The sequence below is a fragment of the Acipenser ruthenus genome, chromosome 30 (assembly GCF_902713425.1).
Source record: "Acipenser ruthenus chromosome 30, fAciRut3.2 maternal haplotype, whole genome shotgun sequence".
Taxonomy (NCBI): Eukaryota; Metazoa; Chordata; class Actinopteri; order Acipenseriformes; family Acipenseridae; genus Acipenser; species Acipenser ruthenus.
Genome location: NC_081218.1, coordinates 12,318,696 through 12,461,046, shown reverse-complemented (window position 1 = coordinate 12,461,046; position 142,351 = coordinate 12,318,696). Strand labels below are relative to the sequence as shown.

At 42.1% G+C, this 142,351-nt stretch overlaps 8 protein-coding genes across 15 annotated transcripts in view; 5 read left to right on the top strand and 3 right to left on the bottom strand.

Moving 5' to 3' along the window:
* Window positions 1–7,253, top strand: part of LOC117434093 (ETS domain-containing protein Elk-4-like) — a 10,564-nt gene extending 3,311 nt beyond the window's left edge. For both annotated transcript variants that reach the window (XM_034056664.3, XM_059004810.1), the window contains exons 3-6: window positions 1–318; window positions 428–622; window positions 3,228–3,347; window positions 3,859–7,253. The exon at window positions 1–318 is cut by the window's left edge and continues 384 nt beyond it. In XM_034056664.3, the coding sequence (XP_033912555.3) occupies window positions 1–318; window positions 428–622; window positions 3,228–3,347; window positions 3,859–3,957 (732 nt within the window). In that variant the 3' untranslated portion in view covers window positions 3,958–7,253. The remainder of the gene's footprint in view (window positions 319–427; window positions 623–3,227; window positions 3,348–3,858) is intronic.
* Window positions 7,254–11,271: 4,018 nt separating this feature from the next.
* Window positions 11,272–20,231, bottom strand: LOC131702757 (major facilitator superfamily domain-containing protein 4B-like). Its single transcript, XM_059004831.1, has 10 exons — window positions 19,497–20,231; window positions 17,234–17,432; window positions 15,911–16,150; window positions 14,740–14,899; window positions 14,274–14,389; window positions 13,537–13,710; window positions 12,996–13,143; window positions 12,394–12,464; window positions 11,891–12,011; window positions 11,272–11,574 (listed from the first exon to the last, which is right to left on the bottom strand). The coding sequence occupies exons 1-10, from the start codon at window positions 19,721–19,723 to the stop codon at window positions 11,543–11,545; spliced, it is 1,488 nt and encodes a 495-aa protein (XP_058860814.1). The 5' UTR covers window positions 19,724–20,231; the 3' UTR covers window positions 11,272–11,542.
* Window positions 20,232–21,746: 1,515 nt separating this feature from the next.
* On the bottom strand, window positions 21,747–49,619 carry LOC117397334 (cyclin-dependent kinase 18). Of its 2 annotated transcripts, none has more exons than XM_059004832.1 (16): window positions 49,443–49,619; window positions 36,379–36,522; window positions 31,398–31,543; window positions 30,972–31,097; window positions 30,528–30,584; window positions 29,607–29,721; window positions 29,025–29,119; window positions 28,743–28,805; window positions 28,348–28,471; window positions 27,838–27,958; window positions 27,244–27,341; window positions 25,396–25,501; window positions 25,013–25,055; window positions 24,457–24,547; window positions 23,821–23,898; window positions 21,747–23,222 (listed from the first exon to the last, which is right to left on the bottom strand). In XM_059004832.1, the coding sequence occupies exons 2-16, from the start codon at window positions 36,500–36,502 to the stop codon at window positions 23,188–23,190; spliced, it is 1,422 nt and encodes a 473-aa protein (XP_058860815.1). In that variant the 5' UTR covers window positions 36,503–36,522; window positions 49,443–49,619; the 3' UTR covers window positions 21,747–23,187. The 2 variants fall into 2 exon arrangements, with proteins under 2 accessions (XP_058860815.1, XP_058860816.1); XM_059004833.1 differs by lacking the exon at window positions 49,443–49,619 and adding an exon at window positions 35,222–35,359 and having other exon boundaries at window positions 36,379–36,496.
* A 25,644-nt stretch (window positions 49,620–75,263) lies between these two features.
* LOC117966050 (lamina-associated polypeptide 2, isoforms beta/delta/epsilon/gamma-like) lies at window positions 75,264–85,071 on the top strand. The gene is made up of 11 exons (XM_059004899.1): window positions 75,264–75,915; window positions 78,804–78,936; window positions 79,331–79,459; window positions 79,572–79,648; window positions 80,161–80,220; window positions 80,331–80,489; window positions 81,620–81,715; window positions 81,876–82,079; window positions 82,527–82,586; window positions 82,992–83,077; window positions 84,048–85,071. Exons 1-11 carry the CDS (start codon window positions 75,712–75,714, stop codon window positions 84,382–84,384), a joined length of 1,545 nt encoding a protein of 514 aa, XP_058860882.1. The 5' UTR covers window positions 75,264–75,711; the 3' UTR covers window positions 84,385–85,071.
* A 1,719-nt stretch (window positions 85,072–86,790) lies between these two features.
* Window positions 86,791–92,994, top strand: LOC117433699 (kelch domain-containing protein 8A-like). Of its 4 annotated transcripts, none has more exons than XM_034056146.3 (7): window positions 86,791–87,100; window positions 88,617–88,759; window positions 90,710–91,235; window positions 91,461–91,625; window positions 91,802–92,020; window positions 92,315–92,416; window positions 92,540–92,994. In XM_034056146.3, the coding sequence occupies exons 3-7, from the start codon at window positions 90,860–90,862 to the stop codon at window positions 92,740–92,742; spliced, it is 1,065 nt and encodes a 354-aa protein (XP_033912037.2). In that variant the 5' UTR covers window positions 86,791–87,100; window positions 88,617–88,759; window positions 90,710–90,859; the 3' UTR covers window positions 92,743–92,994. The 4 variants fall into 4 exon arrangements, with proteins under 4 accessions (XP_033912037.2, XP_033912035.2, XP_033912039.2 ...); XM_034056144.3 differs by having other exon boundaries at window positions 86,791–87,265; XM_034056148.3 differs by lacking the exon at window positions 88,617–88,759.
* Window positions 92,995–93,324: 330 nt separating this feature from the next.
* LOC117433497 (N-fatty-acyl-amino acid synthase/hydrolase PM20D1.2-like) lies at window positions 93,325–102,034 on the top strand. Of its 2 annotated transcripts, XM_034055807.3 has the most exons (13): window positions 93,326–93,744; window positions 94,359–94,445; window positions 95,015–95,247; window positions 95,386–95,472; window positions 95,592–95,725; window positions 96,411–96,530; window positions 96,869–96,944; window positions 97,322–97,383; window positions 98,303–98,381; window positions 99,199–99,270; window positions 99,532–99,697; window positions 100,620–100,719; window positions 100,802–102,034. In XM_034055807.3, the coding sequence occupies exons 1-13, from the start codon at window positions 93,501–93,503 to the stop codon at window positions 100,929–100,931; spliced, it is 1,590 nt and encodes a 529-aa protein (XP_033911698.3). In that variant the 5' UTR covers window positions 93,326–93,500; the 3' UTR covers window positions 100,932–102,034. The 2 variants fall into 2 exon arrangements, 1 of the variants encoding a protein (XP_033911698.3); XR_009309523.1 differs by lacking the exon at window positions 100,802–102,034 and having other exon boundaries at window positions 93,325–93,744; window positions 99,532–100,058.
* A 4,154-nt stretch (window positions 102,035–106,188) lies between these two features.
* On the top strand, window positions 106,189–123,901 carry LOC117966026 (solute carrier family 41 member 1-like). 2 transcript variants are annotated; one of them, XM_059004767.1, is made up of 11 exons: window positions 106,189–106,430; window positions 107,406–108,805; window positions 114,830–114,937; window positions 116,143–116,214; window positions 117,094–117,238; window positions 118,183–118,329; window positions 118,571–118,718; window positions 118,926–119,005; window positions 119,836–119,970; window positions 120,195–120,343; window positions 121,198–123,901. In XM_059004767.1, the coding sequence occupies exons 2-11, from the start codon at window positions 108,392–108,394 to the stop codon at window positions 121,381–121,383; spliced, it is 1,584 nt and encodes a 527-aa protein (XP_058860750.1). In that variant the 5' UTR covers window positions 106,189–106,430; window positions 107,406–108,391; the 3' UTR covers window positions 121,384–123,901. The 2 variants fall into 2 exon arrangements, with proteins under 2 accessions (XP_058860750.1, XP_058860749.1); XM_059004766.1 differs by having other exon boundaries at window positions 106,189–106,585.
* Window positions 123,902–125,037: 1,136 nt separating this feature from the next.
* On the bottom strand, window positions 125,038–133,749 carry LOC131702775 (EF-hand and coiled-coil domain-containing protein 1-like). The gene is made up of 8 exons (XM_059004959.1): window positions 132,600–133,749; window positions 131,422–131,965; window positions 129,111–129,229; window positions 128,781–128,919; window positions 127,521–127,683; window positions 127,246–127,404; window positions 126,052–126,121; window positions 125,038–125,731 (listed from the first exon to the last, which is right to left on the bottom strand). Exons 1-8 carry the CDS (start codon window positions 133,159–133,161, stop codon window positions 125,592–125,594), a joined length of 1,896 nt encoding a protein of 631 aa, XP_058860942.1. The 5' UTR covers window positions 133,162–133,749; the 3' UTR covers window positions 125,038–125,591.
* Between the last annotated feature and the right edge of the window lie 8,602 nt (window positions 133,750–142,351).

The window sequence follows — 142,351 nt, the reverse complement described above, 5'->3', positions numbered from 1 at the left end:
CCTTCCTGGAATATTCCCGTAGTTACCTTGGAGATGATTCCAAAAGCCCTGCCCCCTGTTCCGCAGGCTCCTCCCCCTGCAGTTAGGACAGAAGCACAAGAGCCTCATGTTAAACGCCGGACAGACAATAAATGTGTGAAAGAGGCACCTCCTTCTTCTCCTCCTCCCACTGTGCCAAGCGTATCCTCCCCCTTCCCCAGCCCCACCCCTGGCTCCTCAAGCTCTCCCTCCCCCAGTCCGGTTCCAGACTCCTCCCAGGAGCTGGTGATTGACGACACTGATGTCAAGTCCGTATCCTCCCAGCCTCCAGAGCTGCAGGTACTGTACAAACACTGAAACAGCAAGAGAAATATGAACAGGCAATTTCAATGAAAATGTATAAATGGAACCTCATTCTAACGTGCCCCTCCCCACCTCCCTTCTCCAGGTGCAGCCATCCCAGGACACCCAGGCATCCCCCTCGGGGAGCAGCAGCAGTGGCAGCAACCACAGCGGCAAAGCCAAGAAGCCCAAGGGTCTGGAGCTGACCCCCACCCTAGTGGTGACCAGCAGTGAACCCAGCCCGCTGAGCCTGGCCAGCCCCTCGCTCCCCACCGCCTCTCTCACCCCTGCCTTCCTGCAGGTCAGTGTCAGCCTAAACGGGTTCTCCATAATGAAATGGATCCACAAATCTGTCCGCCTGTCCTGCACCGTGCTATGTACGTCTCACATGGGTGGTTTTGCAGGAAACGCTTCTCATAGCAAAAAAAAGCGATACCTGGTGTGCAATCTATACAAGATTAAGTTGTGAGTTTGGTCGACTTACCTTTTGGTAGGCTTCAGTCAGTCAGTAAGGGAAGCAGCTGATTGGTTAACAACGTGAAAGAGGGCGGGGAAATAACTTCAGGTGGAAAAAAACCAGCCAGACTACCTGAAAGTAGTGCTTGCAAACAGAGGTTTATTTAATCTGGTACAGAACCAGAGTTAAACGGAAACTGCACATGGCATAGCGACAGGCAGGAATGGGAAACGATTTCAGGACTGGGGTCTATTAACACAGGAAGTGGACTTCAGGAAGGCAACAGGAAAAGATTGCTTCCCTGGAGTCAAAGAAGGTTTTGGGAAACAAAAAAGGTCAGAAGTAAAACGAGGGCCTTTTACGGATATATATTTTTTTATAAGCATAAATTACGGTATTAATATTTTTGTTAATATAACATTTTTTAAATAGTTTTGAGAATGAATTCTTAATCACATGTCAATTTAATGTCCGTGTTTGAGAGTGAATATTCAGACAGTTACAAGTGTATAATATGTTTGACTTTTAAAATAATCCAGCATTTATTAAATGCATTTTAATGTTGAATTAGGTGACCACTGAGATGTGTATTTATGGCTTGCTGCGTTATCTTAAAAAAAAAAAAAAAAATCTTCAAACTGCATGAGCAAATAAACTGGAAAGATGTCATTTTCCTGCATGTACATAAAACATGAAATCCCCTAAAACTAAAAACAGAACATTATTAAGAAAGCGAATGCTGGAGAAAACCGCAGACGGGTGTTACTGCTGAAGCATATACCTCTTTTGTCCAGCAGGAGGTGCTGGTGTGCAGTAGATCACATAGACACACACATTGTCTTAGGCGTCTGAATTTTGGGTGAATTTTTTTAAAGAATAAATATTTGGGTAGAAATAAGGTTTTATTTAGAAAGACATAAACAAATGCTTAAGCACAAAGTGTTGACAACAAAGTCGTCGTCAATCTCTCTCTCTCTCTCTCTCTGACACACACACACACACACACACACACACACACACACACACACACACACACACTGTATATGGAGGCATTTCTCCGTTCCAGTCTAAGTTTTATTTTGTAGTGGAGTTGCAGGTATAATTGCACACAGAACATACGGGAACACTAAACAACTTTACTCCGTGTTGTTTCACAAAGAGAAACGATCGACTGTTACATCTAAATGCTCTTGGATTAAACACACACTCATAAAACAAATAGGAAGAAAAGTATTGAAAAATAAAGCAGTCTATTAAGAGACAGAGCCTAAACCACATAGCCTGTAGTATGTGTCAGGGTCTGGCTTTGTTTTGTGACTCTCACAAAGGAGAACACCCAAGAGCCAGGGTCACTGAATTATGAGTACAATTAGGAGCCCTGGATTGTCACACAGCGAGTTCAGGATTAACAGAGGAAGAAAGGCATTGTTGGCAACGCTGGAGCACTGTCTGAACTTGTGGTTTCTCCCCTGCAAGAATCGCATGACGCTTTTTGGCTTGATGTCAAGTTATTTATGCAGCAAACTTCTATTTGCAGACGGAGCTTGATGAAGGCCGTATGGCTGAAATGTTGCTGTGTTGTTAACTTTGTTCTATTAAGTAATAAAGAATGAAGAATGGAAATTTGATCTATGATCTGTTTTTATGGCGTTGCATCAATCAGGAGAAGCAGATACACAAATGTCTCCCGGCTGTTTATGCCAAGACTGAGGATTTTGATTCATTATGAAGTGTTTTGCCGGTATTCTGTTTTTTCAATGCAAATGGACAGTGTGTTGGAATGAAAGTAATGCTATTAAAGGATGCCGTTGTGTTCATTTCTGTAATAATAATGTGCAAGTCAGAGAGGGAACACTGTACTGTATAGCGTGTGCCACAAGTGAAGCTGACAGGTCTGTGTCCAGTTCATCTCTCTCTCTCTCTCTCTCTCTCTCTCTCTCTGTGTAAGGAAACTAATTTGATGCCTGCAAATGAGCTCGCATAATATCATTTGCTATGTTAGTAAGTGTCCATTTATTGATTCCAATATTTAAAAGTTACACACGCATAGCTCAAACATCATCATTAGACACAGCAATGTAGCACCTAGCAACTGAAATCAGATAGTGATCAGTTTCCTAATGTTCTGAGAGAACTCAGGTACAGCGACGGTCTGTCATCAGGAGAAGATTCAGGTAGCTTTTCTCACTAGCACTAACGAGTGCCTGTCTTAAATATCTTGCCTATGCCCCTTGTAACCACCCACATAACAATGTTCTTCCAGACACAGAACACACATTTCTTCTGCACAAGATCAAATGCACCCCACTTTATCAATTCCTTGTCTCTCTGTATCCTGGATCGAAAACATCCTCCCACAATGCCTGCTTTACAGCTGAGCACGGTGTTCTCCAGTGTGCTCACAATATTTGTTAAACTTTATTGACTCCTACGTTTCTCTCTCTTACAGACCCCCACGTTGCTGTTGACTCCAAGCCCTTTGCTCTCCAATATCCACTTCTGGAGCACGCTCAGTCCAGTGGCGCCCCTCAGTCCTGCCAGAAGGCAAGGAGCACACACCTTATTTCAGGTAACAGTGCAAAGTGTATTTGACATGTAACCACAGTTTTAAAATCCACTGTCATGTTTCTTTTCATCGCTCTACTGTTCTCAGCCAGTGTCAATGATTAACTAGTCTGACTTTGAGGGTCATATCATAACAGAAATGCTTACACTGCACAATCAGCATGTAAGATATGTACGTCCTGTTTTTATGGTCTGTTGACATTGAAGGATTTTAACATTTTCTGCTTGTTTAAATAAGTGAAGTTAGAAGTCAGGTTTGCAGAAGGCATGAAAGTGTTGCTGTGCAGCATCGGAGAAAATTGTTTCCTTGGACTTCTCTCTAACCGGACAGAAATTGTACCTTAATTTGAGAGTTTTTTTTCTTGCATGTAATATAGTTTAAATTATACTTGTACTTGTTTTGCAGCTTGTTCTAATATTTGTTTTACATTTTTAAAGAATATTCCAACATGAAAAGCCCACGTTCCTCCCAGCACTACCTTACTCGTCCTCCTCTTCTGTTTTCTCTGTTTCAGTTCCCCAGTGTTTTCAACAGCCACCTGCCGTTACCTATCCCCAATATGGATGGCTCCAACACCCCTGGCCCCCTGTCCCCAGACCCCCAGAGGACATAGTGGACAAGCCCACGAATCAAGTCCGCACTCTGTCCCGCCCACAGCTCTATCCACGGCTGGTCCAGATTTTAAACAGAAAAAGCCAACTGCGGATTCACCAAAGGGGTATGGCCACCAAACAAGGTGACCAAAAAAAATCCTGCCAAACAAACACTCTTGGTTATCAGCATGTCTTACAGAAAGGGTCAAGTCTGTGGAGATCTTTGAACTAAGCGCTGTTCTGTTTTTAAACATGTTGACTTGCTTGACCATCATTCTGTTATGCATGATCTCCTAACCGCATCTTAAAAGAGACCTTCAACACATCATGAACATTGCAGTTTGAGTAAGTTCTGTGTAGTTATACACTAACATGTATGTACACTTGTCCAAGACTGTAGGCATTATCCAAAGAACCCAGCTTCCAAGGATGCCATGCTTTCAGAACCTCTCAGCTCACAAACCTACAAGTGATCTTTTGTAACTGACAAATAGGAGACAACTATTATGAACTGACTTAAACCCATACAAGACTTGTACAGTACCAGGAGAAGCTCTGATCCTTCCAGTCTCTCAGGCCGTTCGTATAGCTGAGTTCAGCTTGCCCCCCATCCCCTCCAGGGCTCCAACCAAAGAACCTTGGAGACGCCGCAATTGGATCGAGCACAGGGGAGTCTCTGCCCCCTGCAGGAGTAGTTCCTAAGGTTTTTAAATGAATCAAAATCAATTTTCCTACCCTCAATGAGCTGCGGCACATGGAGAAGCATAGTCTATGTGGTGTATCTGGAGTGGCTTTTCAAAGTGAGGAAGCAATAAGATGCACAGAGGACAGTGAAACCGGTGCAGACGCTCGTGAAAGTTGGGGAATTGCGGCTGGTTTCACAAAGCCATTGTAGGTAGCAGCCTACTAAATCCACTTAGCTTGCGAACTAGCAGCTTGCTAAGTACTAGCAGTGGCCCTCTGCATTTTAAAACCTTAGATTCACCTTTCAGTCCAGAAGGACATAAGAGATGGTGATCCTGCAGAAACTGGTGGGTCTTGAGTTTTGGTCTCCTAGTCCTGGGGTAGGGATGGAGACGATAGGATATTTGATTCTCTATGAACTACTCACGTCAAGTGTGAAGATCCCAGTTGTTTGCCCAGTGGAGCATGCTTTTGGTCTTGGGCTGCTGTCTTAAGCACCAGTAGGACAGTCAATATATAGATTTGATTGTTGACTTCCCAGTTATGAATCTCAAGGAACAACAAATGCTCTGCAGATTGTCCATGGGTTCTGGTGGAGCCAAGCTTAACTTCATGTCTTATGTTTTATATTTTATAGGAAATCCGATCATCATCTGTCTTCATGAATACATTCTTCTTTTTTATTATATATATTTTTTTTTTCTAGGCTTTTAGTCAATTCACATTGGTGTAGGCAATGTCATTTTAAGTAGCACAGACTGCTGATTTTTTTTTTTGATTTTTGTTTTTCCTAGTTAACTGGTTTTCCTTTGTGGTAAGATGTGGTTACAGTGACCACGCTGCATTTTTTATTTTCTTGTTTTGTCATTCCATTCCTTGCTGCCTCATTTACATGTCTTTGGGGCAAAAATCTGGTTGCTTCACAAAGCCCAAAACTGGAATCCCTTGTTGCACATTTGCACTCTCCTGTGCTGCGCTGTGTCATGTAACACGCATGAGCAGCAGTTCTGCTCAGGTTGTAAAACCTTCTTTTGACAGGAGTGGGACAGTTAACAGTCCGACTACGCCACCCTTGTTAAAGAGGGTGAAAAAATGTGTAATATTGTACATTAAAAATATATATTTTTAGGATACTTTCATAAGTTTCAGCTCTGCAGTGCTCATGGAAACCGGTTCAAGGAATTTAAATTTTAACTGCGTCGTTTATTAATGTTGCTGTCTTTTTTTACACCTGCATTTGATTTGGTTTAACCAGGGCTGGGGTCGATTCCTGTTTTTCAGTTCCAATTCTATTTCATTATTCCTTTGTAAAATCAGTTCCCTTTTAATCAATTCCAACACGTTATTGATCAAAATTGCAATTAGCAGCATTCTGTTAAAATGAGCTTCTCACAGTGGCAACGAATGACTTCAGTCAAAGTCACTGTTGGCCAATTAAATTAGCTTCAAATGCAGGCATTTGAACAATCACATCTCTAAAATATCAATTCCAATTCCTTCGATGGAATTGGAACTGGAACTGGAACTGGAATTGATTTTAAAAAGGAATTGGAATTGAATAAGCAAGTATTGAGCCCAACCCTGGCTGCAGCTTGTTGGCACTTACATGATCCCTAAAAACATACTGCAGGCATTGCAGTACAGTTTCCTAAATGTAATTGCATTGCTGTTTTCTAATATGTGAGTTTTGTTTTGGCTTATCTGTTTTTGTTCTTCTCTCTGTTTAAATGGCAATTTGTATCTCTTTTTAGACGTGTGTGTGCGTTCTCAAACATGCAGTGTTGAGTAAATCTGCACAAGATTGTGTTGATAACATTACTGCAGTAGCATGACCCTGTCAGGTCTGTACACTGTACTCTAGTGTTTGCATGGCTACGTTTGTTTTTGAATGAATTCCAGTTAACCTTGTTACCCAGCTGACAGTGCAACCCTTTGGAAACTACACTTCCCATATTACCTTGCAGCCTTTTAGGAAGTGACACCTGCTAGCCTTTTACTATTTCTGTACCGTTTTTAGCATCATTTTCACTTCTTTTTACAATCCTTGTGCAGTAGAGGTTTTCATTTCTAATGCACGTTACAGAACGGTCAGAGAGTGAGTCACAGCCAATCAAACATTTCTAGAAGCTATGTTATTTATTCCACCCTGCTAGGGATGCAAATCCCAGGCAAATAACGAAGGCATCGGCATGATTGCAAACACTTTTTAGAGTTTTATATGTACATCTATCTGTAGAACCTTGGGTATGTTGGAACTTGGGTAGGATGTTGTTTAGCTCAGTGTTATTGCGAGGATGAGCATCAGTATGTATGTACTTGGACATACTCTTGAGTACTGTATTTGTATCAGGGTTTCCATTTAAAATGCACGCCAATGCAGTATCTGCTTGTGCTCTACAATGATTGGGAGAGAAGTGAAAATGGTGTTGGAGCTAACGAAGGGTGGGGAGTTTTTAAATGTTAAAGGCTGTACTGCAGCGGAACCGTGCTGCAAATTCTCCTACATAACAAGATTTGTATTATTGTTATTATTATTCAGCATATATTGGGCTGTCTGAACTCTTTAGTTTGTACTTCGTGGTTAAAAAATAAAGAATATATTTTGCATATAAAACTGACAAAAATAACTAAATGCTTGTATACATTATTCTTCTGCAATGATCCATATTGTTTTATTTGTTTTATGCTTTTGAAATGTTTACACAAATGTATTTGGGCTGTGTTCAGTACATGGTTTATGGGGACATGTTTAATTTTAACAAGGGTAAACAGGAATTAAAATTCTATTCTTGCAACAACCAGAATTTGTTCTGTTTGTTTCTTTTAATAAGTTAACTAGTAAAGAAAAAAAATTGAAATTTAAATATTATTATGGCTATAGCTGAAATAACTTCCCCTTTTAAAATGGTATACGTTTCCCATAGCCCACAGTGCCACCCGGTGGACAAATCAATATCTCTGAATACTGTAATTTAACTGGATTATCTTCTAGGTGAATGAGTTTGTTGGGGGTCTAAACCCAGTCACTATTGGATCTCTGGTACGTCTGTAGAAAAAAGAAAGGACATGAGCGGATGGGAATTTTGCCTAAAAGTGACGGCCAAAAATGAAATATATCTGTGTGTGTGTGTGTGTGTTTCTGTCCTTCAGAGGCTACATTTGAAAAATAGATTTTGTTCTCCCTTTACTTTAAACTGGTAGAAGTGAGTATGGCTTATTCATAATAATGCGTTTTACTAAAATAGCTGTTAAGACCCCAGGAAATGGAGTGTGTGTGAGCCGAGTACAGGACAGCTACCCATGCAACCAAACACAATACTGTCATCTCCCATGCTGCCAAAGCCAGCCAGTCAAACAAATATACAAGAAAGAAATGATGCTTCCAGAGGCTGCCAAACTCCTCAAGCCCTTATTTTTGTCAACACTTGCCCTTTGTGTGGAATAAACAGCTGAGAAGTTCTGTACACCAGGGTATATTGTGCTAAGTGACAACATGTATGGGAAAGCCTCGCAGTGCTGAATGAACGAGCCGTGGCAGACGCAAGGTCATGCACTTGAGCTGGAAGAAGCTATAAATACTGATGTGGAAGAACAATGGCTCCCGGTGTGGATCTGGGAACCTTTGAACTACGGGCATTGTTGTGGCACGATTACTGCACACCATGGGAACGGAGACTGTGTTTGCGTATGCAGGTGACAGAAGTGGACGTGGAGTTTTGTAAGATTTAGATATCCTGACATGCTGAGTTATTGAAAGCTACATGGTGCTCCTTGGTGTCTTGGGCATGCATTGGTTAGGAGAATATGGAATATGTGCCACAGGAAAAACTAATAAGAAACTTTAGGGCTGGACTTGGCACAATATTGCCAGAAAGGAAACAAAAGCACCCAATAAACAAAAAGAGAAATTTAAAATAAAATAAGTTTAGAAAAAGGAGTAAACAAATGTTTCACCTGATGACACAATGACAAAGACAGCTTGAATTTGCTGCTTTTTTTTTTACACTTGAATTCATGATTCAGTGTGTGGAGTTATCTGTTTTGTGTGCTGCTTTCCTCTCATTCATGTGTGAATTTGAAGCTGGTGTCCTGATCAAGAGAGTGAAGCAGAGGGAGGCTGTTAAGAGCCTTCCTCTGTTCCGCCAACACCCAGCCGAGGGAGGGTGTTTAGCTCTTGGATTTACACGTCGCAGCTCCTGAGCCAGGGGGAAAGTGGATGTTACCTACACTTCAGCAACACAGAGATCAGGTATGCCTTTGTTTTTAATTCCAAGTACATCGACCCTGAAAAGCACTAATCTTGGACTGCCTTATCTAAGATAAGATAAGGTAATTAAGAGCTAAACATAGAATGCAGAACCAGTCATATGTTTTGAATGTTATGCAGTATTTCAAATAAAAAAAGGTCATTTGAGCCATACAGCAGCTGAGCAATAACACACTATTCATCATTGTATTTATTAATACATCTTGCCATATAACGTTATAATTCAATTGTGCTACAGTATTTACAATCAAAACACCAGCGTTTTTTCCCCCAAATATACAATACATATATATAAAAATGTATGAATTCATGGTATCTTCATGCATCAGAATTCTAACACACATTAGGTATACTTAGTGTTTTCTACAATACATAACTGTTTCTAATTGACATTCACATTCAATGATATTGCACTTGCATTATTTACTAAACAGACATTGGTGAAAGAGATCTCTCTAGCTGGAAATGCTCTAAAGCTGGACCGATAAGATGATCTCGGAGGGGTACAATCTGTGCGCCGATGGGATTCAGAGAAACCCAAAAAAGGGTTTATTGTGCGGGAACCCCTGGGGTATTGGCTATAGACTCTAAAGAGGCACTGTACAAATCAAGCATTTCACAATCACATTCTGCTATAGATCCCTTAGCTTCCCAGAGAGTGTCACATTTTTAGCGACGTATTTCAAAACCTCTTCAACTAGTAGAATTTTTTTTTGATCAACTTGAAATCGGTTATGATATCATAACAATAATGATCCTGTTAATAATTTTATTTCTAGACACATTCATCGATTGCCACTGCTTTGTTAAAGCTTCAATGCTTTTATTTTTTTTTCAACTGACCCTGCCGCCCCACAATAATCTTAACACTTACTTTCAGTAAATACTATACTTCAAAAGCACATACCCTGCAGCACTTATTGTACAAACATTTTCATGTGTACTTCTCTTTTGGATAAGGGAACATACGTCCTGGAGACACCACAGCCACCAGTAAAAGTTATATTTCTGGAACTGCAAACATCTAAACTAATACAGGCTTATGTGTCCCCCTTTCCTTGCACCGTACTATCCCATTTTACCTTTCTGCTTCCAGCTCTGCGACCGTATTATAAAACACTTGAAGAGAGGAGGGTTCAAAATGACCCGCGAAACCCCTGAAAGGGAGGCGCTTCATTCGAAGAATCAATTACTAGCAGTGCTTGCTTATTAATTATTTTACATCGGACAGGGAATTAAAAAAAGGTAAGCATATTGCTGTTATGGTTGTTTGGAAAGGTACTGTTAAATACATTGCATGTTTATTTAGCATACATATTAATGTTACAATATTATATATATATTTTTTTTTTGGCCGTGACTATTCCATGTAATTGTCTATTTACAAAATCGTGCCCTTAATCACTGTCACTGCACCGATTATTAGCCTGTATAAACATGTTATTGAAGATGCTTGAGATTTAGTAACAAGTGATATTAAATATTAGTTTTATTCCCGAGGTCTGTTAAATACATTTTTATTTTTCAATAGGTTTGCAGGTGTGTTTTTTTCTCGCATTCAGCTCTAACCCTCCAGACATGTCTAGCTGCCAAGCTGCTCAAGTAAATATATAATTTTTTTTCGTACATTTTTTTGGCGCTTTCCACAAAGGGTTGAGAAACAAGACTGGTTAGGACCTGCATTATAAAAGGAACATATTTGTTTTTTGTTCCTCAGGGCAAGAAATGAAATAACTGAAGCTACCAAAGAACAGATCAAAACAACACTACATCATGTGTACAACTATCTACAGGGGAGGGGGGGGAACTGTTCACAATTCACCCTCAAACCTATACGTAAACAAGTAAGGTGGTTACTTACTGTATGAAGCTACAGTATTTACATATATAACCTGCACTGAAAGTTAATATTGTTGCCTCTAGATTATGCTGGCATTCAATGGGTTGAAGATTACTTCTGTTTCTTTAGAGGCTCCAGTACTGTTCTCCAAATAACTTCCTGGTTTGGACCACCGCTGCCAGCCTCCCCTAGCAGTGTCACCATCTGTCCGATTGGAGCAGACAGCTGCAGCAAGAGCTGGTGCTTCGTCTGTCATTGGCTAAGGCAGGCTCAGAACACCAAGATACTGAGTTAAAGGGAAAACAGAATCCCTGAAAACAACTGCAGGAAACCCTCAAAGGGATGTCAATCGCACAGCATTCCCATTATAACTAATACACAAGCTGGAGCACAGTGGAGGGGAGCCATGCCTTGGAATTCATACCCAAGAAATCAACCTGGCAAATGCCTTAAAAAAAAAAAAAAACTCAAAGCAGTGCGTTATCTATTAAGCAGCCTCTTTCAGAAACATATATGGATGAACACCTCAGCTTTGTCAAAAAGTGAATTGCATAACAATTTATTCAGGGTGAAACATTATTACTGTGAAAAGGATATAATAAATACTTCAATAAATTAGCCTAATATCTGATTGTCTCCATACTGTACATCACAGGAAAGCAGTGGTGGGGGTCCAGTAGAGAAAGCCGTGTGGCATTTAGAATTCAGCAGTTCTCTGATCCTCTGCCCTCGGGTGAAGTTTCCTGTATATATCGTGTCCAGTTTTGTGTCCTCTCTGTCTCTCCTTTCCTTTTGATCATGGTTACAATGCTGCCTATTCCGTGATGTGTGTTTTTCCAGGGCCCCCTACAAAACAAACTCCACTCAAAAGTGCACTCGAGCAGTCTAGGAAAGATAACTCAAAACAGCAGGGCTAATACCCATATGGAAGTCTATTTTTTCTATACAAGACACTGAAGCTATTTAGGTCTTCTTTCGGTAACAATACTGGCCCTAGGATAAACCGCTATCCTTCTACCAGCTTTTAAAAAGCACTAAACAACAAACTACGGTAACTGTATGCAATTATTTCATGCTAGCACTGCATACAAATAATAAAAAAAGCCATCAGGTTGTTCTGATGCCCATGGGTTAAGTTGGGTTGGGTTTGGTTGGGTTGTACCTGCGAGATGCTGCTTGTGCGTTCTGTGGAAGAAGAGCAGGATGAAGAAGAGGACGAAGCCCAGGCAGCCAATGATCATCCCGGACAACAGGAAGCTGTAGCTGCCCTTAATTTGAATGATCTAAAAGGGAGAGAGACGGAGAGAGATGTTTAATGTTATGCTAATGAATAGCAGATCTCACAATATCAATGGTGGTCGTATCAAGCAGTACATGTTATTGTAAAAACTTGCGTCAGAGACGCATTGCTGTCTGTTTTCTATTTATATTAGTTATAGCACAGATTGTTTTGCATTGCTTTTAACGGAATAATTAAAAAGAAAAACAGCAAAGACACTGGCAAACAACAACCACCAGATATACTGTGCAGGTAACTAGTTTAGGTAGTTATTTTTAATTAAACACTTGGCGGAGAACAGGTTTACACAGGAGTCACGTACAGTACCTCCGTCGCCTAGCTATCACTCTGGACATACAGGAGATGAAGGGCAGAGCGGTACCTACCGATCCAACCATTACTTGACAGACCATTTCACCCATTCCAGCACTGGTCACTAAAACAGTCGTAGCACAGCCTTTGAGAAACAAGAACACCACACGTTACCCACAGAACCATAAAGAAATTTCCACCTGACCAGCAATGGGTTAGAAAGCTAATCAAGGTGCTAAAAACCACCTGTCTCAAAAGACAGTAGCTTCCAGTCTGTAATACATAGGTCAGTTTCATGCAGAATCAAGGGTAAAAGCAAAGACTGCCAATGAATCATTAGGACGGCAAAGCAATTTTAGCAGAGTTCGTGTTAAACTTTGAATCTGGTTCTAAAGAAGACTTGATCTAGTACTTATAGTCATCTTTATATTTCATTTTTGTATTTAATACAAATGTTCCTTTGGTTTTCAACGGTGTGAAATGTATAAAGGCGCTATAAATGATTGCACATTCTGAAAAAATAAATAAATGAAAGACCTTCGTGAAATTGTTTGGTTACACATTTAGTAAAATACTACACCCTTTTGGATTTGTATTACCATTTAAATCTTGGATTAAAAATGTAACTGGGCAGAGGCTGGGCGTGAACCGGCGACCCTGTGCACCAGTACGCTACCTTGGTATTCCAGGATGTCCTCTGTGTAGGCCAGCATGCAGGGGAAGATGCTGCTGAGGAACATGCCCAGGAACCAGGTCCCCACGAAGAGGAACGCTGTGCTCTTATAGAAGATCAGAAGCAGCAAGACTGTGACAATCACTCCACTCTGGAGAGACGAGAGGGGGGGAGAGGGGATGTAAGCACACAACCCGGGACACCAGAGAGGATCACTATACAGGAGCAATAGTATCCTGACGATAGGAGCAGGTGGAGGCAACAGAATCGAACTTTCAAAAGTCACATTAATAGGCAGCTAGTTAGCATTCCAAATCAGCTTGGATCTGAAAGCCAGTTACAGGAAACCACATGGTTCCATATCCCAATGCATTTAGCTATCTTTACCTCCTTTTCAAAGGACACTACATATACCACAATACATTTCAAACCAATATGTTATTCAATATTTCATCAGAAGATCATTACAATTGGAATTACTCTGCAGTGAGAGCCTGAACGAACATCTTTGCCTTGCCTGGACGGAGCAGGCCTCTCTCCTTACCAGGTTCACAAGCAGCAAGCCAGCGGGTTTGAATCGATAGGAGAGCGGGATGGCCCCCAGCCTGCCCACGGTGATGGCCGCCCAGAACACACTGGCTAAATAGCCAGCCGTCTTGTGGGCCATTTTCATGGGGTCGGCTACCGCATAGCTGTACACAAAGCCAGAGTACTCCCCCTGGAGAAGAGACGAGAAACGTGCATTGAAGCGTGTTCTTAAGTAATCTGCTCCAATTTCTTGAAAGGAGAAAATGCCTTGTAATTGCAGGCATGGAACTACGACTCTCATTGCATAGTAGTTTGAACCATTCCTGGTTTTACTAGGAGTTTATTAAGACCCCTATACCTTGTTACCTATACACTGGCTAATCAAGCTTGTATTAAAACCTGGAATGGATGAAACTGCTATGCATTAGGAGTCTTATTTCCATCCCCGAAATATTATAAAAAGTGTTGTTTGTTCTCCTATGAAATTTGGAGTCACTGTATTTTATAGTGTAGTTTGTAAAGATGTAACAGACTGCATTATGTGGTATTCTGATCACTGCTATGTATGATGTACTGCATTTATTAAGCATCTGTGTACCAATAAGTAAGGCAGTAAATATGTTTAATAGTATAATAAACAGACTTTTTTGTGTAAACAGCAGGTTACTGTTTAAACTATCGTACACGTTGTCAATGAAAAAAGCGACTTCTGTTTTTATTTCAGGAGTGGTCCTGTTCCCATTGCCCACTCACCACGATGCCATCGGTCATGAACAGCACCAGCCCCCCCAAGATGTGGATTCCAAAGAAAGAGATGGGGACGCCCTGGAGGTGCTCCCCCCGACAGCAACTGAACAGACTGCCGTGACCTGCAGGGGAACACACAGCTCAGCGCCCAGCTTCTCAACCTCCACTTGTTTTTACTACTTCTACCAATCTAGGGTCCTTTCAGCAGAGCAACATATCATACGACTGAGGGATAAGGGAATAAGAAGAAGAAGGAGGAACGGAATGAACGAGACGAGGCCATTCGGACCAGCAGTGCTCGTCTGGTTCATCTCAAAAGCGTTGCTCTCAGTTATTGTAAGAAAATAAAAAAGTCAGAGGCGAAGATCCCACCAGGGCAGGGTTGTCTCGCACAAATGTTTTATATAATTCTGGATTAACATGCCGCATTCAGCTGGTGGTTGTTCGGTTCAGCTCTGGCTCTCTCCCCTACCTTCCATGTCAGAGTCCTTGCTGGATGGGTCCTGTGCGTCCGTGCTTTGTGTCTCCATGGCCATCTCATCCTGAGTGAGGAGAGGGGGGCTGGAGCTCCTGCAGCAAGGAACCATCCTCTCCCACTTCATCAGCAGGAACACAGCGATGGGCACAGGCAGCTGGCATGGAAGAGCCTTTCATAAGAACCCTCACCATCATTGTATTCCATTTACAGTATAAAAAGCTTTTCCCCTTCTGCACTAAAACTTCTCTGAACAACCAGCGTATTACCTGAAAAAACCTGAAACAGAACTGCAGGTTATACCAGCACTGGCAATGGAACAAATATCGTATACTGGCTCTAATACAGTAACTGGTACTGATATGGTGCCATGGGATTATTAGTGGGTATTGGTTCATAGTTATTGTGATACGATTGGTCACAGAAACAGTACTATTCTACCAATGGCAGTCTCATAGTAATACCGACCCACTGCATTGCCACTGAAGATCATTTGATTCGGGTTAACAGGTCAGGCCAACCTTTCCTTTCTAATACAACGCGGTCACACCTTGCTTGTGCAAACACGGTTCAGGATGAGAAATCACCCTGAACCATCCAGCTTTCCAGCTGCTGCTGAGGTGCTTGTGAACAGGAGCTGAGCAGTATCACACAGCATGAGTAAACACTGGGCCTCCCAGTTACAATGCACTGTGTCATACAGCATGATTTCATTTCTCTATTTTTTTTTTTAAATACTTGTTGAAGGGTGATTGCACAGCTCTTGTCCTTGCCCTGTTACATTGTCCCCTAGTTTAACCATCAGTACACTATCACATCATATCTACAGTACAGGTTTAAAAATTGCATTGCATTCTGAATTAATGTGAGCTGCAAAAGTAATGATCACGAAAACCATAATTCAGATAAACCAGGGATGGAAAGAAGGCTCCTATTGCATAGCAGTTTCAACCAGTCCAGTTTTTATTATGAGCTTGATTAGCCACAGTGTATATGTAACAAGCACTCGTAGCAAAACCAGGAATGGATCAGACTGTTAGCAATGGGAGTCTTATTTCCGTCCCTGAAATCACAAGCAAAAATGTATTTGAAATGACCTCACACTAGCCATGCCTCTATTTAGAACCCTGTGATATCCACAGTTGGAAAGCAGTAAAGATTGGCTCACGTTGATCAGAGCCATGATCCAGAATGCGTAGGAGACCTGGGTGACCACCTCTCCCTCCATGGGCAGCTTGTACTGGGACAGGTTACTGGCAGACGGGCCGACCAGCGTGTGCCGGATGTGGTGCATGATCTCGGTGGCGTTGCTGGTGTTATTGCCCTGCAAGCAGTTGGTCTCCGAGAGGAAAGGGTCCGCAATGAGGGGGCTCACCAGGGCACCCAAGCCAATGAAGAAATGCAGAGCCTGCAGGGAATCAGAAAGCAGAACAGCTGACACTACATCACAGACAGGTTTGCAGAGTTAGAGTTAGGTTTGTAGGGGTCCTGGTAAAGCAACTATCATGAAGTAGGCAGCCCCGCAATACCTGAACGAAAGAAAAGGAGACAGAGAGGACACAAAACTGGAAACGATATACAAGGAACTTCACATGGGAGCAAAGGATCACAGAACTGCCGCAGCCACAGATGAGCACTTTCTAAATGCCACAGAGCTTTTTCTATTGGACCCCACCACTGCTTTCCTGTAATGTACAGTATAGAGACAATCAGATATTAGGCATTATGATGTTTGCAATTGTTCAGAGTGCTTCTGGGTTTGGTGGCTCAATTACAGCGAGTCAACTGCGCTATAAAAAAGAAAAAATCTCCGGAACGATTCCAGACATCATAAAACAGGTAAAGGAAATGTCAAACACATCATTAAAAAGGTCATATAGAGCTACCCAGGAATGCACACAGGATATTGTTTTACCACAGAGAATATGTGTATTGCCTTTTATGTGCACTGCAAAGCAATGGCATTTTTCACGTTTGCTTTTTCCACCCCCAAGTATAAAACCAAAGAAGCAAAGCTAGTTGACGAGACATTGAAGATGACATCTGAGGTCAAAGAAGTCTAGTGCTGCTTTGGTACCGTTTTTATTTTAAAAGGGAACAATGATGTGCTGATGCTGCCAAACTTCATGCATCAGTGTGTTTAAGAGCCCTGTAGGAATGGCTTAGTCATGCCTCTCCTGCTGTGTTATAATTTGCTCAATGAATCTAGCCCTTTGTCAGAACAGGTTACTTACCCTAGTTCTGTTCAGATTTCATTTGCGTGCATCAGGAGTTAGGGATGATAGTTTTGTAAGTAAAGTAGATAAACATTTCAGCTAGTACACTGATGAAGGCACTAGCTAAAATGCCCATATACTTGACCAAGGGGATGATTTGATCAATCTGTACCCTGCTGGAGGTTGGATATTCTTAGAGCATCTAATCAACTCCCTGTTTTCTCAAGGTATTGAGTGTTTCTGAAGTCATGGAGGACAGATGAAGAGAAACAGACCTGCAGGAAGATGGCCGAGTCCTTCTGATAGAGCTTAACCAGCTGGATGTTGGCGATGGTGTCGATGACGCCCATGGCCAGCCCGGCCACTGCCATGACCACTGCCAGCAGCAGGACATTGTGGCACAGCGGGATGATGGCAAAGACTACCGAGATGAGCAGGGAGGAGACAAAGAGACCCGTCAAGGAGCAGAATAACCTGCGGGACAGGGGGAGGGAGAACCGAGATACACCTTACTACAAAACATCTAGAAATGGGACGTTTAAGGTCCTGGTGATCAGCAACTAATAACAGTGTAGTACAATAACATTTTAGTGACCCATTACTAGTATTTGTCATATAATTGAAGTTTACGGTTTCTAATCAATGTGTGTGTGTTAGTTACATGTTCTCATAATACTGCTATGGACTGCTACGGGTCACACAATCATGCGATTCCTCCCAGGAGCCCAGCATCCTAATTTTACTCAGGCAAAGCAAGGGATAGGCTGAAAACAGTTCCCCATATTAGTTGTTAATTTTTATGTATAATGCTGCTTTTAAACGGAGAGAGGCTGGGGGCGGGGCTGGGGGGGGGTGGGGGTGGGGGCACAATCGGGTGCCTCCCTCCCCCAAGTGAGATTAAAATCAAGATTACAATCCCTTTCCCAACACTGGTTACCAAACCTTGGGAAAATAGGTCGCAATGGAAACTCTCCAAGAAAGGTGAAAATTGCATGCCATGTAAAGCAATTCATCAAAAAAAACAAAAAAAACACTGAAAAGCGCCTCAAACAAAAGCCCCTTCTGTTTTATTTTTCTCATCAGCCAAGTAGTATCGCCAGCGGTACCCGATATCTTTGAAAAGCTGCTCTGTCAAACACACCATCCAGTTGCGACGTAGGAACATTCATTTCTCAAAGTTTCAATTTACCATCACCCTCCATGAGAGAGACATGGGACTAAAGCATTCGGAGGCACACTGGGATTGTTGAGAGAGCGATCAGTTACCACGAACACTGTATACTGAGATTGATAAAAACAGGGTTAGACATTAACAGGCCATTACTACCACATGGAGTTAGTTACCATATGTTGCATTTGCTAACTTTCATATAACAATTGGGGTTAATATATAATAGAACTAGAAGCCACTTTCAAAGCACCTGCTTGCATCTTATATTGCCATTTATAATTGTATAGACTTCAAAGGTAATCCTAACTGATAAACTAATGAAATGGTTTTATATGGAAATACCCAGACGGGGCCCGAGTTTCTCTGTAAGCTTCACTAAATTGTGTATTAGCTTTTGTGTCCGTTGAGAGTTATTAAATGTAGGATCCGAGTGTCATCGTGACAATATGACTGCTTAGCAAAAAATGAAATAGGAAACGTCTCAGTTAGCTCACACAATAAAACATCTCGATAGCTGTAACATACTTCTACCTCTCTGTTTATTATTACAACATATATTATTCCTGGACTGTTTTCTGAGTACATCATTACTGATGCGGGACATGAAAGTCATTATGAACTTGTGATGCCAATGACAAAACACAGGCTCTTTGTATTGGAGCGACTCCCCCAACCCGATGCTTAACTGTATGGACATCACAAAGTCCAGCCTGCATTAGGAGAATGAGTTCTAATAATTTAATGACATTAGTCCCTGGTGGAAATACATTTTTGTGTGGTGGCTAACTAATTGAGATCAGGCACTTTTCTGGGAAGGAAATAGCACCCAGTTATACATATAAAAGTTTATCCTGGTAATTCTGCACAGTAATTCCAGTTTATATACCCCCTCCCCTTTTCTTGAGATACATGACTCATGTTCAGTACTGTTCTTTAACACAATGCTTTATATCTATGCCTCACTATGCTGTATTGCGCTTGATGCTTTTAATGTGGTATATTTCATCCCCCCCCCCCCCTCCCCTCCCCTCCCCTCCCCTCCCCTCACCTCCCCCTCCCCCTCCCCCTCCCCCTCCCCCTTAGATTACAAGCAAGCAAAGCAGTATTTAATTTCATTATTTTAAACAATAACGGGGATACAATAATATGATGTATGACCCATGTCACCCTAGCCATACAGTACCCTTGTCGAAATATATTAAGGGGTATATAATTTGAATATGCGACATACTGCATTGAAATATGATGGGTACATTTCTGGAAGCTAATAACCCTTATTAAATAAATAAATAAATAAATAAACACATTGTAAATACAATACTAATAATAGGGATGGTGTGTCGTGATGCAGAACTAAGTACACTCACGTCTTGAATATTCCTCCGATGGAGCTGCCGATCAGCAGACAGAACTGCTGCGAGAAAAACACCCATGTGATCTCCTGCAAGGTGGACTGTGTCTGACAGCGGAGATCCAGGATCGTCGGACCAAGGAAAGCGATGCAGAGTCCGAAACTGAAGAACACGCTCCAGTAGGTGAGCGTGTGCTGCAGGTTCCGTTTGAAAAGGGTGATAATCCGCTCTTCCAGCAGCATTTTACAGGGAGTCAATAAAGCCGGCACAGCAACACCGGGAAGGTATAGTCGAAGATCAGGCTTTTTCTCTTTGAAGTGTACACCACCTTGTGTAGTTCGATTTGTTCACCCCCTGCTGCTAGTATTGTTATGGATTTCCAGATCAACCTTTTTTTTTTTAACCCAAGACAAACTTTCTGGCTTGGTTGCTGAAGCCACGCCCAGTTATAGACTGCACGGCGAGAGCTCTATTTGTTTCTAAGTAAACGGTAGGTTACTGTTTTGGACAATGTGTTTGTTTTGTACGATAGAGAAAAGTGGGTAAGCGGTCTTTTTATATTGCAAATACGCGTAACACCCTCCCTTTCGGCTTGTAAACATTATGAAAGTTTAGTTAATGCTTAAAACGGCGTCGCTTCATTTGTCAATCCGAGCTGCGGTTTTAATTTAATTGTGAACCATTGTCTATTTAAAATATGCATTCATTCAAATAGAGGCCATTCGCCAAAGACAGCACCTGTTTCCTCAGGTGTTAACGAGTTCACATTTAGCAAGGTGGGTGACTGATTAAGCGAGGACCGGATTTAAAAGTAGGGTTGGTTCCATTCCAAGTCTACACATTTGTATTCTTACAACCGGGCATTCAAGCTGTTAAAAACACTACAGTAAGAAACTTTTCCATTGCCGTGCTTGGGAAGCATCATTTGATATCATGGCATATATTTTCAAAACAGCAGTTCCTATTTACATGTGGGAATAGAAAATACAGGTCCAAAGAGCTTCCATCCGGATCGTAAGAGAAGCTCGCTGTTCTGCTTTCTTACAATACACGCTTAGAAAATAGGGTTTCTGAGGGTGTTATTTATAGAACCATATTTAGGGGGTTCATATTTGGAATCCAGCCAGAGGTTCCAAATATTATAACTGTGTGCTTGGAACCCAGTGTATACAACCCTCTGCAGTTCCCTGTATAGGAATGGTTCTTTATAGTTAGTCATAGATTCCTACACCACACATATTGGCCAATGCATTTGAAATCTCAGTCCAGGTCACAGGTTACATAACGTACCTGGCTGTGCTGAGTAGATTTGCACAATCCAGTGTCTGGAGCAGGAAACCAGGACTGGCAACGGGTCAATGATTGCAGGATGAAAGATGCACTTTTTTTTTAATAGAACACTCATGGATTCTTTAGGGAAAAGGAAAGATTCACAGGAGAAGTTCATCTTTGGGCAGACCATACACTGTGTTCTGTGGGGTACAGGTGAGGCAGCCAGCTTTAGCACAATATGGATTTCTATTCAGAAGAAGGAATTAGGTGCAAGCCCTCAATTCATCATCAGACGAAATCGGAAAGCAAAGATTTTCTGATCGAGATTTTCTCTGTTCTAATTTTGGGTGGAAATGTAGTCCCGTGGGCAAGACAGTCACACAGCGGAGCGTAATTCAGTTCACTAAAACTAAGTAGGTTACTGAATAGTAGCAAAGACATTGTGAAAAAGAGAGAGAGAGAGAGAGAGAGAGAGAGAGAGAGAGAGAACCTAAATGAGGTTTAACCAGAAGCTGCAGCATATTTGAGGTCATCAGACATGTGTCATGTTTAAACACACCATCTATTTTACATCTTGAGGTGGCTTCTTCCGAATACTAGAGGTTACCCTTGTAGTATTTTCAAACCCATTATGAGCCTTGAATGTCAAGGCATGGACATAAGACTCCCATTGCATAGCAGTTTGGTCCATTCCCGGTTTTACTAGGTTTAATAACACACCTGAGCTTGTTACCTATATACACTGTGGATAATCAAGTGCCTATTAAAACCTGGAATGGGTGAAACTGCTATGCAATAGGAGTCTTATTTCCATCCCTGATGTCTTAAGCAAAATAACCATATTGTGGAACTCAAGGGCCATGAGATGGACAGCCCAGAAAAAAGTTTAACCCAGAATATTACTGGCATCAGTTTTTAAACAAGGAGAGATGTGTATGTAATGGGAGCCAAACTGGTCCCCTATGTAATGATACAGAACTACAAACAAACCAATTATTTACTTAGGATTTATTCATCTTTTCTCATTGTCATTATGGCTTGGCAGCGTCCACAATACATTCAGTTTCATAATCTTCATAACAGAATAAAATAATCACACATAATATTTAATACCACATATTCCATACAAAAATCTAAACAGACCGCATTTATAAAACAATTAGACGTCATCTACAATAGTTTAACATACAATTCACTCTTTAACTCCTCTGTATGATCACATTCTCCAAAAATGAAAACATTTTAAGACATTATATTAATTCTTTAGTTATTACATGTGCTGTATTTAAAACAGCTTCCGAATACTTCGTCAGTTTATTCACAGACCACGTCAAAAACACTCCGGCAATTCCAGTGATGAGATCAGAAAATACAGTTTATTCAAAAGTATACATTTCATATTTCTTTTATTTAATTGTTTTTGTTATTACTGTTGTTTTTGTTGTATTTATATAGTATTTATTCATCAGTAAAGTTTAAGTCAAAGTAAACAGCCATAGAAACTGCAGATTATATATATATGCTATTGCACCATTTTAAAGACCAGCTGTATATGAGCATACAGTATATTAACTGACATGTATGGACAAAGATGTTGCTATAAAATGTCATTTAACTGTATGCTTCTGTATTTTTCCCCATGCGAGAGTATCACAAACAGGGGTGACAGGTAGAGCAAATACACATGGTGGAAAGGAAAGATCACAAACACGCCTGGGGTTAGTTTGGATCATCTTGAATGAGAGGTATACACTGAATCAGGAGCAGGCAGCGTATCAGGGCTGCACTGAATAGGTCTGTTTTCTTCAGTGTTAGAGAACAATGTGGGGTGCTTACTGTTGCTGGCTCCATGGTTCTGCATACTAGGCGGTGCAGCGAGTTTGTGGGCAATATCAAATATCCTGGCTACACCAGGAGGTTCCTACTTCTACCCTTATTATAAGTTAATAGGTTGTGTGTCTTCACGTTCAGTTTGGGACGAGAGGACCGTGAAGCAAGGCTGAACAGTGCTGGTTACTCAGACTCTTATAATGAGAGCCAGCCTCCACACAATGTCTTAACTTACTGTGGAATCACAATAAAGATTGCACTCAGGTACTAAACAGGAAGTCCACTTTGGGTAATCCCACTGCAATAAAAGCATTCAGAACTACCAATGGAGACTTATCCTGGTTTTATTACCCAGCAGGCTCTTGGATGGAAAAGGCTTGGGAATTGTAACTGGAGACAGCAGAAATGAATACTGAGAGAATGTTGCTAAACCAGACTAATGGTGGTCTGCTGTGGTGTAACTGGGAATTCAAGTTTTTCAATGTAAAGAGTTCAGCACAGGAGCCAGGCTTCCCCCAACGGGCAGCTCGTCCTCCTTGTTCTTCTGCAATGCAAACCCCACTCTCCCTCTCCCTTCCTTTACAGCTACTCCGCCTTCCTGAGCCTAAAAGATGCTCTGTCTTCTGTTCTTGCCACGGGCTGAAAAAGAAAACGAGAAGTCTCTTTTCATGACAGTACAATGTAACACTGGAGTCTGAAAGTCTCAGGTTCTGCTCACTATAGGTTGTCTACGCTTTCAGTGCGAGCCCTCCGCACAATAGGATCTGTTTAAATGATCTAAAACAGGGCTGGCCAAAGTTGGCTCTTCCACTCCTGGTCTTTGTTCCAACCCTGTTCTAAATTGTGTAACTGAACTAATTAAAACTCTATCCAGACCCTAAAGTAGTAAATGATCTCACTTTACCTGTTAAACCTGGAGTGGAATGTCCCTCCAGGACCGGGATTGGCCACCCCTGATCTAAACAGTGGTGGATCTAAATACCGCCAGCCCTTTGTGACAAACCTCATTTCACTTGCGCGGGTGTGACCTGAATTAGATATACCTGAAAGGAACGTTTCGCAATTTCACATGCACCAATATTTAAGAAAAAAAGACATTATATATATACAGTGCTCCCTCGCTATAACGCGGGTCTCGGGGGACACACAATATAACCGTTATACCGATATATATCTATATATATATATATATTTGAGTCAATGGTGTGCTTTGTATTTGAATGTGTGACGAGCCCACCTGCTTGTTGAAATACAGAGCCCCTGTATCCTGGATCATTCTGAAGCTGAATCTCTTTGAGGGAGAACACAGAACTGTCTGCAGAGGAAAAGAGCAGACCACACACTGGTTATTCTTACCAGATTACCTTGTTCAGGGTTGGGGTTGTGGGATTCAAAAACCCTGCAGGTAAATGCAAGTCTAATGTGACCCCACACAAAGCATGCCCATTACTTCTGAATACACAGGTGACCTAGTTGCACAATGTCCTGAGCAAAGCTTTGAGAAATGGACACTCTGCAGGTGTGATTATTGTACAATAGCAAGTCCAGGGCCAAAGTCTCTTACACTAAGAACGATTGCAGAATATGTTATGTTCAATAACTTAAACAGAATCGTGCACCTTTTTTTCAAGCGAGACCACACTTTTACACAGTTCCAGTGACATTCATACATAGACACTGTGTTAAATAAAACATGTAGCTCATTTTCACAGCTTTGAAAGGGATTGAGCGATGGTTCATGTAAGATTGCACAAACACAAACGTGGTTATAGGTTCTGTTCCTCTCGGAAAATGTGCCTTTGCTTTGCTTCAGAATAGGACCCTGGGTGTTATGGAGGAAATGTGTTAAACCCCACCCAAGCTGTGGTCTTACTATCAGGTAAAGAGTGGACCCGCTCCCCTAGACTCTTGAAGTATGGGTGCCTCAAAGCAGCTTCCGCAGATATCCGGCTTTTCGCCTCGTACTGGTTAGGATGAAGGAAAAAACAAAACATGAATGAGCAACGGCCCTGATGGGACAGAACTTTCTTGAGACTACATGGACGGCATTGGATAGAATTGTGTATAATCGAACCCTCAGGCCACTGTTAAGCAATTTCATTAATAGCTACAGCCGATAGTTTTCCACATGGATTAAGCCGACTGGCCCCAGGGTTGTAATCTAACCAAGCTTCTCTGGGTTTAGTTGAAAGTGTTGTTTCGTCTTATTCTGTCTTTAAAATAAAATAAAACGGGGGTCGTTTAAAATGTTAGGTTGAAACATTTAGAAATGGTCTGGGTTCATCTTATATTTAATAGGAATAATTTACTTATCAACAACCAGCGATACAGCTTTTAATCATAATATAACCAGGCCACCTGAAACAACATTATCACGGTCGGTAGTTTTTATGCAAACAGAAATACAAAAAACAAAAAATATATCTTACCAATAAGAGATTTGCAAGAAGGTCAATTCCCTCTGTGTCTAACCTAGAACAAAAATAAAGGGAAGGGCTGTTTAGCGTTGTTATTTTTTTTACAATATTTTAAGGACTTTTACAGTATTTCAAAGGCATTTATTAACATACTTGAAAGGGTGTAAACAGCGCTATGGAAAAGAAGGGTAAACTATCTAACCCTCTCTCACACAACCGAACAACGTTTTCATGGACTGCAAAGTGGATTTTATTATTCAAAACAAGAAGTTCTGTCAAAAGGATCCATACAGAAAAATAAATAAATAAAAAATCACTATGCCATTTGACCACCAGGTGTTCTATTAAAATGCCTTTCTAAAAATCTACAATTGTAATCTTAGACGGAATGCTACCTGGGCACGTGGTTTATGAGGGGCTGTTGTTTGTACTGAGGGAAACGGTAAGATTTAAACTCCTCGTTAGCTGTTATGCCAGACCAGGTCTCGTCTGTCGGCGTACCTGTAAAACAAGAAAGGTTTATTTAAACAGAACAAACAGGCAGCCTTAGGGAAGGAACCGTGGCCTCAGATACATTATTTGCCATGCATACTGACTGATCCAACAAAACAATTGATTCTGAAAAGACTCAACTCAGAAAGAGGTTGGGGGGTATATTAGTGTTGTACAGGTGTCAATGCTTCTCCAGTGGGCTTCAGTGCATGGCGAAACACTGATATGGCTCCCCACATTCTCATCGACCTCGAGGAGTCTTTTCAGAAGCTGGAAAAGTTACTAAGCATGGTAGATAAACTGGCAAAAAAAGGTAGTTTGCGTAAATCATTCCCATACAGCGTACAAATGCAAATAAGAGCAATTGGGATGTGCTGTCTGCTTGTACTGCCTGTGCAGTCAACTAGCCCTGGACGGTTCAGTGAGCTGTCTGTAACTCATTCTACAAGCTGGAAATTTACATGCCTGGAGCGGAAGCTATTAGAGGCAGAGGAATGATGAATGCAGGACAGCCTGCACTGAGACATCAGGCCTGGCAGCATGGCACAGTTAGCTTGCAAAGGGGATCATCCCAATGGATCCCAGTGTAGAGGACAGAATGCTTTCTCACTGTCTCCTGGGCTGTACCGATCCACGGGACATCTTTCTCAGCCTAATGCTGATTGCTTGGTATTTGTTACAGCCTCACTGTACCCAGGGTCATTAATCTGTGTGGTGTGAAACTGAACCCATGCATCCCTGGAGCTCCGAGTCAAAGACCCTGCCAGCACGCAGTGTTCGGTTGTCTGTGCTGCAAGTCTAAAAATACTGCAGTTAGTTTGGGTAGAAGCAGTCTGCCTTTACCCATGCTTGCACTGTGGAATACTTTTGAATTCCACAGGGGGGCACTGGTGCATTGTTGAAACCTCAGTAAGAGCATACTAAGAGCTGGCGACCAAGTCTGGAAAAGCTCACTATTTTGATAAAGGATATTGATTAACGCTGATAACCCACTCTCATTTCCTATTCGGAAGCGCAGTGGGATTCTGGTCACACAACAAGGTAACTTATTGATGATAATTGTCTACTACCTTTAGAAATCTGCAAACATATTCAGAAACCAGGAGCTTAAATTCAAACTCGGGGGTTTGATTTGTTTTCAACAGGGGCAGAAGTGTATTTTCCAAAGGAATTACAAACTTAAGGTAAAACCTTACATACCTGCCATATCCAATCTGCATCTATATGGTTTTTTTATGACCTTCTTAAGTGGGAACACTTAATTCCAAAGTTGCTATTATTATTATTATTATTATTATTATTATTATTATTATTATTATTATTATTATTATTATATTTACCGTGCAAGCTAGAGAATGTGTTCAGAATTCTCTTCAAGCAAGGGTTTTATTGCTGTTATGATTTTTCTCACAGATTGCATTAGGCTGCTTGAAATGAATGAAGATTCAAAAGCTCTTAAAGGGCATCACAGCATAACGTTTGCTATGGGCTGGTTTGCAATGAAGCAACGAGAATGGTTGCATTGTAGCTGTGCTGGTAGGCAAGCTGCGACAGTAGTAGCACACTTGCACAGTTCCTTTTTTCTCCTTATTCAAGTTTATTGCTGGTAAATGCATGGCTAGTGAACCAAAATTACTGCACAACTGGAATGGCACAGCTTGGGTTGCTCTGTTCGGGTTGGCTAGTGCGTACCTGCACTCACTTGCTCGCCATCTAGTGTTTAAAGTGGAGAGTGCAGTTGTAAACCTCACCTATGAGCCTGAAGATCAAGTGGAATTCTTCTTTTACCGTGGAGCCCGGAAACATGGGCCGTCCCGTCACCATCTCGTACTGAATGCAGCCCACACCCCTGCAGCGAGGAGAGAGCACACATCGTTTCAGTGCCCTGCTAATGCTAACTTCAATAACTTCCATAGTGTGGGCTGCAGAATAATGTCACATACAAACTTGCATTATATTTTGCCTTAATCTCATCCGAAAGGGGGCTGATTTAAATGAAACATATACAAATGTTAAATAAATTTGCAATTTCAATTGTGCTAGTCTCTGATCCTCTCTAAATGAAACACAGGTGGAACAGTTCAAGACCGCTTTAAATAAGTGATGTTAAAAATGAACTAGCTTCTTCAACAACCGTGTTAGATTCTTACTGACAGCTGATTTCACTACTGCCAGTAGCTACACAAAACAAAATCTTAATACCCATTCTCTTTCTTTAAACTAAAAGCCAATAAACTCTTTTCTCTTTGTCCAGCCCTGATAATGTTCGACTGGCAGGGGTCCTTGTGATAAGAAGCCCCGATCAGGCTGCAGTCAGTGGGAAGGAGCTGGAGCTGGAGACTCACCACATGTCGATCTGGGTTGAGTACTCTGTGGAGCCCAGCAGCACGTCGGGGGGCCGGTACCACAGCGTCACCACCTCGTTGGAGTACGTCTTGGTGGGGACTGACTGGGCTCGTGCCAGGCCTGAGGAATACAACACCAATGAAGCCCTGACCACACTGAAACACAAACCGTGCAATTAAAAGCGTGCACCTACAGCCTGAATTACAGGGTCGTAACTTTACAGTTCTTTCTGGACACGCTGAAACGAAATAATAAGTTGTTCTTTCTTAGCCACTAATAAGTCTGATGTTAAATATGAATTAAAGCTGATGTTCTTTAGCTTTCCCTAGAACTGGCTTCTTCAGCAACCGTGTTCGATTCTTACTGGCACTAAGACAGCTGATTTCACTGCTGCCAGTAGCTATACAAAACAAAATCTTAATAATCTGGTATGCCGTGTGTGCCAAGGTACGTGTGAAAGTAATTATCCAATAGCAACCTGAATGAAAACGCTGACGGATGCCCCTTACCGAAATCAGCCAGCTTGAGCTCGCCCTTCTCGTTGATGAGCAGGTTCTGGGGTTTGAGGTCCCTGTGCAGGATCTTCCTCTTGTGGCAGTATGAGAGACCACGCAGGAGCTGGAACATGAAGATCTGAGGAGAGGGAAGGGATACCAGTGAGAAATACAGTACAAGCCTATCCAATCCAATCCAGTGTTCTAAGTGGGTACAAATAATCAATGAATGAACAATGACATAACCACGAATCCATTAGTACCCACAAAGACCATTGTGCTTTCTGTCTGTACCACGCAGAATTAAGCATTTACTCCTGATGATGGATTTAATCAGGGTTTTGTTGTGACTACTGTTATACAATCCAGTACAGTACAATGCAAGACACTGTACAGTTCTGTCATCTCACCTTAACGTTATGCATGCTCATGATATTCCCACAGTTGTCCAGATACTGTTTCAGATCACTATCCTGCAACACAGATCAGAGAGAGAGAGTGGATGAGAATCGAGAATCGGAACACATTACAGAACACCATAGAGTGAAGTGATGCATTAGATAGCACTGCTGTCCCACACTGTGTATATTCAGGGCTGTCCAATGCAGTACATGACTCCACAACATAGCTCTCTTGATTTAGAAGTGAAGGCTGTATATGCACTCATGTCTGTTTCATCCCAGATGGCTTACCAGGTACTCGAAGACGAGTGTGAGGGAGCGGTCTGTGTGGATGATGTCATGCAGTGTCACGATGTTGGCGTGCTTCAGGTTCTTCAGCAGGGACACTGTGGGGCACAGGGAGGAGGGTTACACACACACACACCCCGCAGCCATGCAGTGCCATACCATCCCCTTCATTGGCCTGCCACGGTTATAACACTTGTTCTTGTATGGTAGTTTGTTTTTTTTAAAATATTTTCTAGTATAGTAAATTAGTAAATTCATAGGTTAACTGATTGATTGAGCAAACCTACCAGACCTATTTATAGCTGAATTATATCAGTTTGTTTGGCATGCAAGCTTTAAATTGCAATACACCTGTCTCATACCTGTCTTCATTAGATTCTCCACTAGGTGGCAGCCTTGTTTTAGTATTTTGATTGAGGGAGCTCACTGGTAAACATATCCTATTGGAATTTCTGTCGCTAATTTAAACAATCTGGTATTCAGTTAAGGCTTAACAACTATTAATTCAGGTTTAAAGGGAGGGAGAGAGATGTAGAATAAAAACAGAAAACTAGAGGCCCTGGCTATAGCACTGCTGGGGCACACCTTCCCGGATGGCAGTGCAGGGGGCTCCCTCCTCGTGCTCCAGTCGAATCTCTTTCAGAGCCACCAGGTTCTCTGTGAGCTTACTGCGTCCCTTAAACACCGTGGCATAGGTCCCCTGGGGCGGGAGAGAGAGAGGAGAGAGAGCGGAGAGAGAGAGATGAGGAGAGAGGGGAGAGGGCAGATGAGGAGAGAGGGGAGAGAGAGAGGGGAGAGGGCAGATGAGGAGAGAGGGGAGAGAGAGGGGAGAGAGAGGGGAGAGGGCAGATGAGGAGAGACGGGAGAGAGAGATGAGGAGAGAGGGAGGGAGAGAGAGGGGAGAGGGCAGATGAGGAGAGACGGGAGAGAGAGAGAGGGGAGAGGGCAGATGAGAGAGGGGGGAGAGAGAGGGGAGGGAAAGAGGAGAGAGAGGGGAGAGGGCAGATGAGGTGAGAGGGGAGAGAGAGATGAGGAGAGAGGGGAGAGAGAGAGGGGAGAGGGCAGATGAGGAGAGAGGGGAGAGAGAGGGGAGAGAGGGGAGAGGGCAGATGAGGAGAGACGGGAGAGAGAGAGAGGGGAGAGGGCAGATGAGAGAGGGGGGAGAGAGAGGGGAGGGAAAGAGGAGAGAGAGGGGAGAGGGCAGATGAGGTGAGAGGGGAGAGAGAGATGAGGAGAGAGGGGAGGGAGAGAGAGGGGAGAGGGCAGATGAGGTGAGAGGGGAGAGAGAGGGAGGGAGAGAGTGGAGAGAGAGGAGAGAGAGGGGAGGGAAAGATAGGTTAATCCACTTAGTCAGTCAGTCAGTGCTACAGGTCAGTGTTCTGAAGTCTAGGGGCTGTGGGCTCTAGTTTGTCAGTGGGCTCTACTGCTCTACATGTATCTGAACTGCCCTGTACGCCACAAAAGCCCTCCTGGGATTGTTTATTGAACAGTAGGGATTATTCTCACCTCTCCCAGCTTGTCCAGCTTGATGTAGGTCTCCAGCTTCCCAAAGCCAATGTCAGACTAAAGAGAATAAACGTGTCCAAGAAAGAGGCGTTAATACATGGAGCCATGTTTATACACTCACTGTATAAAAATCTAACAATAATGTATACGTTAATAAACCTTTACAAGTATCATACACGTCACATTCATGCAAAATAACTACTAGGGAAATAAATAATGACTTGTGATGTATCTGTGAAAGCGTTAATGCCGGTTGCCTTGTAACTAGTTTACATATATTTTACATTGCATTGTGCAGTTGTAATATGCTATTGCAAGTGCAGCTGTAAAGTGAGCTGGGGTGTTTCATTTTAATAGCGCAATCTGCTCCCAGTGTTGAATAGAAACGCTTTGTGATTGGCAGTGAAAGGAGGTCAGAGTTCAGAAGGGGAGGCGAGTGCTGACCAGCGATGCTCGTCTGGACGTCCTGCTGAGCGGTTTGGACACAGGCGGACTGTCCATGTGCAGTTTCTGCAGGAACTCCTCCGGGAGACGGGTGTCCACAGGTAGGGATATGCGCTTGGTGATGTCCTGGAGAGGGGGACACAAAGAGACAAACTTTACCAAAACCACAACAGGAACTCTGTGCCATAAACCTACCCCACCGTTTAATCACATGACATGAGAACAAAAGTTACAAACAAGAGGAGGCCCACATATTAACATTACTAAAATAATGAGGTCTGCAAAAGATCAGGTCTAACAATGTTAGGGTAAGTATTAAAACAGACCTCAACACCTGTCACAGCACCAGCATAGGCAGTCTCTACCGCTGCTCTCTGGCGCCCTCTGCCCCTGCGTAAGGAATAGCACCCAGGCAGCAGTACCCACCTCCATGGAGAATCGGCGGTGGCGGTTGTTCTTGCGGTAGCGGAGCTGCGTGGGGGACTGGGTGCCCTCATTACAGGGAGCAGGACTGCGGTGTGGCTGCAGGGCGGGGTGTAGGGCTGTCAGCTGCAGATCACTGGGGACCAGGTCTGTGGGAGGACAGAATAGGAATGCCTGTGTGTTATAGACCAGGCTGCCACCTTTAAACGTGTAAATGCCTCTGCTGAGTTTACGTTTGGAAAATCCAGAAAATATATATTTTTTTAATACTTACGTGCCAGGATCAGTATGCACGCTCCTGTTATGAAACTACAGAGTCCACAATGCACCTGACCGAACTTCCTGCCAAATTACTACTGACACGCGGAGAAGTGTTAATCGCCTTGCTTTATGAGGCAGCCTAAATAATTATTTTCTCATAAGGAGACCGTATAGCAAAAAGGCAAGCACAGTTTCAATTGAGAGTTGTTGTTTCAAACTATGAAATATAACCAACCTACTAGTAATACAATTTAAACTAGGTCACTACTAGTTATCATCATTAGACTAGTTTGTATTGTATAGTATTGTATACTTATATAACAATCCCAATTAAACCAACCGCTGTGGTAAGGCACCAGGATGGGCTATGCAGAATGTACTGTAGTACATTATATAACAGCATTAAATAAGAACTAACGGTAACATCCATTCTAACAATGCAGTCTGATGTAACCAGCGGAGTTTGTTTTACATTTCTAACAGACCTTCTGGAGAGACAGTAGATAAATCAGAACCTGACGTCTTATCTGTCACTATTAGATTGTCGAGCGCAACAGAGAACACTTGTTTCAAAAATAAATATCAAACGCGAACTCCGCTATGTAAGGACATTGACAGTTTGTCCCTTTTTTGTGTGGACAGTGCTTATGGGTTTGAAATGTTGTTTTTATGATCATGATGATAGCTTTCATAAGTGCCACGTAATCAACCTTTTAATGGATCAAAGGCTTTTCTTGTCTACATTAAAGCTTTGTATGTCTTTTAATAGCTTGCATTTACATCACAGTAAAATCAAGCAGCTTGATCGTCCCATCTGTTCCCCGAAAGTGCGTGTGTATCTTGGTCATGATGATGTTTTGTAAAGACAGCAGTCGTTATTACTGAAATGACAGTAGTCATGTCCGTCCATAGCTGCCTAATCCTCCTTAAAAACCATTCACGTTTCCTTGATACAAAACCATCCTTTAAATAAACCGTGTAAGGCAGGGGTGATGCATCGATCCATCGTATGGTATCATCTGATCACCCATGTCCATCATTTTTATTGATTTCGACACTTCTGCCTGCTTGAGTTTTGACTGTGGGCATTCGCCCTGCTTGTTCAAAAACCGTAATTGTATTTGTGTTTATTTTTCAAATGAAATCTTTTATGAGGGGCAACAGGAAGGCGCATCTTACATAGAGGCCTCCTAAAGAATACATTAGCATTACAAATTAATCAAATGAGGGACAGCTCATTTACACAAGAACGATACCACAGAGTACTCACAGAGATATCAGCACCCATATATAATGGTTATATACAATCCTCAGTTATCCATGTGACTCCAGTAGGTGAAAGCCCAGGCAACACATCACCTCAGCCTCTTATTAATTCACTCTTATCTATTGTCGCTTAATTAGCTTGTTTCTGTCCGAGCGCACAAGAGCCAACATGAAAAAAAAACATGAGGTCCTTTTGAAATCCCCTCTGTATGTGTTATTGACAATTTGAGGTTTACACAGACAAAACAGATAAGAACACACTATTCATTTCCTCTCTGGGGATCGTTATGAAAATAAACCTGTGATGAATGACCAGCTGTCTGCTCTGAACTCTTCCCTAATCAACTTTTGACAGATCAGGCCTCACCCGTAACTTTAAAACACCCAACAGAGATTAAAATACTAGGAGAAACTAAATTAGTTGAATGACAAGCATAGGTTTTGAAAAAGACTTCTGGTCAAGATTAATCGTGATTCACAAACTATCGCTCTCAATTCATCTGCCACTGTGCGGGGGCGAGCGAACAGCAAACAGCTTCCCTGCTACTGCTGAAGAAGGGGGAATCGAAGGATTGGGGAGAGACGAGAGCGGATATCAAAGCGGATTTGTAATTTTAATTGTAAGGCCATCAGGACAACTTTGATCTTCAAGCCAGTAATTAGGGTCGGCACCAAGTCATTATTTGTTTAATGATTATCTTTAACCCAAGCTGCCCACACTGGCTTCCTAAATCTACTTCAAGCTGCTCTGAATATGTGTCTGATTTATTCCCTTTCAAAACAGGATTGGGGTGTGAATTTAGTGCTTGTGACAGATTATAAAGTGTGATGTCACTGATGCAGACAGATGCGGTGTTGGGGTTCTTTCACAGCTTTGCAAGCCTGAGAGAGACAGACATCCTGACCTGTGCACGTTGTGTGGTGGTTTTGTGTTAATTTCTAAGTTCAGACAAACTCATTCCTCTTGTGACCAGAGCTGTATTCACACACAGGCCTTCATGAAGAAATGGATTTGAAATCCAGTCTGGATGCAGTGACTGTGTACAATGATCCAGTTGGAGTATGTTAGGAAGATGGATGTGTCTATGGATTTGTTGTTCTCTCATAGCCCTTGCTGCTTGTTTTTCTGCTTCCCCTGCCAGTGCACATCAATACTCCCCTGAACCCAAAGCAATATTAGTACAGGACATGGCGGGCGGTTTATTAAAGCAAGGCTTTTACCGCTTGCACATCGCTAGCCATTGCAAGGGCCGTTTGCAATGCTTCATTCGATCATAGCCGAGGAAGCTCTTGCATCATGATTGGTTTTGTTTGGCTGTCTGCTCTAAAAGAAAGCACCATTTCAGATTGAGGATACTGTCGCAAGAAAAGCCATGCCGTTGGCATCAATAGTTCAAACAGAGACGACAACTTCCGGTTTCCACTGGGCTTCCCAAACTTTCTGAAACATGATTTTTTTGCTCACTTCATTATATTTAGATCAGACACTGTTTAGACCATTAAAGTAGACCCTTATTAAATAGCCTGGGCTTGGTCTACAAACCCTAACAGTACTCCTCAGAAGGTGTTGATGCTCTGAAGCAGTTCTGTGACTACGATTTAAACTACTAACTGGTGCAAGACTCCAGATGTGGTAGCTTTCCTTGTGTTATAAAAGCAGCCCACAGATTGCAGTAGAGAAGTACGGGGGTACGCTTTGAAGAACTTGGGGCAGTTGTGTATCTCGTCCCCCTGGTGCATCTGTGTGAGAATGTGGTGGTTCCCGTCTAGTGCTTGAAAAACGATCCCCGTTGTAGGAAGGAAGTTTGATTGATTCCTCTTGGCACAGTCAGTGCATCGTTTCTGACAGCCCCGAGAGAACACACACACAGCGCTGACAAATCCATCTCCTGCCTATTATTAGCTGTCCCGGGGGCTTCTGTCACTCTGCCAGCCCCACTTGAGCTTCTTTGGTGCGGGTCAGCGGTTGGCACAATGGATTAGCCCCACATTCCCCCTCCAACTACTGAATCAGATTGCTTTCATGTATATTGTCTCTCTAGCTTTATCTATCTATTTAACTAGCTGTTTATACAGTAACACACATTATGTTAAAGTTTCACATCATACAAAAGCATTCTTCACTTCCTGGGGGCATTATTCTATCTTTTTTTTTAGCTCTATATTACAGAGTGAAATATCTGATCTATTTATCTGCAGGCAGGGTATTTTTTATAAAAACAGACTGCACAGTGCTCACTGGAGCTACGTTCTGAGTCTGAGACACACGAAGCACATACTGTCTTAAACGGCATATTCACCTTGGCAAATCAGCTTCAATGCTCTGTGCAGCTTAAATGCGCCACACAGGAAGCCTCAGCCTGACAGGGAGCAGTGCACTTGATAGAACGGCTTGTTTTAATTGTGTGCAGTCTGTACGAGCCCGGGAGTTGGGGTACCTTGTGAAGAAACAGAAAATGAGATCTGAAATCTAACGATGCTAATTTGTGTAACGGAGCAGCTTCTGCAGAAAGAGCCCAAGAGCCATTCTGCCTGGATATCACGCAGCACACTGATTGCCTGCTGTGTGGGAGCTTCAATTAGGCGGCTCAACTTAATTAGCAGCTCAGGCAAGGAGAGGAATAATTAGCGATCTGGCATCTCCAGCTGTCATCTGCGAGGTGTTGTCTCATCTACCAAGACATGGCGGAAAATCACAAGCATTAGAGATACGGGGGTGGCAGCACTTAGAGAAAAGTTTGAAAAATACCATGTTAGACACAACTGTCTTTTTTTAATCAGGGAAACCTACAGCTATGGCCAAAAGTTTTGCATCACCAAGAATTTTAGGATTGAGACATAATTAGAAAAAAAATACATGAATGTATAGATCTTTTATTTAACATCATGTAATCAAAGAAACTACAAAATCATATTGCAAAAGTCTACAGGAAGCCATAATGTTGGTACAGTACTTTATGTTAGATTTCGAAATGTCAAGTATATGTTTAGTTAAGTAGATGAAGAACTACAAAGCAGTATGCAATTCGATATGTTAACGGAACATTATTCAGCAGGTTTCATTCGACTTTGTGAAGCAAAATGAGTTAATTCTATAGGGGGATGCAAAACCTTTGGCTGCACAAAGCAATACAGTGACAGCTGTGCTTCCCTATGCTCTCACTAGATGGCGGCATTAAGCATCATGACACCCTCTAGTCATCAGAGAACAGACTCCTAGCAGTAATTCTTGCAGCTGTGTAATGGATTTGCGTTTCAGACCTAGCCTCATTTAAGTGTTTAGTTATCGTAGGAGTGCTAATACAGTGAAGACTCTCACTTGTGACTCTAGGTCACCAATTGGGACCCTGTTGTGAGGGCAGAAGTGTGAGGGTCACTCTATAAGGAACTAGGAAGTGTTAAGGCTCTCTAAAGACAAGCCGTACATGGTCCCGCTCCCACCCTCTCCCTCGCTCACCCCCGCTCATGCGGTTGTTGAGCTGGTTGATCTGCCCGGTGAACTCGCCCAGGGATTCCTCAATGGTCTCGGTGCGCGGCACGGACAGGGAGAAGCGCCGCTTGAAGTTCTTCATCTTGTTCATCTTGGTGTGGACGGGCAACCCTGCAGAAGGGGGAGAGCAAGGAGCCCAGTTAAGAGATATCAGCGACGGGAATGAGCAAACGCAGCCAGTGTCACAATACCAGAAAACCTGATAGAACTAAGCAGACCGGAAGCCCATTGGACATTCCTACCCCAGTTACCTCCTGTACCCTTTTTACTGCTACAGTTTAGTTGAAATGTTAGTTTTGTAAAACATTGGCTTCACTTTTGAGCATCCCTTTAAAGGGTACCACAGATCCCCTGGGACTACTCGGAATGATTGGGAACACCATGTAAGAGACCAGGGCCTTTTTATATCATTCACATATAGGAGGACCAATTTACTTTTTTTATGAGTAAGAAATGTTGTTACTTGGGGGGCAAAACTATTGGGCAAAGTATTGATCATCCAAGACATCAAAACTTCTAAACACAAGACTTTAAAGATGTTGTCCGTGGTCTGATGTCCTTTAGTGAATGCAACAACATTGACTGTTTTCATCAAGAGTGGATCTAGGGTGTTTAGCTTTAGACATCGTCAAATTACAAACAGTTCAGTTTAGCTGAAAGGGTTTTTGAGAAACTTTCATGAAAGCTTTTTAGGGTGAGAATTGAGGGTCATGACATCTGTCCAGGCCTGAGTTCTCAGAAATGACTCCTAAGAGTGGATCATTGTTTTTTAATTCGGGTTTGCCCTGTGATCTGAGTTTCATGATGGAACTCCATGTGGTATCCATGGAAACCTACTGTCAAAGGTGTGCAGTCTCTGTGGAAATAATTGAAAAGTGCACCGCTTAGATTACAGGTGTCAGACAGAATATTGCTGTTGATCATTCAAGACCTTCTACTCGCTCACACTGTTGGTGACAAATCTGTCTCTCCCTCCTCTCCCCTCCCTTCCAAATCTCCATTCCTGTATCCCTCTCCCCCCACTCTCTCTACCCTCTCCTCTCTCCTCTCCCCCTCTCTACCCTCTCCTCTCTCCTCTCCCCCTCTCTACCCTCTCCTCTCTCCTCTCCCCCTCTCTCTACCCTCTCCTCTCTCCTCTTCCCTGCCTTCTACCCTCTCTTCTCTCCTCTCCCCTCTCTCTACCCTCTCCTCTCTCCTCTCCCCCTCTCTCTACCCTCTCCTCTCTCCTCTCCCCTCTCTCTACCCTCTCCTCTCTCCTCTCCCCCTCTCTCTACCCTCTCCTCTCTCCTCTCCCCCTCTCTCTACCTTCTCCTCTCTCCTCTCCCCCCCTCTCTACCCTCTCCTCTCTCCTCTCCCCCTCTCTATCCTCTCCTCTCTCCTCTCCCCCTCTCTCTACCCTCTCCTCTCTCCTCTTCCCTGCCTTCTACCCTCTCTTCTCTCCTCTCCCCTCTCTCTACCCTCTCCTCTCTCCTCTCCCCCTCTCTCTACCCTCTCCTCTCTCCTCTCCCCTCTCTCTACCCTCTCCTCTCTCCTCTCCCCCTCTCTCTACCCTCTCCTCTCTCCTCTCCCCCTCTCTCTACCTTCTCCTCTCTCCTCTCCCCCTCTCTCTACCCTCTCCTCTCTCCTCTCCCCCTCTCTCTACCCTCTCCTCTCTCCTCTACCCCTCCTTCTACCCTCTCCTCTCTCCTCTACTCTCTCTACCCTCGCCTCTCTCCTCTCCCCCTCTCTCTACCCTCTCCTCTCTCCTCTCCCCCTCTCTCTACCCTCTCCTCTATCCTCTTCCCCTCCTTCTACCCTCTCCTCTCTCCTCTACTCTCTCTACCCTCGCCTCTCTCCTCTCCCCCTCTCTCTACCCTCTCCTCTCTCCTCTCCCCCTCTCTCTACCCTCTCCTCTCTCCTCTTCCCCTCCTTCTACCCTCTCCTCTCTCCTCTCCTCTCTCTACCCTCTCCTCTCCCCTCTCTCTACCCTCTCCTCTCCCCCTTCCCCTCTCTACCCTCTCCCCTCCCCCTCTCTCCCCTCTCCTCTCCCCCTCCCCCTCTCTCTACCCTCTCCTCTCTCCTCTCCCCCTCTCTCTACCCTCTCCTCTCTCCTCTCCCCCACTCTCTTCCCTCTCCTCTCTCCTCTACCTCTCTCTCTACCCTCTCCTCTCCCCCTCTCTCCCCCTCTCTCTACCCTCTCCTCTCCCCCTCCCCCTCTCTCTACCCTCTCCTCTCTCCTTTCCCCCTCTCTCTTTCCTCTCCTCTCTCCTCTTCCCCTCTCTCTACCCTCTCCTGTCTTCTCTCCCCCTCTCTCTACCCTCTCCTCTCTCCTCTCCCCCTCTCTCTACCCTCTCCTCTCCCCCTCCCCCTCTCTCTACCCTCTCCTCTCTCCTTCCCCCCTCTCTCTTTCCTCTCCTCTCTCCTCTTCCCCCCTCTCTCCCCTCTCCTCTCCCCCTCCCCCTCTCTCTACCCTCTCCTCTCTCCTCTCCCCCTCTCTCTACCCTCTCCTCTCTCCTCTCCCCCACTCTCTTCCCTCTCCTCTCTCCTCTACCTCTCTCTCTACCCTCTCCTCTCCCCCTCTCTCCCCCTCTCTCTACCCTCTCCTCTCCCCCTCCCCCTCTCTCTACCCTCTCCTCTCTCCTTTCCCCCTCTCTCTTTCCTCTCCTCTCTCCTCTTCCCCTCTCTCTACCCTCTCCTGTCTCCTCTACCTCTCTCTACCCTCTCCTCTACCCCCTCTCTCCCCCTCTCTCTACCCTCTCCTCTCCCCCTCCCCCTCTCTCTACCCTCTCCTCTCTCCTTTCCCCCTCTCTCTTTCCTCTCCTCTCTCCTCTTCCCCTCTCTCTACCCTCTCCTGTCTCCTCTACCTCTCTCTACCCTCTCCTCTACCCCCTCTCTCCCCCTCTCTCTACCCTCTCCTGTCTCCTCTACCTCTCTCTACCCTCTCCTCTACCCCCTCTCTCCCCCTCTCTCTACCCTCTCCTCTCCCCCTCCCCCTCTCTCTACCCTCTCCTCTCCCCCTCCCCCTCTCTCTACCCTCTCCTCTCTCCTCTCCCCCACTCTCTTCCCTCTCCTCTCTCCTCTCTCCTCTGTACTCTCTTTCTCTCCCCCTCTGCCTCTACCCTCTCCTCTTTCATCTCCTTCTCTTCTCTGTGGCTAGTGGTTACCGAGTATCAAAAGAGCTTGTTGCTAGGGGCTCTGGTTTTTTGCACCAGTCTTTTATTGTAGTTGCATGGTTTGCAGCCTGATTAATTAAAGGCAGGACTTTGAGAGGAAGGGGCAGGGGAGGTGGGAGGAGGCTGTCAACCTCTCTCGATTGAGGAATCAATTTCACTGTGTAATGTAATTAAAAACACAGGTGAGAAAAAACAGACTGCCAGTCCCCCTGGAGACAGAGACATTCATTTACAACACAGACTGCGGCAAGTGCTGCAAATGAGCCTTTATAGTCTCCTAATGTATATTTGGATTCTGTTCTTTAACCCATGAACCTCCAAACGCAGAACTAAGAAACGAGAAAAACCTCTAGAAAAATCCTGCAAGCACTTTTGATTACAGGCCATATATAACCATGTAATAACATGGTAATATTTGGGTAACTACAAAATGTTCTTACATGGAAATACATCAATAAGAAATACCCACATACATCCACTAGAGGCAGAGTGTTGCAGGGTGATCGTCTGCATTTTAAAAAGTCTTCAGGATCTGATGAGTGAAACGGAAAATGAGGTCCAATCTTAAACAGAAGAATACCTCTTTTTAGATCACTGTGATAATTCAAACCCACAGCAAGTTGCTCTGTAAGGTTTGTTTGGAGATAATATTAATAGAGAGCAGGATGCACACATACATTAAATGTTCATTTATATATCTGGTTTGTACGATGAGGGGGGAAATGTTATTATGTCAAGATCCTGGGATAGTTTATCATGATCTCAACATAACGGTTTGAAATGTTGAGCTCCTGAGATCATTTATCTTTATTTATTTTTTTCCACTGTCCTTAATCAGCCACCATAGGTTTGTGCGAGACCAATATTACTCCATTCTGTCACAGCTAGCACTTTACAACTGAGGCTATATTTGATGTTGCCATGCATTCACTGTTTTATCCTGATTCACTATGCTTTACAATTCATACCATATTTTGACTTATACCCAATGCAGCACAAAGCTCAGTTTTACAAACTACGTTATTAACTTGCAGCATTGCACCACATTTCTAAATATAGCATGCCACCTACACACCTCTGCATCAGCAAAAAGAGCACTGACACCTACCCTAGAAAGCACAGCACTGGCAACATTGGCAGCGTGCATGGCAGAGATGGGGAGTGAGAGATGGGGTGGGGCGAGGGGAGCACACAGCCCTGCCTGTTCTCTCATCTCTGTCTCGCAGTAATTGATCAATCTGCCGTCTCTGTGATGACTGGCAATTTACAGCTCTGTTTTTGACCACTGTTTCCCCTTCTCAGTACAGAGGCACAGTGATAAATCTGCAAAGTGTCGCTGATCAATCCCCACTCCTGTCTGTGATAAGAAGAGGCCAGCCCTGATCTTTGATCGTCCATTCCATCAAACACAATAAAAATGCTATGGCTTACAGAAGGGGGGTTACGGTTTTCATTCAGACACAGGACACGTTTTCACTGCCACCTTTAGCATTGCTCAGGTAGTAACTTCCAATAAGGTTTTCACTGAGAAACATCCCTCAAGTTGAATAAACCAGGGTGTTAAATGTTGGACTTTAAACTGGATAATAAGGTAGGGTATTAATAGCAGGAAAGGCATGATCCAAATCGATGTGCCTTCAGAGACTCTGTGTGTAACACAAAAGATAGGTTCACATGCACAAGGATAAGGGGGCAGTGATCTTGATACTGAAGCGGTACAAAAAGTTACACATTAGATCTATTCCTCCAGAGCAGCTCTTAAATGTGTGCACTGATAGGGGAGCTTCCTAGTGCTGTAAGCCAATAGCATCCTTCCACAAACAAAAAGATAGTCACTGGATTTTCAGTCCTAGCCAGATTATTGCATAGGATTCTTTGATAATTCCAAATGCTTGGCAGGAAAGCTTATCACAACCCAATCAAGGCTTCTATGACATGTTCATCAACTTTGCAAAACCTCTGTACTTTGAATGAAGTTTTTTTTATTTTTTAAAACAATACATGTCTTAAAAGAATAACAAAATTACACATTTAAAAAAAGAATGCCTGGTGGTGAATGCTTTGTGTATATGGTCCTTGATACTACAAGACAGAACAAGTTTCTTTGACTGCAGGAGGCAAACTCATGAAGATGTCTGGCTGAGACCACCAGAACTCAGTTGACTTGTTTGTCTGGGTTTGGACACGGTCCCTGGGGTGAAAGCAGCGAGGACCGCTCCACTGTCTCCGACTCCTGTGGGGTAATACTGGGATTACTCAGCGACTGGTTTCTGTGCCTCCAGTAAGAGCATCATGTTCACGGCAGGGGAGTCTGGGAAGAGACAGCTTTTCACAGAATCTGAAATGTCACCGTGCCCTGAATAGCATCCCCCGACAATGGAAGCAGAGGAGTGTGGACGTGGTGCTGATAATTCAGCAGCTACCGCTAATGCATCTTCTCAGCAGGATCAGACAGTGAGAGCAGCAGGGGAGGGTTAGGGTTTTTAAAAAACCTATGCTCCTTTGTAGCTTAGGCAACACACAGAATAACTCCAGTGGGTCACTACAGGGTAGAAGATTGATCGATGTGGCTCCTGAAGACAGCAGCAACTGGTGTGGGAAGATGACGGCTGCAGAGACATTTCGATCAATGCACACAATAACCTCATACAGGTAGCATGTTGACCCCAACAGTGCAGAATTTACAAAGGATGGAAAGGTATTGTTTGACCCACACTGCCTCCTGTTTAATGCCAACCTGTGTGATCGACTCAGGCTTGCTACCCTCCAGTGTCCTCGTTATCAGATGTAAAACAAAGTAACGTTCCTGTGAGATAAACGGGTGCATGACAGAGGATCAAACAGAATTAGGGTTCATTGCACTTCCCAAGTAGAAGAACAAAACAGGCCCGCTCTCCCTGCCACTCCGCCTCGCAGCACCTCCAAAGCAACAGAAACAGGAGCAGCAATAGAAAACCGAGGAAAACCTGGGGCCTGACCACGGCTGCACCTGCATGACGCTGCAGCATTCGCCCCATTAGCATGTGCATTGTGCAAATGAATGCTTTTTAAGATCAAGACTGTATGCACATGGGGCTTTCATATTTGCATTTCCTTTTTAAAAGAGCAATGTTCCTGTTCTAATTTGCTCAAGTCTTGATATGCCTAATTGCCCTGTCAAGAATGCTTTTCAAATCGGAATGCGCTCCATTTATCTTGTTTATTAACACACACACACACACACGTCAGCACACGCACACACACAGACCAGAGCGTCAGCCCAGGGCAGTATTTGTCCAAGTTTCCATTCATGCTTCAAAATGAGACCTAAAACCGCTGTGGATTAATTAGCCATGCAAATGAGAAATCGAGCTCTGGATTTTCAGTCTTGCGGTCAGTTTGGTTCTCCCTGGTTCACTGAAATAGAGGACAGGATTACATTTTAATAATGGCACTCAATTAGAACTAAGCACCAAATCTCCAAACCTCTGTGATTAAATATAACTGATGTACTGGGTAATTTCAGCCACTTTAGTCGTACATAATTGCAATTATCTTTAGAAGTATAACTATTAGGTGTAATTACAATGTATTCCTGTACTCAGACTTGCTGTGGAAAAAATATTACTTGATCACCCACACCTTCAGAATCAAATTTGCCTAATATTATCTTTAAAAAATAATTCTGAAAATCAGCTAAACTCCAGCAATCCTCTCCCTTTCTGCAGAGCCTACTTAAAAGCTTAAAGTACTGCGGCTGGCTCGAACGTGCTGAAAGATGTCTGTCACCTTCCTTCATCTCCGCCCCAGTCCCAAGGCGACTCTCGACTTGCTTAAATAAAAGTCCTTCTCAAAATATAAATAATCTCCAGTTGCCTGTGCTAAATATAGAACGTGTAAGGCAAAGAATTGACACCATGCAGAAGAAACATCAACGCTTTGAGCCGCCCCCATGGAAAATCAAAGTAAAGACAATAGTGCTGACAAATCACTTGTAAGTATGGTGGTGGCATCAATGTTTTCTGATAAACAGGAACAATACAGAGATTGTTTGGTCAGGTATGTTCTGCACATGTTCAAGAAAGGCGGCCAATGTTTTAGCAGTAAAGGACAAATAATATTGCAAATTAGCCATTCAAGTTAGTGACTACATGCACATAGCACAGTTAGCTCAAATGAATACCATGTTAACAGTATTCCTTGCTGTTGCTGCAACAACCCCATCTCAGATTGCAACATGTTCTTTATAATGAGCTCCACACCGTTTTCACTTCTTTCCCAATCATTGTGTGGTTAAAGTGACAACCCAACAGCCTTCCTGGCTTGAGGATGGGTGTAACTCCAATAACAAGAGCATACCTGCTGCTCTGATCCGGCAATCTAGCGTCGAACTGTGAATTCAGCACAGGCGGGGTTAATGTAAAAACAGCAATGTGGTACTGTTAATATTTCAAACTTAAAGATTAATGTGTATATTAAATCACTGTGTCATGTCTGCTGGTTCCAGATTAAGGAAGTGACTCAGGTCTACAAAGCTGAGTCAATGTATCATGCAAAGCAGCAGTAACAAAGCATGCACAAAGTATATACAGCCATAAATCAAGTTCTTAAAACAACTAGAACAACTAATAAAATGGCTTTATTTTTATCTGATCTGCCAGAGAACATATGTCTATTTTTACATGCATAGCATGGAAATGCAGATTTTTTTTTTTTTTGGAAACTCCTACTGTGTATTTATCTCCCCAGCGAGGCCTTTAAAAAATGTAAAAGAAACAAATGCATAAATGGTAATGCTTAACTGCTCCCGTGATCATTGCGTGGTTGAACCTCTCATTCTAGAAAATAGAACAGTAAAGTACAATAAGGCATTCTCTAGCCCGTGTATCATTCTATTTGTAATGCTAATATATGCACAGTATTCTATGCAATGCTACTAGTGCAGGTACTGTGCTACTCTATTGTTCATGTCAAAGGGGATCATCAAATTAGCTGTGAAAAATGCATTAGTAGCCAGTGGAATAATTTGATGCAAAGATCAGTGGAGATTCACTTCTCCACCTACACACAGCACACCCTGCTATTTTCAACCTGTTTGTTTTCTTCCCTCAGCACCTTTCTGCTAGGTTCTAATATTGTCCGTAACAGCAATCGATTGAACAAGACGGAAAGAAGCAGTTTGTAATAAGGAGCAAAAAATAGTGGCATGTAAACATGTTTACCCCTGGGGGGAACGCTGCCTGTATCGAGGAAGTGCTACTATTGGAAGAACAATGATCGCACACAAACACTCACGCGGCTTGAAAAAACAAATGAAACACCCACACAATCAACTGTCTCTTCTATATTCTCTTTTAAGAATACAAATATTTTTTTTAATGTAATAAAATCTAATGGAATATAATGCCCTTCATGGTGTAGATTGAGGGTTTGGTGTACTTGAATCCCATTGATTCTGGGGGTGATAGACAGCCCTAGGGGAAAGGTCGTACATAAACACAATTCATGTTCAATGTTGGTTATTATTTTTTAAACTGATCACAGTTGTCGGACTACAGCTTCAGTATCTCTACATGTGCTGTTTTGAGAAGTGAGCATGACACTAACACGATTGGCTGTAGGTGATTGGGACTGGTGCTGCTTGACACTATTGTGATTGGATGCAGCTCTCTGGTAAACCACTCTGATTGGCTGAACAGGCTTTTGGGTTGGGTGGAGCTTTATGGCTAACCTTTGACCCTAGTAAAGCAAAGAAGGCACAAGAGATCTGTGACTAGGGAGTTGCTCAATAAAGGATATAGTTTTTGTTGCAGAAACCTTTGCATAAATAAACAAATCCATTCCAGCGGCTAATTAAAATTTGTGTATTTCCCCAAAGGTAGTCCAGCAATCATTTCAGTGTAGCTCCAATGGTACAGCTGTCTACCCAATCCACAGTACAGAAACAAGTGTAGCTCGTACTGCAATCCATTTGTTGCTTTTTTAAAAAGTAACCATCAGCAATGCAATTAATCCTCACTGCTCAGGGTGCTGTTTATCACAGAACTGCCCCTGTTATCTGCTGAACTTCCTTTTAAAAACTACACGAACACATAATAATACAAAGCTCACATGTTTAATTACAATCGGTTCAATGAACTAAACTAGCAGACTCATCAACGGGTGTTCCGACTGATTGTTGCATTTCTGACTTTCCTCAGACTAAGTATCAAGAGCAGATCTAGTTCTCTTCCAATACAACCCTGGACATGAACCTCAGAAGAGGATCTTCCAAGCCTAGCAATGCTTCAGAATTTTTAGACTGTCCCTCACAAGCGCAGAGCCACTGTATTATCTACAGACTTTATTAATTGATGGCAAGACATGCCTGCCCTTCTTTGTCACCAGTACAAGAATAATGTAAATGTGCATTTGAGAGGAAGTCTGGTCTCCCATGCTGCCTTTCTCCACCTGCCAGGTCAGTCCAGGTCTTGATGTCTGTCTCACGCTTTCTGAACCTATGTATTTCCTCAACGGAAAGTCCTGTATCAACTTTAATATCACCTCTATTTTAAGTTGCCCTTATACACGAATATAGGCCAAACCAAAACTGAGCTCCTCAACCTCACTGCCTTCCAAACTGCAGCCCAGCACTCTAACCACTAAGCAACTCAACCTCATTACTTTCCACACTGCAGCCTAGCAGTTTCTCTTACCTCTGAGCGAGTCAAACCAAAGAGAAGACAGCCGTGAATCAGCCCAGGCGGTTCAAAGCAGTATTCTGTCTCCAGTGTGTTTACAAACACTCAGCTGTGCCTAGCAAAGCCGGGGAGGCTGGGGAGCGTGTCCGTACTCAGTACTGCCATTGTCTCTCATTTCCTGTGTACTGTGTGCCGTGTCTGGGGCCAGATGGATAGAAGAATCTCCAGTGGTCACACAATGGTTCAGGACTGCGGGGCAATGAGAGCACATGGGAACCTAGCTGGTTTTAGGCTGACACTGGTAAACTGGCATACAGCTGGCATCCCAATAGTATGAACCAGTTCAACCACCCATTGTGGTACTATTGTTCCATATCAGTAGAAGCATGTTGCTGTATCTTTCACTCCCCCTCTGCAATATTATTTATTTATTTATTTCTTAGCAGACGCCCTTATCCAGGGCGACTTACAATTGTTACAAGATATCATATTATTTTGACATACAATTACCCATTTATACAGTTGGGTTTTTACTGGAGCAATCTAGGTAAAGTACCTTGCTCAAGGGTACAGCAGCAGTGCCCCCCACCTGGGATTGAACCCACGACCCTCCGGTCAACAGTCCAGAGCCCTAACCACTACTCCACACTGCTGCCCCTATATATGTGTTCCTAATACAGTACATTGCCACTGCTGATCTGCTTTAGGGTGCTACGCAACGCTCGGCAGTACTTGGACCAGTGACCTCACTAGAAAGATCAGGCTCTGCAGTTTATGAAGTGGTGTTGGTAGCTCAGTAGGGGGCGCTCTTTCCAATGGCCCACAACTCAACCAGGGCCCCAGAATGGCGTTAGGAGGCACTGTTGTTAAAATGTGGATTATTTTTTTTTGAAGAGAGAAGCAACAGGCTAAACTCCACTAAGGTCAATAAATCTCAAGCAGGCAGGCAAAGTTGCCCAACACACCTTCACTTCCCCTTCCCTTGTAAATGCAAGCTGAATATCCCTCTAAACAGGGTGCTGCCTGGCAGCGGATTGACCCAGCGTAGCATATCTTTAAATAATCCAGTGAAGAGCAGGGTCTCATCCGCACATTACCAAGCACTGGATTTTGCATGGCATGCCACCCTATAGTAATGGGAGGTTTGGTTAATAGGGAGATGTCATTAGTACCTAAACAGAATGTAAATTTGATTCGATCTCTAAGTCTCAATGATATCGTTAGAGTACATGTCTTTAAAATACAAACCAAATGCAGACAGACGTATACAGACGTGCTCAAATTTGTTGGTACCCTTACAGCTCATTGAAATAATGCTTCATTCCTCCTCAAAAGTGATGAAATTAAAATCTATTTTATCATGTATACTTGCATGCCTTTGGTATGTCATAGAATAAAGCAAAGAAGCTGTGAAAAGAGATGAATTATTGCTTATTCTACAAAGATATTCTAAAATGGCCTGGACACATTTGTTGGTACCCCTTAGAAAAGATAATAAATAATTGGATTATAGTGATATTTCAAACTAATTAGTTTCTTTAATTAGTATCACACATGTCTCCAATCTTGTAATCAGTCATTCAGCCTATTTAAATGGAGAAAAGTAGTCACTGTGCTGTTTGGTATCATTGTGTGCACCACACTAAACATGGACCAGAGAAAGCAAAGGAGAGAGTTGTCTGAGGAGATCAGAAAGAAAATAATAGACAAGCATGGTAAAGGTAAAGGCTACAAGACCATCTCCAAGCAGCTTGATGTTCCTGTGACAACAGTTGCAAATATTATTAAGAAGTTTAAGGTCCATGGAACTGTAGCCAACCTCCCTGGGCGCGGCCGCAAGAGGAAAATCGACCCCAGAGTGAACAGAAGGATAGTGCGAATGGTAGAAAAAGAACCAAGGATAACTGCCAAAGAGATACAAGCTGAACTCCAAGGTGAAGGTATGTCAGTTTCTGATCGCACCATCCGTCGCTTTTTGAGTGAAAGTGGGCTCCATGGAAGAAGACCCAGGAGGACTCCAGTTTTGAAAGAAAAACATAAAAAAGCCAGACTGGAATTTGCTAAAATGCATATTGACAAGCCACAATCCTTCTGGGAGAATGTCCTTTGGACAGATGAGTCAAAACTGGAGCTTTTTGGCAAGTCACATCAGCTCTATGTTCACAGACGAAAAAATGAAGCTTTCAAAGAAAAGAACACCATACCTACAGTGAAACATGGAGGAGGCTCGGTTATGTTTTGGGGCTGCTTTGCTGCGCCTGGCACAGGGTGCCTTGAATCTGTGCAGGGCACAATGAAATCTCAAGACTATCAAGGCATTCTGCAGCGAAACGTACTGCCCAGTGTCAGAAAGCTCTGTCTCATTCACAGGTCATGAGTCCTCCAACAGGATAATGACCCAAAACACACAGCTAAAAGCACCCAAGAATGGATAAGAACAAAACATTGGACTATTCTGAAGTGGCCTTCTATGAGTCCTGATCTGAATCCTATCGAACATCTATGGAAAAGGCTTAAACTTGCAGTCTGGAGAAGGCACCCATCAAACCTGAGACAGCTGGAGCAGTTTGCTCAGGAAGAGTGGGCCAAACTACCTGTTAACAGGTGCAGAAGTCTCATTGAGAGCTACAGAAAACGTTTGATTGCAGTGATTGCCTCTAAAGGTTGTGCAACAAAATATTCGGTTAGCGGTCCCATCATTTTTGTCCATGCCATTTTCATTTGTTTTCTTATTTACAATATTATGTTGAATAAAAAATCAAAAGCAAAGTCTGATTTCTATTAAATATGGAATAAACAATGGTGGATGCCAATTACTTTTGTCAGTTTCAAGTTATTTCAGAGAAAATTGTGCATTCTTCGTTTTTTGTGGAGGGGTACCAACAAATTTGAGCATGTCTGTATATATATATGTACACTGTTGATTTCGTCACTGAGCCACTCGAACCCACTGACTTCCACACTGCAGCTCAGCACTCAACCACTGTGCCACTCGAACCCACTTCCTTCCACACTGCATCACTAAACACTGATATCATGAACCCTCTACCTTTTAGCACAGCCCCAAAACTGAGCTCGAACCTAGACATTAGTTATGCTGACAAGCCAGAATATGCAAAACACCTGTAGACACAGCAGTGTTTTCTTCCCCCCCAGAAGCACATTCACACATACAGTATTGTATAAGCAGAGAGCAGGATAATCCTCTTGATATACTTACAAGAGTAAAGGCTGTACCAAAAACAGGGTTCCACTGCTTCAGTTCTTCCGAACTGTAAAAATAAATAATTCCCAGTTGAGTTGCCAGCCTTTAGCTGACAGGATCAGCTTTCTCTATGCTCTATACAGAAGCTACCTTCCTCTCAATGACAAGCACTCCGACAAAAAAAAAAGCAAATATGTTCCTCTGAAGTATTCTATAATCAGAGCTCAGCACCGCCCCACTGCCTGCCTTCCCGCCTCTATTGCTATGGTTACAGCCAATGGCAGCGCTGGATTGTGAAGCCAGTTTTACCAGCTCTGCACAACAAGAGTGTTGAAAGTACTCCTCTCTCTATCTGAAGGGCTACTACTGGAGCACTTTCTTTATTAACAAATGCTGGTGTTTATGACAGGTGCTGAATTAGTAAGTTCTGAAAAAGACTGTAGGGGTCACCTGTTCTCTTAGGGGGTGAAGAAGCAGTTCAGTCTCCATGCCTCAGGTCTGCCCTGGACTGCGGTTGAAACAAGACCCAGTTAAATTAAGCCCTGCAACCAGAAATCATTGGGGGGTCAGTGAGGCTGCTTGTTGTGGTAGTAACTGCTGGTTGTTAACTCTGTCTTTTGCAGCTTGGAAACTGGTGCTCCTTTCATAGATCAGGGGTAGCATTCATGAAAAAAGGGACTCGAGCAACCGTTTGTCAAAATGTTTTGCAGCTGTGGGTCTCTGGCAGGAAGATTTTAACATGCATTTTTTTTTAAAGCAATTTGTTCAAATCTAGAATGCCTTAAATAAATGTTTAAAAAATTATAGTCTCTCTTGTATTTTACCCCTGTCTCATGGTAAAGCCATGATAAAGCATGGTAAACATGCTTTTAAATATTCATGAAAGAAACACAACCTTTTTTCTCTTACATCTCCCATTCTCAAATGACTGCAGTTGTGATATTGGCCATTGATAAATAAATACAATTAATAAATACATACATACATACATAAATGTAAGTGCATGTCTTTTCTTGTTACACAATTTAAAATCGTACTGCACTGCATTCGTAATGGAAATGCCAACAAGTCATGCATGTAAACTTCACCTCCACAACGATCCAGGGTGAACATTAAAGTGAAGCTGATTAAAGTGAAGGCTTTTCCTTTAAAATGACGTGAAAGTGCCACTGAACAGCAGTCACTGTGTTTTAAAACGTCAGTCTAAACGTTTGATGGAGAGGCTGCACGTTACTGCATTGAAGCTGCAGTTCATTTTTGCCTAGGGGATTGTGTTGCTCGGTGTAGATTCTTTGCTGCATTATTTCAAGGTTGGGGAATGAGATACCCAACACATAGAGATATTAAAAAGGAAATGTATTTAACGAGCTATAGCCGTGGGTGGTGTGGGTTAATGTGTAATGAACACACAGAGTTTGACAGAACAAGGGTTTAGTGCTGGCTGGGCTATTGTTTGCACAGGAGCTCGTTGTGCCTTTTAATAACTGCGTTGATTTATTAGCCAGTCAGAGAAACCCGTGTGAACGGCAGCAGAAGTATTCTTACTGCAATCGCTTCTATTCACAATAGTTATATAATACTACTACGACTACGACTACTACGACTACTAAGAAGAAGAAGAAGAAGAAGAAGAAGAAGAAGAAGAAGAAGAAGAAGAAGAAGAAGAAGAAGAACGTTAGTTAATTACATTTTTAGAAATTTGAAAACAGTTTGGGTTAACTCTATAGAGTTCGAGAAGTTGCCCTGCCATAACTATATCCATTGCACGCAACGACTGATGGAGATATAAGAGATAATACCGTGCGGTCTCTTATGATATGAGCCACCCAACACAAGAAGCATTAACATATGATCAAATCACACAACAGAGAGTGTGCTCGGGATCTACCGGGAAACACAACCATATGCTCCTTAACTTTTGAATTGTGCCACGTGTCCAACGCCATCTGGACACAGGATAAAATGTACTGTGCTGTAATTCCGATTAGCGTCTCATACTTAATGAGAATCTGCTGAAGGTAATAAAGGCAGGCGGCAGGGGTGGGAGGTGAACTTCCCAGGGTAGTTAAGGCTGTTTCTCGCTATCCCGTTTACCATTGCCTCTGTGTCTGAGCGCTCTGTGTGCTCTCCAGACCACCAGCTGCACACCTATCAGATCTCAGCACTGGGCAAAACACGCTTCTGTCAATTCGTGCTTCATTTTCCCTTTGAAATAAACGCAGTGCGATAATTCTGCAGCGCTAGGGAGATGAAAAGATTGTGCACCAACGAGATCATGACGATGCACCTGTTACACAATGGGGAGCGCCGCCCTCCTAATGGCCACTGTGTTGAAAATCAATAGCTCCAGAGAAGAGGCCGGTGGTGGGAGAACGCGAGTAATCTCACCCGGCTGCAAATTCTATTCATTTCTGGATTAACTGTAGCGTGAAACTGCTGACGCTTTGGTTATTCCGATCCTTTTACAGTACAGGGTGCTGAAAGTATATAGCCTTTTTTGCCTTGTGCTGAGACCCTCGTAATTTAAAATGTTAATTCGTGGCTGGAATTACAGTCAGCTCCAGTTAGTGCTGTAAACGGGGAGTGCAGAAAGTAGACACCGAGGTGTGCTGGTAGAAGATGAGCAGTTTAATTGCGTTATATATAGAATGATATATGGGCTGCAGTGAATTACAAGCAAATATGTTGCGTGCAGTGGTTCTGTGACACTGCAGTCTATGAGCCTATTTGTCTATGGTTTTTACAGTATTAGACAGAGAAATTTATATGACATGGTTTTGGCGGCTTTTTGACATCAGCACCGTGCAATACATTTTTTTTTTTTTTAGGTCAAGATGCATATTATCTGGTAATACAGTACAATTATCCTCACTGCACTTCCACATTCTACCACTGGAGGGCAGAATGCTGCATCATACTGTCTACTAATCCACGTCAGGGATTAGTGTGCGTGTTCTAGCACTGTATCGAGGTATTTATTCGCTGTATTCTTAATAGCCCTTTCCCCGCAGTACTGAGATGCAGCCCTTGTTTGTGTGAATTATGAGTCCCTCCTGCCTCGTTCACCGGCTATATATCCATGCACAAGGTGATTTGCAATGTCATTGAACATGGTGTGGGCGGGTTCGGGCAAGAGGGGCTGAAACTCCTCTATCTCCCTGAGGTCCTGATCACTCTCTAAAAACAGAGCCACGGGCTACATGGATGAGATACTTTAAACAGATAGCAAAGACCCAGAGAGTCAGCGAGTGTAGTAATGCAGTGTGTCTTTGTTTCAGATAAGCCTCGGTGATTTCTATTTACTGGCAAAGCATGTACGAGCTTCTACACTCGAATGCGTTTCTATTAAATTAACACAAAGTCCTCGCATGCTGTTCTGGTCCATTACCTGCTCGCTGCCTGTGTTCAGTGCTTTGATAATTGTGTATATTGATTGACTCTGCAACCGTTATCTTTCCCTATCTGTTACCAGTTGCTTCGGACTGATCAGCGGTTGTCTATAAAGGATAGTATAATATCGTGCAACCACGTGGCTTGGTATTCCATACACTCACCACTCTCTGGGTGATACAATTGTCTCCCCTCAATTTCCATCTGTGTTGCGCTTTAAATAGTGACTCATGTTAACTTCTTTGAAACTAGGTCTTTTATACAGCACAGCTTGCTTTATTCACTGATCGTTCATAATAAAGTGACCACGACACGTAGCTGAGGTTAGTTTGTAAATGCTCTTTTCTCCACTAGATGGCAGCAGATCCAAGCTCGTCAAAGTGGAAAATATTCAAGTTAAAAAAAGAAAACAAAAATTACTATTTATTGTTAGAATTTGGTGAGTTCTTCAAGACACATTTAAGACAATAAGACACTTCTTGACATGTTACATTATTTCACACATGTACATGTAATTGATAGCATTTCCAATGTTCAGTTTTTGTTTTACTCGAACCCTAATCCATAACCATACACTAACTAGGATCAATGTCATGCATATACATTGCAGTTACTATTAGCCATTGCTTGCTGATTTGAAGGGGGCATTCCACTCTGGGGTCACAGCCTGACCTTGCACGTGCGCTGCCATTTTAGCAGCAATGACTATCGCAGCTGGGAGACGCGCTCTTAACAGCGAGTTTTATTACAGTTTATTAAGCACAAGCTGTCTGCTCTGGCACAGAGTGATCACTGCAGGGTTTACAGTGCGAGCAGACAGGTGACCCAATGAACTAACGAAAGCACGCTCCAAAGCACACCTTATGGGTCTTGAGATCATTTCTCCCAGCTAAACTAGGGGAATGTTTACTAAGTGACATTGAATTCAGTACACCCTTAACCAATCCCACTACCTTCCACAGTGCACGCCCAGTACTTTCTCTAACCACTGAGCTACTCAAACTTACCGCAATGCAGAAGAGCGATTTCCCTAACCACTGAGCTACACGACACACACACAAAGCCATCTACCATCTATCAGAAAAAGAAATAAAACAGCGTGTGATTAATTAGGAGCTGGTGTGATGTGCCGAGGAGCAGACAGTGTTCTGTGCCTGTGTACATGACCAGACTTCGCTGGGACAGAAACGCTCTGTAATTATCCGTCAAGCGTCTTGACATTCTGGACCGGAGTCGCGTCATCGATTTGCTTGCATCACTGAAGGATCCTGGCTTGACATTGAGGGACGATCTGGCAGGGATCTGACTCCTGGTCAGCCGTGGGTGTGAAGAGAATATTAATCATAGAGAGCTGCCTCGTATCAGCCGGCTGGGGATAGAGACGGAGACAGCTCAGCCCGTGACACACTACAACACAATATAACACATAGGAAAAAAAACTGATAGTGATGTGACACAGCCATCGGAAATCACATAGTTTGTATAGACGACTTGTGTCATCTTGGGCTAATGTAATCCACTGTAAATTGAGCTGAACATTAAAGACTATCCAGGGCAATACTGCCTGCATGCAAAGACAGACCGAGGACTGCACTAAGAGAAGCAGTCATTCCAAAGCTTCTACACACACACACACACACACACACGTGGGATCCACCCTCCCATGCTCCCCTGTGTGACGTCACCCACTTACTTTTAATAGCTCTCGAGTAGGTGGGATCGTGCTTTCGTGTTTTATCACAGCAGATACAGGAACACTGTGTGCACAACGTCTCATTGACAATATCAAGTACAGGCAATCCTGCCTTCATGAAATCACTTGTATTCAAGGAACTGTTTCTTACGTGAAACACACAAAGCACACGACTTCTTGTGTTCAGTAATTGCTACAAAAAAAAATAAACGGTACTTTATATTAAGATTTACTGGAATCATGTGGCTAGCTCTCTAACTTCACATTGAACCAGACAGACGAGGCATTATTAAATGCAAAACAAAGCGTTTTGCGAATCAGGTGTCTACCTGGAATATGAATGAGATCAATGCAGTGAGGCGGTAACAGCATCAGTTATCAACAGCTGCACGACCACACACTAATGACTCTAATTAACAAACTACCAATGGGAGATAAACAAAGTGAACTCGGCATTGCTAAACCAACACAGTGAGAAACTCTATGAAAAAAACAAAACACCTTGATGCTTTTATTTGAGCTTTCCTGAAGACAAATAGACATCCCTAATTACTTGGCGCTGACAGGTGCTGTGTCCAAGTCCTGTTAAAGTATCACCGGATTTGCAAGCCAAAAGCCACGAGATTCAAGAGTAACGTATTGAACTGTCCACAATTGTAATTATAATACCCTTGAGTTAGCAGAGACAGCCCCAACAGGACCATCAGCAGACCACAGCAATGGCAACACAATGGATCTGGACTGATATCCCAGGGCTTTGATACTGCAATGCATTACTGGTTTGTGAAGATCCCCACACCATTGTGTTACCATCATTTTTACCATTGTTTTCGTATTTAATGCTTAAAGCGAGCCATCACTGGTGCATAAAAACCCAATCTTCACATTATTAAATTGTCAGTGTTTGATTTGTATTTCCTGCTGGTTTGTATGAGATGGACAGTACCATGCTCTTCAGTAAGTATGAGGAGCACACGCAGCTTTTTCTGAAGAGACAACCCCATAACGCTCTGGAGCTTCTTATTAGGCAGGTCTGCTAGGAACCCCACAGCTCCAGCGAGCCAGAGATTGATTACCTGTCTGAGTATGAGCGGACAGCGAAGCCTGGACCAAAAATACAGTAATACAACCCTGCCAGCCTGGGGGATAGCACACATACTGCAAACTGAAAATGTCAGCAGCTTTTTTGTTAGTTTTAATTGCTGCTGTGTTGTTGGCCAGTTAACAGAGCTAAAGAGACTATGTACTGCACTGCACTGCACTGTACTGTACTGTACTGTAGAGAGCTTTTTAAAAGTCTTGAACATTACAGTTATATTGTATCCTCTGATCCATTGATGGATTTGTGTTAGCTTTAATCAATCTATGCCCTCAAGGATAAGCCATAGCTGCATTTGTATAGCATTTTACAGTATCAGGGAGTCTGTCTATATTTTCTCAATCGTTCATTTTTAAGGGGAATCCTGGTTTGTTCACCAGTGCTGGGAAATGCTGTTAATTAATCTTGCTGTGGTTTATCCTTGCAGGGTATAAACTGATCGAATCAGCCCTGAAGGCTTCAATACCAAGAAGTGCAGATTTGTTCACAAATATAGGATTACTTCATATACAGAATGGGGATACTGTATATTTTCTTTTTACATGCACATATTACAATGTGAAGCTCCTAGCCCTGACATAAAAAGAGTAGACTAAACCAGGTTTTTAAATAAATGTTTTAACCCATATTTTTAATCTTTACTTTAACCTGAAAAGCGTAAAAAAATAAACCCTTTAAAAACCCAAACCTCTGATTAAAGAGCTTGGAGCCACAAAATCATTTCTATAAACCTTATCTGCTGTTCACCTCCATTGGCTACACAAGTCTCACATGGGCAGTTTTGAAAGACGCACATTATAGTGTTTTTGTTCTTATCTTAGTGCTGTATGTTAACATATGCTGTCGGAAATCACGTGGACAAAAATAATCATCTTCATCTTGACAAAAATAATCCAGGACTGAAAGGGTTATCTGCTACTACACTAAATTGAAGGAAGTTCTCAGCTTGCTTGCCTTATTTTCAGGAAGTCAGGGGGCCACATTAACTGAAAGCGAGGCTTGCAAACAGAGAGTGCTTTAACCTTGCACTGTGCCAGATATCCTGTTTTCCCATAACACGTGTTTTTTTTAAAACTACACTCTTGGGACCTGCACAGCACCAGGTAGTAGCTACAGAATTATTCCGTTACCTACCGTCTCTTTAACTGTACAGCAGCGCTGTCCGCCAGACAGGCGAGAAATGGCTCCGCCTTTTCAACAGCTCACTGAATGTTAATGCTTCCCTCATTCCCTAAGGGAAGCTGGCTGAAATATTGATTAATTTCATGGTGCAAGGTGACAGATCTAATTTTCCTGATAGTACGGGAGATAGATTGCTTTAGGTTGCTTGGTGACTTCTGATAAAAGTAATCTTGCTGTGTCGCAGAGCAGAGCTTGTGCTAACCACCCATCGAGGGAGGCTGGGAAACCAGGGCGGAGGGGGGTGGGGGGGTGACCCAAAGGGGCTGGAGCCTCTGGACCACCCGTAACCACATAAGAACACACAGTCTGGAACAGTTGAAAGATGAAAAAGACCCTTACAAAGGTAATATGTGGAATCCCTCAAGGGCTGAGCTGAGAGCTGGTCTTGAGAGGCTGACAGAGAATGTTCCTAATGAAAGAGACCTTTATAGAATATACTGTCTATTGGTTTATATTTGGAAAGCCCTGCCCTATATAAAAAAAAATAATACGCATAGTGACAGACAGACAAAGCATGGGTGTACAGTCAAAGTGTGTAAAAGTGGGCAAAAAAACTGAAACAGCTGCAAACTGTAGCACACTCACATTGTCAATATATTCAGTCTATGTCAATGACAAGTAGTTCCGGCTGGTTGTGGGGGATGGATACAGGAAAATAGCTGCAGGCTGTGCGTGATGCGGCAAAGGTAAATTGTATACCCCCCCCCCCCCCCCCCCCCCATCTCTTTCTCTCTCTCTCTCTCTGCTCTGGGATGGACGGTCTGTCTTCACACACTAGAGCAAGAATCAGACGTTGGAGCAGGGTGGGGGGGATCGCTGACAAAACGGAAAGGAAATGGTTTGTGACAGCGCAGGGCATCAGAAGCGTTTTATTAAAGATTATTGTAATTTCATGTTACAGACCACCAGAGTGTGAAATCCCCAGGCGATGACTTCTTTCTACTTGATGTATTGCTGTCTTTTGATAATCTATTAAAAATGGAAATCAGGCTCCTTTTTGGAATCCTGGAATTGTAAGGAGTAGTTCTGGTTCTAGATCCAGGGCTGTGATGAGCATTCTATGAGGGTAAAAACCAGCTGCCCAAGAAGAATAACAATGAATCACCATGGTAGATAGATAGATAGATAGATAGATAGATAGATAGATAGATAGATAGATAGACAGACAGACAGACAGACAACTGTCTCCCCATCTTGCCACCACTTGCTTCTTGCATTATCATTCTGGCTCTCCGAGAGCGAGAGAGTGTGTAGGCTAGTGGAGCGAGTCTCAGTGTGAACTAGTGAATAGTAATGAACTGTGCGTGCATGTTGGGGAGGGGGGCATTCAGCCAGAGAGAGAGCGAGAGAGCGAGAGAGCGAGCGAGAGAGAGAGAGAGAGCGAGAGAGAGAGAGAGAGAGAGAGAGAGCGAGAGAGCGAGAGAGAGAGAGAGCTAGCTAGTTGGTGCAGTAATAGTCCTGTTCACAGAGAGACAGAGAGAGAGAGAGAGAGGAGGAGGAAGGAGGCTGCTGTCTGAATCAGCATTTCATTCTTTTCTTTCTCTCTCTCTCCCTCTCTGTGTCATATTTTCTTTTATTAACTACTAAAGGTGGTGTGGGAGACTGCACTACCTCCATTCCTCTATCCTTCATTTCACATTCTTCCCCCTCTCTCGTTCGCTCTTTCTTTCTCTCCCCCCCCCCACCTCGATGCCCCACTCTCTCATGCAGAGAGAAAAGAGATGAAGAGCAATGAATAGAGGACATGAAGACAGTGTGTGCTGCAGCGTTGGAAAGGGAGGACATCACACCTGGGTTCAGAGCTTATCTCTCTTTGCTCTCGTTTTCCTCCCAACTCTTAGCTCTCAACACAGGCTGTTTTTTCGGGCGCTAAGAGACGTGGAAAGGATTATAGATTTTCTTTGAAAATGAATTTTCATGGACTGCTTTATGTCCCCTATGCTTTCATATATGGACTTCCAAAACAAATCAAATTGGAAACTCCTTTCTAAGAGAAATTCAAAGCTTGTAAAGGAAAATTAATTTACTCCTGAAGTAAAAAATATATTTCATCATTGTTTTTCTAAGCAACTGGAAGAAGGAAAAGAGGTTGTTTGATTGTCCCTCACATTTGACAGATTTTGTATTGAAGTCACTCTCTTTAAACTGATACTCAAGCATCTTAAAGGAAATTCATTCTTCAGAACAAAAGTGGAAAGACAAACTACTTTTAAAGCCAAAAATATAGGTTTATTTTTCATTCAGTTTTGAAAAGAGTAATTTTTTAAATTGGAAAACGGAAAAAACAACCGTCACCATCCCAACGGAGAAAGTTGAATCTTTCTGTGGCAAACTTATCAAGTACACCAAGTGAAGAAAAACCAGAATCTTTCTTCTTTTCTTTTCTTAGCATTTTTTTTTTCCAACGAGGGCACTGTGCCAAATTTTAAAAAGGAGGAGTTCGAGAAAAAGGGGGACTTGGCGACGGCGGGACTTTTTCATTATTTTTTTCCCTCTCTTTTATTCACGGAGGCTTTTCAACCGAAGAGAAGGCGGCTAAACTCTAATCCAGTGACGCTTTGTCAGCCAGTGCTGGCTGATTTTCTCATTGATTGGCTGTCTACTTCAGACACTCTCCCTCTCGCTCTCTCGCTCCCTCTTTCTCTCTCTCACTGTCTTTCTCCGCACTGTTGGTTAGGGTGGGAGCAATTTTTTCCCAGTCTAGAGAGTCTAGGAAAGCAGGAAATAAGCGAGTCGAGCGCCATACTTGACAGTAGGTAAGTACATCAAGACTTCTGTAAGTGTTTCTCTTTCTATATAATATTGATTTTATATGTTTCAAACATTGCATGGGGATTGTCGTCATTATTCAGTTTTTGAACTGTATCGTATACACAAACAACCCCCAGGGCCTTGGACTGAATCAAATTGGGGGGGCTGAGGGGGGAGGGGGGGGGGCTTCCACAACAAGGGGGGTTCTTTCTAATGCGATAAATATGTTTCGAAGGATTCAAATGAAAGTTGGTTGTGACAGATATGGAAAATAAGCTTGGAGAAACATGAAAAATGACTATAATGAGTGGCACTAACATTGTGTAATTGTATATCGTATAAACTAAAAGCAGGATTCCCGCTTTCAATTCCAATCAGCATTAATTCATGATGTATTCCGCACTTATTCATATGAACTAGCGATTGTTCGGACTTGTGGCCTCTATTGTCTCCTAACCAACATGTTACAGAAGGTCCAGAACATATGAGTTTTAATCAAATATTTTAAAGGAATGACACTTGCTAGTAGTGAGCTTTTAATTTTGCTTTATACAAAAAATTAGAACAATTTCACCTCGATGAGGGCAACTGAGTTGCTCGGAGATGTAGCCGCCATCATATTGGAAACAATTTGTGCTATAGACAATAGGCTGGGAAACACACCCAGAATCGGTTGTTTCCTAATTGAAAAAGGTTACAAAATACCTTCAATCTTAATAGAGGTCTACAGCACTTTTTGAAATTATTTTTAACCTAAAAAATGTTTTGCATCTTGATGATTTATAAATATCTATTTTTTTCCTTTGTAAATTCAAGCAATTCTTAAAACGATTTACTCAACCGGATTTAAGTGAATTAGTAACATTAGCGTAAAAAGTTTGTCCCGTATGTTACCTGTATGTTGAATGCTACAGAAATAAACCACTTTATATCTGAGTTAATATCCAGTACTGTTAAATCCTTGCATGTCACCACAGTGCTTAGCCAGAGTGCCATATTGACAGTATATGGTGTGACTCTTAATGAGGATTAATGTTGTGTCAGTGTGAGAGTAATAGCTGCTTGATTAAGGTGCTGAAGGCGTTAATCAACCTTGTTAGGGATGTCTAATCCATATTAAAGAAATGTACAGGTGTCTTTAATAGCCACCCCTGTTTTAGACAGTGGCAGGGAGGAACAGAAAGGTTAAGTTTAACTCTGCAGCCAGATTCTCGCGATCATGTGCGATTCTACACTAAAATCAAATTCAAGGGCGCACGGTTTGCCATGAGGATCTGCAGTTTAGTTATCTTTGAACTCTGCAAGAAGGTAGGTCTCAACAGTAGCTGTGATCTAGCAGGTCAAAAAAATAACACGGTTAACCCTTGCAGCGCTGTGGGGTCAACCCTGCTAAGTCTGATCCAGCTTGACTCCACTAAAGCATATTACCTTATCTGTGAAGCATTTAGAAATGCAGCTACTGCATTGTTCTGTAATGCCCTTTTTAAACAAATGTAAGCAGTTAAGCATTTATAAACCGTTAATAAAGTAATAAGAAATGACTCCTGACAGGGAGAAAGGCATACAGCTGGCTAAGCCTACAGCCCCCCAGCCAGTTTAAAATGTATTACCATTCTCAATCCATTTAATGAATCCTTGTTTAAGTGTCAGTGAGTCACTTTTCAGATGTAGGTAGACAGTTCCCAGCTACCGGACATCAATCGATGGTTTGGCCTCCTTCAGTTTCTATCATAATGACCTGGCCAAGGAGTACGGTTTAGATATTCCACACTGTAGCGATTTCAAACCATTATAAAGAGCTTCCAGGAGCAGATTGAACAGGCTAATTCATCATTACAGTACCTCAGCAATAAAGACGTCAAGCTAAACAATAAACAAAAGCCCAGGGGGTTTAAACCTGGCCTGGTACTTTACTGTACTGAAAGTCTGGCTTTGCGCTTCGATGACGAAAATCAATTGATTTAGTCAATCTTCTGAATGCGGGCCACTTCCAATATGCTTGCCTCAGATCATTCAAAACAATACACAATGGGAAAGGGGTGTCTTATTTAATGTTCCTTAGCAACAGATTCATACAAGGAAGTGTTTTTTTTTTCAATTTTTACAATAGGATATTAAACAGGTAAGGAATCAGAGATTGACGCTATAAAGTACCCCTTTAAAACACTCAATAAAATAAAACAAGATTCTGAGGTAAATCTGAGGTAAAAACAAAACCTGCAGTACACTGTAGTAAATCGGCATTTAAATACGGCAAACTACTTCTGGAGGGGCAGAAAGAAAAAAGTCAGAGTATCTGATGATACATCAGGTACTTTTGAAAGGGTCTCTAATCTACTGTAGCTGTCGGGAGTCTCTTTGCATTTCAGTGTAGGCTTTTCCCATCATGCATTTCTGGGCTGCCAGCTGAGTGTAGGGGACTCCTTGCCCACTGTCAGCAGTGTAAGCTGTGTGCTTGCATTGCTGTGACTATGAGGTGTGGAGTGGTGGAACACTGTGCACACTTACCAAATAATCTGCTCCAGGGTTCGGGTCAATTCCTGTTTTTCAATTCCAATTCGTTTTTAAAATCAATTCCCAATCACAATTACCATTCCCTTATAATCAATTCCAACACATCATTGATCCAAATTGCAATTAGCAGTGTGCAAACGAGCTTCTCACAATGACAGCAAATTACTTCAATTGAGGTCTCTGTTTGCCAATTAAATTGGCTTCAATTGAAAGCAGCTGAACAACCACAACAATTATGTTTCTACAATATACCTCCTTTCAAACCTAGATAGATACTTAGATAGTTAGTAGGAGGTTTGATCATTTCTGCTGAAACTCTTAATTTTGTATTCCAGCTAATCGCTGGTGGACCCTTGTGTGTCATAGTGTGTCGGAGTGTGAGTGTGTCACTAAGGAGTGTGCGTGCTGTGTGTGTGTGGGCACCCTTGATTGTACAGGATCTCCTTGACTGTGAACACTCCCACATCTTACTTAGTAATCCACTGCTGCTGAAGCACCCACATACTGTGTGTAGTCATAGCTGTACGTCAGGCTAGGCCCACGGAACCAGGAGCTGGATTAGCTCCCTGGGGAGGCATGTGGTTCTTGAAAGGGGAAGAGATTTTAGCCTGCACTGGGTATCTATATCTTAACAATAATAATAATAAAAAAGACAGCATACAGGAAATAAAAACTATGTGCCTTTTTTTTTTAAATAGAAAATAACAAATGCCTTTAAAACTAAATAGAAAGGCTAGAATGGGAGTTTTATTTCACATTGAGCTGAAAGCTCGGCTAAAATTTTGTAACCAGTAAAAAAAAAAACTCTTTGGGGGAAAAAAGAAGCAATGTAAGCTTGGATCCCAGGCTTGTGTTTCGTTCCAGTCCATGTGACTGAATTACTTATTGTGAAAGGGGCCTCAGTCACAGTCCTTCTGTTTAAGAAAGAGAGGGAGAGAGGGAGAGAGGGAGGGGGGGTAATTAAACAAGGACTAGAGATGAAACCAGCAGGGGTAGAACACGTTATTAACAAGCAGTAAAACCAAGCTCCAGAGCTCCATATACTGCATTGTGTTAATTCTGCCCGCCTAATCACATTCAAATCACGGAACACACAACACAGCTGTTATATGGACGGCGTTTCGGTTTGTCATTCAGCACCTGTGCGCACTGCCTTGGGGTGAATGTGGCTCTTATAAAATGTATAGCATATTTAAAACAACATGGAAAACCACTGTAATCTATTGTAACTGCATTGTAACGGGCAGCAGTGTGGAGTAGTGGTTAGGGCTCTGGACTCTTGACCGGAGGGTTGTGGGTTCAATCCCCAGTGGGGGACACTGCTGTTGTACCCTTGAGCAAGGTACTTTACCTAGATTGCTCCAGTAAAAACCCAACTGTATAAATGGGTAATTGTATGTAAAATAATGTGATATCTGTATAATGTGAAATAATGTATAATGTGATATCTTGTAACAATTGTAAGTCGCCCTGGATAAGGGCGTCTGCTAAGAAATAAATAATAATAATAATAATAATAATAATAATAATAATAGTACAACCATGGGAACATCATGAGGGGGATAACTGCAAAACGACTGTGGGTATTTACCGTGGTAATCTTTTATAAAGGGGCACTTCCATGAGAATGTTGCTGAGCTGGCATGGGGTTGAACACGCATCTGGGCACAGGGACAGCAGGCAGTGGAAACACAGCTGTGATACAGAGAGAAAGAAGATTTAGGAGAGCTGAAACATCAGCAGAGTCTTATCTTGCCAGGTCTTAGAAGCTAAGCAAGGTTGGGTCTCAACAGTACTGGATGGGCAACTGTTGAGGTGAAGCAGATGGTCTTCCCTCTGGGTTATGGAGTAATCATTGCCCCAGTATTGAGGGTGCAGTGCTGATGGAGGATGCTAAACCTGTCTAAAGATCCAGCAGTATTTTTAAAAGAAGATGGCCTGGGTTTTCCAGCAGAATACCTCCAGGTTTCTTAAGGACCGATTCACCTCCAAACGTTCTCGTTAATAAACCAATGGCATAAACCCTGAATTAACCTGGTGCTTATACAAGGTGCTTCTTCTCGTTAAAATAAATCAAAGAATGTAATACAAAATTTAAAAAAAGTATATGGGTTAGTGGAGGTTGATCTCTAAGTGCATCTCTGTGACTGGTAATCCACACCCAGTGAAGTAGCCCCCCTGAAAGCGCTGGTCTGGAGAGCCCTACAAAGAGCTTTGTGCCTCCGCAGAGCGGAAAGAGGCTCCTTCAATGGGCGCTTTGTTAAGCGAGGGCTGAGAAGCAGTGAGCACTGATTGATAAATACCTGGCCTCCCAGAGCCTCAGATATATCTCAGACATGCACTGAGTACAGAGCCCATGAACACTGCCTCTTTATTCGGCTCTTTGTCTCAGGACAATTTTTGACCCCCCTGTTATATTTATTTTTTCGCGGAGGGATTACAGCAGAACAGAGTCTGAAGTTATTGGCTTATTTGCCTTACCTGAGGATGTGATTCATAGTGCGAGTACAGAGTCCGCTATTATGCCACTTGCACGTATCATATTCTTTGAGGACGAACAAGAAGTCCTTAGTTCTTTAGTATCAGCCAAGCATGTCTGAGCAGCACTAATGTGCCAGTGCATTGCAGATGAGTCTGGCTGCCATGTGGGCACAATCTAGTTCTGACATCATTCTGACTATCTCCTGAGCTGGATCTCTCCTGTCTTCTGTAGTTACAGTATGTCTATCCTCGCAGAAGCTCTTCATGTTAAATTTGGCTGGATTTTATGATGCCATTACCAGTCTCTGTAAGTCGCCTTGGATAAAGGCGTCTGCTAAATAAAAATGACCACATAGATTACGTTGATCTTACTGTCGTTAACTTCACTTTTCTACGCTTTTAACATAGAATCTTAGATAAACAATTTTAAATATACGTTTTGACAATAAGACTTTGTCAAAATTTAAAAAGGAAATTGAATTGAAATAATCCCGGCTACAACAGTTTACAGCTCTTGTTCTTGGGCAGAGTTTTTGAGCTTCTGAAAGTTAGACGACTGGTCTCGCTAGAGGTCCCTCTGGTCATCCACAGAGCAGGGTTATAATGACAGCAGGAGCTTCACAAGGACGTCCAGTGGCCAGCTTGCTTACAGTCCACCCTGGATTAGAGGGACGTTTCTCTTAGGGGGTGAGGGATCAGTTCAATCTCGGTTTGAGTCTACCTGCAATTCTCCTCACTGAAGGTCTGGATTTTTTTTTTTTTATGTGCACTACTGGAAAGTCGCACCCTTGCCTGAGCCTAGCCATGGTCTGGGCATCATGCATGGACAAAAATGTCGGTCAGTTATCACACAGGTTTGGTCGCTGCTGTGTTTTATGGCTTTCTATTCCTATGTGATTTTGTGTCATATCTCATGTAGGGTTCAAAGCCATTGGATACAGAGCGGAAATTCAGCCAATGAGAGACTTTCTAACTATCATAATAAAATGACCAGAAAATGTTGAAAACCGCCTCCCATTATAATCCCAGTGCATTACCCTTCAGAACCCCTAGCTGACCCATTAGCAGACCACAGCATTGCAATGGCAATGCAATGGATCAAATAGTACGCAGTAGCCCAATGGTCCTGAAATTGCACTATGATACTGAGTTAGATAATCAGCATGTTTAATTCAACTGCAGATATTAGAATTGAGGTAAAAATCAAATTTAAATAAAACTGTGTAAGGAAACACACACACACACACACACGCACACACACACACGCACACACACACTCACACACACACACACACACACACACACACAATATTGCTTGTTGACTTGCTTTCTGTTGCGAGGATTTACTGCAGCAGCTGGTAATGGTTGCGAGAGCAGGAGTAAGTCGCAGAGCAGCAGCCCAGAGAGGAGATGCTGAATCAGGTTGTTTTTAATGAACGCTTGCTTATTTATCACAGAGCGCTCTTTAAATTAGACTCATTGGGAGCTGCTGATGTAATTTACAATGCCAGATCTTTCCTTCGGCACTAATTACCCTCCGGGAGCGATTGCACTGGATGGATGAAACAGAGAGGAAAAGGGGAGTGAGAGAGTGTGAGATTGAATGAGAATACGGAGCCCTGCAGAGCATTAAGTGTTTATTAATAAACTCATTAATTACTTCCTTGTGCAGTCTGCTTCATCATTGTATTTTCATTTTTAAATAAATTTGGATGTATATTTACGTGGTTACACTTCATAATATGCGTTCTAACATATTTCCTATTGAATTGAATGAACTAAGCATCAATTAAGGGTACATTTAATACATAGTCATATTGGAGATTTTTAAAAAATATGTGCATTTGAAGTCAATAGCGAATCAAGCTGCTTCGTAAGAAATTACTTTTGAATTTTGTATATATATATATATATATATATATATATATATATTATAGCTGAGCCTAATAAAAATATATCACTAAAATACAACTTGTTTATATGTTGTAGAAGTTCTGTATGACTGTCCAGCACAATTCGGGTTAAAAGTTTAATTCAAACAAATGGATTTAATCGTGTTCTATTTTATTGTAACAATTAAGCTTCGCATTTTCAAACGAGTAACATATGTTGGCTCCATATGGACCACAAATACAGTCTGGGGAGCGTCAATCACACATTCCTACTCCATATACGCAGTACAAGCGCTGTGAAAATAACCCCAATGGGAGGGCAAAGCTCAGTTGGAGCCTGTAAGAAATAGAAAAAAAAACTCCCACACAGATTGGCTGCGAACTTTTTGTTGTGTTTTTGTAGTTGGAGGCTAAACTCCTCACTGTGTACAGGCAGTGGTAAGATATCTTCAGAAACCCTGCCCTGCGCTGGATATATCTTACCACTGCCTGTACACCCTTTCTCTTAGGGGGTGAGGGAGCAGTTCAGTCTCCATGCCTCAAGCCTGCCCTGGACTGGAGGGAGCACCCTTTCTTTTAGGGTGTGATGGCTAGAGGAGGGGAGGGAGGGAAGGATCAGTTCAGTCTCCATATATATATATATATATATATATATATATATATACCTTACTAATATTTGATTCCTTACTGTGCGTTTGTGTCAGATGCTGTCCAGATGTTGCGTGGCTGAGCCAACCTGTTTCTTCTCTCTCTGCAGGTGTGACCTCCCTGGCAGCAGCAGCGGGTGATGCCCGGGTTCACATTCGCCTGCTTCTGCGGGTGGCACAGCTTCTGCAACACGAAACGGAAAAAAAAACAAGAGCGGGAACGTGAGCAGGAGACGGCGGTGTGACTGAGCCACGCGCACCTGCTGGGGGCGCCACTGAGCTCTCCCTCCCTCACCCTGCTGTCACCTCAAACCACACTGCCAGCCAGTGACTGCTCAACAGAGAGCACAGTGCACAGCGGTCACACAGGGGCAGTGAGGGAGGGGGTTATAACCTCCAAGGTGAGGTCACCAGGTTTGTTACCACAGTGATTTCAAATCCTAGTGCTCGGGGAAGCCACTAACCAAAACCCATTAGGGTTGCCACCTGTTCCTGTTTTCCCTGCATAGTTCTGGTTTTCTGGAAGGCGTCCCGGGATTTCAATATGCCTTCCCAGGACACTAAGAGTTCCTGGTTTTTAAAATGATCCAGTTTTTAATCTCATGCTTCCACATGCATATAGATTTACTACAGCAATGCCAGTACTGTAAGTTAGATCAATCAAGATATAATATTAGTACTGCAATAGATGCACAATATTAATTGGTTGTCAATACTACAATTGTAATGTCATCAATGTTACCTATTGGATGGCTGTAGGATTTCTAGAGATTTCTAGACCCTTCTGTTCAGATGTCCCGGTTTTTGTGCCTCAGAGGTGGTAACCATAAAGCCCATATACCAAGCAATTTTTACAAAACTTTTTCTGGGACATTTTAAAGCAAATGGTCGCCTACAAGAAGTTGCTTCATAAGTATGTAGAAGCACCATGCTCAAAAGCTGCCTCATGTTTCATGGGCATAAGATGAAGCCATAATAAAAGCAAGGCCAGTGAAGAACAGGCAGCTTGTTCCTGCTACTGTTAAATGAATTTGCTGGTGTTGCCATTCAGAGTACAAGCAAAGATCAAGTGATAAAAATCATAATTCGTGGTTTGAGAATCTCAAATATAACTGCTTTTAAAGGTGCCAGAAAAAACATGGAAAGTTGTCTTGTGTTTTTGGATAATGTCTTCAAGTAGAAGTACTCTATAGTGGCCCTAAGGTTATTGCTTTAATATTATAATTTAACACATTTATTTCCAGGATCTATTCAAAGCTTGAATTCACTCATTTAACAAAGCATCAGAGTTTTGAGAATAGGCTCCACTATGACACCTGCACTTAGTTTAATATATCCCCTTCAGTCACTGCATTTATAATTGTACCAGGTTCACTTTCCTATAAAGCGGGGCAACTTTGAGTACCCCATTGGCTTCACATAAACAGTTTTTGACTGAACCGCATATGTTGCATATACTGTATGTATATTGTGATACATGATTTCATATCAAACATACCGCTTATACAGGTTCTCTGCGGTATTGTGTACAATAGCAAAAGCATAAAACGCAGGTAAGCATAGTAAAGAAGGACGGTAAAAGACAAAAAATTTGGTGTAACATTTACCATGGAAAACCTTTATAAGGGAAATAAAACAAATTATTCTTGAAGCTGACGGTTCATGCAAAATTCATGCAATTTGATCTGCAAAGGAAAGTACTCTAAATTAAATGCGTAAGTCCTGGTTGAGGGTTGCAGTTTGCTAGTGGTTCCCGTGCACTGGGATTAGGGATCACTGTGCTTCGGCACACAGGATAAAGGTCTGGAGTTTTAAGATAAAAAATAACACGTTGGTGTCAGTACAACATTGCCATTGCTATTTAGCAGTTCAGTTATTACAATACTGGGGTCTATTTAATTGATTCAATGCAACCTCTGGTTAAATATTCAATTATTTGCTTTTAAAGACAGTCCCACACAATGTTGGATATGTTTCAAAATCCCCTTCTTTTAAACAGTGTGATCAAACTAAAGAAAGATTGGGAAAACAACCAGACTGATCTAAAATTACAGCAGAGTCGATTTAATGCCCCATATAGATAGCAATACAAACACGTGTGTGTGTGTGTGTGTGTGTGTGTGTGTGTGTGTGTGTGTGTGTGTGTGTGTGTGTGTGTGTGTGTTTGTAATGTGAATCTAACACCCTTCATTCACAATCACGTTTTTTTGGTAGTGTGAATGGAGTATAACTAAATTTTGGTCCACGTCCATTTGTGCTGGATTCGCACTGCAAGACAGTACTGTACTTCACATTCACGTTGGACTGTAACACTTTGAAAAAGTTCTGTCTGTAGATCCAGCACTATTGCATGATTCCCAAAAACACTTCCTATTTTCTCCATTGAAAACGGGGATCGCCGTCAGCTCTTTCTTTCGTTTTATAGAGTAATATTAATACTTAGATTTGAAGAGTTAATAAGAACGTGCATGAAAGGTGCTGCGCATGACCCATTCTCCAGAAAGAATCGTTTTTAAATGTTATATAACCTGTTTAACCTTTGCGCATAGCACAACCTTGTGGCCATTGGATGCCTTTCGAATTTCGAATACATGTCAGCGTATTTTCAATTGGAAAGGTCTTTAAAGATCTTCCACGTTCATTTTAAAAAGCTTACTTTGAAATATCTCAGGAACAGCATTCCTGCATGTATCCAACTGGTGATTAATATATATATATATATATATATATATATATATATATATATATATATATATATATATATATATATATATATATAAACTCTAAAAAAATGAGTAGCATTACTGTAATGTCTTTAGACAGGAATAGTATAGGGGTTCTGAGTACAATAGTATCACAGCAGATAACCTAATAAGAACATGGTGTGTAGAGGATAGTGCAGGGCCATGTAGGAGGGTACAGTCCATTACAGGGCTTTATTGTTAGAGTGAATTGTATACTAGCTTTAATATTACACTTAGAAAGATGATTGCAGTGTATAGCAGCAGCCTTATACTGGAGGTAATACCCTTTTAATCCAATAGGGGTGATGAAGCACATGGGATACAACATTAAGCCATAGAATAAAGAGTTTGCCCAAGCCTTATATTTCAGCCTATTCGACTCAGGCAGCACCTATGTTATTTCCCTGTTTTCTAAGTGTGTTTTATAATAAAAGTTTACTGAATGCTTGAATGGGGAATAACGCTGGTGATTAAACAGAGCCATAGCTGGGGATCGCATCCATCCCATAACTTGCTCGTAGTTTTTCAACCTACAGTACTTGAGTTAGGCTGTCCTGAATTTACCAGGTATACAAGAAAAACAACTCCTTGTCTGAATGAATATATATTGTAGAGATTGTTCTGTCCGTAAGCAGTATATTGTTGCATCAATATATTAGTCTGAACCTGCAATAAGGCTGGCCTGCTGTGAGTGTCTTTGTGTTGAGATTGACAGTGATCGATATCTTCAATATATTTCAATTGAATCTAAGTGAGCCACGGAAAAAGACAAACCCATTTCCCTCTGAAATCAACCCAGTTATGCATTGCACCCCTGCCTAATTTGCACTGTTTATATTTCGCTTAAGCTTTAAAAAGCCATCCTGTCTCTCCGCCTCCAGCCTATTACATCCACGTTATGTGCCTCATTTGCATTATTCAGCACTCATCATTTTCTATTCCAGCCGAATGGCCATTTAGGCAAAATCACTCTTTTGTCTAACCTGCTTCGTCTAAATGCACAGTTTCCAAAATTCAATAATAATGAGACAGAGCGAAATGCAAGGAGCAAATATTGATAGAAATAATAGACAGAGGAAAATGCTTCATGCAAGAAGTAAAATAAAAATCACTATGCAGTACATTGAGGCAAGGGAGGCAATGCCTCCTCAAAATTTCAAAGTTAAAAAAGTATATACATATATATATATATATATATATATATATATATATAGAGAGAGAGAGAGAGAGAGAGAGAGAGAGAGAGACAGAGAGAGAGAGAGAGAGTTGTGTAGCATTATAATATAATAATGTTCAATAAAACAAAAAAAAAATATTGTCTAAAATGCAAGAAAAAATGACATTTTAACCCAAACCCTAGATTTAACGTTCCTATATTAACAGCAGTACTGGCTTCTCAGAGGAGGCAAGTCTCCGTTATAAACTCCTGCTATTAACCACAGAACTAGCAGTAGCAGATCATGTGATCTGAGTACAGGTTCTAATTGGAGAAGCCCAGAGAGTTTGTTTTTCATCAGAGGAGACAAGCCTCCGTTATAAACTATACGCTATTAACCACAGTACTGGCAATGACGGGTGACGTGGTCTGAGCCCTGGTTTTAATTGGAGGAGCAGCTCATACCCTCCCGCCCCTGCTGAAGCAGTGCCACTGCGTGCTTGATTATGAGTGACGTGTTGAATAGTGGAAACTGCATCATTCGGTTTCGTATTCAGTTTTCTGAAGGAGATTTTTAAAAGTGACCAGAAAAAAAAGAAATCCATCATAACGGTTGAACAAAATTAAAATCTTGAACAGCATGTTATTGATTCCGGGAGTCGTAGTTTTCATCTGCATTTCTGCTGACGGCATATTATTATTTTATTGATCATTTATTTAAGTTTGGCAAATTAAGTCTATATAGGCTGCTTGATTTTTGTCTACTTTTTCCTGCGGTAAAAACTTTGTTCAGATTTTTTTTGTATGCAAAGTATGTTAGTGATGTGGTCTTGAAATCGAAATGCTATATCAATGTTGTATACAGTGCATTTTTAAACATGCGCTGGCAGTGTGTAACAGTGAAGTATATTACAATAAACTATGATGGGCTACTGTTTTCTTTTCTCTGTTGGCTAGTGGAGAAAATGTGTGTAACAACCAAACTGGGGTAAACCTGTTTAGACCGCACTTGTAGATCTCTTGATCTACCCCTCCTACTATGCACTGGACTTCCCTGATCTACGCACCCCGTTACTGGATCCTCAGCTGATGCACTATCCTTGCACTATTGCACTACTAATATGTTATTGTAGATATAACCTCTTGTAAACCTAACTTGTTGCATCCTATTTCATTTAGCATTTTAAGTAGTATATTATTTGCACTTACTGTAAGCTATACTGTATTTAAATATTGCAATGTAACCCTGTACTCCCCTGTAACACCTGTAAGTCACCTTAATAATAATAATAATAATAATAATAATAATAATAATAATAATAATAATAATTTAGGGCAACAGCCCAAATAATTTTGGTCATGTGACCCTGTATTAACCAATTGGGACTGAATCTCAATCTGAGTTTAATTAAAATGAGTATGGATATTCTTCTTAGTAGTAGTGTTACTGTCTCTTCGTGCTGGGTAAAATGCTGACATACGTGTTTATTTTAGGGATGAGCAGTCTGATTTTGTTTCCTTTTTACATCTCAGCCTTTTCTTTCAATGCACCACGTGTACCTCTGAAATGCAACTCATTGTGTGTGCCTGTATTTGGTCCATCGGTATTCTTTTCTTGCTGTGGATTGTGTTTGATTGCTGGGGCTGTGCACCTGGAAGACCTTTTGCCCTCCAATGGCACAGCACTAATGGTGGCCCCATCCTTCTATGGAACTTGCTTAGTATTTCAAGGAAGCAATCAATAAAGATACTTTTGTGTAAGTGGACTGGTCTGTTTTTTATGACAATGCTCAAATACAACAACCAGACCCTGCTCTCCCATTGTTTTCTCTGGAGATCAGCCGTTCCATTATTACTCAATAATGGAATGGCAATAAAGCATGGCTGAAAGGTGCCACTAATTAATGACCCCGAATGCCATGGATTCTTGCTTGCCAAGAGTATTCTTGTTCAGTTCCTATTATTCCACTCAGAACACTACAGACTGCTTCGTTTCATTGTGTAATGAGCCAGGTTCAAGAAGAGTCCTTCATCTTCATATTCACAAGACTCTGCAACCACAGTTTGATATTTCATGTAATAACTGCTAATGCCTGCTTTCCAGTATGCCTTAAGAGCACTTGAGATCTTCACAGGCAGTTTGCCCTTATATATGCATTGAAGTTATTAAGGGGGTTGTGTGTGTTGGGGGGGAGGGGGGGGCTGGGTGATGAAGCCAACCAATGCTAAAGATCTGCTGCTGCTCCAGAATTTGCATCTAATTTTAGGTCACGATAACAACTTGATGCACTTAGTGCAGGAGCCTGCTTTATGTGGGGCCCCCGCTAGGGCTGAATGCCCAGCCAGCACAAGACTGATTCAGCAAAGAGAGTTTGTGTGTTCACAGACCATCCCGAGGCCCTGAAGACTTCAATTGCATGGGAATGAATGAAAAAAACCCTCTGTTGCAGTAAATCCACAATACTTTAGTAAGAACCGTTTACTTAAACACCCGCTCATGGTAAAAGAATAGCAAAGCACAGTGATACCATGGTAAATCAAAGGAGAGCATGGTTAATGCCAGAAATGCATGCTAAAGTCTGGTACAAACCAGTTACCCAATGGTATAAGCATGGAGATAAGAACATGCAAAGTCACCTAGTAAGCGTGTTTCGTGCTGCCTGTTGTGTGCTTGTCCTGCAGACATTTCAATGTAGTAAACAAAGAATCTGTGCTGGTTACAAAAACCCAAAAGGAAACGAAAAGTGGACGTCCACTGCAATCAACAGGTGCAATTTGCTCCCTAGTTAAATCTGCACAGCTGATGGTGAAAAACAGAACAACGTTTTTAAAGGCGGCGGCAAGGGCGGGCAGCACCATTCAAAAAGGAGGGGTGGCTTTGTGAACTTCTTAAGAAAACTAAATAGTACACGTTTTTCAAGATACATTTCACGTTGTATAGTACAAAATTTTAAGCGAAGCCTTCATTACTGATCTATATGGTTTGTTATGAAAATATAAACTTTTTAATATATATATATAATCCCCCCTTTTGTTTTTAAGTGATAACACCCAATGGGTTCTGTCTTTTTGTCAGTTTGAAACACAAGGTAGAGAGGAAGACTGGACGATGTGTTTTTATAAATTAAATAACATATAAACGAATTAGCATAGTATAATATACTGTCGCAGTCCTGTGTTTGTTTTTAATATATAAACTCACAAGGAACATAAAAGGTAAGATTTGATGTACATGTTTTTGTACGTTTGTTGAACTGAACAAATAGAAGTTTAACCGGTGAACAGTAATTTAAGTAAGTTGTGCTTTAATATAGTTTTATTTGCAAGTCAACTACAATAATAATAATAATAATAATAATAATAATAACGTAATTTTCCAAATATTTGATTAAGTGTTTTAAAACAAAAAATGTCGTTTATCTTTACACAATTTCAAATCACCAAATTTGAATTTGCCGCGAAGATGCATCAGACGTGTTTGTTTGTGTTAGTTCCAATAAAACATAATACCATTTTAAAAAGGGCCTTAATAATAACGCCGTTAGTTCACAATAATCTTTTTCACATGAATACTATACCATTAACTGGATGACAGTTTTCTAGTGGATAATGCAAATAACGTTTGAATAGTTTCTAATAAAATGGCCGGGGGGTTCTACTGAATTCTGTCGTGCTGGAAAAGTTCTGCTCGTTTGTTGCAGTGTGAACTGTCATATCCAGCACTGTCCGCCTATTGTTTCAGAGCAATTTACAAAGCCACAAAACAATTGATTCTGCAAGTCAGCCGTCCCAAACATTGTGCAGTGTTTATACATTTCATCAATGCAATTCCCACCGTGAGAGAAAAGGTGCAACGCCTACCCAGGTTGAAAATATCTTCGTTATCCACAATTAACACAATTAATTCATTTTTAAAATCAAATTTAACACATTCTTTCTTTTGTTTTAGACTATACTTGTATACCCAAAACGTGCTCAAATAAAGATTACAGTGTAAAGGACATACAAGGAAGACTTCATCTGCAAAAATATTAAATCAGCAACAAATCTTTATAATGTGTTGATTTATGTTTTATTCCTTAACACTTGGTTTTCAGTGTACCTTGAATTGTGCACAAACCGTTGGCTGGTGTCTGATAGAAACACTAATTTGTTAATGAATTTGGTTATTGAAATGTACCTTCTGTGTTTTTGGTTATGTAAAGCAGGTGGGAGTACCCTCAGAAAAGGTCGCCCTAGTCTCTGGCTGGGGATGACTCAATGCAAGTTTGTGATTTAGGAATACAGCCTGATCGTGTGTCATCATGTCCCCAGTGTGAACATTGTGTTGGCACATTGCTGTGCTCCTTCAGGGTGAAAGTGGTAAACCTTTCTGTGTGGGGAAAGAAGCCGTGCCACCTCATAGATGAGTTTGCAATTTGGCAGCCAGTAAATGTTCTTTGGTATCTCAGTGCAGTTGACTCACCAAACTGGGTGCTCTCGCCAGTACATGTCTTATTGTGAGCACAGGATTCCTGCCAACAAAGTTCACTGTCCCTTTAAAAAAGTCCCCCTCCCTGTGTGCATTAGCATGGATTCCCTCGTGCTCAGCTGTTGGCACTGCTGTTCATCAGTTTGCATTGCAGTTTGAGTGTTAAATAGATCAAATCACAACACGGCTGCACTGTAGTGGTGCAGGCTCTGTACCTGGCACACTGCTTTCTTGGTTTGGTTTTGAGCCACAGTTGGAAAGGAAATGCCTGTGTTTGTGGAGGATCCTGCCCTTTTCTCTAAGGAGAGGCTGAAATCGGAGCTGATCGCCAACGATGTGGCTCTGCCTTTGAGCGAAAAGAAGGAGGTTTACCTCCAGCTCTATTTGAAACACATTACCAATCAAAATGTAGCTGACTTCTCCAGCGATGAAGAGGAGGCACATGAGCTTGTGCACCAAGGTGACAGTGTGAGTTTCGCTGCTTACAGTGTTTTAATTTGCCTTTACCATGTGTAATTCTAACCAGCATGGAGTTCTAACTAGGTACAAGTTCTTTCTCTAACATGAACTTCTAGGAAAGGGCTGCTAAGTGTAGAGAGTTCAGCTGCGGAATAAACTATTGAAAGGTGTATTGAAGCTAATGAAGGGACTGCACATGGTCATGGAAGGCAGTTCTGTCTTGTTGTTGAAATGCAGAGAGGCAGATACATGCAGTTAGAGACAGAGATCGGGGCTCCCAGGTCTGAGATGTCATGGGGACTGGGTGGAAGGGTTCTCAAGCAGTTAAAGCTGAGGACTGGAAGGCAGGAAAGCAGGAGCGTGCAGATTCAGGGTAGTAAAGATCAGTCAACCTCTTGAGTTGATGTAGGAATCTGATCCGGTATTCAGAATGAGAAGGCAGGCAAAAAAAATAGTCTTATACTAATGCAGTTTAGGCTCAGATTCCATCGGTTGTGCAAGAGAATTCTACATCACACTTGGGAAGTGGAGGTAACAGGAAAAGCAATAAAGAAAATGGCTGTAGTCAGCAGTCCCTTGTACCCTAATAAAAATAAATCGATTTATCCTAGAAAGAAAGGCCAGGCTATTTTCTGTTTCCAGCCGGGCTCCTTATAGACAGATCGCTGTGTCTTTCTCAAGTTTCTGCAACTGCTCAGACTGATAACTCTGCTGAACACACCGAAGCTCTATGCTGCTTCTACAGCACACCTTCCTCAAAGAAATGCCGTCCAGTTGATCAAGTCAGAGGGCATGCATGGTGTGTGGCTTTGTTTCCTGCAGCAGTTTATGCCAGTCCAGGCTCTTCTGTAGTTATATTGTAAAGACAAAGCTTCGATGGAATCTCATACCATATGGCAAACCAAAAGTACAGGTGAGGTTAAGAAGGCAAAGTTTTCAACGCGGGCCATCGTTTGTGTAACGCATATTCCAAAATGTTTGTGAAGGCCAATTACCCTCTCATCAAAAGAGTTCAGTTATTTCCCATCTGTCTGCAAGCTGTAGCACATGAACGGCCAGCAGGTTTCAACAGTGAGGAAGCTTTGCCACCCTGTAGCTTCAACTAGCTTTTGAGACTGTAAATGAACTAGATATTCAATCTAGATATCAAGACGGCTAAAATATGAAATACAGAAGCCTTTCCTCCTGTAAAAATCCCCTTGCGCTTCAATAGAGAAAGGTCTTTTGGTAGAAAAGTGTTTATTTAGGGAATAATTTAAGACTACCCTTGAGTAGCTGTTGGAGCTATTCCAGGTTTTTTCTGTGAGACGGAATTGTAAGATGTCTAGCTGTATAATTATGCTCAGTTGTGTAATAATTTCACAGTAAAAGCTGGAATAGCTCAAACTGCTGTGCCATGGGAGCTTTCAAACTACGGGTCTTCCCTCACTGGCTATTCAGACCAGCTCCTGCTCTGAAGAGCTGAAGTCGTACATGGTAGCTTTAAGCATGGCAGCAGCTGTTGGAATGCAGTAGTAACTGATAGCTTCCATGAGGTCAGATTTAAAGTTCACAACCATGCAGTGCCAAGGCTTGAAGATAACGTATTTTTTGCATTTTGCTACCCCAAACTCTTAATTTGCAACCATTTTTTTTTATTTTTATGCAGTAGTTTTTTTGTGATCCCTTGCGCTGCAGTTTATATGACCAACCCTGAGTGAACATGTTCATAATTACTGGTATTAGTTTTTTAAACCTGTATATTATCATTCATAAAGCGGGAAACCATTGCTAATAGAACTTCCCGATTTAGAGGACTCAGGTTTGTACTGCCCCATGTACATACGCGAGGCCCACAATGCAAATCGTATTCAACAGTGAAGTACAAAATGTCACAAATCACAATGTGGATACAATTTCAAGGTATGAAGTTTATTTTCTCAACCAAAAGTAAAATTAAGCTGTAAAAACATTGTGATTTTTTAAAGATAACAGGCAATGACCTAACAGGATATTAAGTTTATTCAGTGTCTATAGAATGCTAATTTAATCTGTCATGGAGAATGGCGGCTCCGGTTTTGTTATAATGTTTACCCTAGTTTCACCCACGCTAAAAATAAGTAGATAATTATTACTAAGTAGATAATTATTACTTTATCAAAATTCTGACAGCTTGGTTGTGGTTGTAACCTTATCATTTATAAGGTCATACAATGCACATGTTACTTTAAAAAAAAAAAAAAAAAAATAATAATAATCTTAATTATCGCTTTATAGGTGTGTATGATTTGTTAGTTACTGAAATCTCAGTCAACAACTGAAGACAGATAATGAAGAGGATAATTTCGTACCGCTTAATTTGCACCGATGAAACATAACCTGGTTAACCGTACTGATGGCATATCATATGCTTAGATGACAGATATGGTTTCATGCTTGTAGAACTTAAGGATAAAACAAAATACATTTCGACAAGGAATTGCATTAGTTCCATTACTTAGTTGAGCACAAGGTGGTTTCAATAAATACTTTCTGATTTAAATATAGGCCTACTATGTGATAGTTTGGGATATTCAGATTATTTAAAACAGTAGGTAGGTTTTTATTTAAATAATTGTCTATAGCAAATCCTCACTACTGCCTTAAAAAGTTAACTTCTAGCCCTGTGCAGTGTACTGGCGTATGTACCATGCAACGTATGCACACATGTTGCAACAGCTTGCTTTGTGACCTCTGCTTGACACGTCCTTCTTGCTGCATGCCAGTGTTTCTGCTTCAATTGAGTCATAGCCAAGAATATGCCTATCATGTCCCACTGAACTGGCAAAATTATCATATAGGACAGGTTGACCAAAGAACAAATTCAGTTCGAGGATCATGAATAGTTTGAGCTGTGCTGACTTGCCTCGCCTCTCCAGCAGGAGGCAGCACTCGAAGGTGAGGAAAACGAGGACGAAAGCAATACAGAAATGATGGACATCAGCCAGCTGACTGACAAGGAGTTGAAGGCACAGCTTATAAAGTACGGAGTCAAGCCTGGGCCCATTGTAGGTAAGAGAAAGGGTACATGCACATACAAACCTCTACTGTAGAATGGTCTTGTGTCGTAATGAAACTCTTTAGAATTGGAAATGTGACGGAGGCATTTGGTCTTGTTGTTGTTGTTTCACCTCAACAGAATGAGGGATAAATTCATTTTGATCCACCTTCGTAAGCTTTCATGTTGGATTCATTAGGATTCTCTCTCAAAAGTAATGTTTTTTACTTATAAATGGTTAATGTCCTGTACCTGTAATATATACGTTAGTTGTCAAAAGCATCCTGTTTTAGCCTGTTCCAATTATTTACTATACGTATCGCTCTTGTTTGGCTCATAGTGTGCATTATCAGTGTTAGGTTTATGTGGACCCTGGTATTCTGAAGATCATCTTGTCTTCTGTGACAGGTTCCACAAGGCCCGTTTATGAGAAGAAGCTGCTGAAGCTCATCGGCTCAGGTTCAGCAGTGCCGACGGTCAAGCAGAACGGCACCGGCGATGTGGGGCGGTACTCTGACAGCGAGGAAGACGAGCGAGGTAACTGTCCTCTTCACCTCCCAGCGGTCATTTAGCTTCTCCGCTAATTAAAGGACTGTGAGCTACTAAATTCCTAGCCTAATAGTCTTGACATGTTCCTGTGTTCCTTCAGCATCGCGATATGAGCAGGAGAGGAAGAAAGTCACAGTCAAAGTGGGACAGAGCCCAGCCCAACTCGATCACAGCGGGGTGAGTGATACTGATCACTGGGGTGGAACACATACAGACATCCATCTCCCATTGCATAGCAGCTTGAGCCTTTCCAGGATTCACTGCTCAGACTGTTTCATACTGTGGAGTGTGTATACATAACTAGGAGGTAATTTTGCAATGCTGTTTTGGAGTATGCTACAGAACAATGAAACATGTTAGATGATGCCTGTAAGTGCATTGAATGTGTGTTGTGTCTATGCACAGTGTGACATGTGCTGCTTGTTTGCTAAGCTTCGTAAATCGAGGTGCATACACCATCTAATAGTTTGAGCTTTTACATCTATGCTACTGTGTCCTTTTCTGTTTTTCTTTTTTAATGTTAGTCTTTTAAAGCTGGGTAGTGTGCACTAAGCCGATTCGGAAATGGTTGTTTAGCAGCAGTGCCATCTTGTGGCAATTGAGTAATGTTTATGAGAGAGAGTTTGAGAGAGTTTCAGTTAAGCACTATAGGTTAACTTCCTACTTTTCATTTTCTCTTACATTAACAGGTAAGAAAACATCAAAAACAGGAAACGTACTTCCCTCAGTGTTTCGCCCCTTGTTCGATGGTAAAAACTGACACTACTTTGGGAGCTTATCAGACACCACAGGCACATACTGGATAATTGTTTTGTAATTCTAATTTGAATTAAATTAAACAAAGCCGTTCCTTCCCTAGGTGGCCAGGCTGCCGCCAGTGCTGTCTGTGAGTGTTCCTGTGCCCAGGAAAAATCCTAGCACAGGGTACCCGCCGCCCGCAACAAATAACGGTGTTGCTGCTACTGCCTCGAGTCCTCTAATGCGGAATACCTTCGCTGCAGTGCAGAACACACTGGCGGTAGAGTTCAGAGCACATGGTGTCGGGGTGGCGCTCTCACAATACACTGAACGGGTGGAATGCACTTCAACAGTGGTAATGGCTGTCAGGGTTGGAGTCAATTCCAATTCCCATTCTCTGAATTTATTCCAATTCCAAGTCTTTCCAAATAATTCCTTTGAAGGAATTGGAATGGGGAATTGATTTTAAAAAGGAATTGGAATTGACCCCAACCCTGATGGCTGTCTTACCAAGTTCCCTTTCATTGCCTGAGTCGGCACTCCCGTCATCAGGTTCTTGTCTTTATTGAATGCACTTTCTGATCAGAGTTTTGATGTTCAATTTCCAGACCCCAAACTCTCTTAATGCTTTTGACCTTTCACTACACTACGCTGCATTGAATTTGCAGGATTTAAGAACCTCAACATAATGACTTTTCTGTATCGAGTGTGATGGATTTTCAAGACCCCATAATTAGTTTTCTGTAACATCTCGGTACTGATCTCTCTTCATTGAATGCTCCAGCTTAACCCTTACCTGCTTGTTCCTGGCTCAAGTATTGAGTTTACTGAACTGAATTTGCACTCTTTTTTTAAATGTGAGTCAATTGAAATTTCAGTGTGCCTTCTGTAAGCAAGGAGGTGGTGGTGATGGTGGTTTGAGTTTGAATACTTCTGATCACGGCACCCTCCTCTTTAGTTCCTCTCTGGAACACAGAGCACTGAACAGTGTGTTTTCAAAAGCACTTTAATATGAGTTTCTATATCTGTCTCCTTCCATATAAATTCAGCAATTATGACCACCCACACACATTACTGTAACCTTCAGAAAAGGGGAGCCATTTAGCAGTGACTTGTTTTAAGTCTCGGAAATATTCCCATCATTAACCTAGCAGTCTTCCAATGATAATAATTAGGTAATTTTAAAACAAATGTATGGAGGATGATGGGTTACTGGATAAAGTGTGTGAAGGTCAATAAAGTGTTGGGTTTAGATACTGTGTAAATTTGTAGTTCTCAGTTTTCACGTGACTACTTGATCTCCTGCTGGAGCCAATGAGTCTACGCTGTACAAACAGTTCTTTGGCTGCTCAGTTGAAGCATTTACCTGCTCACGTATCTTTCTCGGTCAACATGTTGTTCTCGCTTTAGGTGAAGCCGCTCTATACGTCGCTGGAGGGCAGTAAAGCAACCAGGGATTCTGCAGGCACAGGCATTTCGTTTAGTATTGCCAAGATGGTGGATGAGGAAAGTGACTGGAATATTGATCATTTTTATTGCACTTTTTTACCAGACTTGATTTAACAAACAAAAAAAAAACCTGACCTATATATGTTTGTGTTGAAGAGGTAAACTATACTGTAGAACTGGGTCAAATAAGATGATGTGTTTTTCTACTACGATGCAGCTCTCAAACAGATCCCCTGTTACCCCAACCCTGGGGCCCATTGTGTCTCCTGCTACCCCAGTCGCTGGGGCTGTTAGATCTGCTGACACTCCAATCCCTGGGCACATCACGTCTCCTGTGCCCGTTACACCAAGCCCTGTCCCCTTGAGAAGGGGGAGCATGGGCTCTGAGAGGAGAGCCAGTACCGGCAACATGAAGGGGAAGGTGATGAGTGGTTTTGATATTCTGATAATGTTGCGTAGTTGACATTTACACAGATCTATGCACATACAATCAGGAGGCGTGAAAATCTGATTACTTGACTTCACTCTGTTTCCCCTTTGAAATTACACGTGGTGATTTTTGAGGTTGCTTAACCAATTCCAAATGTTACTGATCATAGACTAAATGTTTCAGACCCAATCAAAAATGATTCAGTTAACTGCTGTAAATGCCATATATTCATGTACTGTCAATTTAAGCAAATTCTGAGAAGCTAATTTAATCTCTGTTTTAAATGGCTGCTAATTGCACAGTGAAGTATATTCTGCAGATTGCTGCTTGTTTTTCCTTCATTGTTGTTTGTTTTTAGTGTATTAGGAAAATATGTTAGTTGTTTTATAAAGCAATGTAATACTGTTGTAATCCGCTTGTTAATTTTTTTTTTGCCAGGGACAGTTAATGCTGGACAAGAACACCATGACATACAGAACACCAACTAACGCTCCCATGGTATCTCTTTTCACACTGAAAAATAAGGCAACTGTTTATTAGTGCTTTGTCACTTGATGGTGGCGGTGGTGGGGAGGATACACAAAGGTTTTCTGATCTTTCCACACTGATTCTTATTCTGCATCTTTCTGCTCTGTTGTCCGATTACTATACATGCTGAATTGTTGCACCTCAGACCTGACCTTGGTGTGCATTTTCTATTTGGAGGTGGATTTACAATACAACTTGATTTTAATTGCTTTTAGCAGGTAGACAACAAAACGGTTCACCTCCTAACCTTTTTCAACTGCACAGCAGCAATATTTTCTTTCTCTAACTCTTAGTCATGGAAGCACTCTCCACGTCTTTGTGTCTGACTCTTCAGTTTGCTCCACAGGGCTCTTTGATCTTTTTTTTTTCCTCCAGGTGGACGGCAGCAGCAGCAAGTCGGAGAAGGAGGATGTGTTGGAGGAAATGTTCCCAGATGAAGCTCGCACTCCGACAGGCATCAGGTAAGGAAAGCTCTCCAGCCAGGGATTTCAGAGCTAGCAGTGATTGCAGATGGGTTTGAAGTGCTTTACTGTAATTTTGATATCTATATCTATAAGCCTACCTGTTGAATCCCTGAGCGAATGCATCAGCGTTGTGACGGCATTAGTACTGAAGGTCACAAACCCTAGCCACTCAAAACCAATCCATTTGCAAATCATAATCGTAAAATGTACTCTGACAAAATAATGAGAAGTGAGAAAGAAGCTGTACAGAGGAAGAGGTGGAGAAACTACATTGCAATTAGCTAGTCTTCAATCCTTGAGTCATTTGAACAGCTGCCATATGATAGTTGCGATCTGTTCAGAAATTCATGTGGTGTGCGAAGGAAAACGTAATTAACTTTGCTCTAGAAATATACTGTGTGCAGGTCCTACACCCACAGCTACAATGACATGAAAGCTGTAGGTTTAAGAGATTGTTGAAAATGGCACCGTGGGGGTAATGGAATCTGTTGCAGTAAATAAGAATATTTTAAATGATACATATTGCAAAACTTGTTCTGCATTTGTTCTCTTGCAAATATGATTTGTGTTTTCTTTTGCCTATTCAAGTAATTGTTAATGTCTGGTTGAGGATATTAAACATGTATTTTAAAACCTGTTGGAGGACAATGCATGCTGCTAATGCCTTGATTTTGTTTAATTTTAAATATAATGCAACTAGTTTATCAAAGTGTAAATATACTACAGTATATAAAAAACTAATCAAATGAGTCTGTATAGAAATAACTAAAGGTCATCAGAAAAGAAAAAACAAAGCATCTTGAAGCAGTAGCTTAATTAAGGGACTACAGGAAACTAGTCGGTTACTTAGTGCCTTCCAGTGGCTAGCTCTTCCAATTGCAGTTATTTAATCAAAGTAATATTTTCTGAATAGGCAAGTATAATTTTGTATCCTATCATGATGTGTATTGATTTGTTTAATTCCCAGTGCAACACGTCGCAGGCCCATCAAAGGAGCGGCTGGGCGGCCTGTCCAGTTCAAGTACAGCGAGCTGGTCACTCAATCGCCTGCCACAGGAGACCAGAAGCCGCCTGCCTCCAGGCACCTCATTCCTATCTGGGTCCAGATTGCGGTCTTCATTGCAATCGCAGGCTTCCTCTTCCTCATCTACCACTCCATGGAGGCCAACCAGGACAACCCCTTCAGTAGCTACCTGGAGAACCCCAGCCAGGTGGAGGAGATGCTGCAGGAAGCTCTGACCCCGCCACCCGAGACACAGGAGACACAGGACACTCCGCCACCACCCCTCGCTGTGCAGGAGTAACGGCATACAAAACAGAAACCCTAAACTGGAACCAGGGGTGAGGGAATGGGGCTAGCAAGTATTGGAAATGACCGTTTCTACTACAGCCTCTAAAGTTTAGTGATGCCATTGGAAGTTTCCCAATTGACAAGCAACAGATTCAGTTTTCAAACCCTACACTCAATCTATCCTTTTGGCAAATAAGATGCAAGTTCTTGCTGCTAAACTGTTTTGAGGTTCTAATATAAATGTGCCTTATAGGCTACAGCTGGGGGAAGTGTACACTGTAGTATCTGCCTCTTTCAATTCATGACGGTTTCTAGTCATAATGAAATGTACCGCATCTGCCAGGTGGCGAAGGTCAGTTAGTTCTAAGAGTTTCACACTTCATTGTTTCTCTCCATATAAGCACTGGAATGAGTCTTATGGAGGCTGGCTAGCCGTGTGTGGTCCTGGTTTTCAGCTAAATAACCCTGTTTAATGCAGTACATCCAAGTTCTTGAGAGATTTACCGCCTCCCCCTTCTCCACTTTCAGAATTAGATTTTAAGGAAGGCGTCCATTCTATCCCTTGTGTGTTATTTAATTTTTGTTCTTGCATTTTAGATTTGGCCTTTGTACAGTAACCAGATGTGTGTGTGTGTGTTTATTTTAATATTATATACGTATGCAATATGAAAGTTTAATAAAGGATTTATTTAGTAATTAATCTGTGCCTGTTGTTTTTTTAGCCAGCTGTCTAAAGGGGGAGGGGTTGTCATTAAACTGGCTGTCTGGATCTCAGCTAGGAATTGCTTTTTGTTTTTTTCATCAATCTGCAGATTGAGGCAGAATGTTTGCTGCTGCCTCCTAATCCCCAGAGATCCCAAGCTGTCAAACAAAGAGAAGGGTATTGGTTTGTTTGATGGGTCCACTCAAAGCGTTGTGCATTACTGCCTCAGTTGCCAGTTCCTTCTCTTCAGAGTTATTTTAAAGCAAGAGAGTATGTGTGTAGATTTAATTTATTACAGAATTCACCTCTCTGAGTTTCTCCTTACCTTCTGGAATACTCCATTGTATTGTCCATTCTGAACCAATACATATCCTATATTTTATGTTCAGACAATGAGCTGAATTAATGAAACATAAATGCGCCAATAAAGGCCTGTTTTGATAAGTATGCAAGGCTTGAGAGTGAAATGCAATCAGAGATTATAATGTCATTGTTCACAAGTCGATTTTCAGTTCCTAGTTTTGTTTTTGTTTTGTAGGATCAACACAGGTTAACCATGCTGCCTGTAAGTCTAAAGAGGAAGGGTTCAGAAACTAGATCTAGTTGGTTCAGAACCTCACTGTATACAGCTATGGCCAAATGTTTTGCATCGCCCTATAGAATTAACAAATTTTGCTTCATAAAGTTGACTAAAACCTGCTTATTAATGTTACGTTAAAATATTGAATTACATACCGCTTTGTAGTTGTCCATATACGTAACGAAAAACTGCCAAATTGAAAAATGACATTTTGAAATCTAACGTGAAATACTGTACTACTATTATGGCTTCTGGTAGACTTTTGCAAACATGCATGTGAAATAAAACATCTAAATTGTTTATATATATTTTTTATTATTATTTTTATTATGGCTGAATCCTAAAATTCTAGGTGATGGAAAACCTTTGGTCATAGCTGTAGGTCTTGTCTTTTGCTGACTTCTGTCATGTTCAGGCTTTTAATTCCTTACTCTGCTTCCTGCCCCCAGCACATTCAGAACTGCATTTTGATCATGTTTACACTGGAAAGTTCAAAGCTTTCTCAGCTGCCAAATGTAGCTCCGCTGGTGACGCGAGAGGAAACTGTAATGTAATCCCTTGGCAGCACAGTACTTGTAAAGTGCCATCTTTTTTCTCTCTTTTACTGTGATAATTGGTTATATTTAAATGGTGAGGTGTTGGCGTTTTTTGTTTTTTTTTTAAGCAAGAGGGAACAGAGGCAAGCTATTTCTGTCTCCAAAGCCTCTGACAAGTTTTGTAGGAGAGGAATTAGCATAAAAAGCACTTAACTTTTTATCTGACAGTTATTTAAGAAACTGCCATGGGGAATGGAGCTCAATTATATTTTTTCTATAGTCATAATCAATTCAAAGGCAGAAAAGGTTTAGGTTTGGCACTGTACATTTGGTTAGGCTGTTATAGGGGTTTGGTCACCAGCAAAATGCAGTCCCATAGACTAATCTACAGTAAGTCTGACCAAAAAGGGTACAACAAATGTTTCATGCCAGGTAAATGCAAGCGATTTACATTTTAATGAAAAATATATTCCCAATGTCTCTAAATAAAAGGGAAGACAATTCTGACAATTTCTCAGTTGTGGTACAGTAATTCAGCATCGCCTGTTCTGTGAGTTACAGGCAGGTACTTGTATAAGGGTTGCGGTCGTTAACTTCCAGGTTACTGAGTGGTTAGGCACGCTTTCCTCTCGTCCCCTGGCTGACAGACATCCTTTTAATTCCCTGTTTATAAGGGACGACCACACTGCTTCGATCTGAAGAGTAAAGCTCAGAGGCTGGATTGGTAAACCTCCCGAGACTGCTGACTCCACCCGGAGCGTTCAGTCTAGTCGTACACACAATACAGGCTGTGTAACACATACGAGCGAATCAGTCGCCAGCGGACTTTGCAACAGTATTGCTTGTCAGTTTTATTGCTCAGGATTGCTTATTTTATTTTTTGATTTGTTTATTTCACTTACAAAAGCAGGTAAGAAACTGGGGTGAAGATTCAAGCACCACGCTGTGGGATACATTTAAATACTGGGAAGGTTTTTGATATATACGCGTGTTACTGACACCGTGGGAGGTCACTTTATACATTAGGTCAATGCAAACTGATGACCAGGTCGGCTCTGACTTGAAAACTTGAAAGGTATGTATGGCGTAATTTTAATATTTTTAAATTATGCAGCTCAGCTGAACGTGTTTTTATTTATTTATTTATTTATCTTTAAAAAAAAAAAAAAAAAAAAAAAAACTTCACAAAGTGGTGTAGGAATATGAATATTATTTTTTAAATATTTAACCGAGATTTGTAAATAACTGAGCACTAGGTTAGGTTACATATAGCGCGCTTTTGTGCCCTACCTTTCATAATAAACAGCATTGGTATTTCTGTGTGGTAATGACGGGCATGCGTTTTAATTACCAGCGTGTGTCATTTCATTTAAACGAAGTGGTTAATAAAATTAGAAAATTTCCTGGCAGCAGTCTTGGGGGTTTCCTATCACCAGTACAAAATCTACTGCTAGAAAGAAGCCCCCCAAAGACTACTGCCTCTGGACTAGGAAAGAAAATGCTTCTACTTTATTGACTAAGTTTAGAGAAAATGAAATGGGTGCTTATATTAGGAATTTGTTTTGTGTAGCTACTGGCAGCAGTGGAATCAGCTGCATCAGTGCCAGTAAAAATCTACTGGTAGTAACATCTGCCTTATTTAAAATAGCAATGTATGCTTTTTTCCCCAAATAATATCCTCCAGTATAGTTTTCCCCTCTTTCTATAATTGCTATATATATATACAAAAAAATCTATATTGAAGTACCCTTCTATGCAATAAACTATGCAATACATTTGTAACTAGCCCTTCATTTGAAGTGTGAAATGTTTGTCTTGTTTCCACATTGTTGTAGCACCAGCATACTGCATTATTACGCCAGATAACATTATGCCAATGGAACGGGGTGAGTGCGAGGGAAGCTATAGAGAAAGGTCACGGATTCCTTATTAAACTGATTCCTTATTCCGTATTATTATTATTATTATTATTATTATTATTATTATTATTATTATTGTTGTTATTATTAAATCAGAAATGCAGGCATGTTGATTTGCTGTAGTTTATTTTGGTGCCCGCAGCAGGACCCGACAGCTTCCGTTAAACGACAGGATGAGTCGTGCACACAGAAATGTAACTGCACATGTCTGTGCTGAATAATACCCCAAAACCTTCCATGAAGACGTGCCTCGTACCAGCCCCCAACCCCCGCCACCGTGGAACAAAGTTAAAGAAGACAATAGCGATACCTGTTGAAACGAGGGAGGATATAAATGTGTAACATCTGCAAATATAAAGGCGAAGTATAGTATCATTGTTATAAAAAACAAACAAAAAAAATAAATAAATAAAAATTCGAACCCCTCCGGGTCCCTCTGAGTGCGTGGGCCCATGCGCAGTTGCACCTGCTTATTGCTCCTCCACTGATTTTATTTATATATTCCAGAGCTGACATCTACCTCACATGATTATGACGGTCTTGTTGACATTTTGAAGAAGACTGCAGTCACGGTTGCTATGGAAATGACTCTGAGATCGATTTGTAATGTTAATGTGGTATTAGCATTAGGAGGAGACGCCAGGACCAAGGTAAAAAAAAACCAAAAAACAAACATGATACGGGTGGAAATACCAGAGCCGTTTATTATGTGAGCACTTATTGTGTGCTAATTAACTTCAACAAAATCGACAACATCTTCCCACCTGCTGAATACAACACCAGGAGGGGGAACAAATTCAACTGTATACCCAATGGATATACCTGGTATAAAAAGGTGCACTGGTTTATAGCAATGAGATTCGTGTTCCTGGAGAGTAGAGGTACCACCAGATCAGCTTGGGATTCCTTGTAAAAAAATAATAGAAATAAATAAAATAACCTCAACCTCAGAGGTCCTATTGTAATGATCTACAATGAACTCAAAGCCAATAGGGTCATATTTTGGAAGCACACATGTAGGTATCATATAGCTATATAAGTGGGTTACTCAACTCTGGCATGGATGTACAGTGCTGCTTTCATCGTTTTGTGGTAAAATGTATGTTTGCATTCGTATTTCTTAACATGCTGAATTCATGAAAATGCCAACTGACAGGAATTCCAGATTCGGTTCTATTTCGATGAATACAATTTGACTTGAATGACATTTAGAGCTAGTGCTGCTCTATGTGAAAAAAGATATTTGCAATCCATTATTCAAACTGTACCAGACACTAAGACTTGCACCTAAAAATATGCTGTTGTTGCTATGGAAACCCACCATATACACGTCAGAGAATCTGTGGCTAATTTATTCTTTTCGTCCGCCTCTTTCATTGGCTGGGTGCAAGGCATGTGGTATTTTCATTAAATAATTATTACATTCACTGCTATCAATGGTTTGCAACATTTGTGATGTCTGCCAGTGTTAACAGGGTCTAGGGGCACTGTGGACAGCAGAGATTTGACAAGTCTGCAAGGTGTTTGAATTGTTCTGGAGGGATACATGCATACATTACCCCTCCATTAAGCCTTATTCTTTGTAATGGAGGTGAAAATCGGTATGGAAGCCTGTGCTGAATGACCCAGAAGGACTGGTACATGTGACACAGCAAAGTGTGTATAGAGCACTTAGTGTCAGCTTCCATCAAGTCTTACCTATCATGACTGAATGTGACAGGGAAATGCAGCTTGTATATATCACACGATCCATAATCTCATTGCGTAACAGTTTGATCCATTCCTGGTTTTACTATCAGTCTAACAAGGCACACCTGAGCTTGTTACCTATACACCGGGGCTAATCAACCTCGTAGTAAAATCGGGAAAGGGTGAAACTGCTACGCAATAGGAGTCTTGTTTCCATAACGGTGAATCAGTTATATGCTTGCAGCCAGGGTCAGTGCCATCAGCCTTTGAGTTTAAATTCACAGTGACCTATAGTGAGATCATGTGAGTGGAAGGGGTGCGAGGAGGTCAGGATGGGAGAGCAATTTCCACCAATTACAGTAACGCACACACACACACACACACACACACATGCACACACGCCTTTAGTTCATTGGTCCTGTAACAATTGGCATTCTCGCAGGTGGCTGGATCCTCAGATGCAGCAAGCTGTTAATTAGTTGTTAGTTTATTTGCATGCTCATTGATTTCCTTGCCAGTGGTGCTATTCATTTAGCTGCAGTTTGGGTGAATTACTGTGAGGACCTCTGCTGTTTATATGTGTGTTATGTCTTCATGGTGTGTGAACAGGGACCATATTTGTATAGAAATATTTTTTACTTCTGTACATCACCAGTACGTTTTTAATTACACAAAAGGCACTTCCATTGATTGCTATGGTTTACTACATCATTAACTTGAATGCAAACTACTTCAAATTAATATATCCTTGTTTGTAGTACTGGATCTACTACGGGGAGCATCGTAGTATTTCTAGTGTGGTAAAGATTTGCTGTGTCTGTGGTGGGTGGTTTTCTGACGACAGCCAAATAAAAAGCCGTTAAATCCAAATATTGTGCTCCCCCTTACGGATTCTCTTATCTCCTTTTCAGGGGACTCTCTGAGCCTTGCAGAAGAAGGAGGGAGAGAGCTGTGGACTGGGCTGGGCTTGACCCCGGGTGTGTCCGAGGCGATGTTAAGGGACGGCAGGCGCTGTCGCACTGAACGGAGCCTGCACTGTTGAAGAGAGAAAGCCAGGCAGAATGGCGGTGGCTGGCGCAGATAAGTTCCACTGGCAGAGCCTGGCACCGCTGCCCAGCGGACGCGTCTACCACTCCCTGGTGGAGGCGGGGGGGCAGCTGTTCGTGGTGGGGGGGTGCGACGAGAGCGGGCGCCCGAGGAGTGCCCTGGAGCTGTATTGCCCCGAGGTGGACCAGTGGATCAGCCTGCCTCCCATGCCTACGCCCCGTGCAGGGGCAGCCACAGCCGTCCTGGGCAAGCGGCTGGTTGTGGTGGGAGGCATGGGGCCAGACCAGCGCCCCCTCAAGGCCGTAGAGGTGTACAACACAGACGAAGGCAAGTGGAGGAAGAGGAGCTCTCTGAGAGCAGCAGCTATGGGAATCTCTGTGACTGTGAAAGGTAAGAAGCAGCACCGGGGCTAATGCTCCATGTATAGAAAAAAAAAAAAAAATTAAAAATGTTAGTTTTAATGTTAACAGGCAGGCGAAACTCAGTTTAAAACCATTTAAGCAATTAGGACTTATTAGCAATGCTATCAGAACAATGTGTCCACTCTTTGAGACATCGTACCTGCTCCCTTTGAAATGCCTCCACTGTTCTTTGTTCTTTGTCTCTGCGCTGCAGACGGCCGGGTGTTTGCAGCAGGAGGGATGGGGGGGGACCTGTACCCCCAGAACCTCCTCCAGCAGTATGACCTCCGCAAGGATGTGTGGATGACCCTGCCACGCATGCCAACCCCCCGCTACGACACCACCACCTTCATCCAGGGCTCCAAGATCTACGTGCTCGGTGAGTGCCTCCAGCACCCTGGAACTCAGAGCTCCCATTGTACACTGTTCTTTATTCAGCCTGGGGAATCCAATTGAGACACGCACCTCGCTTCCAAGGGGATGTAAGTAGTGTTGAAAGGCTATGGAAGCCGTGAATGTCTTGTGTGGTGATCTTGTTCTGAACTCGCCTTACAGGTGGACGGCAGTCAAAGCGTTCGGTCGCCGCTTTTGAGGCGTTTGACACGGAGAGCCGCTCGTGGGCCCCCCTTCCCAGCATCCCCAGCAAGAGGGCCTACTCGGGCCTGGTCCTGGACGAGGGGGGGAGTCTGTACTGCCTGGGGGGGCTCCGGCAAGGGGGGGTCCACCAGCGGCCCAAATTCACCAAGAACATCAACATCTTCGACATCCAGCAAGGTACGGCACACGCTGACAGCCACCCTTTGGAAAAAGCACCTAAATTACTATTACCCTATTAATCCTGTACTACTAAAGCCACTCACAGCCTTACTAACTGAGTACTATAGTACTACTGCAGTTGCTACTTGAGATTGTCTATCCATCTGAAACCAGTAGGACATTATTTACCAGAAGGGTACGACTATGCGCTGCTTAATTTATGCAGGAGTCCCTTTAAAATTAGAACTTTCTGCTCAATATTCTGTTCTAAGAATTCCCCTCTCCCCCTCCCCCCTTCTCTCTCTCTCACAGGACTCTGGCTCAAGGCTGAGCGTTCTCTCTCAATGAAGACCAAGCGTGCTGACTTTGCGTCAGGCTACCTGTGTGGGAGGGTTATCGTGGCAGGGGGCCTGGGTAAGGAGAAGTATAACAATGTCTACCTAGGAAAGACCTTAAACACACATGACTTTTAAACCGCTGTGTTACTTGACTCTGTTCATTGTCGGGCTGACTGCTGGCTCGCCGCTCTCGTTCCAGGTAACCAGCCGACTGTGCTGGGCTCTGTGGAAGCTTTTCTTCCTGGGAAGAAGAAATGGGAACTCCTGCCCTCCCTCCCTACCCCCCGATGCTCCGCCTCCAGCATCATGTTCCACGACCGCCTCCTGGTGGTGGGCGGGGTCAGCCAGGGCCCAAGCTGCGCTGTGGAGGCATTGAGTGTGCAGGAGGGGGAGGGGCCTTGACCTGCACTACCCCCCCACCCTTCCCTCTCAGAACATTGCTAAGCTGCAGTTGAAGTGGATTTGTGTTCCCTGCCTTTATAAAGACCCGTTACGAAGAGCGACTGAGCTGAAGCCCCAAGAGATTTTTTTTTTGTATTTTAAAATGGATTTAAATGGGTATATACGCAAAAGATGCTGTAAAACACAAAATAAGGTGCCAATCTATCTATTTAAGAATACTGTTAAAAACTCAAATAAATGCTTTATGCTATTTTTCCTGTGTTTTATCTTTTTTTTTTAATATAAAGGTGATGCTTTCTCATTTCTTGGCAACGGGCAAAGTGTTTAACAAATGCTTTTTCCTTAATTCCATGAAAGTGATGTCGTTGTGACCATCACATTTTCAAGAATTTCCAGAAGCCAAGATTGTAATGCCCTGTGTGCTGGGTACTAGTCAAAATACAAAATCCTACTGTGTCTGTCAATTACATGTAATTGCAACGAATTACCACAAGGTGGTGTGAGTATTTTGAAGCGTGTTATTATTTTAATGAATGGAAATCTGTGCCGTCTAATGTGCGCTTATATTCGTGCAAGTACGGTAAACTTCACATCACATGCGCAGTGGCTTAATAAAACCTTACCTTTAGCACATACAGTATTACAATGCTTATTCAAATACACGCCAGCGGTTAAATGCATACAGTCTGACTGTGAGTGACATTCATTCGGGTAATGTGACGAGGGACAACACAGACAGAAGAGTTTACGTTTTTAAAATGACAGGCAGGAAGCATACAACAAGCAGAAGCACGTGTAATCATGTCAAAGTGTTTAGGCTTCTAAAAGTGACGGGCCTGAGCTTCTTGTTAATCTTCCTGTTTCTGTTGGTAACGGCACTCGTGAGGACCCTCACCTTTGATACCAATGCGGGCCTCCAGCTTGCTTTGTGGGAAAAACGGGAGCAGATTCCTCCGCACATCAGCCAGCTGGAGAGACAGCAGCTAATTGCCAGATTCAAAGGTACAGTTGTAAAATAAAAAATAATTCTTACTGTGTGTGTATACTTTCAGAATCCTGCGTAAAGCAAAAAGTGGGCTTCACTTAGACTCTGAACGCACGCAGTCCAGTCCGGGCAAGCCCAGGTACTGTTTACAGTGTCAACGTCATGACGAAAACACCCAACGACCGCTGTGTAGATTTGTAAAATAACTTTACCATGACTTTTTCCAATGCATATATGGATTTTGCAACCAAAGTGCCTTTGCCATACACATTGAAAGCATTTAATTCTTCAGTGTTTAATGAACAATGGTTTTGTGCAGTACATGTAAAATAGATTCATACTAACGTGGGGTGGGGCAGTCTGCCCGTTTGACACCAGTCAGACGCCTTATTAAATATCCGGGTGTCCCTGTTTTACCTATTTTCTAGAAATGCAGAACTGTAAATGGTACAGTATTGGCCGTTTTACCCCATTTTCAATAAACATTATCATTGAATTGGCAATCACCCCCATTGTTCATTATTTGCACTTTAAACAGGTGTGCACTAGTCCAGGTCTTTATCTACCCTTGTGCTCAACCCCATTCAATATGCCAGTCTACCCACGCTGCCTCGTTTCTGTTTATTTATAGATGCGATAAGAATCCCCACAGTGGCTTTCTCGCAAACTCAGCTTAACACCACAGCGCTGGAGGAGTTCAGACGCTTTCTGCTCAAAGGTAACGTTTACGTCAGAAGGGAAATATTAAGTTTTTAAGTAAACTGGTTGGTGTATGTTGATTATGCAATGGGAGCTTGTGCTGAATCTCCGGAAGATGACATTTCAAACGTCTCTCTACAAGACTTGTTTCATTTTCCTTTTTTTTCTTTAAAGAGGTTGAAGATGACAAAATAATTCCATACATTGCCCACACTTTGCATATCCATTCACTAATTAGGTCTTCACTGTGTAGTTCTTAAACAAACCTATGTTTTTAACAAACATGTATTTTCATATTGAAACATTGTACCTTGCTTTCAGCACCTGGAGAGTGAAATTGTCCCCACCTCTTCAGGGCTTTCTTTCCTGTTTGTAACCAATCAGCTGCTTCCCCTAATGATTGACACTCCTTGTAGCCAGTAGTAGAAACTGATGTTTTATAGTGAAAATATGTGTTTGCAATATCAAACATTTGAGACCTATATAGTGAATTGATAGGTAAGTATTCTGTTAGGTTCAAGCACTTTAAGTTCAGGGTGATCAATGCACCCTTGAGTTCTGAAGCCTTTTTGTCTGTTCCTTTGCCAGCCTTTCCTACAGTCTTCTCCTCCACCCTTGTGAAGCATGAGGTGGTTGCGAACTACAGCCACCTGTTCACGGTGCCAGGCTCGGAGCCGTCTCTGCAGCCCTACATGCTGCTCGCCCACATCGATGTGGTCCCTGCCAGCCAGGAGGGCTGGGACGCCCCTCCCTTCTCCGCCCAGGAGATCGACGGCTTCATCTACGGGCGAGGGACCATCGACAACAAGCAGTCCCTCATGGTAAGAGACTGTCAGCTACACTTCAGTCATCAACGTTAAAAATCCTTCTTTCGGGCTGGAATTCCACAATCTCAATGGGTAAATGTCCTGGTTAAATAACTAACTAAATAAATCCATATGCATGTTGTGTTTTTACAGGGAATCCTCCAGGCTTTGGAGTATTTGTTAGAGAGAGGCTACAGACCCCGACGCACGTTCTACATTGGGTTTGGACACGATGAAGAGGTAAAGCAGCTTTCATCACACAGATCTACCAGACACATCCATCCTGCTGCAATATACTTTCCTGATCCTTTCTTTGTTTCAGTCTCTGGGAAAGTGACTGTGTTTTGTTTGTTTGGCAGGTGAACGGACTTCAAGGCGCGATGAATATCGTTGCCCTCCTGAAGTCGAGGGCAGTGAAGCTGTCCTTCCTACTGGACGAGGGCTTGGCCGTGCTGGACGGGATCATAGATGGTTTGCAAGGACCAGCAGCACTGTAAGCCAGACCCCCATAAATACACTGTAGAGAGGGACCAGTCACACATTTTTTCTTGCTAAACAGGACACCCACCTGCATGCCCCACCATTCCTAAACCCAAACTTTCATTCCTTTCATTCCTAAACCCAAACTTTTTGGTATTGGGACATCTCTATAAGACAGCACAGACATCCATTTTCTAATTGAGACGTTTTTATAGATATTACACCTTTAACTCTTTCTGCTAAGTAGCTTTGCATGCAAGACTACTATAATGAATTAGTTTCACTATCTATAAAAAAATACTAAAGTAGCTTACAAAAGTTTGCCACAGTAAAAGCATAGCAAAGTGTAATAAAGCATTGTAAAACATAGGTACACATTGCAAAGGATAGCGAGGTACGGTAAAGCAAACCTGGCAAACCAGGGTAAACTTTGTTAAATGCAAAAATACTGTGCGAAACTTTTATAAGGACAAGACCAGGTGCCACATGACTGCTGTGTTGAGTGGAGTTGTTTTTACTGCTCTAGCAGTTTAAAGGTTTGGTGTATTGAAGGAGTCATTGAGGGGAAAAAAACAGCTTTTAAAATATTTGTTTAACCCGCTCCGTTGTGCTGAAGAGCCATGAAATCTCAAGTATGTATTTGCAATGCAAACCATGCTTTCTGTATCTGAACCCATGGGTTTCTGTGTCTGTTACAGCATAGGTACAAGTGAGAAGGGGCAGGGCACCGTGAAGCTGAGCGTCGCCACGGGAACCGGGCACTCCTCCATGCCTCCGAGTGAGACGAGCATCGGCATCCTGGCAGCAGCAGTGTCCAGGTGAGGAGAAGGGGGAGCAGTGCACTGAACGAGTGTAGCAAACAGGACGGGTCCCCCAGGGGCTCCCCTGGTAAAAGCACGACAGGTTGGTGTGCAGGTGAGTCATACAGCCAGGGGAGCGGAGGTTTGCATCCTGGCTGTGTGAAGTCACCGGTCTCCACTGGGGATCCCAAGACACGCAGGCAGCAGTCCAGCAACAAGACTTCTTCACGCAACAGAGCGGATTGGTGGAACTGAGCTGTAGCTATTTCCAGGCTGTATTGTGACGTTCACTTTTACTGCTGAAATGATCAAATGCAGTGGCTTATTGCACAGTTACAAACCTGTTTTTCTTCTAGGCTGGAAAAGAACCCCATGCCCAGACTGTTTGGATTAGGACCAGAGCTGGGTACCTTTGAGCACCTGGCTTCCAAGGCGAGTCTGAAACTCAAATCCCTGCCTTTGAGTTAATGCCAGCATTCACATAACGCATTACTGTTGCATTGTCTTTGCAACCATCATTGTTCTCTAAATCTGATTGGAGTTCCACTCAAATCATGTGATAATGTAAATTTAATTCTGCCAGCCCCACCTACTCTACATGTATACCGTATAGACAGACAGAGGGCCCCACATAGTTACAAAGTTACACTGACACATGATTTGAAGGGAATGAGGAAGCCTGTTGGTCCTGGCAGTTAGGGTTCGACAGACAAGCTCAAAGACAAATGGGAACAACTCAATATTAGGTAGCCAGATCTGTATAGCTATCTGTTGTTCTGTTTCTAATATTTCCCTTTACTGTTTTACAGTTCAGCTTACCTGTACGGTTCATTATGACCAATCTTTGGCTCTTTTCCCCTGTGGTAAGCAGGTAAGGATCTGTTTAAATGCCTCATTGCACTAGAATAGCCAATTATAGCAACAGGCTGCTGTTTTGTTTGTACAGCACAGCTAACCTCCTCATTATAGTGAATGGAATCTTTTTATTTAAAAAAAAAAAGTTTTATTTAAAACACTGGGTTAGATAAATAGTAAGCCTTTGCTCCAGTGTGAAGTTTGTGTCTGTTAAATATTACCAAAAAAAACGAGCACTTACTAGGGTTAGTAGTTAGCAGTTTCCTGCTGGCTTCTGTGACTTGGCATCAAACTTTCCTCACTGAGGTAAATGCTTAGTGAATCGGAATTCTTTCTGACACATGGAAACTTTTCTTCCCTCTAATGCCATAGAGGATTAATAGTTATCTGAGATCCGTATGTGTTTCTCAGTTGCCTCAAAAGGTGAAACAGTAACGGTGTACTGTGAATGTAATGATGTACTGTACCGAATGAATTGAACAAGGTTTCCATTACAATCATTGGCAAGCATTGCGCATTATTTAACTTGTAAACAGGTAAGAGCAAAAATCGATGTAACTCTATAAGCTCCTATTACTATGCTCTGCGTTTTGATTGATTTATTTAGTCAGGCTTCTTCCTCATGCAATGGAACCGTCAAAGATACACACCCCACACATGCAAACTGACTGGAGCCAAACACAGGGGTACTGTCCCTTATAAAAGTGTCCCATAGTAAAAGCATGGCAAAGTGTAACAGAGCACAGTGAAAGCGTGGTAAAGAATAGCGAGGTATGTCGTAAAGCATATACATGGCAAACCAGGGTAAACTATGTGAAATGCATAGTATAACACACTTACAACCTCCCAGTAATTTAAAAACAGTCTGAATTTAACTGCAGTGGCCTCTGCTATCCTTCACTGTTTTGGTTTGTTTTGGGTTTCTGTTTTCGTAGGGTTCTTGAAAGAAAACCTGAGTCCAACGCTTTCGTCCGGACCACCACTGCAGTTACCATGTTCAACGCTGGAATAAAGGTACGGCTCATTCTTTTATTCCTGTTCCAAGAGAGAAGAGTAAGAGGGGTGAGACTGACACTGTCTCTGCGATCGGAACGGATGAAAGGGCGTTCGAGGGTAGCTAGATTTAGTTTGTTCATAAAAGATTCAATTAGGCTGGCATGTTGGGTTCCAGTGGATCTATGGAATTTCATTTCTACCTGCAGGATGTGCCCTAGAGCAGTGTTTAAACCATTTCTTTTTTTTTTCTAAAAGTAGAAGAGAACTGTAAATGTTTCACTTGGAACACAGAACTCAGAGTATTATTTTAAGGTCCTCTACGTGGAATAAATGTGTGGGTTTATTTTTTTTGCTTTTTATAGATTTTGTAACATGTTTTCTTTCTTACACAGGACAAAGAAATCTGCCTTGGAAAATCTGGCCTTAAAAAAAAAAATTAACTAAGTTTATGCTAAACTAATGGTCAGACAGACCACCATATCAATGTAGTCATTTTAACATGGAGAGACTTGAGATGGTATACCAGCCTGGTACCAGAAGTTACAGGTTGAAGCCTGCAGGTGGTGCTGTTACTGATGAAATAACGTGCTGTGCGTGGGAACTGAAAAAGCACATTTTCTAAAATGCTGAAATACCGGTCCTTTGTATCCTAAATTAACTCAGCTGGCATTTTCCTCCAGGGGTTGATTTATAGACCAGCTTTACTATTGCAATTCAAATACAGTGACGGGTAACTGACAGGTGGCTTTAACTTTTCAATCCCAGTGATTTCAAAGCTGACTGCTGCCTCTTTATTTATTTGGCTGTTTGTTTGTTTGCTTTCTCATGTGTCCAGGTAAACGTTATCCCACCGTATGCAGAAGCAATTGTGAATTTCCGGATCCATTCTGCACAGTCCCTGGAAGAGGTTAATATCATAAAGTGTTTTTCTGAACGTGTTGTTGAGTACTGGTTTATTTAAAAAGCCCTCTCCTTCCTGTTGGGGCGTTCTGTACATGAAATCATTAGCAAATGCTACAACTGCCATTGCTTGTAAAAGGAAGATATATATATATATATATATATATATATATATATATATATATATATATATATATATATATATATATATATATATATAACATTGTGTGTGTATAGATAGATAGACGCCTCCTCTTGGTCTCTGTAGGTTCTGCAGATCGTCAGAGACACGGTGGCTGACGAGCGTGTGAAGGTGGATCTCATCAGTGGATTCGACCCTCTCCCCGTCAGCTCCCACAGTGAAACATCCTTTGGGTATCAGGTCATTAAGAAAACAGTGCTGGAGCTGTTCCCTCAGGTCTCTGTAGCACCAGGTATCCAGCATTGATACAACTGCTAAGAACCAACACAGTACAAACCCCAGTGAACACTCAGTGCTGTTCATGAAGATGAATGAATCCTGCTGAATAATGTTACATTAACATATTGAATTAACATACCGCTTTGTACTTTGCCATGTACTTAACGAAACAACTGACAAAAATGGAAAAATGTGACATTCCGAAATCTAACATGAAGTACTGTACTACTGTTATGAAGTCCGGCACAACTGCTCGGTTTTATATTTGTTCAAGAAGTTGCCACACAGGTTCAAGTTCTTCCACATTTAGAAACCCAGTGAAAGATGACATCATCAAGGCGTCCACCAGGCAGTATTGGTTACACTGCGCTCCTGTGAGTGTTCTGTAGGTGCCCTGTGTTCAGCACTGAATGGGCTGTTTCAGCACAGAATATGACTATAGCATTTCATACTTGCCTTTAGGGTTAGGCTTGGCTATGTCAGATAATAGTGATCTACAAACAGAAATAAGAGAAAGAATGCCTTTGCCCTTGGGAGCAATCTTTTCCAATGAATGGTTGGTTGTTCTGGGGAATTCGGTTCATTACTAATGTGCAACTGGCGGAAACGAGAGAGATTTGAATGTCATGGCAAGTATTTTGTATAAGATTCAACAGTGCCTTCGCACGAAAGACTTGTGTCTAATTTTGCAACTGACCCTGCGATTAAATTTACATTTTGGGGATCTTTATAATGGCTTTTAAAAAGGTATTTAATGCTATCACTGCATACAATGCGAAAAGCAAACTCTTGTTTTTAAAATAGACCTTTGCTTTGTTTTTTTAGTACTAAAAGCAACTGTTAGTGTAGTGTTTCCATTACCGCTTGTCCAGTGGAAGTCAGTTGGCCTGTACTGTGCCTCATTCCTGCTGTCGTTCTGTTGTGCCCGGTCCCAGGTATCTGCGTGGGGAACACCGATAGCAGACACTTTGTCGACCTGACCAAGGAGATTTACAGGTTCGCTCCGACCTGGTTCAAACCAGGAGACACGCGCAGGTGAGCCCGGCCACAACCTTCGCAATCCGCTCCCCGTACGATGCTCTGATTGGCTAACTTTCCCATATCCCCCCACCACCAGGTTCCACGGAATCAACGAAAGGATTTCTGTAAAGAACTACGAAGAGATTGTGATGTTCTATTTCCGGCTGTTCCAGAACTGCGATATCGGGAAGCTTCCAGAACCCCATGGCAGTGTTCACGAACTGTAGGCTGGTGATTTGACGTGATTTTTGACGTGTCTGTACTGTACCCAGACTGGCAACATGTGTAATGATAACAATGCTGTTGCCATAATGAAGATTGATTCATGAATCATTATACTAATCAAGACTGTACTGCTACAGTTGCTAAGAAATTATCATATTAATCGATGTTCTGCAACTTGAAAAAACACCTTGAATCAACTGTGATCTCTCCAGTTTGCCCTCCCTGCATCAGAAATAGTGTGATTCTGACACTGCGCACCATACCTAATGCATTCCACGATTCATCTGCACAAAACCAGCCAGGTGACAGAGGCAGAGGTTTTGCATATGGTTTGCATTTCATTGTTTAAGCTTTACACTGGACAGGCAATTTAGTTATTTTTTTTTTTTAAGTGGGCATGGTGTCTATTTTATTGATTTAAATAGTAGCAGATAGTAGCTTAATCTAAATGTTGTCAGTTTCTTGGGAAACGCCTGACCTGCTTGCTTCCGAAAGGGTTGTTCTATTTACAAGACAAAAAACACACATGGTAATGTTACAACAGTCTGGCCTCCCTGTTTTTATTTGAGAAGGCATTCATGATTTATTTAAAGCAGTCTAGACACTATGAGCTGCACGGGTTTGACTGCTGGAAATGCTCCTGCTTTCTGACTACTTTCATTGAGACCCACGAGTTCCCAGTTACTATGCAGATCTCTGGCAATCTGTGTGCATGTTATACAGCACCTCTTCAGAACCTCTTGCTGGATTGTGATGAAACCAGATGTACACATTCTAGAACCTTTTCAGGTTTGTAGAATCTAGCTCATGTGACATTTTTCTAATCTGGCTTGTGATGGGTTACTGTGATGTCTTTATCTTGGAAACCATTTGTGCTTGATCAGATGGACATAATTCAAAACATTTTCAGGTTAGATTTCACTTGATTTAAGAGCTGCAACACTAATCGGGTAGCACTGGACACTACTACTAAAATCTAGCAGCCAAATTCATTGTTATTGGTAAGACTTTAATTTAAATACAGGCAGCTAGAGCAATATTGAAGCACTGATTGTTAAAAGAAAATGAAGATGCATTTGATGTGAAAATAAAAGGACAAATCCAAGCTATCTGTGGTCTTTCCTGTGATCAGCTGCACTTTCAACATCGTTTTCTGTTTTGGGAGCATGAGGACAAGAGGAGTAGAATCTCTGTCAAGCTTGTAAGCTGAAGCAGTCAAGCTTGTGAACTTTCCTGACACTTTTTAGTCTTGTGTGCAGGGATGGGTAGCACGGCCGTCCTGAACCATCGTGTGTGTTTTTCTTGGCCATCTTTTGTAAGGGGTCCAAGGTTTGGTTCCACTTCTATTAGCAATGGAAAAAACAACTTCCCTGTTCAAGTACAGCATTCTCTCTCTAGTGAGTTAGTCTGAAAGAATCATTTACTGGGTTTGGAAAGGAAAGTGGTGCAGTAGATCTCATGAGCTTATTATTCCTAAAACCAAGAGGATATTAGAATACTGAACAACGTAGAAAATGTTAAAGGAAATGGAAAATAAATCTAGCAATGATTATTCTCAACAACAGCATGAAACCCTTGTAGTTTTTTTTTGTTTTTTGTGGTTGTAAGCAATGCATGAACTCAAGCTTAGGGGCCCAGCTGGCAAGCTCCATCTAATAAAGCTGCTGATAACTGGCAGTCGGATTAAACTAATTTTGATAACAATCCTCTTGAAAGACACCAACTCACTTATAAGTGCCCAGTTTAGAGATCTCATTAGCGAGTATGTAGAGGGCTTTTGTCTCAATGCAAGTGAAATAAGCAGATGTTCCGTTTACCGGCTTTGAGATCGATTTCTTGTTGCAAACAGATTTTAGCACGGCTCTACAGGATATGGAATAAAGCTACACACCACGAGGAAAGTACTGGAGGATAAACATCCTGCCCGTTTGATAGAGGTGACCACCAGATCCTACACCTTTTTGCTTTTCATCCTGGCGTTAAATCAGACAGCGTTTCCGTTACATATATAAACCAGCAGATACTGTACCAGAACATTTAAGAACATAAGAAAGTTTATAAACGAGAGGAGGCCATTCGGCCCATCTTGCTCGTTTGGTTGTTAGTAGCTTATTGATCACAGAATCTCATCGAGCAGCTTCTTGAAGGATCCCAGGATGTCGGCTTCAACAACATTTGTCAGCTTCAACAACATTTCTGATGGTCCTACCAATTGATTTTGCACCCCTGCAGCCAGACTGATGCCCTCACTGTCGCTTCTTCTGGAGACAAATGTGCCAGCTGCACTGAGTGTGGCAGGAGCGCCTGCACATAAACCTAATCCTGACCTCAAACCTTTAACTTAATCCTAACCTTACAGCCACTATCAGACTATAAAATTGCTGTTCAGTCCTTCAGGGAGATGATTGAACACCATGAACATTCACCATGCTAGATCCCTCAGTGCTTGTTGTATAATATTCTCTGTACAACAAGTGCTATTAAATATGTGGATGTTCCCGTAAAGTTTAGTACCAGGCAAATTAGTATGATGTCACAATACAGTCTGCTTTTATGTAGCGTTCTTTGTGCGGACCATCCCAGGACGCTTTACAATAAAAAACATCGGCCAATCAATCCAGCTCAGAAATAAGATAACTCAAACAAATATGTTTTTAAATTGGATTTAAGAGATTAGACTGCTTCAGCATTCCTGATGTGACTCAGGACAGAGTTCCTCGCCCCTCCTGATTTAAGATCAGCTACAGTGTTTTTTTTATTCCTACAATAATCAGTATTGGGTGATGTAGAAAATGCAATGTAGGGTGCTGTAAGATTCAATATAAGCTGATATTTACCCATCTCAAAGCCGGAGTGTCTAGAAAGTTCACTGATGGCCGCTGTATTGTACAGCACTATACGATAGTCTCTACTACTTTTTTTTCAATTTCTTAGCTTAACTTTTGACTGCTGGAAAGAGGTATTGTTCTCTAAAACGTTGCCTGGCTTTGTGTTATTAACGAACCTCCTGCGGTCAGAGAATTTTCCATCCTTTCAGCAGTTTTTTGCTCAGCTTTACGCAAAACACATGAAAAGGACTCAGTAATTCAAGCATGGTAAACTAAAATACAATTGCCTTTGTGAAAGGTGCACTTTTACTAAGCTTTTATTGTTGAATAAAAGAAATGGACACATAATACAGTATTTTAGAACCAGCCTTGATAAATCAGCTTTATAGTTACTGTACAATTTGACACACAAAAAAATCCTCTGTGTGTGTTTCTTTAAAACATTAATTGAACCCTTTCATGCATGAAATGTTTTTAAAAATAGCTGAAGAAAGTCGTTTTGGACACATAATGAATATTTTTTAATTGAATTTCTTTCCATTGCTTTATATGGGGGAAAAATTGCATCCTCATTTTAGTCTGTCATACATTTGCGTCTTCCATATGTCCCCTGTATAAAGATTATTTTTTTTTGTTATCCATCCCCATATATCACCATAAATGAAAGGGTTAAAAGCTGTCATTTTTTGTAACTGTGTTTTTATAATACTGTACTGGAACATTCTCCCAGAATTCTCCCATAATGTAGTTTCTTACTACTGAATACACTCAGGCATCTAGATGTAGTCTTTGAATACCAATACTTATCTTCAGAGTCTAAATATCCAGATTATGTATTAATAGTCACATTAAAGATCTATTATTTTACACCTACAGCTTTGTCTTAATGACAAAGAACTTCCCTTTGCGGCGTTTGCAAAAACAAATGAAATAGTTTTCTAAATGATCTATTTTTATATTTCCTCCCCCCCACCCCCCCCCCCTCAAAACAATTTCCTTTAGACTAACAGATGTGACCAGTGACTACACGAAGGTACTTGTCCCTTGAAAAGCCTGATCATTAGCCAATCGGATGATCAGATCAAATTCAAGTGATCTTGCTGCCACTGCAAGTGGTATGCAAGACAGATGAACAGCATGTTAAAAATACATAAGCCTAATATTTTGGGTTTCTCTCCCAACTAGATTGCACCAAGTTTGTTTCCAAGAATGTCCCGGATATACATCAAACAAAGACCCGTCCTGGAACAAACATGCCGTACATAATAAACAGAGAGGATGAGCACTGAGCAACAGCAGCAGCAATAAACCAAAAACAGTGACAGCTAATAGAATCTCTCTGTTAAAAAATTGAAAGGTCTTCATTTTAAACTTTAACAAGGAGCCTAGTGCGGATTTAACGTAATCAGGCTTAATGTAGACTACCGTCCTGCCACTTGGGAACTAAATTCGAACATTAGCCCCAAGAGGGGAAAGGCCTGGGGCATTCACTTTTGGTGCCACTTTGGTTGGTTCCCGATTACCTTTATAATGCAGTCCTAAACTACAGCCCAAGCTTGAATGGTAGCTGCATGTGCTGGTATTCTTAGGATCTGTGACCCTGGGAATGTGTTCAGTCGGAGAGTCTGTTAGCCGTGCTGGTAAATGATGCAGCCTGACGTCCAGCCAAGCTCAGGTATTGCTGAAAACTTGCCACGGATAACAAGGCGCTTGTGTTCCCTGGCCGGTGGAGCCCTGTGGGCATCAATGGGGCCTTGTCTGCGAATTGTGACGTCAGGAGAACCAGAGGGTTTGTTTTTAGATTATAGCACCTATACGATTAGGTCTGCTGTAAAGCAATATTACATAACATTCTGGAGTATAAATAACGAGGCAGACACATTTGTGCATGTTTGTATAAACAGCTCAAAATGTAATTTATGTTGGAATACACAAGCAGATGTATAGTTGTGAAATTGACGTGTTGACTTCCAGGCGCTTGGCTGCAGAATCATTAGTTACCAGGCGCTTGGCTGCAGAATTTAAACACACGCAGTTGCTTCATTACAACGCCCGTTGCTCAATAATGACACGACATTACCATACCAAATAAAGACTATCCGAAACTTAATTTAGTGTCTTAATGATTAAAATTTGTTTTGTACAGTTTTTATTATTATTATACTTAAAATCGTTAAACCTATGACTTGGACTGCTGCAGATCACGATTTCAGCACACAGAGACTATTTTAACAATAAAGACGGAATGTCCCATTATAGAACAAGCAAGACTTGTTCTGAAGATTGTCTTTTCTTTTTTTTTTAGCGACTTAACGTCTCTTGGAAAAAAAAAAAAGGTTAAAGTTGAGTCAGGCGACCGTGTACTTCAACGAGTATAAACTCACATTCAAGTCGATATACCGGTAGAGTCGCATACCATTCGCAGCTGCCGCAGCGTGTCATGCGGGCACATATTCTGACACTTGCACGGTGTAACTCTGAAGGGGCAAATCCAATTGAGAAACAGGTCGACTTCCAATGGACAGAAAAGTATTTGTGCGTGTGGGTTTGCCCGCCCATGTACTTCCTCCTGAATGCTAGATCACTTGCCATTGACAGTAACTGTGCAGCGCTGGAGTTTTTGCTGTGTCCAAGTGAGGCGATGTAACGGGTTCGGCGTGACGGCTTTACCTGGTGAGTTTATTGTGAATAACCCCGCTACGCTAACGATATGCTGGCCGCCTCCACGACAGATAACAGAGGGAATATATCTTAATAATAACACCAGAAAGATCAAGAGAATACAATAACGCCGGGTATAGAGGAGGAAAAAAAAGTACAGAAGCGAGGTATGTATGTGCTGGCTGAATATAAATTGTTATTTTACCCAGACTGGTAGGAAGTTATCGCTAATGTCGGATCAACAAACAAAACCATTTGTCGTACTACCGGTAATTACATTTAACTGACAAAAAAAGGGGGGCAGGGTTCGTTGGACTTTTAAAATATACCTACATTGACACTGTACAGTAAATGAGTTTCCGGGTGTGCAATATACGTTACAGTATAATTTTCAACTCTAGAAAGCTTGTAACCGGTGCTGCATTCTGCGTTTCTAACGCCCATTTCACCCCTGCCTTGCTTCCTCTAGAGATATCATATATAGCTATTTTAGAGGGGTATATTGGATGCACACTTCACGTTTGAAGAATAATGTGTAGCGCTGGCTAACTGAAGCCCGCATTGCACACCACATTGCCTGTAGTAATTGATCTGTTAATTCCAGTTGTCAAAAAGCTATTGCGACTGTGTATAAAAAAGACTCCATTGTTCGGTATCAAATCACAATCCCATTCGTCGTTTTTCTTAGGGTAAATACTTTTGATTTTAGTAAAAAGTAATGATGATACGCAAAAGGAGGCACATTTTAAAGATTTAAAAATGAATAAAAGCGGTATCACCACACCCCCTATGTTTGTTTACCGTTAAGACTTCTAAAAAGAAATGATATGAAGTGAAATCAGTATTTACTGTCTATAAAGCATGAACATGTCAATAAACAATTACAATATAAATGTATGTGAATAGACGTGGCTTGAAGTAAGACGGTTGTCCACTTCTTTGTAATAATGTATGTTCAAGGTGTATGAAATCTCTATTCTTTCCTAGGTTGAAAGTGGGGTTGAACAACACTGCTCTGAATTGCTTTAGACCAGCGACGCGCCACCTCAAACACTGCCCACGTTTCCAGGTCCTTAAATAAAAGAATAAAATAACTGTAATGCCACGTGTTGTAAGGGGAGACGCGTCCATAGCACAGAGAGGTCTTGAAGCTAACTAGCGCTCTCATTGAAGCTCCACTCTGACCAGGAGGAAGGACGTGCTGGAAGTTCAAAGGAAGCTCACACAGCAAAGCCAGTGCATCCGAAAGTTCAGTAAACAGCATTTCTTATAGTCTGAAGATTCAGAAACAAAACAAACAAACAAAACGCTTCTGGATGGTTTATTTAGGAAACATTATATATTGTTTTAAAAATATGACCAAAGGGGATTCAAAATCATTGCCATAGACAGATATTTGGAAGGTTTTAACAGATGTCTGGCGATAAACTTTGAGAAGTTTGTTTTATTTTACTTCCTGTTATCCTAACCAATACATCCGCAGAATAATTTAAAGTAAAATAGAAGGTTCTACAGGACAGCTGAGGCAGAATATTGATCTTAGCAATATGAACAATCATCGCCTTCAAATCATTAATAATTAACCTTTCTGCGCAAATGCTAATTTTCTTCAAGCTGCGCAAAACAGAATGTGACTTTTTAATGGCGAGCTCCAGCTATATCTGCCCAAAGCCAACACTGGATCTTCATTACGAATGGCCACGAGAGAAGAAATAGCTCTCCAACCTTCAAATATCTATTTGCAAAAGCGTATAGGTTGCTTTTTGCAATAGCTCCTGTCTGATGCTAAAACATTCGATTTTTAAAATGATGTATGTATTTAATTATTTATATATTTAAATTGGACTCCATGGGATAAACTCAAATACACTACCATCAGCTTTACTAAAGCTGATTAAACAAAAAAATAATAATAATCAACTTTTTTGGTGCGGTACCTTAGTTGTAAGAACAACAAAAACATATTTTTAAAAATGTCTACAAACGTTGAAACCAAAAAAGAGGCACCGGTCCCTGGCTACCACCATGCCAACGGTGCCGTGCACCCAGTTATACCCACCGAAATGCGTCCGGGCGACTGTGAACTGAAGGAAGTGACCAGCGCTCCAAAGAAAACGGAACAGCAAGAGGGAGACCTCGATGCCGACCGAGCCGAGGTTGTGGTCATCAAATCCCGGGCCAATGCTAAGGGCGTGCTGGAGGAGGACGCGCTCTTGGAGAACGGCAGCCAAAGCAATGACAGCGACGACACCAGCACAGACCAGAGCCAAGTGTTGGCGCCCCCGCTGAAGGAAACTTCCTTCTCCATTGGGTTGCAAGTTCTGGTTCCATTCCTGTTGGCGGGTTTTGGAACAGTTGGGGCTGGTATAGTGCTGGATATTGTACAGGTGAGTTATATTCGGTTAATATACCTTTTATATTAGAGTGGCAATCCATCTGGATCGATAGCTGTAGGGTTTTTTTTGCCAAGTCCACATGCCAAATATCCATGTTTGTGTTTTAAAACTATCTAATGTTTTCCACTGTATTTTTTTCAGTTTTACCATGCTTTCCTGTAATATCATGTTCATTAATGTTATTTACCATACCTCACCTATGCATTACCATGCTTTCACTATGATTTATTATATTTTGCTGAGGGTAACTTTTCTAAGGGTGTAGCTGCCCAGTTTCCCCCATTGCATGTTTTAATACAAGTTTGAGGAGCCACAGTGTGTATGTAACAAGCTCTATTGGGGCATGGACTGCACCCAATACATGATAACATGCAGTAGAAAATAAATGTTATACAAGTTATTCTATTAATAAATGTAATAAATAATTGTGGGAGACCAGAGATCTGCAAACTTGAGAAAGTGTCACATTGAATAGGGTGATTTAAGATCTACTTATTAATCAATATTTAATAGCTGGGAAATCCATGTATCCTAATACTCAGTTGTATGAAATAAACACAGTAAAATGTTATTCTGAGTGCCTTAGCTTGGATTATTGTTAGTAGCCAGCTGGAATATCAATGGAAATTCTCTGCCTGTCTGTATAAATACACGCATGCTCACACACTTGCAGACCCCCTTGTCACATGCGAAGACCTGCTTTTATTTCCATTGCGTGCACAGTGCTCATGCTGGCAAGATGAGTTCTATTGGTTGTGGTGTCATGGATAGGAGGAGACCAATTGAAAGAATTTAAAAAATCTGAAATGTTATCGCCTGTTCCGATTTGGAAACTTCCACCCACTTCCTGTGAATCAGGAATCTGAGACAATACCAAAACAGAGGATGTGTACAATATACTGACCAATACGTCATAGTCAGGGCTGTACAAACAACTGATTCCATGGCATTTCACATATTTAAGCATAATGTTTAATAAAAACTGACAAAATAGCATTTTTGCATTCAAAATTGATCATTTTCTCTAGTTATTGTGCAACAAATATTCCTCAATATTGAAATGCTTACCTGAAAAACAGTAAATGCTACATTGTAGAATATTTCGTTCATGTCCACCTTAATAAATTTAAAAATAACAACAGACACGTTTGCATCTTTGATGCAGCTTGTGTCTTTTTCGTTGGTGACATTTTAAGAAGTCGTGCAGCTGCAGTGCGTTGAGTCATTTACAGGAAGCAAACTACACCAGCTGTCAGGTTCCTAAATGCAGTGTAACAGGCAGTGCATGTAGAACCTGTATATCTTCTTTCACAAATGGGAATTACATATTACTCGGCAATGGGTAAACCCGTGAAAAAAAGACTGAATCATAGTTCATCTGTACAAAACTTTGTACTTGATTAGGTTGATAAGTCCAGCAGATATTTTTAAAGTTTAATTCGAGATGTAACCGCTAAAGAAAAATATACCCTCTCCTGCCTGTATTCGTTTGCAGCGCGCAGTGCCTGGTCCTGGAGTTTCGCCTGTGAGGTTGCCTGGCTGTTAAAAGTACTGACAGGTCATATATTCAGGAGGTCAGTCTGTTCTTAAGTTAGACCAAGTTCTGGTGTCAAGTTACTGGCTCCTCCACTTAACGAAGAACCATTGCAGTTAGAAGGCACTTCAGCAACTTTTTAAAAATATTAACTTCAAATGCTGAATCAAGTAATACTTCAAGCAATACAAAATTATATTTGTTTAAAAAAAACAAACTTACTTGGAAATATTCAGTTGCTGTAATAGCCTGAGAACACATATAAATGAAGGCCCCATAGTCTTTGTTTCTTGCTTGTTTGGGAATGCATGGTGGAAACCTGTGCCGAAGCAGGTTAAACCTGATTGTCCCTCTTGTTTGTTTGAGCTCGTCCTGGCTGCTTTGTTGTAGCTGGAGCTGCAGTATCTATTTTTAACCAGTAATTTTTCCCCTGTTACTCAATTATCCAATATACATGATGATCTATATAGCACACACCAGCAATGCCATTTAAGCCTTCTGACAGTACGAGATACTGACTGGGTAGGCACACTTTTAATGTGTGTGTCTATATATATATATATATATATATATATATATATATATATATATATATACATGGATGAAGGGTATATTTGCATCTTGAGCCCTTCTAAAAAAAGGCATAATACCACAGTAGTGATGTCAAAATGTGATAATTCCACTAGAGGAAAATATACTTGAACTTTAAATATGCAGACTTTGCATTCCGGACCTGCGTGCCTGTGTCATTCTGAAACCACAAGTGCGTCAGGAATCAGCTGGGAGTCTGCCTCTAATGCATGTGTCACTACTCTGTGAACAAAACACCTTTACAACAGAACTTAGGTGGATGCTTGGTTGGCAGGTGCATCCAGGACTATCATGTACAACCTTTAAGAAACATTGAACTAGTGCCTTCATCGGTGCACAAATCCTTCATATTACGAGACGCTCTGAGGTGAAGGGCAGTTCTGGACAGTTTCCTGTAGTTTCCCGCGCCCCCAGTGTTACACTGAAGGGTCATGTACCTCTGCAGAATTATTTAAACCCCTTGCAGAGCTGTCTCGTCCAGTCAGTGCCACCCTGGCTACCTGGATAACATCTTCTTCGTGTTGCTTAGTTCTGGACAGACAATGGGTCCTATTCATTTAAGTCTCTTGTGATTGATTTAATAACATTGTGTAGAGACAAGAGGTTTACTGTACAGTAACAATAGCTCTGGGATTGTTCTAGCGGGTGAGGAAGATATTGTGTTTCCATACCTAATCAATCTTGAGATGAGGTTAAAAGCTGTGTATCCAGGAACATATACAAGTCTTTTGCATTGTGGTTAAGCCACTTGCTTGCGGAGCGCAGGGTCGCTGGTTCGAACTCAGCTTCTGCCTGTTGCACTAGTAAGTTCAGAGCATATGAAATGGGTTCGCCCGCCTTCAATGCAGGTTTTTCAGAAGAGCATCCGTAACAGTGAAAGTTCAGGCTCTGTTTTGGTTCTGATAAAGATGAAATGGCAGACCGAATTAAGTGTTTTGGGTGTATTTCAAAGCCCGATCTTTCACTGCAATTTTGCTGCTGCCGTCCCTGTCTAGTTTAGTCTGGTTTGTTCTTGTAGATGTAGGTGCTCAGTTCTGGGATTCGATTACATTGTTGCTAGAGTGTGTCATGACACTGTAGTGTACACGTGCCTCAATCTGTTGACAGCACTGTAGTGTGTCTTGAATGACGTCCTGAGTATGATTTTTATTTTTAGCAAAGAATCCATGTAAGAATGTATTTATTTATTTAGCTTTAGGATGACATAGAAATCCACACCCTTTCCCCATAAAGGAATTACAGGTTATTTGTGTTGCTAAACATCAAAGGATAAATCCTGTAAATACAATAATGCAGTGGGAATGAGGTTTCTGGGATCTGACAAACATTTCGACTCGAAGTTGAACAAGTCATTTTTAAGGGAGTTCTGCTTCAATTCTTTTACGGGTCCATCCTCGATTTAAAATGTGTTATACTCTCAATGCGCTAAACTTCAGCAGGTAAACAGAGATAGCCTTCAGAAATGTAATATGATAACTGTGATCAACCTGTTTGGGTTGACGGCTTAAAAAAGAATGCGAAAGTTAACGATTTCTCACGTTGCTGATTGCATTGCTGATAATAACAAGATCAAATACCCTTTGTGGTGGCGATGAAAAAGTACAGCTGTGACACAGTGGTGTCACCTTTCAGTGCTGAAAATAGATGTTTCAAGAAATGAGGTTTTTTCATAACTTGCGCAGAATGAGAGGGTGCGCCCAGCATCATCATTAAGACATGTGTTCAAACCTTTAAAAAGCTAAGTTTTAACTCCAAATGTATTTCAAGTATGATGCATATTAAAGATTTAAGAGTTGAGCCTGCTAGCTAAATGCATAAAGTTGACCACCAATAAACAACAATTTACATTCATTCTAAATGGTGAGACTTTGTAGGGTATCTAAGAAAGGGAAGTGTTTTGATGTCCCTGAAACATTGATTTAAAAACTGATATTAATAGTTAAGACGTTTAGATGTGCCTCATCCAGACTTTGGTAAACTTCTGTTATGAACGAATCGTCCCTTGAATTGTAATTGGATGCAAACTTCACACTTTCGTGGAAATTGAAATACTGGCGGTGTAACTAGGATAGGGGGTAGCAGGGTAGATAGAGTTTACTTTGTATGGGCTTGTATGTTAGTTTTGTGAACATTATCACATTATACACCTAATACTGGTTTCTTTGTGGTTGATGTTCTCAATGCCACTGGCATGAAAGTAATTTTGCAGTTAGGTTCTGAAATGATACCTTCCTTTAGCCAATAATCTCACACTTTTTTTAAATGCCACTTTTTAAATGTATTCTAAACCCTTTAACGTGATTAAATAAGATCCCCTTGCTGATAGGCTGAACAGCCTGTTCTCGCTGATATAGGGCAAGGGCTTGAGTATTCGTTATTGAGCTGTGCTGTTTCCTTATGATCTACACACCTCACTGTGTCTTTGTCTGCTGTAAACCTCCAGGGAAATAATCTAGCCTGCCGCAGAGTAGCACAACTGCACGTCAAGTAATGTGCTTAAAGCCTATTGCCTGATTCAGTTTAAACTCTGATTAAACCAGTGAAATAAATCCACTGTCAGTACACTTGTGTGAGGTGCCCTGCCGTTACTGTGCAGTTTAGCAGCAGTTCTGGCAGGCAGCTCTGTTTGATTTATTTAAGGAAGAAGCCCTCGGTTTAATTTAAGTGGCCGTCTGGGAATGCCAAAGTCTGTTTTAAAACTGAAAACACTGTGATAACATGTTCCAAAACTCGCAGTAAATGCTTGGCTCCTCATACATAGGCCTTCGTTTCTGTGCTGTCATTTCATGCTAGTTCCCTGACATTACAAGTTTGTTTCTACTTTGGTTTACCACAATGGAGCTCCTTGTTAAGTTATGGAACTGTATCTACTACATAAAGAATAATAAATGACATTGTACAGTATTATAGAGTTTAAAAACACAATGCTCCCTCAGATATAATTGCATGTAATATATACCGTTTTAACAATGAGGACTGTATTCAGAGCTTGGGTGTTTTCTTTTAATAGATCATGTTAACTCTCATGAAAATTGTAAACAATTTTCACTGGACACCAGACCTTGGGCAAGCAAACCCCAAGCGACTGACTTTACAATCAATTATCAAACAACTCCAGCCTGCGACTGAAAATTCAAACGCAGTTTCTTTGTTTCAATAAGGTCCACACTGATGGCTTTGGTTCCTGGCTTTCCAAAGCTGGCTCTACCCAATGGGCTCACTCTGTGTGCTGTGTTCTGTCTCCAGCACTGGATGCCTTTACAAAGCTGTCCCTACCCATGGTGCTCACTCTGTGTTGTGTTCTCTCTCCAGCACTGTTTATAAAGCTGGCTGTACCCATGGTCATTATTATTATTATTATTATTAATATTATTATTATTATTATTATTAGTTTATTTAGCAGACGCCTTTATCCAAGGCGACTTACAGAGACAAGGGTGTGTGAACTATGCATCAGCTGCAGAGTCACTTACAACTACGTCTCACCCGAAAGGTGGGAGGTTAAGTGACTTGCTCAGGGTCACACAATGAGTCAGTGGCTGAGGTGGGATTTGAACCGGGGACCTCCTGTTTACAATCCCTTTTCTTTAACCACTGGACCACACAGGTTGACCACACAGTGGTCACTCTGTGCTATGTTCTCTCTCCAGCACTGTTTATAAAGCTGGCTGTACCCATGGTGCTCACTCTGTGCTGTGTTCTCTCTCCAGCACTGTTTATAAAGCTGGCTGTACCCATGGTGCTCACTCTGTGCTGTGTTCTCTCTCCAGCACTGTTTTCAAAGCTGGCTCTACCCATGGTGCTCACTCTGTGCTGTGTTCTCTCTCCAGCACTGTTTATAAAGCTGGCTGTACCCATGGTGCTCACTCTGTGCTGTGTTCTCTCTCCAGCACTGGACGGTGTTCCAGGAGGTGACCGAGGTGTTTATTTTAGTCCCGGCTCTGCTGGGGCTAAAGGGGAATCTGGAGATGACGCTGGCCTCCAGGTTGTCGACTGCAGTGAGTACACCTTCCGTTTAGACCGTTTACACGAGGGAATAACTGGAATAGCACCCTCATAACTGGAATGGTTTCCGTTTTTTTTTTGGATAGTGGAGACGCAGCATTACAAAATGACATCCTACATGTATTCAAAATCATTGTCACCTTCTTTACAAAGCTGCTCGAAGCTGGCAAATGCTCCTTTCTAAATCGATTCCCTGCTTCTAATTAACCAACAGATTAGGTGCAATTAAAGTTGCTGGCTGGGTTACTTGAATGCTAATCCTTCACTAGCTAAATCCCTGATTTAGTGAGAATTAATTCACATGATTAGGAAAGCAGGCAGAGTGTTTTGTTCAGGTATAGATTTACATCGGCCCCCAAAAGGGATTTTAATGAAAGTTTCAGCTTTTGATCCCGGGGGTCCTGAAGTTGGTATGCGATTAAACCAGAGGTTGCTGACACTGGCCAAATAAATCCACTGCTTGCAAACAGCTACTAAGAGGAAAACCGCATCAATTAATGATGGAATCTATCTACGAGATCTATAATACTAGAAACATATTTCAAGGTCAAAGCACCAGCTTTGAAGATTGCATAGGCCCTTGATGTACATTGTTACCTGTTTATAATTTAACACGCATATAGTTTCTGACCACCCAATTTACAATAAAAAATGGTTTTAAGTAGTCAATCGCTATATACACCTTAAAACAGTCTTAACTATTTCTCAAATCTAATGCAATATTCCCCACTGTCACAATGACAGGTTGCTCATAAAACATTAGCATTGCAGGCAATAGGGTTGTAAAAAGGCGTTCATTTGATTGAATAACATAATTACAGAGCTTAGTGAGGTCCTTGGCAAGCACACTATTGAGATTGGCAGTGAAGGATGTTTTGTAAGCAAACAGGAAAACCACAAACCGGATGGGTCTCTACAATGCCAGCCCTCTCATTTGTGTAGATTTTTGTCTTGTGTTTATTCCCTCAATGAAGCAGTGGGATCTTCTACAGGTTTTCTATGGTGAATTTGCACAGTAATATCCCCTTGCTCTCCTCATGCTAATCATGTACTCTGTATTTGCAACGCACCTTGATTTATAGTAGATCAGGGTATTTCTTTTTCCACAAAATCGAAGTCATGTGTTTGTATTTAACAATAAGTACAATACTTTATAAAGGGACTCTGTCTACGTCACCATCATTCTCTTTCTCTTCAGGCTAACATTGGGCATATGGACACAGCCAAGGAGATGTGGGGGATGATCGTAGGGAACCTAGCGCTGATACAGGTGAGCCCGTCAGTATACCCCAGAGCAAAGACACCAGTTTAGCATCAAACCGGGCAGGCAGCAGGAATCTGTCATGTTAACAGGTTGAGTTGAATGCAGTCGATACATGAAAATGAGTCATCATCATCTGCGCTTGTTTTTAATGAAACTGAAACTATGTTTTTATCTTTCTTTTCAAATATTCCTATGTGTTTGTATGCAAATGTGTGCCTCTATGTGTATGCAGAATATATATATAATATGTGTGTGTATATTGTGGTAAAGCATACCGGCCCAGACTGGTCTGCACTCTTGAAATACTTTACCCACAAGACCTACAGTTTAGTGCTTGCTGCACACTTTTATTATTTACACAGATCACAAATAAAACACTGAAACAAAACAAAACAAAAGCCAACCTCCATCTTTGGAGAGCTAAATCAACCTTTCCAAATTCCTAAACTCTAAGCCGGAGGGCTAAGCTGTTTACCGGTTCAACAAAAACCTGCTTCTTGTTAAAACAAGTTGAACACAGCACATAGATGACCTTTTAAAGCTGGCCCACACAGGCTGCACAAAGTTTACACCCAGTCTTCACACAGACAGCTAACACACCCCTTGACCTGCTTTTATACACCTGCCTGCCTAACTACAGGCAGGTGTCTCTCATTCTATTAGAGGCAGGTGTTTCCCCATCCTGGCTCGAATTACAAACCCCAATGCATTCTGGGTGATGTAGTCCTGTATCACACCCCATGACTACATTTTTCCTTTTCATTCTATGACTGCTGCATGCTGTATGAATGTGGTTGATGCAGCACAGGGCAGGCAGCAGTGGTTAGTTTTAAGCACTGTTCTCATCAGGCCGCATCCCGTAACATCTCTTCTTTCTTTGTCTAGGTCCAGGCCACAGTGGTGGGCTTCCTGGCCTCGATTGCTGCTGTGATGTTTGGCTGGATCCCTGAGGGTCATTTCAAAATGGGGCATGCGGTCCTGCTGTGTGCCAGCAGCGTAGCCACGGCGTTCGTTGCCTCCCTGTTTCTGGGTGAGAGTCTGACACAAACCAAAGACAATCCCTCGACACAGAAACGGGATTGCCTTGTAGAACTGTACTGCCCCAGGCTGCCTCAGTGATGTGTGTATCTCCACAGGAGCAGCCTGGCCACAAACCAATTAAACACTTTTGATTTGATAAATGAATGAAAAAAAAAAAAACGTACTGAAAAAAAATGCTTTTGATCCTCTGTGACAATTCGGCAAGTCATGCATTCTGTTAACTCATGGTTAGGCCATGTTGACAGTTAATATTTTAGTGTTTACTGTACAGTATAAGAACCCTCCCCCTATAGAATGAACTAATTTTGCTTCATAAAGTCGATTGAAACCTGCTGAATAATGTTACGTTAACATATTGAATTACATACCGCTTTGTAGTTTATCATATACTTAACGAAAAACTGACACAAATACTGTACTGTTATTATGGCTTCCAGTAGACTTTTGCGATATCATTTTGTAGTTTCGTTTATTTCATGATGTCAGATAAAATATCAAAATTATGTTCATATTGTTTTTTGTTTTTTTTTAAATGAGGTCTCAATCGTAAAATTCTAGATGATGCAAAACTTTTGGCCATAGCTGTAGAGTACACGTGCCATGAGTCATTAATCAGCTGTTTCTCAAGCCTCATCTGCCCCAGGCTAAGTCATACCATTGCCCTGCCTAGTGAACCTGTTACACACGCCTTCTATAAATAATCTTTTATGAAGACTTAAGCAGCTTGCAATATGTCATCCAGATAAGACAGGATGAGTGGAGGGCAGTGAAAATAACTACGCTAGCAATGTGAATAATGACTCTGGACATGGGGTTAAAAATGTCAATTGTGTTTAATATGATTGCAACAGATAGAAAGCCCAGTGCTGGCATTGCTTTGTATAGTAGCGTTCCCTGATTAGCGCTCTTAACCCGCTCGTTGTGTCTGCACAGGGTTGATAATGATTGGGGTGATCGTGGGCGCCAGGAAGATCGGTATAAACCCTGACAACGTGGCAACGCCCATCGCTGCCAGCCTGGGAGACCTCATCACCTTGGCACTCCTGTCCAGCATCAGCTGGGGGCTCTACAAACAGATGCGTGAGTGGAGTCCTTGCCTTTTTAGGAAAGTCTCCTATCATAAAAGCATAAGCATTGTGAAGCCCAGAGAGGTATGGTATGGGACAAGCATATGGAAACTGCAAAGTTACTGTGCAGTTTGAATGTGGTCAAGTTCACATGTGCATCTGCTTGTGTTGAAGCCTCTGCGTGGTGGTGCTGATGTAGGCTGGAGCTTGCACTCCTAGTTGATGAAGACAGTGTCTCTTGTGTGCGTTTGCAGAGGCGAATGACTACGTGAACATGCTGGTGTGCGCTTTCTTTGTGGCCCTGACCCCGATCTGGATCATCATCGCCCGACGGACCCCCTCCACCAGGGAGGTGCTGTACTCTGGCTGGGAGCCCGTCATCATCGCCATGGCGATCAGCAGGTAACCGCTACAGTTCATCATGTACATGTACAACTGTGAAGACTTACATTTCGGCTCTAACGCGTTAGTGTTCCAGGCATCGTAAACTGTTTGTAGCCTCTATGCTTGCTCAATGCACAATGCAACGAAAAAACAGGATGAAATTAAAACTTTGTATTGCACCCCATCTGGCTGTGGTCTGACTTGCTCTGCTGTGATCTTTTCCAGTGTTGGGGGTCTGATATTAGATAAAACTGTGTCAGATCCCAACTTCGCAGGGATGGCAGTCTTCACACCAGTCATCAACGGTAAGCCTCACCGCACACTCATCAATGCATGTTTGACAAGCTACTGAAGGGGCATTGTAATTGCTAACTTACTTGGTGAGCAAGGATTGAGTTGTACAGCTATGGCCAAAAGTTTTTGCATCACTCTATAGAAAGAAATCATTTTGATTCCTAAAGTCGAATGAAACCTGCTGAATAATGTTACGTTAACATATTGAGTTGCATACCGCTTTGTAGTTTTTCCATTTTACTTAACGAAAAACTGACAAGAATTTAATAATGTGACATTTCGAAATCTAACATGAAATATTGTAGTATTATTATGGCTTCCGGTAGACTTTTGCAATATCATTTTGTAGTTTCTTTGATTACATGATGTTAAGCAAAAGATCTAAATTATATTCATACAAGTTTTTTTTTTTTTTTTTGTCTTAATCCTAAAATTCCAGGTGATGCAAAACGTTTGGCAATGGCTGAACACTGCAAAAATTATGAAAAAAAATCATGCATGCTTAGAGGTGTTGATTTTCATAACCATACTGTATCATCCCAAGTGTGCAAATATCTCTGTATCTAGGGGCACTTTACAAACCAAATGCCAAGTCTGGAGCCAAGCTGTACAACCTTTTTGACTGAAAGAGCCAAATGGAAGCCCTACAAACAACAGCTTTCTCCTGTAAAAGTACCAGGAGCTCAATCGACTATATATGGCTCCAGAGCCACTGTTAGCAGTGGGCCAGCATGTCATTAACAAGCATACCCACTCTCCCAGTGCAGCCCTGCTTTTAGTATCTTTATTGGGCATTGCCAGGCTTGGTGAGAGGCCTCTGTTTCTGTCTCTCTCCTGGCAGGTGTTGGTGGCAATCTGGTTGCAGTGCAGGCCAGCCGAATCTCAACGTACCTCCACATGACCGGCCTACCCGGCGCAGAGCCCCAAGCTAACCGGCCCAAGTGCCTCAACCCCTGCAGTGCCTTCTTCGGATCAGGTGAGTCGAGAGACCAGCCCTTCACCTGGAGCTTCTAACGCCCTAACCCTGGGGATACAGAGCAAGACTGAAAAACAAACAAACCGCAAAAACTGCTTCTGCTAATTTAATGAATTCTCCAGTGGTGAGATATCGAGGTATCCCTGTATAAATCCAGACAATGAAGGCAGGTTTTCCAGGCTGGTGGATGAATGGGTCTAATTGACACTCCTATCCTCCCGCAGGTTTGAACTCCCGCTCGGCCCGAGTGCTCTTCCTCCTGGTGGTCCCGGGTCACCTGGTCTTCCTCTACACCATCAGCTCCATGCAGGGCGGACACACCACCCTCACCTCCGTATTCGTGGCTTTCTACATGACCGCAGCCCTGCTACAGGTACGACTACGCCATGTCTGTAAAACATAGAGCAGGCTTTTTATTTAAGGCACAGCAAACACTACACTGGAATTAGAGTGAAAAGAGAGAGTGAGTATGACTACGAGTGGACGACGTGCAGGATACAGTAAGGGCCACAGTCAGAGTGTTATAAAAAAAGAAGGTGGAGATACAGCAATACATCTATTAATTAATTATCGACTGCCATTTTGCAGGCCTCAATTAAATATTAATTGATGGATTTCTCTATTCCCCTATTTGGATCCTCCCATATTTTCTATTACAATGCATGTTTTCAGTTGTATTTCGGTGCTTTCGCGAAGAGTTTCTGCTTCCTGATTTTGAATATGAAGCGTTCTCGAGGTTTGATCTGATTGTCAATTCTATAAAATAGCCAATCACCGTTAAGGGTTTGCCACAAATCCAGGACATCGTCTGTATAGATATTATCCCGCACCTAGAACGCAACACTCAAAGTGCTCGACATGACATCACAATAGCAACAAGATACGCCCTACACATTCCTTTACATTCCAACCAGTCAGATATTCCATTAGGGAACTGTCTGCTGATTGCACCTCAGAAAGGAGCTGTTAATCCATCAGTTTGCCTGGAACAGCGTGTTGCCATAGAGGAATGACCTGGGCGTGTGTCAGGGTTTAGCCGACGCTGTGCCTGTGTAATGACAGGGGAGCTGTGATGTGATCCTCAGGGTGTCTCACAGTGGTGTGTTGCCCTAGAGGAATGACCCGGGCGTGTGTCAGGGTTTAGCCGACGCTGTGCCTGTGTAATGACAGGGGAGCTGTGATGTGATCCTCAGGGTGTCTCACAGTGCTGTGCTGCCCCCCTGCTAGGTGCTGATCCTGCTCTACATGGCTGACTGGATGGTGCACTGGATGTGGGGGCGAGGGATGGACCCCGATAACTTCTCCATCCCGTACCTCACCGCTCTGGGGGACCTGCTCGGGACCGGCTTCCTGGCTCTCAGCTTCCACATCCTGTGGCTGATCGGAGACCGCGACAGCGACGTCGGGGATTAGACCCACCCCATCCCTCCCCAGGCTTCCTGGACCCTTTTGTATTTTGTAATTTATTACAATAATTCTTTTAATGTCAGTGGGAGAAGTGAATTCTCATTATTTTTCAATGGGAATTTTTTTTTAAAATATTGGCCATGTTTTTACAGGCTAAACTATATAATGCAAAAAATTAAAAAAAGAACAAAAAGCTGGCAATCGCCATGTGCTTTCCGTACAGAAAGATCGTTGCAAGGGGAGATGGGAGGTACTGGTTCTGTGTAACACACAGAACAGCCTCCTCAGACTAGGTATCCGCTACCCTGAAGAATTGGGTTTTGAGGAAACCCATCTTGAGTGTTTCCCATTCTTACTTCTCAACCTGCCGTGCACTATGTTCTCCGATAGCGATTGTGTGGGCACACTTATAATACTTGATATGAATAAGGAGGAAATAAACCTATTCATATCAATGAGTGTGGAATGTACCATGCTGATTATGAGGAAATAGTTTTCATATGTAATTACTTTTGAATTCTACCACTTACTGAAAACTCTGTGTTCTTGTAAAGTGCTGCCTGTCTATTGGCCAGCATGCTCTTTTCCCTTCAATACTATTGAATACTCAATAGTGCTGAATTTAATACTGTAAGAAACTCAACAACATCGGAAATGGACTTGCTGTCGAAACTTTGAATTGAAGTTTATTTTAGGCTATCTGCTGAATAATTCAACACTTTACAACTCCCTGGGACTGAATTACCCCAAAGGATCCAATCTGCCCTTCCCTTAAACCAGCAGCTTCAATGAATCCTCCTAGCGAAGTTAAAACTGGCTGATCTCTTGTGATCATTGGACCACAGTAAAATTCTCTCGTGCCGATTCTTTTACTGTATGCCAGAGCTTCCCACTCCTGGTCCTGGGGACCCACTGTGTCTGCTGGTTTTCATTCCAACTGAGCTCTCAATTACTTAACTAGACACTTCATTTAACTAATAATGTGCTTAATTAGACCGTAATTGTTCTCAGTTCCTAAAAAGTTGCAGAGTTCAAGTTATAAAGTGTTATAGCTCACTTGAAATCTGCAACTGTTTAAGAGCGGAAAACAAGTAAAAAGGTCTAATTTAAAGAAATGATTAGTTCAATTAGGGTTTAGTTAAGTAACTGAGAGCTCAGATGGAATGGGGTCCCCGGGACCAGGGTTGGGAAGCCCTGCTCTGTGATGTGAAATATTGTTCTCACTGATACCTGAGTGAACATGCTTCATGGGTGAATAACTGGAATAGCATCTGCATAACTGGATGGTTTCCGAAACTGGTTTTGGAGACAAAAAAGGGTTGGATGAGATGTTTTATTATTTCATGTGTGTGTGTATAGTTTATTTGATTTGATTTTAAAATCGCAGCAGTTGATTGGCACAGATGGCTAGTGATCGTATTAATCTAGATATGTGTATTACGCCAAAAAACACTTGGGATAAGGAAAAAGTAATTTGTCTTTATTTTTAATGTTGCTCTTGTCTTAAAATTATGGTCAGGTTTTATTTTTAATGAAGCCTTTTTTGTTTTGGACGGCTTTAGTCTTTTATTAATTATTCATTTTATTTAAATAAATCTGTAGAGGGGTTTAATGGGCATTAGTAAAAGATTAACTTATTTTATTTATTTATTAAGGTTATTTAAATTGTTTAATTGAATCAATGCTTCCAAAAAATGACAAACCCCCAAAAAGCACCAGGATGATTGTAGTTGTATTGATGTGTTTAAGATGTTTTATAATGTAATTTGGCTGGAGAACGTGCACACTCTACACTGTGTATGCAACAGTGCCACCTACAGCCACCAGCGTGTAAATACAGGTTTGAGACATAGGCCCAACTGAAACGTCTTATTATGAATATGAACTTTGGCTCCTGTGAACCAACCGACAGGCAGTGTTTTTTTTTTTTTTTTTTTTTTACAGTTTATAAAACATTTTTGTATATAAAAAGATACATTCTACACAATAATTAGTAGTTTATTTTAATTATGATTCCTATACTGTTCCCCAGTGTTTACCAAAAAGAGTTGTCAGCGATTGTCATTAATGAGATACCACCTCCTGTGCGAAGCCCATCCATTGAGAAACCCTCACTGAGGCAAGGTTCCAAACCCCTCCCACAGTGAATGTGATTGGGTGTTCAAAGTTCTATATTCTGAGATACTGTGAAACGCTGAAAGGGGGGTGGGATTAAGAAAGGTGGTGTGACATCACCTTCCAGCCTTGAAAGCAATCACATGTGAAACCTAAAAGAACAGAGAGAAAGAATGTCCACCATCACAGCCACGGCTAGGTGAGGGCTAATAAAACATTTAAAAAGCAGCAATCTGAATGCGAGTGTTGAGCTGCTTGCCCTTGTTTTTGTGGGTCCTTCGTGTTGCACCCTGCATGGTGCATGACTGTCGACAGCACGGTGCTCTTAGTGTTCAGCGATGACCATTGAAGACTGCTCAACTACTGTACTTGTAAATTACCTGAATAATAAATCATACATATTTCTTAGCCCTTCGTCTCTGGAGTCTTATGTTCCCAGTTCGTCAAGCATCACCAGTTTCAGATACTGGACTTCACTGGTTCGCAAAACGGTACTATTGCATACTGTCATCTCCACAGTGCCCCTTGTGGCCAGTGGTGTGTACTGACGGACTTGCAAATATTGAAGTCTGCAAACCTTGCTGAAGAATCGGTCTCCCATTCAAATATAACATTTCATCACCCACACGTGCATGCTCTGCTACAAATGATACCGCCCAGGATGCAAATCACAGGGTGTTTTTGTTATTTTATTATTTGTTTTTCTATAAAGATAACATTTTTTCAACAATGTGGCAACAGTTTCTTTTTATCAGCCAGTACTGCTTTTCATTGAATTCTGCAGTGAGCAGGGATGTGCAGTTCAGCCACTAGAGGGGGCCAATCACACACAATCCTCTGCAGTGTCTGAGCTATGCCTTAGAGTTAAACAATGTACATCTTTATTCCCCACGACTGCTGCTTTATAGCTTTCCCCCCTGACGCAATGGATCAGCAGAGAAAAGAGGTACTACACAAGCATAGGCGACTGTACTGAAAGAGTGGGCCTCAGCGTCTTTGTTTCATACCATTTGAAACAATAAAACAATCGCAGCACTTGTACTCAGAAATGCCTGGAACAAATGAGTGCAAGGTCTACAGAAAATGATCTCATCGGTTTTATGAATTACAACATTGCAACTTTCACTAGGACAGAGTTCCCTGATCTAGGCTAAGGTGTATGACACATGTCAGAGCCTTATTTATTCATCACTGGTGTGCACAGCTTCAGAATTGTTAAGTATCACATCTCAAAATATTATTACTTCTTGTTTGTTTACAACCTCCTGCGTGCTCTGCTTTACACAAACGCTGGCCTTGTTGATGGGCCAGTTTGTTTGCAACAAAGGTTTAGCTGAAAGAGGCAAGCTTCCTAGAAACCTGCTAGTAACTGGTTTCAATGATTATATATATATATATATATATATATATATATATATATATATATATATATATATATATATATATATATATATATATAAAACCATATTTACATACTATTTTATAGTCTCTGTATTTCTAAATTGCAACAATGAAACATCTTAAAACACAACAATGCAAACATAATACTTTTACCACTTTTTAATTTATGAAATACTAGAAATGAACAGGAACAGCTATCAGTACAACAGAAGTGCCCAAGGGTCCCAGCTACAACTCTGTGCAATTGGTCCTGTAGTATGATACAATGTAGTAACATCCACTTACACATAGGTGGCAGTATGCCCGCAGATAAAAAAAATAGAATTAATGATCGCTATAGATACACTTTGTACAGAGAATGGATAAAAATATAGTACATTTCAAAAATAATTGATACATTTTGCATTTATACATTTGTATATATACACAGACTATTTACCTCTGAAGTACTGTAGTAACTAAACAGCTAATTAGAGCTTCACACCACGTACGATTTCAAATAAACTGGTTTTGTACTGCGGTTTATAATCAGTGAAATATAATGGTATCAGCTGCAGTTCATTTGTTTCTATATAACAACACAACACTGGGAATCTGGGAAGGTGCTGGACTGGCATCATCAGTCCTCTGTTTCACATCCCATTCCCATTCTTGGCTCACAGGACTGCAGCTGATAGCCAGTCTCCCTCCTCTCGGTCTCAGCAGGAGATGATCAGGGAGTTGGTGCTGCTGCATGGCTGCTCGGTGCCAGCCTGCCCGGCTGGTTCTGCTGCCAGTAGCTCAGAGGATAGGAGCTGCTGACAGAGGGTATCGAGCACTTCAGGGGAGTGGGATGGACCTGGAGAAAGAGAGACAGGATGAGATGTTACCAAAGGGATAGCCAATGTGAAGCTCTGCTAGTCATATCATGGCTGGGAGATAACATGCTGATGAATGTTTGTCTGACTGTTTCTTCTAAGGTCGAACCTGCTACCTCTCAGTTTTGGAGGTTTTCCCCCCTTGCTCGGTGATAAGGTGATGGGATACAGGCACTTAACTGCATGCACAAACTGCTCAGGCACTATAGGAAATGAACTGCTTTCTGAAATTGCTTGGTCCTGGACTTTGAGTCACTTATCCCAGTAAAAAAAGGGATGTGCTTGTGGCTTAGAGCCTTACCATGGCCAGCTTTGCTGCAGAGATCAAGTGTGTCCATAAGGATCTTCCCCAGAGCCCTGCGAGAAATATTCTGCAAGAGAGATTCTGCATTAAACAGACAGTTTATCAAGAGATAAAAGAATAACGCAATTGCAATATACTAGGAAAGGAGTGGACTGCTGATTTTAAAGAGCAGCGTGTGTTTGGAGTGGACGGCTGATTTTAAAGAGCAGCGTGTGTTTGGAGTGGACGGCTGATTTTAAAGAGCAGTGTGTGTTTGGAGTGGACGGCTGATTTTAAAGAGCAGCATGTGTTTGGAGTGGACTGCTGATTTTAAAGAGCAGCGTGTGTTTGGAGTGGACTGCTAATTTTAAAGAGCAGCGTGTGTTTGGAGTGGACTGCTGATTTTAAAGAGCAGCGTGTGTTTGGAGTGGACTGCTGATTTTAAAGAGCAGCGTGTGTTTGGAGTGGACTGCTGATTTTAAAGAGCAGCGTGTGTTTGGAGTGGACTGCTGATTTTAAAGAGCAGCGTGTGTTTGGAGTGGACTGCTGATTTTAAAGAGCAGCGTGTGTTTAGAGTGGACTGCTGATTTTAAAGAGCAGCGTGTGTTTGGAGTGGACTGCTGATTTTAAAGAGCAGCGTGTGTTTGGAGTGGACTGCTGATTTTAAAGAGCAGCTTGTGTTTGGAGTGGACTGCTGATTTTAAAGAGCAGCGTGTGTTTGGAGTGGACTGCTAATTTTAAAGAGCAGCGTGTGTTTGGAGTGGACTGCTGATTTTAAAGAGCAGCGTGTGTTTGGAGTGGACTGCTGATTTTAAAGAGCAGCGTGTGTTTGGAGTGTACTGCTGATTTTAAAGAGCAGCTTGTGTTTGGAGTGGACTGCTGATTTTAAAGAGCAGCGTGTGTTTGGAGTGGACTGCTGATTTTAAAGAGCAGCATGTGTTTGGAGTGGACTGCTGATTTTAAAGAGCAGCGTGTGTTTGGAGTGGACTGCTGATTTTAAAGAGCAGCGTGTGTTTGGAGTGGACTGCTGATTTTAAAGAGCAGCGTGTGTTTGGAGTGGACTGCTGATTTTAAAGAGCAGCGTGTGTTTGGAGTGGACTGCTGATTTTAAAGAGCAGCGTGTGTTTGGAGTGGACTGCTGATTTTAAAGAGCAGCGTGTGTTTGGAGTGGACTGCTGATTTTAAAGAGCAGTGTGTGTTTGGAGTGGTTACCTGCGCTCGCAGCTGCAGCAGCAGTGTCAGTGCATCAGCCAGCTTCTCCTCCAGCAGAGAGAGACGCACGCGCTCCGTCTCAACCATCTGGAGCTCCATCCGCAGCACCTCTGCTTCCTCCTCCTGCAGCTGCAGATCCTTCCCCGTCGAGCACAGCAGCTGAGAGAGACAGAGAGAAAGAGAGAGAGAGAGAGAGATATTAATACAGGACTGGAAGCCAGGGTCACATTACACAAGCCTCACTAACATCGCAGTCTATCAGCTCCAGGTCTCACCTTTTCAAACTCGCTCTCGGAACTCCTCCCCTGATCCTCGAGACGGGTGTGACATCGCCGACTCCACCCCTTGAGCTCTGATGCCATGGCGACACAGGCCGATGCGTTGCCGTGGAAACAGGCCTGGGTGATGAGCAGCTGGCGTGTAGCACTACTCTGACAGCTGTGGAAACAACAACAACAACAGGGCGTTTAGAGACGGAGCTGCGAACAGGGTGTTGATGGCTAGCGGCAGGTGGATTGGGAGATCTGTTTTTTCAGAGGCCGCTACCAATGGTTTGTCACAAAGTGTAGGTTACATTGCCCATATGAACATACCATAAGGCCAAGCCAGAGACAGGCAAACTCCTCTGGAAACTTAAGCAACAACACCAGAACGGACTCGATTTGAGCAACTAGGGTGAAATTGCTTGAAAATGTCACTGCCACAAAATTTGCACAAAAGCTCTTGAAACATCTACTGCTGAAGCATCCAGTTTTAGGCAGCATTTTCCTCGCATTCAGAGTTCAGGCAATTCGATCTAAACAGTCTCGATTTCTGCAACTTGGGAAAAATTGCTTGAGAAGTTCACCAGCGAGTTGCTTCAGTTTGTTGAAGGAAACAGCTGGGACTGTCCATGCTCCCAAGTGCTCTGTTGTTTTAAACATGAACAGCAATATCTTAGTGGAATCGGTTCTATAGTAATCTCTGGCTAAGCAAGCGCCTGGCTGTCAGTTTACCAGCCCTCAGGTGTGTACAGCATGAACCCCACTCTCTGGAATGAGTCCTTGTTTACTACTGTGCGATTCAGTGTTTAAGAAACAAGAATTAACAGTAATTATACAGCTACCAAATGGCTAATGACCTGCAGTAGTCTTGCTTCCTTCTGTTGCCTGGAAGCAGTTACCAACTCAGAGCTAACCAGTTTCTTCCATTTCAGATCCTTTGTTGTCTCTGCTTTGCATGTACGTACAGGACTGTGTTGTTACTAGAGGTAACAAAAACTGGGTTGTGTTTCTCTGAAACTGTCCAAGGTACAATTCCTGTATCTCTATTATATTAAATAATTTGCAATAGCAGTAACAATGCATCAGTCTATAAATATATAAAACTCCAGATTTATAATGTTTGTTTTTGACTTGTCTGGAAAACAAAAATTCTGTGTTACAATTCTGCAGTTACAGTATTTGGGCACTGGTGGCACTGTGTGCTATGTGAACTGCTCTCTCCAAATGTGCTCTAGTAAGCATTCCTATAGAAAGCACAACAAAGGCACTCACCCTCTCCCACAGCAGCTGAGCTGATTCAGCAGCCTCTTGACCTCCAGGAGACAGCATTGCCCCTCCTCGCTTCTTCTCTCCTCCTCCTCCTCGTCCGAGGCAGACCGACCTTCCACTGCCCGCTGCAGACGCTCCTCCCCTGGGTGACCATGAAACCATTAGGAGACGCGGACACACCGGCACAGCAGCACACAGACACACAGGGCTTCACGCATCAATAATAATTCAACATTAAAGAATTGCCATATTATTAGGAGTGAGTAAGGCATTGCAGCACAGTAATAAACACGTGGATGCACGGACACAGACAGACAGGCAGTCAGGGCTCACCCGCTCTCAGAGAGCTCTCGTCTCGGCCCATGGGGGAACGTCGATGCGAGGGGGGCGGGCTGCAGGAGTCGAGGGTCACGGCGGAGGTCACCTGCTCGTCCGGAGTCTCAGCTCTGCAGCTATGAGAAACAAACACAACTAAAACGTGATCAATCTGCAGAGCGCCAGGGCATCGACCTTCCACACACAGCCCTGCATGAAACACAGGGGTTACAAAGGGCAGAGCATCAGAAACAGACACCTCCTGAGGCAGGAAGGCACACTGCAGATGATTCCAAACCTGCATTCATGCCAACAGAATAGAACATACTCCCATGATACTCCATTGGAATATTAGTCCTAGCTTTGCAGCGGTGTGAATCTGTTAATCATTTAAAATGTATGCTGCCTGCGTACAGTAGAGATTGCAGGGAGGGAGTATTAATCCTGAATCCACTGTCGCCCCCACAGGACTCTCTTGATGCTGAACCAGGCTGTGTGTGGCCAGGGGGAAGGGGGGGGGGGTGTTACTGTGCCCCACTGGGACAGAATTACCAGGAGAGAACTTTCCCGTCAGGTTGCTTAAAGCCAGGCCAGCATCAAGATAATCCGTCAATCAGAGCCCCTGTGAATCTCAACAAACATTAACTGGGTCTTCATGTCCTTAGATCTTTCTGCTTTCCTTCTTTACTTTCACTTTACACACAGGCAGGACCTCTCAGTGCGTGAGAGAGGGACACACAGTATAAGAATGGCCAAACTGAAAAATGACAAATTCACAGTAACAAACTTGTATAAGGGCATCGGAAGAGTCAATCTGATTCCGGTTCTAAAGCAGCGTTGTGCTGTCAGGGTCTATTAAAGTGCACAGATAATTGGAGACAGTAAGCTCGTTAGTTAGGACTAATGAGTCCTTCCTGCCTCGCTACACGGCCCATGTGTCAATCTTCACCCCAGCGTGAGCTTGTGGGGGTGGAGGTGGAGGGGCTGCAGTGAGATACAGTGTTGCCACTCACCCAACTTTTGCCTGGTCAGTCTGGTTCAGACAGGAGCTTCTGGTTTTCAGGGACTGAAGTCAGCCAGCACGTTATATTGTATATGTTTTATATACAGTGGATCACCCGAGTATAAAGGTCATGATAGCGAGCTACACTTTATTTAAATGTTTTGTAGTCAATGATCTTAAATTGCATTTACAACGTGCAAATGAAGGTTTAGTTCTGCAACACAGCTAATCTAATGTAACAATGTAATGAAGCTGCACTCTAAATGAACTGCAATTGCGTGTTGTGCTGATTTAATACCCTGTAATGCCTCTTAATGCACTCTCACCGCGGCTGCAAACTGCATTCGTTTTTTACTTGTAAATCAACACAGGGGTAAATAGGGATCAAAATAAAAAGAAGAGCCTTGGAATTTTTTGTGTGCTTAATACTTGAAGGAATGTGCAATGGGTCAATGATAATTGGTCAGCGAGTCAAACCTTGAGAAAGAGGCTTGTAAGAGGAGGAAGCCATTGAGAAGGAACGCATTTGGTCACAAGGCTTAGAACAATGTTATTGAGCTAGAAACAGGAACTGACTGTCAGCATGCTGATAGGCATGCATCAGCTGGTGTATGGATGAATGCTGCTGCTGGTTAGTTAAAGGGGCCAGTGTGTATCAGAAACAGGCTCACCACTATCAGGAACAGACAACGCAGAGGTAAATTATTATATACAGATGCACACATGATTAGAAGCTGGCTGCCCTTGTTAGGAGATCAAGATTAGATTTGCTTTGGTTTTCAAGTTTGGGCTGATTTCTAGGAAGAATGATCCTCAGTTCTCTAGATGGTAATCTCTTAAATAATAGCAGGCCAGTGCTATGTAATTAACTCGACCTGAACGTTTCCTTATCCGTTTAAGACAATTCTTCCCTCCCCTCCCTCTCCCTCTCAACAATGCAGTTTTGTAACATTACGTAGTTTGATGATGCAAATGGCACTGTCCCTCAGACCTGAAGACTGATTACAGTTCACCAGGTAAAACAACATTAAAATCCCTCCTCTTCTTCAAAGCAGTGCCCTTGGCTCCTCAGTGAGATCTTTAATTACATCCACAAACAAAGCAAACAGCACATCTGTTTAACATCTCATCAGGCAGGCTGCACTTTCAGCCACACATGTCTGCACCAGGTAGCTGTGGGAAACACTGGCTATTAAAACTGCTCGTCGGTCTGTGAGCTGTAGGGTCGTGGCCACATAAAAAACATTTTAAGCCAGGAAAAAGGAGTAGATGCAACTGAGGTGCCTGCAAGTGCTCTAAAATGTTGAGTATGAGTATTACGCTTACCTGTAGCCTTGCAGCTCAGCCTCCAGCTCGTAGATCCTCTCTTGCAAGCAGGGCACCAGCCTGGCTGTCCCCTGGATCTCCCTGACTTTCTCAAGCCCGTTGACCAGAGCTGCCCTGGCATCTTCAGCCTTCCTCTTGATCTCCGCATTCTCCCGCTGCAGACGAGACACCGCCTCCTCCAGCTGCTGGATCTCCTGATTGGCTGCCATCAGCTCCTCCTCCACCCTCTGGTTGAACCGCATGGCTTCCTCGAGCTGACCGTCCCGCGAGGCTCTGATCAGCTCCAGCTCTTTCAGGAGGGCCCTGGTGCCCCGGCAGCACTCCCCCTTGTGGTGGTGAGCCACCCTGCAGGCTGGCACCTCGACTGGCTTCTGCTTGCTTGTGCCATGCGGCTCAGCAGCTCTTTCTCTCCGCACTGCAACTTCTAGGGCCAGGCAGCGGGCATCACTCCCCTGCAGGGCTGACCTCAGATCCTCCACCAGCTCCCGCAGGCTGGCATTCTCCATTTCCAGGCGGCACTGTACTGCCCCCTGCTGGCCGGAGTCTGGAATTGCAAGTTAAAAAATAAAACCCTGATCAAAATGATTCTAAATGCCCAACTTTCCCCTTCCCTACAAGTCCCCGTCCCCCCCAAACAAGAATCTGGGAACATGCAGATGGAGGCCAGGAAAGCCTTACAATGATCAGAACTGAACTTGAACTTGAAATTGCAAGATTTCAATGCATTTGTGATGTGCAAAACCAAATGGGTACAGATTGTACAGCTGATGAAAACATAATTTTGCTGGAGTAAAAATCTGTGATGTCCCTGTAATCCTAAACCAAGAGGTGGTATGAAACTGAATAGAGGGGCTCAATCCGTCAGTTTGGCAATCAATCAATTAGTCACTTTTATACAGTGCCTTTCAATTTATTTAACCTTTAGGTAACCAGGAGGTCCCATTAACACTGAAATGCAATTTTGTTGTTAAGCTTGTAAGGGAGCAGGGCTGAAAGTGTAAAAACGGTTTTAACCGTAACCTAACCCACTGCAAAAACAGAACATGCACCCTTACCCAAATTAGCCTGCTAAGGTGTCTGCTAGAGATTGTTTCTGTATTAATAATAATAATAATAATAATAATAATAATAATAATAATAATAATAATAATAATAATCTGTTTCATCTCCACACTCACCGGGGCTGTGGTGGAGTTTATCCAGTTTCAAGATCGACCCAGATTTCTGGCATGTCCTTTTGCTCAACGGTCGGTCCTTGGAGAGGTCGAAACTGACACATTTCCTCCGTCGCACCCGCGGCCAGCGAAGTCTAATCTCTCGCTCTACGTGTTCTGTCTCCGCCGCGAGAGGTAGGCGAGTCTCAGTTTGAGACCCCACAGAGCGGAGGCAGAAATGCCCACAGAGCCTGGAGTGAAACTCCCTGAAGCCAAGCTCCCGGGGCAGTCCGGAGCAGAGCCCCCTCGCCTCATTCCCTTCCGCCTCCTCTTCTTCCAGGTGCTCGAGTAACCCCAAAACCGAGCATAAGAGTTTGAAGTCCTGGTCGGAGATGAGATCGTCTCCGCTGTAATAGGCCAGGTGATGGAATATTTCCTGGAGGTACTGGTCGACTCCGGTGGCTAGGACTACAATCTCATTATCCACGCCGGGATCCGGTTTGTAGTGGTGCGCCAAGGCGCTGCAGAGCCACTCGCTCCGGCGAGCTGGGCGCACGGAAGGGCTGGTAACGGGGACAGAAGGCATTCTTTATGGATGCGTAAAAGTACTTTGGCATTAGCAGTGAACAGTTAATACATGACAGAAGTATTATACCACCGTGACTTAACTAATTATAACCATGTGGCATTAATGAAGATAATAAAATGCGTATTTATAACTATATATCTTTTTTTAATAAATTTTTTTTTAAGTTTTTTATAGTTAAAATAAATAGTTCATGCAGTTTAAAATATATATTATTTTGCGCATTTATATCAAAATCCAATTTAAAAAAAAAACTTTTTAGCAATCTGGAACTTTTTACAGTTTGGAAAATAATAAAAACACTTTTTTTATCGAATGTCCAGAAATACCAGTAGGCCTATTAAAACAATGCTTGTAAATAATAGATTTTTAAGCACGCGGCTGAATCTTTTTTTCCCCAAAATGTAGTCCAATCCCCGAGCTGTCAGATGTTGTATTTCCAAAACCTCTCTCTCTCTTACACACACACATACACGCGAGCTCCACTACTGAGCAACAAGCGAGAGAAAGGGAAGCTTTTAATTTAATATGGGGGCCCCTGTTCACAACACCGCTCCCACCCACAGTTTCTGCTCGGGGTGTTGTCATAGAGCGGGGATTAGGGTTTAAACAGCGTCTGGAAGACAGTAAGCAGATGAGCTTCGGGTCCTAGCGCCGTAAAGTTTAAGAGCGAAACCTCGTCCGAGTGTTTTAACTGCGCAAATTACAAATTAGGAAAATGAATAGCAAATGAGAAAGTGGTATAATTGGGACGGGGGGGAGTTGCAAGTCTGTAGCTGAACAAAAATAAATGTAGTACATCTTTAATGTTGTGTTCCTGATGGAGAGAAAGACAATCCCATTGATGAATATGTATTTTTTATTTTGATTACACAAAGCATGTGCATACAGCTCCCATGCTTCTTCTATCGAGTCAGCTTTCATTGGCCAATGGCGATGAAAACAAACTGGAATGTAAATTTACATTCTAATGACTTTAAGAGCAAAGAACCACGTTTTGATACCAAATCAAATGTAGTAAGAATAATATACAGCGGTCCTGTCTGGTCCTAGGTGTTAACATACAGGTAGACTGTCTTCGTCCTAGTGATCTGGTCACAGATGCACACTATACTGTAAACCCGGTTGTCTGCGCCTGAGCCCACCCTTCAAATTGCATCCAGGCAGCGAGGGGTTGATTTGATCAGCACAGCCTATACGGCAGGACTTCCCACTCCTGGTCCTGGGGACCCCATGCATCTTCTGGTTTTCATTCCAACTGAGCTCTCAATTACTTAACTAAAGGATGAATTGAACTAATCATTTGCTTAATTAGTAACTTGAACTCTGTAGCTGAGAACAATTTAAAAAGCCTAATTAAGCAAATGATTAGTTCAATTAAGGGTCTAATTAAGTAATTGAGAGCTGAGTTGTTATGAAAATCAGAAGACCCTGTAGCGCTCCATGAACCAGGGTTGGAGATCCCTGCTATACGGGATAAACTATTTGTTTAGAGCATTTTACAGCGCTGGGTACTCGTCCTGGGTTGCATTAACCGCTTTCCTGGGTTATCATGTGATTACCTGTTAAAATAAATGATTGATGCAAGCCAAGGGGACTGTGCCACGACCCCCATTTTTTTGTGATTCAAACCAGTAGAAATTCTATTACTACTGCAGCGGACTTAATTGCCAAGTTGTGTGAGTGTTTTATTTATTTATTTATTTATTTTTTGTTTAAGCATGTACAGTTTTGACGGAAATAACTCATTCCACTCATTACAGTCTAAGCGACTTGAGCAAACACGACTGGCGCAAAGCGAAACACGCCTTTCTATTCATAATAAAAAGAGAACCTACCTGTTTATTTAACACTAAAATATGACTGTAATCACACACAGACAGTCTTGTCTCGGTCGGCGGTTTAACTGTAATAAAACATGTTACATTGTCCTTCACTTTTTTTTTTGATCGAAGCCGCTTATTGAGGTTATTCATTCAACCGCATGCTGTGTTAAATTCAGTCCACAGGTATTGGTAGACCAAAACCAATTTAATAAGCATGTTATTATTTCTAAAGTATCGGGCGAAATATAAATGAATATTTAGGCTATTTATTTATTTTGCAGATCAACACATTCATTTCAAACAAACAAACACAAAATAACCTCCCTCTATTTATTTATGTCGTGTAAATAAAGATCAGACCATTCACGACTTGCAAAGGCGTTTTTAAATGCTTTATTACCCCTTCGATTAACACAACCCTCTTACCGTTTTTGCAAATGAAGAGCACTCGGTATTGTTATTGCTGTTTAAGAAGTTGTAGAAACAAAGAGCACCATTGGAACCCTAAACACAGCCAAGACAGACATGGAAATGCGGGGGGCACGGCGCGTTTATCTGGGAGGCAGCTACTGGCATAGACGAGTGGATGCGATCAAGAGATACCAGTCTTGAGCAGGTAATGGATCTCCAGCGTTCATTAAAGAGATCACCGCTCCGTCGCTCTCTTTGCTGTGTCAACCAGTGTTTTCTGCCTCTATTCCTGTAATATTTCTGCCACATAGGATCAATGTTTTATGAATGCTGCAGTAATTTTAAATACTACAATAATGTGCAATATAGTGCAGCAATACTGTAAGGTGCAAAGTTATATGGGGTTTATATCAATCTAAATTGCAGTGGCCCCGCAATTAACTTTTTCTTTTAACACATGACTGAACACTTTGTTTTAGTAGTTAAATGCAGACGGCTATAGATTGCAAGTGCTGGGTGACTTGTCGAAAGCGCTCACAACAAATCCAGATCCTAAAAGCCCACTTTGAAGCGTAAAAAAACTTAGATTGTCTTTTTTTCTATTCCCCTTTCTTCTTTTTTTCTTTCGTAATATAGCTCCACAGCATTGTTTAACCAAGTGTTTATTCAAAGTACCCTTCAATTTGGGATTTGCCTGCACCCATTCCGAGCAGCGAGAGGGGACGTGAGTCACCCAGTCAAAGAGCTAGAGTGGGTGATTAAGAACTACCTGACTGAATCACACACGGGAGACACTTAATACCTTCCGGAGAATAAAACACACAGAAAACAGGGCACCTGGAGCTTGTGTCTGCTCTCCTCGCCCCCTCGACACATCCCCTGACAATGGAGAAGCCAGGGATTCCAACAAGCAGTGTCATTAAAACTTGCTGGCCGCTTGAAGGGTTCGTGTGTCACCGCTGGCGGGGTGTGTTAGGGTTAGGGTTAGGAAGGAAGGAGGGATTCCATTTCAGGTCAGATCACGGGATTCAAAACCTCGGACCGGATGGTTCTGTTTTTTAAGGTGCAGGATTTAACTTGGATTTAACTTGCACTTTAGAGCACATGTGTGCAACGCACATGCCTGATTAGAAGCGATATCCAAACACCAAAATGCATCTTTCCTTTATTATTAACAAAAGCAATCAACTTCACTTTAACACTCTAGCACGCCTTGCTTTCTGCAGAGGAGCTCTTGTTGCAGATAGAGCCTCATTTAAAGGGTACATAAGGACATTTATTTTATTGCGTTACATGTTCCCATGTGTTGCTACAACTGTTTACATAAGGTGTGTGTATTTTAATTTCTTAAAATTTTGACCACTTTTTTAAACTTTTAAATGGCAGTCCTTGCCTCAAGATGGCTTCACATGTACCTGCATGGACCTCTCAGAACTACATTTCCCATCCTCCTCCTGCTCACTGGTAAATCTATCTCAGTTACATATGTGAGCAGGAGTATGATGGGAAATGTAGTTCTGAGAGGTCCATGCAGGTACATGTGAAACCATCTTGAGGCAGGAAATGCAATTTAAAAGTTTATGTAACCAGATATTAATAACAACTGGGAACATGTAACAATAAAATAAAAAGGTCCTTATGTCCCCTTGAACACACTGCCTTTTAGATTAAGATTTCTGGAAACCATTATAAACCGCTAGTGCAGTGGTGTCAATTGGGCATTGTGAATTTGTACAGCGGGTCCAGAGTCTCCTTTCTCTCCTGCCTTCCTTCTGCTCCTTCACAGGCAGCACAGTGTGAAAAACATGCCCCCAGGCAGTGTCACAGATTAGATTATCTTTCCCCTGTGCTGGCATTGTGTAATGTGCTCTCATTCAGCACTCAAACACAGGACCTATTGTACTATTGCAGTGAAGAACACTAAATACTGAATAGAGCCGCACCACACACCACACACACACAAACACACACACCAGCATAGACTTTAAAATTCTAGGTATCAAACATTTTATTTTATAACACATTTTCAACAAGACTTTAAACCAAATACACTATTTATAGAAATACATTATATTTTCAGTAGAAACTCTCTCCCAAACAGTTTCATTATGTCAGTCTGTGACCGGCTTTTGATCACAATGACCTTGGCTTACTGGAGTGAAAGGCATCACATCTCATTCCCAATCCACTGAGCCCTCAGCCCCCAGCCCCCAGCTCAGATCAGAGTCACACTGACAGAAGGAGCAGGCAACGCAGAATCTGTTTTTATAGAGTGAGGATAATCCCAGCGCAGGGTCCACGCGGTGCCCACACCATATGTCTCTACAGGGGTCTTCAACACCCCTGCTAAATTTATGGCACCATGTTGGACGCCAGCAGCTGCTGTTTTATGAGGTCCTTGCACAACCTTTGACCTGCAGAGCAGGACTGGCCAGTGTCAGCTGCTCTGTGAAACAATTCCCATGTTGGAAACTCTAGTCCCAAGTCTCATCTTCCCAGTTCCCATTTCACAACTCTGGGATTCCCTTGAGAATCACGTCCCCTTTTTCATCTCAGCAGCCTGCAGGCCGGGGAGCGTGTTGTGTTTGTCTACCTGCCTCGCTGTGCACATGCCCCCCCTATAAATCTTTCTCCTCCCCTTAACCCTAGCCCATCCCAGGACAATAGTGCTGCCCTTGGCTTGATTTACAGGGGAAAGGCGTTTATACTCCCGATCTGGTTTGTGGGCTTCACCAGCTGTAATCCCCCCCCTCAATCCCGCCATCCCCCCAGGTAGTTAAAAAGGTTTATTAAAACTTGGCTTAGCTCTTCAGCTCAGAAAGTGGAAGGGGTTGACTGCTGAAACCCGGGACCATTGTGGAAGACCAATATAGACACAAATAATTCTTAGTCTGTCAATGGCCTTTTTCATACATTAATTTCTGTCATTTATTAGTTGACTTCCATTGTGTAGCAAATCAACATTAGTCAGCCTGTTGAAGGACTAAATAGTCTTCTATTGGAGCAAAATCACAGGAATGGTTAAGCACTATGGCAGCACTAAAAATATATAATAACATGGCATTTATTTTAAGATATCATGTATTGGGTGTTTTAAAGCTATTTCTCTAAACCTGCCTTTACAGATTTTGAACTTGCTTAGAGGATCCCAGAACCACTGACAATGACTGCAAATAAAACAGGAGTGTAAGAAAGCAACTAAAATGCTTTTGAAGAAAATCTGTGTACTGATGCCCTTTCACTGAGCAAAAGATTAGGAAATGGGGCCACAGACATGCAGCCGGTGACTGACTCCAAAACTGAGCAAACTGGAGAGCACAAAGCAGACAGCTCCAGCGATGCGGCAGGGAGTGTGGAAGGCAGGTTTTTACAAGCTTGTCTGCATTACATCAGCAGGGCATGCATTTACTCAAGAGAAGTTTAAGCTAACTCAGTGTGTTGCGCTTACAGGTATGGAAGTTCTGTGGATTTTATCCTGACCAAGTATCAAAACAATGTAAGCATGTTTAGTTGTAATAAAAATGTGCGATAATCCACAGAATGGGTTTTGGATTTTCACAGGAATGTGTCTAAATCCAACTTCTGAAGAATCCCAGGATCGTCGACACTCCTCTGAGGCACTTTGGGGCTCATTGCATGAACATGAGAACTCTGGGCTGTGTACATGTGTACTGCTGATTAACCTGGTACAGTATAATCAAAGGGAATGAACAAGCCCAGGTTTGTTTGATCTGAATGTAGTCACACACAAACCCTCACACTCACTCACGCACACGCATTCACACTCACTTACACTCACGCAGCTATGGACAAAAGTTTTGCATCACCTAGAATTTTAGGATTTGGCCATAGCTGTATATATAAACACAAACAAGGGTACAAGTTGTTTGGGAATCTTAAACATCACACTCTTTCACTGTATTAAAACCTGGTCAATTCCCCAAATTCTGAATAGACTGCATGCTGAATAGGCTGTGTGGTCCAGTGGTTAAAGAAAAGGGCTTATAACCAGGAGATCCCCGGTTCAAATCCCACCTCAGCCACTGACTCATTGTGTGACCCCGAGCAAGTCACTTAACCTCCTTGTGCTCCGTCTTTCGGGTGAGACGTAGTTGTAAATGACTCTGCAGCTGATGCATAGTTCACACATCCTAGTCTCTGTAAGTCGCCTTGGATAAAGGCGTCTGCTAAATAAACAAATAATAATAAGTGTGTGGGTAAGTATAGTATTTGTATTGGCATAAATGCTGTATTTTGAGTTTTGAAACGCGAGCACACTCAGTATTTACTTTCTGGTTGGTTGTATGGTAATGATCATTTTGTAACTTAATCTACAAATTCCGGGGTTACATTCAGCGATAATTTCTAGAGGCGCTGTATTTATGTATTTGAAATTAAAGATTGTGTGTTTAGGGGGTCCTGTTGTGTGTAGAAGTTTGAACGAATAGCACTGTACACCAGTTCATTAAACAGTGATCTCTATCTTAACCCCATCTAACCCTTAGTCTAGATTTGATACCACTATACTAGATCTGCTGACCCCCAAGCCCTCCACAATCTTAAAACAGTCTTTATGAGTCCCGCAAGACTAATTCATCCAAACGAACAGCCATCAAATCCTGCCATACTCTCTTTCAAGTCACTTGATAGTCTGTTCTGAAGTTTAAGTGAGGCATTCCTGGCACACATTGCTCAGAGCACTAACCTTGTGGAAGTGAGGTATTGTCAGGGCACCTGTTTGTTTAGTGAAAGCTGCTCCCCTTGAAGAGAGAGAGAAAGCTTAACAAATCAGGGACCTCTAACCTTTTGAGAGTTGGGATATTGACGGCACGCCACTGAGGGAGGTAAGCTGTGTGGCCAAGTATTTAGAGCTGAGAGACTGGGAGCAGTGTGCCTTAGTGTTTAGAGTTGAGAGAGGGAGTGTCAGTGTGGCTTAGTGGTTAGAGGTGAGGGACTAGGAGCAGTGGTGTAGTCTAGCCGGAACACAGTTCCGGTTCTATTTTTTATAGGCAGCTGAGACAACACCGTTCTGCCACTGACACACAGACAATAAAGCATTCTAAAAAAAGATGGAGAAAAGACAAAGTCCTTGTGGAAATACCTGTACAAATTAAATACACGCATTACCTGTTGTATGTGTTGCTAGAAGTTCAGTATACAAATCAAATATGAATTCTTGTTTACGAACATCTATATTCCAGTGGCGTTCCGGTAACTTCAGATTTAGGACTGCACCACTGACTGGGAGGCAGTGTAGTCTGGTGGTTAGAGCTGAGAGACTGGGAAGCTGTGTGGCTTAATGGTAAGGGATTAGGAGGTAGTGTTGCGTTATAGTTAGAACTGAGGAACTGTGGGTTGGTGATGAGGGCATGTATTGTAAATAGTGTAGCTAAATCTTGTCCCTGCAGACATTATAAGAAAACAGCATCTGTCTCCCTCTCCAAGATTGAGATGCATTTATATGAAGAAACACTTTGAAAGGAATAGAGATCAAGCACCATTGTGTGGGAGGCAGGGGGCTGCTTTCTGTCAACGAGTTATCATTGCTGAGCATTCAGGTGTGATAGCAACCTAGTCCGACCTGTCTATGTGAAAGTCACAGCTCCTAAATATCCATGGATATCTGTGTTCAGCACATATAAAACAAAGTCTAGATTAGTATTTAACATATCCACACACAGCTTCAGAATAGATCACCCCCCTGAAATGATTTCAGTAAAATCCTCATGGAACGGGCAGCGTTGTGTGATGCACTCCCATTACGGATTCTGACCTCTGTTGCTGGGATGAGGTTAAAAGTTCATAACCATTTGATGTTACTGCAATAAATAAACCCTCCCTTTCTTTACAGATTAAGGTGCTTAAGATAGGAGCTAGAAGTATTTTAACTTATGTAATGTTCCTCAGTCATGCTCAGTTCAGCACAAAAATCGAATTCCTTAGTGACAGTTCGCATTTTTCCGACAGTTTTTTCGCATGTATCGGATTACTGACAGTCCAGTTTGTTTACGTTTCCAAAAGGTAGTAGCCTTTGCAGCAGTAGGGGGTTATAAATGGGATGTCCAAGCCCTACAGGAAGCAAAACAAGACATTAAATGGTTGGTTTCTTTTTTTCTAAAGGATTACAAATGAGAATCAGTAAACAGACGGCATAAATGGGGATGTGCATGGACTTGGACAACGAGACGGCTTGTTAAACTGGTTTGGTTTAGTTTTTTAAAAAAAAGTGAAGTGAGGCCCTTGCTTAGCTCTACCAAGGCAGCAACATGCCTAATATTTAAGCACAATGACATATTTATACTTAGCCACCTACAAGCCCTTACATCCTGCCTCGCATCTATAATTTCAGAGAGGCAGGGACAAGCTCAAACAGAGACCTTCTCTGATTAATTTGTTAGAAGAAAAAGAAAACGGTTTATCAAAGCGACTGCAAGTTTCCAGCGACTCTCCCCCTATCAGGCAACTGCAGCCACTCTGGGGGGCCTGAGATATGAATTACTAATAGTATTTTCAGTCTCCTTTGGCTTGGAAAAAAAGATAAAACAACTCTGCTTTGTTTAAAATTAAAATGCTCCCAGTCAAATAGATTCTGGTGGCATTGTAGGCATGGTTGAGTGATTGCATACTTCCAGCTAAACGTTTGGTTAACCTGTAAGCTTATAAGTTTGGTGTTCGTGACTCTGAGGTTCTGCTGTAATATGAAGTGGGGCTGTCACCTGGAATAGAATATGCAGTATAAGAGGCACGAAGGGACACAGTAAAAGATCAGTATAGTGTAGAAGTGAAAACAGGAAGAGAGGATAACGCATTAGCAGGCATGGCAGAGTTGCCCAATCTTATTGGAGAAAAGAGCCATACAAATTAACAGGGATTCCCTACAGAGCCATTTAAAGAGCCAGCTGCAAGGTGGGAAATGACATCTACCTAGTTTATAGGCACATCTAGTCTAATTC

Coding starts and splice junctions, on each gene's coding strand:
- LOC131702757 (XM_059004831.1), bottom strand. CDS start 19,723: ATGCTGCTGGAAGAGCGGATTATCACCCTTTTCAAACGGAACCTGCAG. Junction 13,711..14,273: donor TCATGACCGATGGCATCGTG/GTGAGTGGGCAA, acceptor TCTCTTCTCCAG/GGGGAGTACTCTGGCTTTGT. Junction 12,465..12,995: donor GGACATCCTGGAATACCAAG/GTAGCGTACTGG, acceptor TGTTTCTCAAAG/GCTGTGCTACGACTGTTTTA.
- LOC117397334 (XM_059004832.1), bottom strand. CDS start 36,502: ATGAACAAGATGAAGAACTTCAAGCGGCGCTTCTCCCTGTCCGTGCCG. Junction 23,899..24,456: donor GGTCCACTCTTTACCTGATA/GTAAGACCACAG, acceptor TTTCCTCTGCAG/ACAGTTCTGTGTTCTCCCTC. Junction 23,223..23,820: donor CTCTGTATTTCAACAAGCAG/GTGGGCTCGTCA, acceptor TTTCTTTTTCAG/CCCGTGGCAAGAACAGAAGA.
- LOC117966050 (XM_059004899.1), top strand. CDS start 75,712: ATGCCTGTGTTTGTGGAGGATCCTGCCCTTTTCTCTAAGGAGAGGCTG. Junction 79,460..79,571: donor CAGCGAGGAAGACGAGCGAG/GTAACTGTCCTC, acceptor GTGTTCCTTCAG/CATCGCGATATGAGCAGGAG. Junction 79,649..80,160: donor CCCAACTCGATCACAGCGGG/GTGAGTGATACT, acceptor TTACATTAACAG/GTAAGAAAACATCAAAAACA.
- LOC117433699 (XM_034056148.3), top strand. CDS start 90,860: ATGGCGGTGGCTGGCGCAGATAAGTTCCACTGGCAGAGCCTGGCACCG. Junction 91,236..91,460: donor AATCTCTGTGACTGTGAAAG/GTAAGAAGCAGC, acceptor TCTGCGCTGCAG/ACGGCCGGGTGTTTGCAGCA. Junction 91,626..91,801: donor CTCCAAGATCTACGTGCTCG/GTGAGTGCCTCC, acceptor CTCGCCTTACAG/GTGGACGGCAGTCAAAGCGT.
- LOC117433497 (XM_034055807.3), top strand. CDS start 93,501: ATGACAGGCAGGAAGCATACAACAAGCAGAAGCACGTGTAATCATGTC. Junction 95,726..96,410: donor TTGCAAGGACCAGCAGCACT/GTAAGCCAGACC, acceptor TGTCTGTTACAG/CATAGGTACAAGTGAGAAGG. Junction 96,945..97,321: donor TTGAGCACCTGGCTTCCAAG/GCGAGTCTGAAA, acceptor ACTGTTTTACAG/TTCAGCTTACCTGTACGGTT.
- LOC117966026 (XM_059004767.1), top strand. CDS start 108,392: ATGTCTACAAACGTTGAAACCAAAAAAGAGGCACCGGTCCCTGGCTAC. Junction 108,806..114,829: donor TAGTGCTGGATATTGTACAG/GTGAGTTATATT, acceptor TTCTCTCTCCAG/CACTGGACGGTGTTCCAGGA. Junction 116,215..117,093: donor GGAACCTAGCGCTGATACAG/GTGAGCCCGTCA, acceptor TTCTTTGTCTAG/GTCCAGGCCACAGTGGTGGG.
- LOC131702775 (XM_059004959.1), bottom strand. CDS start 133,161: ATGCCTTCTGTCCCCGTTACCAGCCCTTCCGTGCGCCCAGCTCGCCGG. Junction 127,684..128,780: donor CTCAGCTGCTGTGGGAGAGG/GTGAGTGCCTTT, acceptor TTGTTTCCACAG/CTGTCAGAGTAGTGCTACAC. Junction 127,405..127,520: donor CCGAGAGCGAGTTTGAAAAG/GTGAGACCTGGA, acceptor TGTCTCTCTCAG/CTGCTGTGCTCGACGGGGAA.